The sequence below is a fragment of the Opisthocomus hoazin genome, chromosome 4 (assembly GCF_030867145.1).
Source record: "Opisthocomus hoazin isolate bOpiHoa1 chromosome 4, bOpiHoa1.hap1, whole genome shotgun sequence".
Classification (NCBI taxonomy): Eukaryota; Metazoa; Chordata; class Aves; order Opisthocomiformes; family Opisthocomidae; genus Opisthocomus; species Opisthocomus hoazin.
Window position 1 is genome coordinate 2,221,896 of NC_134417.1, and position 142,028 is coordinate 2,363,923.

Below are 142,028 nucleotides of genomic sequence, written 5' to 3' on the forward strand. Positions count from 1 at the left end.
TGGGCAGGCAAGTGGCAGGGCTTTGGCAGCCAGGTGGGGAGCCTTCGCCATCAGTGTCACAAGCTTGGCCCTTCATGGCCTCGGCCACGCCGCCGCCATCCGTCTGGCGCTTGCACGGGCGGTAGTGTCGACAAGAACGCGTTCTGCGGTGTTCTGAAAGGCAACGGAGCATTAGGGCTGCTCAGAGACACCCACGATTCCTCCCCGGCACCTCTCTGGGAGTCAGAAGTGAAGGACTGGAGCAGAGTCTTAGGGAAAAAGGGGTGGGGGAAAAGGCGTTTTGGTTTGTTTTTTGTCTTTGTTTCTCACCATCCAACTCTATTCTGACTGGCAAGAAGTTCAGCTCATTTCCCCCAAGCTGAGTCTGCGTTGCCTATGATGGTAATGGGTACAAGATGTCCCTGTTTTCATCTTGAAGCTTTTTCATCTTATTTTCACCCCCTGTTCCACTGAAGAGGAGTAAGAGAGTGGCTGGATGGGCGTCTGGCAGCCACCAACATCACCCCACCACGCTCTTCCACCTTCCACACAAACCAGTTACTTGCTGTTTGAACAGGCTGCTCTGGAGAACGAAAAGTTGGAGGAGCTAAGCTTGCTGAGCTCCTGGCTTCCCTTCCCTGAACCTCAAACCAAGACCTTCTTAAAGTAACTAGAAAAGGGAAAAATGGCCTTTTCCTTCAGATCAATTCCACAGCTACCAATGTTTACCCAGAACTAACTAAACATTCTGAACATACAGAGCACACAAGAGTCGGCGGATTTGGAGAAACTTCTCGGAGCGACAGCTGACAGCCAAGACGACCCTATCACAGCTAATAAAAGAATTTATTGTAAACATACGTATCTTACACAATTATACAGTATAATACAGATAACATGAAGGATTGAAACACTCAGCATTACAAACAGGTGCAATAGTTGTCAAGAGATCTTTAAGTCGTATCAAGACTCTTTAGACTGCACAGCCAGAGGAACACACCGTAACATTTCATCACGCCGTATCATCTGTAGCGTTCCACGCACACCTGAGTGGGTGCATGAAATTCCACCACCTCTAACTCATCTCCAAGCAATTCCCACAGGAACTTCTCACCAACAATTCTTCCTCCCGCCACTTCTCAAAATTCAAAGAACTCGTCGCAAACATTTCCTACATCTGAAGGACTAAACACATGTGTTATTCTCTATCTGCTTTTCACAGATTTTATTTTTCCTCAGCAAACTTTACACACTATTAACAGAGCATCTCCTAGAATAACCTGTGGTTGCTCAGAAATGTAGCAATAGATGTCTACTGCAAGGACCACATTAAGAACGAGGGGCATTTACCCGCCTGCTTCGAGGTCAGGTTCAGGACTCCCTCTGAAACTCCATTCCTCACAGAAAAGCAGGACACAGGCAAGGAAGCCACAATTTGAAAACACATGCCCAAAGACGAGCTCCTGAGTTCTCAAGAGCTGCTCCGGGCGTTATCAAAATCCCAGAAACCGAGCCCACAGGAGACGGGGGCTGGAAATGCGTGTGTCATTGCAGAAGATCGCAGCACGGCCGAGTTTGCCCGAGAGGCTGTTCCCACACAACCTGCAGGCTGTCACAGCGATAGTGACAGACAGCCTGAAAATGCCCTTCTCTTTTGTAAAATCTGCGTGCAGCGGTGTCCAAAAGCCGTACGGACTCTGAGCTCCCTACAGCTACAAACAAAGTGTGGGGCCTGCAGCTCCTGGATTCGTCCCGGCTCTCAGCACCGAGCTCGCACATCGTCACCGCTGCTCGACCCCTTCACGCCGCCCTCAGCTGCAAAGCTCGCGTCAGGGCTAAGCTGCGCGTTTCACTCGCGCAGGCAATCCTGCACTCAGCTCACCCGAGCAAGCCAGGATTGCATTTTGAATCCAGAGCATCCAAAACGCCCGTTCCAGGGGCATTTCAGCCCTTCTCTGAATGATTCCATCCCTTGGTCCCATTTCCTAGATTCGAGGGGCAGGTTCTGCCACTCTTACTCTAGCGAACTCCCTGTCAGCTCTGATGAACGGAGGGAGGCTTATCTGCAGACTCCTGTTTTATCTAAGGTGGAGAAGACAGGCAGCGTCTCATCTGAGGCACACGGTACCTTCTTCAGCTTAAGAACTGCATCAAACCTCCGCCACTCTCCTTGGAAGCCTGAAACCACCCTCCAGCTGAACCGTCGGCCACGGTTCCTGCACACTACTGGGGTTACCATCACCTGTCTTCTAGCCCCCCCTAAAAAAGCACCAAAAGATAACATCTTGAAGATTTCTGTTCCTACGCCAAGCCAGGAAAGGTAACTGTAGTTTAACATTTATAAAAGGCTTTGTATTGTCAAAGCACGGCACCAACATGAGCGAGGCCTCAGTACACCCCTGTGAGGTAGGTATCGTGCTCCCCATGCTCTGAGATGGGGAAACTGAGGCACAGAGTGATTAAATCAAAGGCCATGCAGCAGACCAGAGACCCAGCTGAGATCAGCGCACTGGAGGTTCTGGCTGACCCATGCTCCATCCACACGACAGCACTGCCTCACAGAACAAGCACCCTGCAAGCGTGACAGTCCAACGGAAGTCCCACCAGCTTTACAACGGCTGATTCGCACTACCAGCAAGCCCCCATGGGGCAGGACAAACGGGCGGTGGATGTGGGGTGGTCAGGATGTTGTCAGCGAAGCCTTCTCCAGCAAGGTACGGATAGCCAGGCTGCAGACACGTCTCCTACACCAGTGATGTTCCTGAGACAGGCAAGTGCTGGGGTTAGTAGCAGAAGTTCTTCCTGCAGTCAAGACATCAGAGGAGCTCCCCACAAACAGCAAATCTCTGATTTTTCGATCCTACCCGGCCTCTCTGCGTTGAGCAGAACTTGAGCCGAAGTGATGCTGCTCCCACAGCACTTCGCAATCCAGGCCGATCGTTCGTGAACGCTGTCTGAACATCAGGACCTGTACAACACAGCTGGTCACCTGCCCTCCAGCACACTCCAGACCTTCCGGGAGCGCAGGGAGGCACTCGCTGGCCAACTAAAGGGTTTCAGACAGTCCGAGACCGCCAACACCGAATACTGTCCTCGCTCCTCTCCATCTCCATGCAGGACAGGCAGCCAGTCACATCTTACCAAGCCTGACCACGGTTTGTTCACCTTGATGGAGTATGTGCCAGTCTACCCTTCCTGAGGCGACTGAGAAAGCTGCCATCTGACGCCTCCTCTAGAGAGGCAAGGAATTTGGTCAGGGGACATTCAGCTGAACAAGCTCATGATCAGCCTTCCCAGCTTTGCTCTCAGTCACGTGCGCCATGCTCGAGCGGGACTGCCAGAATCTGTTGCAGCCATCAGCCTCCTGCTTCCCCATGGCCAAACCTACCCAACCACCTCGCCCACCTGCCCAAACGACCCACCTTTACAAGCTGCCTTTGACCTCTCTCACATTCAGAGTGCCAAAGCAACTGCTCTGCCCGCAGTATGGAGAATGCACCAAAAAACATGATTTCTTTTCTTAAAAACCGTGTTCAAACTCATCAATTCAGCTGCCTCAGAGGGACCAGGCCTGCGGAGTCTCTCACAGCCAGCAACTCGATGCAAACTGACAATGTTTGTTCAGCCACTGAACGTACACTTACCAAGTAAACACTGACATTTAACAACTTGATTTGGAACAGAGCATCATTCTGTTGCATTAAGGTGCATCTTTAATTGGAGGTAACAATCTAGTAGCCCAATGTTATAAATGTATATAATAGTGTCCTACAGAAATACTGGATTTGTGAACCCAACTTCAGTCATAAATCCACCTTTCCTGTAGCGTCTTCTCCGCTCTATTTCACTGTTCCTCATTTAGTATCTTCATATGTTTGTTTGTGAGGAAGTCAAGAAAGGGAATATTACAGATGGCTTTGTGAATATTCATCACTGTGATCTCTCTCGGAGTCCTGCGGGGAATACATCAGAGATGCTGTTATAATACATAAAAAGACACGTGTCCATAAAGCAGCAAGTCAATACATTTACCAAGGGAAGCGGGGTGGGGAGAGAGAAAAAAGGTCAATCAAAAAAAAGGATAAAAGAGCAGGTGTTAAGAGCAACACAGGAAAGCATTAAAATGTCACAGCACAAAAAATCTACTCTCAGGTGACTGGGGGAAACATCTTGGGCACTGGGACAGGAAAAGCAAGTGATGAAGTATTAATTCTTAAACTTCTACACCACAGACTGTGTGTAAATATTTCTATGTATAACACAGATACAAATGTTTAATATACATAAATATTTATATACTGCATACAAGTAAATATTTAAACTAAACATTTTGTCATAGAGTTCTTTTCCATTTCAAGCTATCCCAAATCATGGCGCTGAACAGAAATCAAAATGAGGCCTAATCGTTACCATAAAAATCACTCAGTAACTGAGCCAGAAGAGAGTGGATCAGTAAAATTAAAGAGGAGATTGTTTAGGCCTAAGAGGGAACGAGCTGCTGTACCTGTTGTGAGGAGCTGTCTGGTACGCCACAGCCAGTGCTTGCCGCAGGATATCGCTCATAAGCTGTTCCGTGGCCTGTGACAAAGACAGCATGGGGAGACAGCGTTATGAAGAGAGGAAAGGAACGTGCCATTTGCTCGAGTATTGGTGTAAGAGCAGCTGGAACTGTGGCTCACTTCCACCCTGTATTCGGTCAGCAATGGGCAGGTCAAGACGCCCAAGTGAGTTTTACCGGCGCAGTGGTAAGAACAGAGTACACTTCACCAAAAAAGAGACCTACGGCTCGTGTCAAGACACTTTCAGAAAAGCCTCCCAGCCTGGACAGCAAGCAGACGGCAGCCATATGCCACTTGGCTTAATCAAGGTTCAATCAAAAGCTAATTAAAGCTCTTGGCTTTCAGTGCCTGTATCAAGGCTCGAGCAGAGGTTTCTGGGACGTTCAGTCAAGAGAGCTGGCATGCCTCTACGGTTACAACGGAGCAGTCTGCTGGCTACAATCTGGGTCTACGAACGGATGCACCTGTATCTGAGTTCCACTATGATGTGTAATGGAGAGCACAGCAGAAGTCTGCGTGCATGTGTGTGAGACCTGGAATTAATTAGCTTTCGTAAAACCGACCTTCTGATCAGCAGCAGCCTGTATAAACAACCCCAGAAACCGTCTTTGGCTTGAAACACAGAAAAACACTGCTGAAAATAATCTGTGTTAGCCTTTAGTCCAAACCCAAGAACTTCAAATTCATGCTCTTCAAAGCTTTGGTAAGAAACAGTCTCTGTTTTTCCAAAACTGATTATGACAGACAAACGGCCTCTCATAGCGGGGAGAACTGCTGCTCTCTGCAGGAATTCAGCAGTCTCCCAAGTAGAGACAACCCAGGCAAAAAGGAACTGAACAGCATTTAGGACAAAACAGCTAACCTCTCACAAAATAATCAAGTCTTGCAGAACTCTGTCAGATTCCCCCCCTCCAAGTTCTGCAGGGTAGGACAAAGGAAGGGGTACTTGCAAAATTACAGAATGAGCCAGAATCCGCACATCACTATTCTGTGTCCAGGGCAACAAATCACACAGAAGCGTAGGACACTCTTTGGTCAGCTACACCTCTCTCTATACATGCACAAAGTCAGACACCAGACTCCGCATCTCCTGATTTGACAAATGCATATTAACAAGGATATTCACTTTTTTTTTTTTCCTACATTACTGGTTTAATACAGTTACGAAAAAGGTCTTAATGTGAAGTAATTTCTTACCTTTAAAATCATGTCTTCTATTACTGATGCATAAACATTCTTTTGTACCTCAGCAGGCTGAAAAGAAATCCCTATCTATAAAACAGAAGAGAAAAAAATAATTACTACATCAATTAACACAACCCACATTTTGCCACAGATGAGATGAGAATGAGATAACAGAAACAATCTGTTACAAAGGGCAGTGAAAAAACAAGCAAGCAGGCCCTGCAGAACTTTCAGGCAGTGTCATCTCAGGCTTCATTTAATAAAAAAATCTGGGGAAAATGAAGCCTGACTGTTAGAACAGCCTGCAGAAATGCCTCTAAAACACAGAAGAGACAAAAGCGGGTTTTAATTTTTGTTTCAGAAAGCCCACACAAAAAACAGGCTGCATTGGGTATCTCTGGATTGAGAACGGACGCTTCATTTTAAAACTGTACATACATACAACCCATCTATTCATAATGTTCCCTGCACCTAACTATGGCAACTGAAACCACTTTACACAGTACCCCTGGCACAAAAGTTCTGCATCAGACGAGTGCTCCATTGCCCAGCCACGCTCTCGCCATGCCTGTGCCCTTGCCACCCAGGCAGAGGACTAAGACTGCAGGAGCAAAGCTCTGTCCCTTGATGGCAGCCCTCGAGGCGGAGATGGAGATCCTCTCCTTCTCCCACAACTGCTGCATGCAAACCCACTGCTCCTGTCTCTGCTGGAACCACAGCAAGCACTTCTTCCTACAGGCTGAGTCAGTCTCCTCTCTTTCCTTCCTGCTGCTGTGAGAGAAGACCCTCCTCTCCCTTTTTTTTTTTACCTCAGTTTCAACAGAGGGAAGAAAACCCAAGCAGCAGAGAAGTTTGCTGTGATCTTAGCTTTACCACAATTCCTTTTCAGGAGCTGCCACTAAACAGCACTGCCCCAAGCACCGAGGCCAAATCTTCCACGTGATGGGACAGGGCAGAATTCAGTGGTAGTGCTCCTCTTCCCTCGTTTCCCCTTGCTTCTGGCCTTCCACAATGATTTTTCTGGTGCTAAGCCCTGCAACGCAGCTACTCTGAAACCACCTCTCGGCTGGCAGGCTCGACTTACTCCTGCCAGCACTGGCAGCTGCCTGTCCTGAGTCAGAAGGCCCAGTTTTTCCCAGGGCATTTATAAAAACTTTCATAAAGCATCCAGAGACCCATATAGATGAAAGAAAAGCAACTAAATAAATGTAAGACCACAACTAGCTTAACAGCAGTTCTTACTAGCTTTACGATTCACTTCTTACCTTCTCTGCAGTGTCCCTCACGAACTCAGATGCAGGCAAGGAAGCCAAGTAGAACTTCATCTCCTCCTGTTTCTCCTCCTGTTCTTTCTTAATGTTTATTTTTAATGGCTCGCTAAAGTTGAGAATATCTACTTCCTCTTCGTGTTCTGGTTCTCGTTTGAGAAATTGCTGTAGTTCCTCTAGTTTTCGGCACAGCTCCTCACCACTGCTGTAAGACGAAGGGCATTCTGAAAAAGAGCAATCAGTTGAACACATGACAGGCTACGGAAAGCTGTTTATAAACAGATGCACACTCCAAATATGCTAAGAAATTACGGAAATTGGAAGTCATTTTCTTAGTTCCCACAAAACATAAGGATGAATGGAAATGCAAACAGTCATTGAGAGCCTTCTAATTACATCTTCATGACACTCATGGTCCTCTCCCTCATCTGTCCCTACCACCAGCCAAGAAGGCTGCATTTCAAACAAAACCAGGCTAATGCGAGTCCCCTAAACATTCCCAAAGCAGCTTTTTGACAACTGGCAAAGCAGTCTGATGCTCTTCAACTTGCCTGGAGAAATGTAGTTTCTACTATGTAGGCACCGCGTGGCACTAAATCACCTTTTACGGTGTGAGGAGTATTATCATGCTTTTTAAGAAAAATCAGAAGACAGTTTTGCAGTGGAATTACAAAAAGGTAATCTCTTCTCTGCATGCTTGACGTGAGCCAGTAAAACCTTGAGTGGAAAGCTATGCAATAAACAGATTCTCTTCCTCAAAGACAACCACAAATCGAGTTATTTAGCCACAAATGTTAAAAGGTGGACGTAGGCTTCCTTTCCACCTTCAACAACTGCAATGCAGGGCCAGACTTGGCAAAGAATACTCAAATCCATACGCTTCTGTGAAATACCTTAAATCCCTGTACAATCAGAACAGAAGAACATTCAGCTTTGGGAAAGAGATTATCTGAAGGTGAAACAAGGGAGCTTAACTGTGTAGAGTGGATGAAATTAAAGATGTATGTTTAATACATACTGAAATGGACTGTGGAGATCCCTGAGCTATGGCTAGTACAATAATGCAGCAACTGTAACAACACAACATGAAGCTTCACACGGGCCAATTCACTTCACTTTTGGAGGTAAATTAAGCCCTGCTGAGCTCCATGCTGCCGCTGCCAGTTTTGGGGCTTTTCTGTACCTGAACTCCTTCACTCTGTTGGCATGGTAAGTCTTTTAACAGAGGTTAAGCTTACCCAAGGGCAGAACTACCGCTACTCGCTATGCTTTGTTTGTGTGCCCATTTATAAATGATTAACACTGTGGGGCAAGCACCATCTCTCCTAAGATTTATCTACACCGGGCCTCCAAACGCCCCAAAGCACAATAAAACCCAGAAGAGGCCCCAGAGAACACCAGAACTGGTAGGGACAATGGGCAGCCTCACTTGTAGGCTTGCCCTTGAGATCTCCAACTTCTGTTATTCCAGAGTGAATCAGTTAAAAAACAAAGAAAGAAAGAATCCCCTTCTCCTGAAGAAGCAGCACACGTGTGTGCATACACACAGCCCTGAGCCATTTAACAAACAGTGTTTTTGGCAAAAAAGGAGCTTCCTCTTGCTCCATGCTCACCTGGCTCACTGTCTATCTGCGTCAGCACGTCCTCAATCGAGTCCTCGTCATTCCGCAAGGTCTCCGGGTCAGGTGGAGTGTAGCCGTGGCATCGACACCAGTGCACCACGTGCTTTGTTTTCAGGGGTGTAATGTTGTGAAACCTGGGGTGCTTCTCTATGATTTCTTGTAGGATCTTTCTCACTGTCATTGCTCGTTGCCACTGCGACAAACGAAAGGGAAAGCTCACCACACTGGCTAAAATGTTTAAGGCCAGACTATGGCGCAGAACAACAATCCGGGTCCCAAGGAAAACAAAAGGAACACGATTTTCTCAGAAGTGAGAATGACAAGGAAAAACAAATGTGGAGGCTGGCCCTAATCCTGGTATTAGGCAGCTGTAGGCAGGTCATTTAAACTCCGCTTCCCCATCCAAACAAAACCTCAAGAAAAATGGACGCACATTTACAGGGGCCCAGATGCTTGTCTGCCTCATCCCCCAAGTAACACCTAAGATGGCACAGTGCAGGAAATCCACTAGAGCAAAATGCTGCTCAAAATTTTGGTTAAGCTCTTTAATCATTGAAGTTGGCAACAGCGGATGGCCTGATCAGTTTTAACATCTTCCCCATACAACTCCATAGCAAGATAACAAAACTAGGAAGCGACAGGGCTAAACACAACAAGCACAATAAGGTGCAGATTAACTGTAGTATTTATCTTTAGTGAACTGACAATCTATTTCAGCAGTAACACTGCTTATGTCAGATCCCTCAGTTCTCTTTCTACAGAGAGCAGACACAATCCCAGGCAAAGATGGACAAAGCATGTTGGGTAAAACTCCCATGACCATAAGAGGCCACAGAGGAGCAACGAGGATAAAGCGCTAACAGGACAGTTTGCAAAAATTCTCATTTTGAAAATGCTTCAAAAAACATCTTACTTTGAACCAACTGAGAGACGACCTTTAGAGTCCCTTACACTTGAGCAAGTCATCACTACCTGGACACAAATCAGCATGTCTCGCAGTAAGGAATGCTTCCATTTACGCTGCGACAGAATGCTTCAGAAAGCAAGTCAGCCAGCGACAAGGAAGGTTCCACAATTCAGAAATCCTTCTTGTGTCCCTAACGACTGCATACAAAACACAGGAGGAGAGGATTACCTCGGCAGCCCTCCTCTTCCCAATATTCCAGCTGTAATACTGTTCCACTGAACTGGCACAAAAAGAGCTTGCATCTTCACCTAGAAAACACAGAGCCAAAAACAATATTCAATTTTAGTACGTGAGGTAAGATAAATTCTGCTTTTTATGTTATTTAGTGGAGAAGAGGAGGGAAATATGTTTCATTCTTGTAGGATCAAGGACTGTAACTCTTACAAGTGCTGTGCCCTCTCAGCACGGCACAGGTACGTGCAGCAGACACGCTCTGGGTTTTGATTACAACATCAGCATCCCTCTTGGTCAGGATATACAGGGGTCTGGGGCTACAGGCTGTTTTAAGCCTTCTTCCCCCCAAAACTGCCATGATGTAGACCTGTAAGTCCATCTTACTGGCCAAAGTCTCTTCCTTTGGAAAACACTTTTTTTTTATTCAACAAATTGAAATATAAAAATGAAACCATTAAAAGGTTTCCTGGGAAAAACATGAGGAGGGGCTACGAATCCTAAGTAACGGACTGATGAACGTTCTCTGTAGGCCAGCGCGCTGTATGTAACGGAAAGCTTTAATGTGCCACCCACTCCTGCTTTGCTCACCGTGCTCACTTGAGAGTGTTGGCCCTACCCAGTCTCCAGGACCACTTGTTCAAAGTGCATTAGTTACCAGAGAAAGCTGATACATTTTCAGCTATGTAAACGAGTAAGAGGTATGCAATTATAAAGCAACATAAAAAATTATAATGTTTCTCTGCAAACTACTGCCTTTTGGTTTTTTTAAAAAAAAAGGGGGCAAAAACCCCAACAACACACACATTCCAATATTGAGCCATGTTATCATATTTGCAAGCATTTCTGAAACCCTGGCACTAAATAATGTCCTATTAAGGACAAACCAGGGAAAAAAAGACCTACTTGCAGCGCTTATGTGAGGAAATACAATCTATTTCTAACCAAAAAGCAGGAGGAAGTTAGTAACTACTGACAAATACTTGGCTTTATTGGCAGAATCTGATTCTAAGCATCTTCAGAATAACCCCTGGAGTAAGCTCTCTAGGAGAATGGCTTCATTTCATTCTGCCTTTTAATAATTTTTGCAGCTACAGAGTGTGCAAGGCATTCTGTCGATACATGGAAAACAGAAAGCAAAGTCTTTTCATTTACTGCTTACTTTTTTCAGCAATTAATGGAACCTTCTTCACTATTGCTGTTAAAAGCTGCTGGATGTTCTCCAAGTATTCTATGCTGCAAGGAATAGAAAGGGTGACGATGAAGACTAGTGTTGGAAGCAACGAAACAGATGCAAAAGGTTTCACAACGACTGCATGGTTTCAAGGCGTTACAGCAATCCTAGTACGAGGATAAAGTGTTCCGCCCCAGTTCGGAGAAGTTATTTCAAACAGCCCCTCCACTTGCCGAGGTGTCCACATCTGAAGCTGCATTTGTCACGATGAAAGAACTGAAGGTAGGCATTTCTGGGCAGGCTTGGAAGAAACCCCTGCGTCATTTCACAATCTGCAACACTACTTGGAGGGATAAGACGCACCTATTAGTGCAGGCTGTCCCAGTGGGAACACGGGATACTGCATGGGAAGCTTCATACTTAACTGGAGTTTAGGTAAGTTTTACTTAACCAGCTATACTGTATTTAAACAGCAAGAACTGTATTTTCCATTAGTTATTTCATAACTAAGATATTTTCCAGTGCGTAATAACTTAAGATTTATTCCTGTCTCCTACACACACTCTCCATCAGGGTAATGTCTGCAGGGATATGTCGGGATATCAAAACTTTTCAAAACAGGGAGACAGGGAAGTCAACCACTGGAGGAACCACGAGCAGGAGAAACATCCAACACGCTACAAGAAAGATGCAGAGAAAATTTTGTAAACTGAGTTCTGGTCAAAAAATACTAACAAGCACTTGCAGGAGCATCACAAACAAGGCACTGGATTTCACAGCATCCAGTGAACAAATGCTCCAATGATCTTTATTATTTAATTCCAATTCTAACCAAGGCAGCCCTCACACTAAGTGATTACGGAAGCACATGAGCTTAACAATACTAGAGAGGCAAGAGAACAGACAGTTGTGCTCACTTCAGATGCCCCTTTTTTGACCTGCCTTTCACTGGGCAGTTTGACCTCTGTAAGGACACGCAATGGCAATGGGAATACAGGCAGTGGGTGATGAAGAGGTTTTAGCAGCTTGAGATTTTAACAAACTCCAAACCAACTGCAAATCTTCAAATTTTTCCCCCACATTTCATGCATATAAATATTTACAAAGAAAATATTGCAACTCTGTCTGAAACAAACGCTACCCAACAGGATTAGCACTGATACAGCAGCGCATGGACAGCAGATTTTATAATGTATTTCTAGGTCAAACTTGACACTACTGCACATATCCCTAGAATCTCCTCCATTCCCCCACTGTTTCAGAGATCAGAAATCCTTATAGAGAAATGAACAATTACTTGATAACGTAATTCCCAAGCTCAGAGCTCTCTTCTGTTTTTACTGCTGCTTGGCCTTCTTGAGTACCCACAGAACTGCAGTTCTGCCCTGTTGAATCAGGCTCCATCTTAACTTCAAAGAAACAGAACGCATTTTAGAAGACAAAAAGTACCAGTCAGCTTGATAAACAGCGTCTTTCGAGACTCCTGTCACACTCAGGGTCTTGCATAACACCACTTCATTTGTTGTTTGCTTTCTGATTGTTACGCATGAACTAATTTGACCTTCAATTCTGCTAAAAGCAAGCCAAGAGAAGATGTTCCCCCCCCCCCCCAAATCTCAACATGCTCACATCTCGTCCCCGTTAGAAAATCTGCACAACCAGTTGCTGATGTTCTGCATACGACTCTCTGATCTAAACCGAAGGGCCTGCAAATGTACGTTGGCCTTTTTGTAAGCAAAGAACTGGACAACTACTAACAGTTTCAGCAAGAAGTGACATCTCAAAGCGAGAGCTTTTTTTTGAAGGCATCAGTGAGCTCTCCCACGTCTAGGTCAGAACTCTGGTGAGACAGGAGCAGGGAGAGAGAGAGACGTTCCCAACCCAGAAAGGCCAGGCAGTCTGGTCATTTATCTGGGACAGGATACGCACGACCGTTCTGCAAGCACTGGACTGCGAGTGTCTCAGCTCTGGCCTATACATTATCCTGGGAACTACTGTACGTACATCTTTCACGCCGGCGTGTGAGCACACACACGTGCTGCCTACGCCCGGCGCTGCTGGAAAGCGTTCTCCAGTACTTTTCACCACAGTCACTACTCTGAGGACAGCAGTAACTCTGATTAAATACAAGCTGCTCTGTGTATTTCTGCAATGACAGATCGAAACGACGAATGTTTAAGGTACTCATGGCAGCTTTCTAGACGTCCTCGTTTCTCTCAGTACTTGCCTGCGCTTTGGGATTTGTTGAGGGGGAAGTCACCAGTAATTTCCCAGTCCCCAGGTGCCATTTTCACTTGATTCAAAGCCTACTAACAATGGAAATAAAGGAACCCACAGCCACAGGGTCTACTTTTGTAGTCAGGCCACTTACATAAAGCAGCATCAGCTTATTTCTACTACTTCTCTCACAGAGAAATTCCTGGTTACCTTTAGTGATCGATGCTGTAGAGGGACTAGGGACAACCGTACTTGCTGCCGTGACAGCTGAAACTGCTGAAACTTTGCTGGCAGAAAGTGACTGCATCACTGGAGAGGACAAAGAAAAAAGGACAACAGAGAGAAAAAAAAAATAAAATTTCACACACTCTGACAAATAACCATGTTCAGAAGCAACACAGTGTTTTTACAGCACAAAGTTTAGGGATTAATTTCCTTGCTACATTTTCTTCTACCTCTAACTTTGCACCATGTCCGCCAACAGTGACCAAGAGCTACCCTGCGTCACAGGGGATTGTCAAACACCATCTGTCATCCTCCTCTGCCCTTTACCTTTGTTCATAGGCATGAGTATTGTCTGAACACCTCCAGAAGCTGTGTTTACACCGAGCTGTTTAAGCTGGCTGGGAACTGTCAGAACAGCCTGCTGTGGACTAGACTGATTTGAGTGGATTTTTAGCAACCCTGCAAGAAGAACGGAAGACAAAATGTTAAATAAAACACACCATTTCGTTTATCTCCAGCTACTTCTCTCCCTTTCTGCCTGAAGCAGGATGGCACATAAGCTAGCGCTGCCACCCTCTTAACAAGCCACAGTTCAGCGAACTGTCAGACAAAGTTTTTACTGACACAAACGACTGCTAAAATACCGGGACGCTGCACCACAGCGTGCGCAGCTATTATGTGCTGCACAGCGTTGATATTTGTAAAGCAAGTTTCGTAAGTGATCTTAAGCAAAAGTCAAGGCAACACAAACCTTTCAACTGAAGCAGGCTCAGCACAGAGTAAAGCACTCTCTGGTCCGAACAAGACCTTGAGCGCAAGGGTCCGGTAAGCCAGTGAACGACAGCTCCGTGGTGCTTCCAAAGCCACTCGCACTGGGGTACCCAAGTGCCGCACGCTCCTCTGCAGTTCAGTTCAGGAGAACCCACTGCAGTCAGCAGAGCTCAATCAACCGTGTCTTAACTAAGTGACAAGCCCAAGGCTGCACAGCAAGTCTGATGAAGGACATACCTGGACTGAGTGTCCTGTGTCTTTCTGGAACATGCACTGAATCCATCCATAAGGATGGCTAATCAAGCTACGAAGCATATTAAAGTGGGGACTGAATTAAATCACTGATTTCAGTCAAGGCTAAAAGAACAAGCAGGACATTCAGATATTAACAGCATTACCAATGGCAGCACCCAGTGACTTCAGTGGAAAGCCTCACGGCTCCAAGCTGCGTCACGGTGCCATGGGCGAGGAGCACTCGGCACCTGCCCACCAGCTCTCTCCTCCATGGTGACGACACCTCAAGTCACCACAGCCAGCACTCTAGCACTGTGATCTGGGCCTATGTTCATCCTTTCAGCTGGTAAACCAGCTATTTTCAATACAACCATATTCAATCTATAGCTAACTTCTATTCAGACTTTGGAAATTTAACAGGCTTCTGTTTTAGAACATTGACAACAGTAGACTTCTTAGTTTCACGATGGTAATTTTATACTCACGATATGCTTTGAGATAAAGTCTCCATTCTCCTCTTATTTTATTATTATTGTTTAAGAAACACAGCTGCCTTTCAAGCACTAGACAGGCAAAGTCTGCTGAAGATGTCTCTTGGTTTTGAAGGATGCATAGCACTGGTCAGTCAGGCTTTCACCACCAGGCAAGGAAGCTGACTTAGCATTACCAATTCACTTTTAAAAATCATAGCGTGTTCTGTTTAAGACTCATGTAAATAAAAGCCCATATTTTTAGAATTCAAAATCTGACTGCTACACATCTTGCCAAAGCATCTTCTTCCACCTCCAGCCTTCTCAAGCACACAGGATGGCCAAGCTCAGCGGTGGCTGGCTCCCTTTGACACGCTGACCCCCAGCAGCTCTTCTGGGGACATCAAACGGTGAATCTAAGATCTTGTTGGGTACAGAGCCCGTCTGCAGCAAGTGAGTAAATGCTTGTGGCTTTGCAAGTCTCTTTCCAGAACAGTTTACTGCACTTTGACAAAGTGCATCATCTAAAAGAGTGCCTTGGGGCATGTCCCAAGCGGGTGATGCACAGGTGTGTCACGACAGGACAGCAAGGGACCCAAACAGCACGGCGAGTAAGGCGACAACACTTTCAACTAACCCTAGTAGCCCGATGGGTGGGAGACACTGTTCATCGCAAAACAACTTGAAAGTTTGAGATTCTCTTTGAAGAGTTGCCTTTAAAAATAAAAATCTCCAGAATTTTAACACAGTCTTGTTTTTACATTGCAATAACGTGTTTTATAGCCACTGCTTCTTTTGGGATTCTCGAAGGAACAGTTTTTCATCATGAAGTCAGTGCCTCAGGTTACATAAACAAAACCAAAATCTAGATAACGTCCTCATACTCAAATGGGAGTTTTAATCTGAAAGTTCTTTAGAATGGCAATTTCTACAAAAAAACCCTGCTACTTTGTTTGCAAAGAGAAAATACGCAGCTGCTTACTGCAGAACTGTGGCAGTCTTAGCAGTCTATGTTGTTTACTTTCAAGCTCCAGGAAAAACAGAGTGGTGAAAAAAGGAGGAGCTTGGAAGACTGTGTACAGAGGAAACAAAAAAGCTGCTTTAAAAAGACAATGTCAGATGACCTCAGAGTCACTTTCTCTCTCTTTTCTGTATTTTTACTCTGTTTCCACTTAGCATGAAGCCATTTCAAGTCAACAGAACACGCCAGCATGTAAATTAGTCAAAATGAGAGTTTCTGATTTTAACCTATAATACTCACATTAAACCTGCTATATTTGCTCTCCATGATACAAAAGATACTAGAAGACAATAAAACTAAATAAGGAAAACTCCCCTCTACATAAGGGCAGTCCATCTTTACTACCTCATCTTTATTAACTTGAAACATTCCAGATCCAACCTATTCCACTGTACTCAATGGATTTTGACTTCAAAGCCCTCAGTTCCCCCAAATCAACCCTTCTCTCCTCTCCAAGCCAAACAGAGCAGATGCAAAACCTCAAAGCTAAATTCTGCTCACGCAGCTTCTCTGACTTCAGTGGAGTTTCACTTCCACAAGCTATTCAAGGCTGTAGTATTGCTGGTAACTTGAGAGTTTCAGCCTTGTGACACACTGTGCTTTTGAATAGGCAAAATGCGTCTTCTAACACGAACTTGGCATGAAAACTAAAATCCCTCTCCAGTGCCAAGGGGCAACTCGCATGGTTGTTATTTCTAACACATACAGTCAGTGCACTGACGTGACAGGGTGCCAAATTATTTAGACACCTCTTTGGCTAAGCCAAAAGTTATGCTAGTAAGATATGTTTTAGAAAGCACGACTTTACTTTTACACATTGACAAATGCAGGTGTCTGCATTCTTCCATTTACAGTGAGGATATCTAACAAACTCACACCTGGATTCTAACTTTCTATAGGAAAGGCACAAAGGGAGTTTAATACCTGACACTGCAGCTTTTCCAGTCACGGGCGTTGGTGTAGTCATCAGAGAAGCAACACTTACAACAGTGGAAGCTGCAGTCTTATTCACTACTGATGAAGTTGACTGGCTCTGGCTTATACAGATTTGGTGTTGCTGCCCAGATGTCTTTGCTGCAGGAGTTCCAGAGGATGATGAGCTGGAACCTGCATTGTCTGTCTGCTGCATGAAAGAGGCAGAGAGGGGTAACAAATCTCTTTTCATATCAGAGATTATTCAACAACAAGCACAACAAGGGAGTATCTAGAATTAGCAAAACCAAATGTTTATCTATCAGTCATTAAGAAGCAAGAGGCCTATATCCAAAAGCCCATACGCAATGATGGTACACACAGAATGGAGGCTGTTTCAAGCAGAAAAAGTGAAACCGCGCACACAGGAACTGCTACCACAACTGCTTTGATAGCATCTGGAGCCAGGACCCTTAACTTCAGCAAGCAGGTGGGCCTTCAGATGAGAAATCTGACCCAGGAATGTTTCATATTTCCCTGCTGCTCAGAAGTCCAGAGGTATCAGCAGAGAAATGGAAAAAAGTATGAGATAAACAGGCTGGATGGAAAATTTCTATCTCTGCAGCTTCACCGAGAGCTGTAAGAACAGCTGTCAAACCAACAAAAATTCAACGCAAATTTGAGCATCTTCACCTACACATGCCGTGTACCCCAGTGTTCAGCCCTCTGAGGGCAGCAGGGCATCCACTTTCTGGCTGTTTAATCTCTGCCTCCCCACAGGGAAAAGCAGCAGGGCTGGAGGAACCCTCCCAGCGAACTACATGCTGTCCTTTTTGCTGCCTCCTCCCCACTTGATGCCAAAGCACCTTCTTCCAAGGCTGCACTGTTATGGCTCCCCGGGATACAGGGGAGTGACATCCGCTAACGCGGCCAGGACTGAAGGACCACGAGCCTTGGCCACTGCCAGCCTCTGAAATCTGCTGATGGCAGATCGGGCACTAAGCACCGTGGAGAGCCTGTGGTCTCAGAGAAGTGGCCTACAGCCTAGTTACTGCTGGCTTTCACTGGCCTGCTGGCTGCAGAGCTTCAGGCATTTCACGTTCTGCAAATTTTCGTGCCAGAACTGGTGTTTGAAAGCTGCGTAGCCTGAACAAATCTGATCTGTACGATTGCAAAAGCAGTTTCAGATAAAGCCTTCCCTGCCTACCTGGATTTTGACACCATTAAAAGCAAGAAAGTGCAAGTTTCAGTTTCTCTTCTCCCCTTGTTTCTTCACAGATACTACTTTATGCCAAACAGCAGACAATCCAACAGAAAAGGAGTTGTGTGCACTGTGCAGACCCACCAGCAATGCCGACCGAGAAGAATACCAGCAGTGGAAAAAAGCAGTAGAAGTCCTTCCCTGGGGATTACACTGGTCAGAGTGCAAATGCTGTATCACAGAATATCAGCAATGCTGTTTCTCACCTGGGCCACCCCGTTTGTGGGAAGGGCCACGGCAGGAGCAGCGGCCGTGGTGATAACGCCTCCTGATACTCTCAGCACAGTGGTGCCAGGTTTGGAGAGCTGGGATGAAGCAGGCACTGATTTTATAGACCCATCTGATATTTTCACCAACGATGTCTGTCCACTGGGTGCAGCCTTTGAAAAAGGAAATCATCACAATGAAAAAGGTGTATTTGACTGGATTTTTTTTTTTCAAATGACTTAAAAAAACCTTAAACAATCACAACAACAACACAACAAACAAGAAAAATGCTTCCTGAAAAATATTTTCAAAAGACTTTTGAAAAAGACAAACCGTGGCAATAATAGCTGGAACAAAATTGTCACCTCAGAAATCAACTTCATCAGACTGTTGACTTTGCAAAAATATGCCTATCAACCTTGAATTTTGGATGCGCAATTACAAGTAGTCCTGGAGAGTCTGAATTTCACAGGGACCACTTGGTAGCTTTTAAAAGAAGGACCTTTGAGGGACACCAAAACCAACAATTTTTAAGAGCTTTAGCAGGTGACCCATTTCTAAGGCTCAAATATTTAAGCACATTTTTGCACATGACTGTATCCGCTTCTCTAATTCCATTTCACTACGAAATCCCAGAGCACATTTACAAATGAGCAACCCAAGCTTACACACGACCCACCCCGAGAACAGAAATCAAGCTGGAAAACTGTGGTCCAATATCTGCATATGAAAGTAGGCCTCCTGTGTTTTGCTTATCACTGTACAGCCAGCATTGTAATTGCACAAAACCCAAACAACTTCAAAAGGAAAAACTTTCAAAACGTGTGGCTGTGGTTCCTATGCCTGACAAAATGCTGACTGGCAAGAGAAAAACACGTCACTTGGACATTACCTGGGTAAACAGAGCTGTTTTCTGCCCAGTTATCACTTTCAGTGCTTGTCCTTGTGTGGACGGTGCTCCGACTCCTACGCTGCCCTGAACAACCGAAGCTGGAGTCAGCTGCTTGCCGGAACTCTGAGGAGAAGGCTGACCGACCAGAAAGGTGCCCTGCTCCAGAAGTAAGTTATAGGGAGGTCAGCACTTTGACACACAGTTAAGAGTCAACAGAAATCTAGGAGCGTCAACACAGGGCACAAGCCTCTAGCTGTAACCCAACAACATTTCACCTTCTAAAACAAGGCACTGCTCATTACAGTGGATGCTTCCGCACTAAGAGCTGGGCGCAGCCTTCTCGGTGCAGAACACCACTTTCTGAGGCAAGGCAAGGGGTGAAAAAGCCACAATCGGTTTCCTGTCTTGTCAGAGTCATCCACTAAAATTTAACACACTTTATGCTCTTGAAGTTTACTCTTTGTGACAAATGCTGCTTTGCATGCAAGATCAGAGAGGCTACTGCTGGGTTACGCAAAAAAAGAGAGAAAGCGAGTCATTCTGTCACCTTTTCACTTCAAAATGTATTTAGTCCCCCCACAAAGGCTACACATTCAGAGCTGAGCACGCAGAAATCGCAGCGACAGCTGGAGGTGTGCGCCCTAACAATCCACCACCCAGGACTTTGCCACCCTTCCTGCTTCTTATCAGTCTTCTGCCGCTACCTTTCGGAGGCTTCGTTCACCCACTACCACACAGGAATCCCTCCACACAATCTTCTGCCTTCTCATTTTATTTCCTTACTCAGCCTTGCTCTTCCTCTCAAATAACTCTCCTTTAGTCTCCTATCTCTACTGCTTTCCTCCACCTCTTACGCACCCTACTCTGTAAGATAAGAGAGATGTGCTGGTAGCAAGTGGTAAAGCAGGTGCCTGGCAGAGGGGAGAAGGGCAAGGGTTGTTAGAGAGGCTCTAGATCCCATCGTCCAAGACATTTCATGTGCTGCAGAACCACAGAATATCCACATATCGCCACCGCAGCCTGAAATATCAACCTGCTTCAATGAAGACGCTTACGCCACTGACCTGGGGTGTCTGCTTCAGGATGTAGGATGTATAGGTGAGGTGCTGTGACAGGTTACTGCTTGTGCTTTGCGTTCCTGCTCCCCCAGTGTTCGTAGAAGAACCAGATTGGAGACCTGTAACCAGAAGAAAAGGCTTGACCCTTTGGTAACTCGACCCTTTGGTAACTCGACCCTTTGGTAACTAGGCTATCAGCTGCTAACGCACCCCTGTATATATAACTAATTGAAAACACTTTGCAAGATGCTTGCTGCCACATGTTTTGCAGCTGAATAATACCATTTCCAAGTACAGCACAGTTCAGATGCACTGCTGTGCTCTCTTACAGCTCAGCAAATGCCATGAACAAAAGGGGTTATGGGGGAAAAACAGAGGACCGGTGGGCAAGCAAAGTGCATTCCAGGCTGTTTTGAATTTTCTATCAAAAGAAGATGTTGTCCAACACATTAACAGTCTTCTCATCGGTCTTGTGCAGGTTATGAATATGCAGCAAAAGCCCTCGAAACACTCCAAATCCCACTGGCTTCTTAATTTTACTTTTGTTGGTTGTTTCGATGCAATTTTGTCAACTGAGTATTAGATCATGGACACGTAGCAGTGGTAATTTGCAGTGACACTTTGATATTGCTCTGCCTCCAGAAAGGACAGCCCGAACACTGACTTTTTACTATCTCTCATTAAGAAACAATGAGAGTATAAAAAAACCTTATGGCTCTGTCACAAAAATCACAAGTATTTGCTCTTCCTCGATGCCCAAGAGATTATTTCTTTGTCAAGGTTGGACTGCCCCAGCTGCCCCTCTAAATCTCAAGCAACGGGGCTCCCATCACAAGTTCTACAACCCAAAAATACCTTCACCAAGAGTACCTATTTTTTGAGTGACACGTGTGCTATTGCCATGTTGCTGGTATTTACAGCCTTATATATTAAACTGAATAATACCTCTTCCTCACTGCCAGTATCAGAACTGGGAGCAAAAAGGTTACACCCAGTTCACCTCCTATCCCAACCCCCAGCCCCAAACAAGCATTCTGGAGAAGGCTCCCAACAAAACTCTTCACCTACACAGCCCAAACACGCAGCATTCTTTCCCTATATAAACAAAGTATCGCCCATCAGAACTATTTTTGCAATGTTATTCTCCAGGGATTCACAGCAAGTTTGACTCACAAGCCCAGACAGCAGACTCTTGTGAGGTCTCAGTCTTAAAAAGCACCACATCACTGTGTTGGTGCGAACCAAGAAACCCCATCCCATTACTGACTTCCACAGTACCAGGATGCTTCACAGCAAAAATGCCAAACATTAATTATGCAGTGATTACATTATTTAACTCATTAGATTTCCCTGCAAGACTAACTAGCATTATTTGTGGCTCGCAGTATGGCTCCTTGGGGTATCAGAAGCAGTTTTCCTTTCCCAGAAGGATTCTTGCTGTTGGTGGTGAGGTACAGTTTGGTGCCTGGTGGCAAGTTTGCCAAGTTTGCCAGGTTGGTGGCTGGTAACTGCAGTGTAGCCATCACTAGAAAGAAAGAATAAAAAGAAATAAAACTACTGCTTGCAGAAAGCAGTACGCATTGAAATCTGCACAGGATGAAAGTACTAGGAGTAACATGCAGCTAGCCTTTGATAATCTGTACTTCACTGGCCTAACCGTGGACTAACTCCGCCAGTGATGCACAGGTACTTTTCTAAATAGGTCTGAAAAAGTCTCTAAGTGCAGCACCACTTGTGGCTGCAGGCCAAAGGAGCAGAGCCACAGGGTCCCCAGGCCTGCTCCAGTCCAGAAGCCACACAACACCCTGCCAACAGTCCAGAGGCCGAGCTAACATGCTCAGCGAAAGCCAGCTGGGTGCAGAAGCAGGCAGGGTGCTTCTGCCCACACTCCTGTTCCTGTAAGCACTGGGGAAGACGTGAGGATGCAATAACGACAGTTTGACTCTTGTTGGTTGGATTTATGTGGATCCCCTGGAGTGTTTGAGGACTACAAATGCTGGGCAAAAATGTGAGACCTGGCTCCATGAAAGGCTACTAGGTCTCCAGCACATGCCCCAGCATATCTGTCTGATCTCCACTCACGGAACACTGCATGTTTTGAAGTACTTGTGCTCCCTCTTCCTCCCTACAGCTAATTAGTTAAGATTGTCTTTATTACTAATCTCTGTCAGCCTGAATTTCCCTACAGACCTCTCTACTCCTTTTAAAGTTTTCCAAATCACACACAGTTGTTTTGCAGTTGAAGAAATCATTACAGAGCCCCAAAGTCCACCCATCATAAGCTATTAACAACATGTAGAATTACTCTACCTGAGCCTTGAGATGTACTTTTCTGAGCACCCGTGGAAGAAACCTGCGCCTTCGTTATAGTCTGCACAGGCTGAGCAACAATCGTCCCTCCTCCTCCACTCACGATGGCTTTGGCTACACCTTGAGTCACAACCTGCTTCGGACCAACAGCCTTTGCTACCGAAGAGCTAGATTTTGCCACGAGTATCTGGCCACCGCTGATAGCCACTGCTTGTTTCACTGTCGACTGTAAAGCAGAACCAACTGGGACGCCAACAACCTGCAACAAATAAGTATTGGGTGACGTGCTGCTGGCAAGAGCAATGAAGGAATTCTAGCTGGTATGCTTCCTCTACCTCTAGACATTTCAGGATGCTTTATACATGTCTAGTCACGCATAAAAGCTGTTCATTTGGAAACAAAATTAAATTGGCAAGAGGCCAATCCCAAGTAAAAAGATAAACTGTGAAACACAAGCGGGATTTCAGAGTACCCATAAAAGATTAAGTGTATTCAAAATTACAGGGCACTTCCATTTTTTTTCTGATACATAAGCAATAGCTTAATTCCAGCTGAAGATAAAGCTTGCCTTGGCAAAGCACAGGGATCCAGAAATTTAGTTTCAACACATTCATGGGAACAGACTCCCTGGGAAAACCATGGCCTCGAAGCTGAATCCACAAAGTGCTTCAATTTTATGTTTTCAGTAACTGCGGGCAAACATGAGTTTGCACACCTGCTCAAACAGGCAAATAAGGCAGTAAAAAGGACAACGAACTGTTGCAAACGTAAATTTCTATTTGCTTATGCAAAAATGAAAGCTCTGTATGTAGTCTCTTGTGCTTGGCACATGATTTGACTCTACCCACAATGGGAACAGGCAAGGATGGAGACAACTCCTGACACCTCTGTCACCTCATCACTGCACAGTTACCGTACCTTCCCAGGAGCTGTGTCACTCCTGTCATAGCAGCACGGCATTGTCACAGACTCCTACAATAAAGCACTTCAGCTGCCACTCAGGTAGGACTGCTTCCACCCCATGCTAGCTCTGGCTCAGCCTCCACTCCACTCCCTACTTGTCCTGGTCTTTTTTGTGCAGTCCAAGGACAGAATTTACCTCCTCTTACAGAAAGACCTGGATGAGTTTTCAGCAAGAGCTTTCTGGGTCGACAGGCTCCAGTTCAAAACCACCCCCACTGCACTGCTGCAATGGGTTAGCCAGAAGTGTTACTTGCACACAATGAAAGGCAACAGTGCCTGCTCACCTTGCTCCCTTCTCGGGGACTACAGACAGGCGTGGTATGAGTCACTCCATGCACACGGGGAAACCAGCTAACCACGGCGCCGCTGCCCGGATCTGAGACAGAAGCAACCTCACGCCCCAGAGACAAGCACCAGGCCTTGCAATCAAACCACAAGAAAGCCAGTTTGCACCACACCAAAGATGCCCGAGTGCCTCATACCTTAGACTGCACCGTCCCCTCGCCCGTGCTCACGACCGGCTTCTGCGGCGACAAGGCTAACATGTGGCTCCCTTTCACAGTGACGTACTGCTGCACAGAGGTCTGCGTCGTCGTCCCTGTTGCTGGCAGCTGGGGTTGCTGGGGCAGCTCTCCTGGCTCCTGCTTTATTATCACCTTTTAAATAGGAAGAAATAACAAATAATAAGAAAAGCAAACACCTTAAATCACTGGGGATCTCTTTTGTAACAGCCTGTCTGCAAGAAAGGTCAGGCAACAGTCAGTAAACTCAGACTTGGTTGTTACCACCACGCAGATGCTCTAACTCGGCTCTGAGATGAGGGCTACTCCCAGCACACAAGCGTGTGCGTGCAGAGAGGTGTCTATATATACAAAGCATTCCAAAACTGAGAGGTGCTCAGAGGAATTACAGAATCACAGAAATCGCTGGTAGTATTACAGCCGCTAGTCATACCAACGATGGACTTGGCCAGACCTGACTTCTTCAGGCCCTGCATCTCGGCATGGAGCCACAACACTTGAAGGTTTCAAATTTCTAAGGACCTTCCTGCTCAGAACACGTTCTAAACATCAAGTTTTTTTTTCTATCCTGCAAAATTACAACCAATATTGTAGCTATAGATACCGTATATTATTATAGCTGACATTAATCTCTTGTGTATATGTTTTACGTTTCTCTGGGACAGGTCCTAGATCTAATCTCTAAGACCAGCAACTCCAGCAAGGCTGGGGTTTTTTGTGTTAGACTGCTGTAGCTACTGTAACTGGTAGGAAGCGTTCTTCCACCTTCTGCTTGGATCACCTAATACTACCAGGAACAACTTTAAATTCCGGATGGTAACATTTAAGGAAACGCACTCCAAAGCGGCACTATCTGAGATTCAGAAATCACTAAAGTGGTTTTTAAGAAGCTGCTGACAGATCTACTGCAGTTTACTTTAACTGTATCCCACTAAAAATAGCTTTTAAAATATCAGCCTCCAAACGACAGTGTTTAAAAGAAAAACCACAAAGGATGAAAGAGGAGATAAAAAGAAAGATTCATAGGTACGGCAGAGCCACTGGGAAAGAAAAGAAAACAAGATACACTTTTGAGAGGTGCTAGAGAGCCCCTGGAAGCAAGACACTTCGGTTCCAGTAATAGTTTTACACGCACTGGAAGTTACACAGTTCGTGGCACAAGGCAGTACGAAACGGCACTACTCGTCCTAGTACTCGACAACTGCTAGGTGGGCCTACTCCTTGTCCCAGTGCAAAAGGCAAGAGGAATACCTTTGTAAAAGCTCCAAGTCCTCCCGTGACCGATTTGGGGCTCTGCACCTTGGAATGACTCCCAATGGGACAAAGGGGTGGCATGGTGGCAAACAGAGAATCCTCCTGCTGCGAATAGGAAGACAGGGCGCAAATATCGGTGAAATGTCCAACGCGAGAAATAAAACAAGTGACTGCTAATAAGGGGCAGCGTGGACCATCCTGGCAGTCCCAAATTACCTTTACAAATAAGCCATTTTCAAAATCAGTCAACACTTAAGCAAAAGGAGTGCAGCATGCTTAATGTCACCTATAAAGCAAGTTTTATTTGGAAAGTTACATCTCCAGCAGCAGTAACGGTTCCTTACCATACCATACACACGTGAAAGACATCGACTCCTGTTTCCCCACCAGCTTTTTACACAAAGCACTTCAGAACTGTACAATTCAAGTAGGCTGAGGAGGGATTTAACCAATGCGTGTGAATACCTGACGGGAAGGTGCAAAGAAGATCGAGCCAGACAACGCTCCATAGTATCCAATGAAAGGACAAGAGTCAATGGGCACAAATTGGAACACAGGAAATGCTGTGTAATATAAGAAAAATTTTATTATTTTTTTTTAAATTTAATGGTGCTCAAACACTGGTACAGGTCGCCCAGAGAGGCTGTAGACTCTCCAGCCTTGGAGACATTCAAAATCCAACTGGACACACTCCTGAGCAACCTGCTCCAGTTCACCCTGCTATGAGCAGGCGAGTTGAACTGGACGATCTCCAGAGGTCCCTGCCAACCTCCACCATTCTGTGATTCTATACGCAATCTCAGAGGGAAGACAATCTAAGAAGGAACAAGTTACGGAGGGGGAAAAAAGTGTTCAGTTTAGGTCTGCAACCAAAATTCTCTCAGATTAATTTTTGCTCTCCCATAACCAGAAACACCTGACAGCACACAGTCTTTCCAGGCAGAACTCACCATTTGGCAGAAACAATGACACTACGCAACTAAACAGAGTGAAAAACGTTACCACACCCGCAAAATCACGCACCTGGCATTCCTGTATCTGAGGCTGGCAGAGAAGTCCAACACATTTGAGGAAGTTTGTTACAGTTCTGTTTTGTTTAAGTAAAATAATTGTACTCATTTACAGTCAGCGTGGACTCCAAAGCCATGGTTTCACAACCACTAGCCCCATCCTTGGGTTGGATTATGACCAGAAAGCCCTCAGACTCGAACCCAATACCCCTGCTGTCTTCCTTGTGCTGACACATATGGCTGAAAACAGATTAGTTTTCAACCAGGTCAGCTGTCTGCTCTGGTTCACCAGATTGCTGCACAACTGCCAGCAAACCGGGGCACGTGTGAAGACAAGGCTAGAGGCACAGCCAGCCCTCTCAACAGCAGCCTGCGTATTGGTCGTTTTAAAGTGGCTGAAAAAACACAGCCTTAAGGCATTAAAAAAAACACAGAGGAAACTAGCACACAGTGAAGAGATGAAAAGTGGTGAATTAAGCACAATCTGCAACACCACACTGAACTGAGACACCCCCTCCTCTTTAAAGAAACCATAAAATTACAACTTTTCCACTGATCAGAAGTCATAAATCAAGATACAATTCTGTTTACAGAGCTATGATTTATGTATGTATTTTAATATCTTCAGTTTTTAACTTTGCCCTGGAAGTGCAGAATTGAACTGTTACTAATGACGTGCCTACTCTGACTCATATAAAACTTTTCAGAACAAACTGTCCCAAATCAGTGAAAAACAAAGACTAATGAATGGTTTTCAACATAGCTAAGTGAACGCCATCTGAGCAGACAGGCTGTAAAGCTGAACAGCTAACTGCAACACCTGACACTTAAAATGCTGCTCCAAACTAATTGCTTCAGAGAGCAATCTTCAACACTTTTTCCCTAACAGAAAAGGAAGCATTTCAGTTCCAAATGTAAAGTGATTTGCTCTCTGCAGGCCGACTGGCAAGCCTTCTCCCCCCCCCCACATCCTGCATTAATATTCCTGTAACTTGGAGACAGGGAAACGCTCCTGTTTTCAGCAGCACACCCACCAGCTGCTTTCAAAGAGCCTCACTGACGCCACTTGCCAGCCAGAAATATCCTCCCTAGCACATGATGTAGGAGAGATCTCCTGCGAGACAGTTCAGCTCCATACCTTTCGGGCTTTGCAGATCAGAAGCATGAACCCTATTCATCACTGTTTGTTTACACATTTGGTTACTCCACTGTTTACACAAGATGCAGGCAGTTCTAAAACCATTAAATGAGCTATTTTCAGGCTGCTAGGAGCAGCTGCTGTACAAAAATAATGATGAAAGTGAAGGTTTTGAGGCAGGCATCTTTGATTTAATCACATACTGTCACTAACAAAGTGAAGAAGATTCAAGTCAGACACGTAAAAGCTTTTTTGAAAGATAAAACATCTTGAGAGCTATGCCCTCCACAGACTTCCTTGCATTCCTTGTACAACCACCATGTTCTCAGACGGCTCCATCTGCTAGATACAGTAAACCTTCTTATGAAACAACCACCAAAAGAACTTGCCCGAAATACAGAATTTACAATAGTAAAAAGCCCTATTTAATAGGAAGCTGGATTTTAAATGGAAAGTACGCACCTAATGAGAACATTACCTTGACAGCTGAGGTGACAAAACTGCTCCCGTGGGTCTTTGATACAGGAGATCCGGTTCCGTGAGAAGCCTGGCAAACACTGGTCAGTTTGCTGGTTGGGCTCCCTGCGCATCAGGAAATAAAGCAGACGTCGGGTGAGGGATGGGGAGAGGTGCTGATGAATACATGAAACCTCTCTTCTAACATGAAGCGTTTCATTTTGACTCTGTCTTCTCCATGAGGTTCGTCAGTGGGAGTTGGCCTGGGCACAAAACAAACCCACTACGGAATTTCCACCTGCAGAATCCACACCCCAGAGACAGCACTCTCCACTCAGAGCTCCGTTTGCTGCAAATGGTCAGGGACCTTCCTGGGACACTGAGGATATCAGCTACAGGTGAGAATATGTGAAAGTAGGACAGTAAATGAGCTGCCACTCTGAATTTGCTGTTGCAGATGTAACTCCCTCCACTGTCCAGAAGCCCTTTGAACCTATGCTAGCCTCGGACCCTGGCATGAGGAAGGCTTGGAGGAGGCTGGAGTGAGATGGAAAAGGAAGGTCAGAAAAGGAGGGAGACAAAGCGAGGAGTAACAAAAGGAAGGGACAGAGCGAGGTAGGGAAGAAACAGGGTCTTCTACCTGTGGAAGACTGCTCTTGCAAAATCATCATACTGAGATGTGTGCCACAGCACGCTCCTGACCCCCCATAATGGATGGGGGTGCAGTGGTAAACTTACCCCACATTATCGGCGTGTGTACACAACACTTTGCTGCTCAGCAGCAGTTTTGTCACTGCTGCGGGTTCGGTAGTTCTGTTCGTGTAAGCGTTGAGAGACACCAAAGCCACGGATTACATGCATGGAAGCACAGTAATAGTCTCTCATACAGTTGTACTACAATCTGCATTTAAATTTAAAAGAGCAGCCGTTTCTCCCAATAATGGGGTTTGGGAAGGCTGGCTTTCAGAGTGTGAAGTTTCAGATCTCGTCCCTCTTTTTAAATGCCATCTGGAGTCTTACCAGAAACGCCCCAGTGACTTTGTCTGGAGTATCACATTATGCTCAACCCAGCCTGGTCGCCGTTGCCTAAAAGCCAGTTCCACATCCCCTCTTGCTCCCTCATACAGGGTCTGGTGATGAGGCTATATGACAACAAAATTAAGTATGGGGAGGCGAGGGTATTAATTTTCTGTTCTGTCACCAATCCAGCCTGGCTCGGGCAGGATACAGGGGAAGCTGCCGGAGCGCAGGGGAGGGAGAGGCAGCAGGCGGTTTCTGCCAGGCCAGTCTGTACTTACACCACACTCCTGTGGTGGGGAACCACACCTTTAGTGGTGTTAAGGCTCGTGTGTCCAAACCATCCGGTACATCTACAGATCCTTTCCTCCATGTACAAATCTCTACTAGGAGAACACAAAAGTTACCCAAATCATGATTAACCATGCAGAGTAGACAGTCAGGCTGGAAGTAAGGAAGAAACAGCACAGACAAAAAGGCAGAAAACCCCCAACCAACTAAAAAAAACACCCAACCTATTGGTGAAACAGCTTCAGTGCTACCAAGAAAGCACCAAAACTTACTTCAGAAAAATTCTGCTACGGCTATGCTTCCCTACCAGTTCCCTCTGACACGAAGTCAAAATGAATGACAGCTGTTTTCCTTCAGAGAAGAGGAGAAACCATTACCAAGTGAAGGATTTTAGCACTTTCCAACCACGCCCAGCAAACAGTTTGTGTGTCACACGGACGCTGCCGTTCACCACATGGCTCTGAGCATCCTTCTGAAATGCTGGCAAGCACACACACACACAAACAACTGTGTTGTCACATAGACAGCAGTTCTTGGACACAAATCACAACAAATAAATGACTTTCAAGTGACCCTTCCTCCAGCCCCAGCACAAAGGTTACCAGTTGACTCCCACACCCATCACCCGCCTCCTGCTTTTCAGTCCTGACCCCAGGCTTATGTCACTGCTGAAGCACCGAGGGAATCCAGTTAGAGGAATCCAAACCAGCTGGAATCTGATCAGTGCTAAGTTTAGAGCAGCAACAGAAACTAGCACGGCTGCTCTCCTGGTAATCCGGGCCTACCCAACCGTTTCAACACACCTAGAGCACCGTACACTGCAGCTTCAGACTGGTCTGCAAGTCGCTGCAAGCTCTCCGTGCTTTTTGCCCATACCCACGATACAGTCCCCACCCCACCCCCTGTGCACTGTTTCTGTTTAAATCTCTGTGCACCGCAGTCTACACCACTGTCTCTCCTTCCCTTTTTGCCTGCAAAGGACAGGCTCTCTTTGAAGAGGTATCTGAATTCAGCTGGGCCTCACACTACGCGCTGTTTCCTAAAATTCTATTCAAGTCTGAGGTACCCTTCACCATGCCAGGTCAGCCAGTCGTGCAAACCAACAATACCTCCCTCTTTCTTTGCCGAGTAGTCTTCCATCTTTGCAAGCTGAAATACTGTTGTTCTTCTAATCATTTTAAAGGGAGAATAAACTTGAATGGGTAAGACTGAGCCACTGCCTTCTGTGATCACACTACACACCTGTGCTTGTGGCTGCTGCTCCAACCATCTGTCCAGGCTTGTCCACAATAATATACGGATTATTAATGACTGAACTAGCAGAGCCTTGCTTCATGTGCACCGGAGTGGAGGTTGGGGTACGAGGTAGCGGAGATGGACTAGGGGTCGATATTGGAGAACCTTAAGAAAAAAAGTCCAACGCTTCCATCTTGTAAATGTCGTGAGAACATAAAAATACAGTAACAACAGTACTTATTTAAGTAGCTTAGAGAAGGAACATTTTTTGAGGATGCAACTCCCGGCCTGCGCGAGGTCATAGGACTTGGAGAAGGAAAGAGGAGACAGAAGGAAAGGAAAAGGCATGTTAAGCACCGTGGCTCATACCTACCATGGACATTTTCTGCCTGCCAGGACCAGCAGGGTTTAAAGGGACCTTGAGAAGCCACCTAGTCCATCCCTGAATCCTCAGGGATGCTATCTAAATCATTCTCACTGCCAAGACCCGTCCACCCAAGGAGACGAAGAGAGCGAGCCGAGCTCCTCGATACACGCTCCCTTTCCCTTGCGGAGCCCAGCACCAAGCCCTTCAAGTAAAAGGCTGTGTGATACAGCAGCCATCAGACAGGCATGGATGCTCTTGTCTCTTCACTCCTCTCACTACAGCAGAAGCCCTTGAAAGCAACCGTAAAATGTGCAACTTCTGGGTAACAGGAGCAGGAGAGAGTAAAACTAGAGAAGAAAGAAGCTGCAGGAGGGGGTAAACAAGAAATGTAGAGCAAAGGACAGGCAAGAAAGTGATCAGAGAGAGAGATGGCAGCAAGCACACTAAGCTTCAACTGCCTGTTAATCTCTCTTGGCAGTGATTGACAACTGAAATGGAACATAAATGCTGATCAAATAAAATCCCCATGTCTTATAAACTGCTTTTGAAGTTTGAAAGGGGTGACATTTCTCAGCAGACAGCAGAGCCTTGGAAAAATGTTTAGCAGAGAAACATTTAAATAGCAAAGATCAGCAGAGAATAGTCTAAGGATTTTAAGGAAGACAGGATGGCCCCTGTAATTCTTTCTTTCTGGGAAGCCTTGGGAAAAGAAGATCAAGAGAAGAGCTTATTAAGCAAGAAGAAAGCACTTGGCATAGGTTCAAATGTAAATCAGCCCGAGTACAGTTTTAAGATGTAACGGAAAAATAGTGAAATTTAATAACAAAACCCAAACCAGACACACTTGAGGACAATTACTTGGAGCAGATCATCAGAAACTGCACATACTGATAGCTAGTGCTTCGTCCTCTCTACCCCAAACACCAGAAAATGAAGGGATGTAACAGGTCATCTCTCAGCTTCACCACATGTGACACAGTGAGCTGCACATTAGGACTTTCTGATGTAAAAAAGCATCGAGTGGATGGCATCATGCCCAGGCAGGGGAGGGACTACAAGTGAAATGAGTAAACAGCACCTTGACCATGTTTGGTTCAGAAGCTATCAAGAGTACCACACTGCTCACCGCAGTCAGCTGACATTTAACCCAACAGAGGGTGGACTTTGGGAAGAGGAAGACCAAAGCTGTTCCATCTGAGGAGATACCACAAGTACAAGAGGGAGCACTTGAGTTTACAAGGTTGAACCTAATTATTCGCCCAATATTCAGAAAAAAAAATTTCTTCTTAATCCATCCCAGTTGTCTGAAAGGGGGAGGGAGAAGAATGGCTTCTTCCCACATACAGATAACCCACATGGAAGACGTGTCCTTGCCTGGGTCTTTCCATGGGCAGCAGTCCAGTTAAAGACTACCATTTTCATAATTAAAAGCATTCAAGAACAGGGAGAGAACAGCTCTCATCCTGCTTCTGATGTGATGTGAAGCATTTCACACTCTTATTGTTTTTTCCTTTAACATCAAGAAATGTGTCTGGCTCCTTACTCTATGTTCAAACATTGGCAGGAAATCAGGGGAAGGACACACACCAAGTCCAACTGGTTCACTCTCGTTTTCCAGAGTGAAGCACTGGGATAGGTAAACTAAGATTCACCTGATACAATCTTGCAACTCATGGTGATGGGCTGGAAGGATTTTCCTGGCGACTCTGCAGGGCTCGGACTCTGACCTTGAGGTACTATTTTACAGCTAGCTGCAATGGGTTGAAAAGCTGAATTTCCATGAGAGCCAAAGGCAACTTTCTGTGTGGCTAACTTGGTGGGAGTCCGTTCTATCGAAGATGGCAGGGAATAAAACGTGGCATGTCTTTCGGTTTCAGCATTCCCAGGGAATCCTGATTAAAACAGGGAAAAGAAGAGAAATAGTTCTTAGGCTGAGACATCTAATTCCTTACTGTGCTTCTCTACACAAACAAAACTCAGGTATGACAAACACGCTCTCAAAGGAAGGAAGGAAAAGCAACTGGTGGGCAGCTGAACAGGGAGAAAGTGGGGTGAGGGGTTCCTCCTGCGCAAGCCTATTAGATTCGTCTCTGAACAGAATCAAACGCTACCGTCCCTGCTCAGCTGTGGCAGGGGATCCGCCACTTCTTACGCATTTCCTTCCATCAACCAAAAGCTGCTGGTAGTGCCGAGTGTCCTCGGTTAGGGCTCAGGCTGGATCTCCCCCGCAGAGAATCTCGCAGTGCGTTTTTTGGAGTAAGAGCACGAGGAGACCACCCTACTGCCTTCTGACCTGGGTTAAGGAATCCATCTTACTGGATGCAGGAGGAGATCAATTGACTTGGAGCTGACGAGAAAAGCTGCTGCCTGGCAGCAGTGTAAGAAAGAGGCAGGTTTACTTCCTTCCTGTTTGCTGTAGCAATGCTCACTTACAGGTGCTGCATATCTCCCTGTTTTAATAAAAGCCTGTGCATTTAAAATTGGATTGCATTTCTGCTTTCTTGGCCACTAGGAAAAAACCACACTTGAACGGCGGACGTTCTTCTTGCTGAGCCAGGACACCACCAGCGGCACCACAGCACCTACCCGAAAGTGCACAGTGCAAGATGCCAGCTTGAAGCCGTTCCTTGAACACAGGAGTGTCAGGATAAGCCAAGAAAGGCATCAGACCATGTTGCATGCAACCCTATTTTGAAATACAAAGTTGCTGTCTCCAGTAAGTTTCTCACACTAAAATGTGCAAGCCACAATAGACATCCGTGTTTCTCAGCCCAGTTAACCAAGGTCTGTCATGTAAGCCTTGACGCCGTGTATTTCAGAAAACAAAGCTAAACGTTAACAGAGGCACAGTTTTCACACAAACTAAGAATCATAACAGTGTGCCCAAGGGGCCAGCACTAGCTTGTTCCAGACAATTCAAATGCTCTTAAGGCATCAACTGCTGCCCCACGCAACGGGCGCTTACAGGGGAAGGCGAGAGTGAGGCCACGACATGCACAAAGACCATCCCTTGGATAGACACACACTACATCTTCTTCACTCTCTAGCTTCAACACCACAGCGATGTCGCCATTTTTGTTCCTCTCCCAGTCAACCCAGGTTAGCCACCAATGTACAAAACTGAACACACCACTAGACCAATTCCTTAAATGGATACACAGTCCCCAAAACATTCAGAAACCTGAAAAACCCTCTGAAAACAGACTGCCAAGAACTAAACCACAAGTGCTATTCAACAACCTTTTTTCCAACTGCATCTGCTGCATAAAGCTCCATATTCAGTACACTCAGCGCAAGAGAGCCTGCTCAACAAACTTCAGATTAAAAAAAAGCCCCCAAAAACCACACACCAAACTCAAATAAACCGTAACGATTTCTGAATTACATTTCAGAGTTCACTGAGGAAACGATCATCTGGGGTGAGCAAGGAGCAGGTAGCACTGGCAACCTTCAAGGCACAGGAGCATTTAAGAGGAGGGATCCAGAAGAGCTGAAGTTTCAAGAACTCGAATTCCACCAACACCCATTCGCTTTACCTTTGTCCACAGAAGCATCCGGGCTGGAGTCCCGCAACTGTTTAATTGGCGAAGAAGCTTTGACTGGTGCTGGGATACTCAACGGCAGAGGTAAAGACGTAGGGACGTCGGAAAGGTCAGACTCTGAGGACTGGGAGAAGAGATACTCCTCGCCAAGGGAATGCCTATGTAGCTCCACATCCACTACCTTCCAGAACAGGAGAAAGGGCGACATTAATATTTGGTACCTAAGATACAAAAACTGAAAACAACTATGCTTTTCCTTTTTATTTTAATGCCTCGAAACCCCTCCCTCTCCTCCTCCCGTCTCCACGTAACACTTCCATTCGTTTCAGGGAGCCTTCCCAGAGGTCCAGCAGCACCTGAGCCAAGACAAAAACCTTGCAACGTTTAACCCCCATGGTAAAATCGCACATCTCTCGGTCCGTGGGGAACTCCGACCAGTGAACACGGGAAGGAACACAGAGCCCAGCTCCAAGCACCCCACTACGGACAGGACCGCATACCCCCTCAGGGACAGGCACAAAACTGCAGCTTGCCTTTTTTGATAAGGCCTGGAGAAACACACCACATTATCTACTCTTCAAAAGTGTTCTTTAATCACAGGAGACAATCTCACATTAATGTTTTCGCCACAGACTGAAAAGTTGGAAGTAATGCAATTTCACTACAAAAATTTCCATTCACTACAGTACAACAAGGGGAAAACCATACAAAAAAACTTTAGGGATATAGCAAACATCGCGTTATTAATCCATTTATTTTATTTCAAGAGTTCATCTTCCATGAAGATACTGAATTTTGGAAGATGCAGAAACTTAGAAGTACTTACTGCACTGCCAAATTTCAGCACGACAGTTGGGTGATCATTTTAATTTAAATTATTTATGTATGAGATCTGCAGCACATCAGAATGCAAATCAAGGCATTTAGTATCAGAAGCTTCACACAGAAACCAAAATTACAACTGTACTACAAGTTCAGTTCTTTATGAAATTAAGAGCTGGAAAGAGTCTCCCCTGAACCAGAAAGGGGAAAAAAATGACTGTTGTCATGAATAGCGACAAGGTGTCATAATCATTTCTTCGAACAAGAAAGCAAAATCCACATTCCAGAAACTGTGAAATCAAACGGGCCTGACTCTGTGCTTAGTCCCATGTATCTTTTTAAATATCCTTGAGGGAATCAAAGTACAGCATCCATCCCACGACCCACTGACTCACCGTTTCTGCGCCGAGTGTCTGCAGGCCTGTGTAGGTCCTGTCCAACTGGGTGAAACAATACAATATATTTATATTAAGCAGGGCAAAGCAATATATTGGATAGAATTTACAACACAATTTATTTGAAAGGAGTCAAAACTATGTAAGGTGAGCAGCAGTGCATCCAGTTTTAGGGGGCCACAGGGTCAGAAATCTGCGTGCTCTGTTAAGTACCCTCTCTACTGCAGAAAAGCCAACCACGATCCAAAGCCCACACTAAAGTGGAAAGGAGCAAAAAAACTGAAGGAAATGAGATCGCTGGGGAATTTATATTTCAGTCTAAGAAGAGTCTTCGAGGAGTGTTCTCTTCCATTCCTGATGTCAATATAAGGAGATAATAATGAGAAAAAACTCAAGAGATTTAAACTGACCAGCACGAAGGCTACGTTTACACTATGATTTCTCGTTAAATAACTGTTCACACTAAGCATCAGCTGTCCGAGAATCCCAGAGGCATCTATTAAGATACCTCTAGAGAGATGATGGGTTTGACAGCCCCGCAGTGCCCCGGAGCTCGGGGCAGACAGGCCGCCAGCCACGCAGCAGGGCTCAGCTCACTCACATCACCTCACAGCAGCCGCAGGCTCAGCATGCAAACAGCAAAGATTTGCTGATTTGAGTTCTCGTGTGCCACAGACTGGCTCGGTTTTCTTCTCTTGGCTGGGCTTCCTTCGCAGCACAACATCCTTCACGCTGTCACTGATTTCTCCCCAGGTTGTACCTCTCCAAACGTATTTTACCCATCATCTGCATTCAATGGCCCTAGGTTCCAGGGGAACATTTCCAGCCTCTCTACTGTCTGTATTTGGGCTTGCAACGAGGTAGCCGCTTTAGCAGGAAATTCATTAATGCAGGCAGGGTTTAAAGAAAACTAATCTTGCTGCTCAAAGAAACAGGAAACTAAACCAGCTGAGGACTTACTGCCACTAATGCTAGGGACTACTAATCGAAAGCAAAACGAGAGCAATGGCCTAGTTTTGCAGGACTGTTGCATACTGTAAATCCTACTGAGTGTCACGGGACAGGTGAAGGAGTTGAAAAAGGCGGCTCTCCAAAAGGAAGAAGGCACCAACGGGGAACGTCAGCCCCTCCCTGCCCACTCTACCAGCAGAGCTAACCTCCAGCTCATACGTGCACCTGCTGAAGGTACAGAACAGATACAGCGGGCAGGCACTTTACCAACAGAAAGACGGCCTTGCAGCACCCTGTCCAGTGAAAGTCAGTGAGAGTACGATAAACATCTCAAACCGTAGGGAAGCAACACATAAATGCCCTGCTGCTTGCAGCTGCTGCGAGGCTGGGTTCCTTGGCTACAGCATCACCTCCAATACTGCCACGGAAAATGACTTTCCTGGATCTTTTCTGATTCTCCAGCTCAACTGTTTGTGAGTGAAGCCTCTTCTAGATTACGCAGGAGAGCTCATTTAACTGCCTGTCTCTCAGATTTGTCCAAATACCTTCAAGTTGTGGATGATATCGATCCTCTTGTTCTGGCTATCCTTGAAGTGTATCTGGACCCTCACAGGGAATTCTCCCCAGCCTCTCCTGGTCAGGTGAAATGGAGGTTCTCTGGAAACAGACATTGGTTCCCATTTTGGGTGCAAAAGCGGTACAGCTTTCACCTACCTCTTTTTCAGAAAGTCAAAGGCTGCTTTTCTAGCTGACAACTACAGCCATCTTCAGGCCTGCTATTCACCAGAGAGAGTGCAATCACATAAATGAGAGTTTTATGGGTTTGGACAGCCAAAAACATATTTTTACTTTGCATGAGGGGACAGAGAAGAAAATGGTAAAACACTGTTGGATGAGACAACACGAGAAACAAGGATCATTTAAAAAAGGCTGTGTAATGCCAAGTGAAAAATACTTGTTTCAAAAACCCCAAGGCAGCTCCTAGGACACAGCCGCAAGGTGAGTTTTCAGTGCAATATTTTGTAATCTCTTTCTGCTGTTCCCCATCTAGTAGCAAGAAGGCACACGCTTCATGTAACGCCCAAGAGAACAACATACAGACAACACGGAAAAGTTAACTCAATAACTGTCATTCTGGGAGCTGAAAAAGAAGGGCAAATTCATCCCTAACGCTTATCGTTACTTGGTTTGTATTTCAGCTTGTTACTGTAAACCCCAAATGCAATTTTGGAATGAAACATAGCACAAGAGGTTTAAAGGCTATTTTCAGTCCAGAACATTAATGTTCATTACAATGGCTGGGACTGCGCAACAAGAAGAAAACACTTAACTATAGGGGATTAAAGCAGAAGACAAGCAGCACTGACATCAGATACTGGAAACTGAGAAAGGCACAAAAAGACAGCAGTCAAGTGTAATTTAGTATGTTATACAAGAAACAAAGGAGTTAGCCTTCAGCCTGCTCAGGGCTGCCTTCTCAGCAACATCAGTGAGCCTTACCAACATTTCTTATCTCAGATAAGTCTTTCTGGAGTTGCCTCTCAGTCAGTTTAATCTTGCCAGAATTAAGTCGCCATTCTGTACCTAGGCAGTCTCCCCACCCTCCTCCACGAGGCAGCTGAACATCCCGTGGAGAATAACTCCTCTGGGAAGACACAACTAGTTTGAAGGCACACTCCCACCATCTTGTCCAAAGGAGCAAGGATGAAAGATGGACAGGGCACTTCCCTGCAGCAGTCAAGAGAGAACTGAGCTCGCTCATGAGGGGCACAGCTTGGAAGACAGGTCTGGGAGTGAATGGAGAAGCCGCCCTGTTTCTGTAGCACCAACACCACTGCACTGACCCGAAATGCCTTGAAGCATCAAGCCAAACGTCACGGATCTCACTACAGTAGAGAAATACTTGGGGGAGGGATATAGTGCCTTGCCCAAACGCACATGTGTCACTAAAGCTATGGGCAAAACAGCTTCCTGAGACTCCTTTCTGTTCCACACTGGACTGGATGGGAGATAGAAAACGTCTCTTTCAGCAACCACAGTCTAACCTGCACAGCAGACAGTGCAACACATACAGGAGATGCACAAACTCACAGGAAGAACACGAAATGCAAAAATGGAATGATTTTTCTCAGTAGGAATTCCAAAAGAAAAAACAAAACAAAACTGCTTGGCACATTTTCTACACAAAACCTTTTTTTTTTTTCTCTATTATTTTGGAGTAAGTCAAGCCAAGCCAGAGGTTAAAGACAGACACGAAATGCTAAACCAGGAAAATAAGCTGCTAACTTTCTAAGAAACTTGGCACTGTAAGCCTGGCAAGCATAAAGACTAGAATAGCGACCGGAATAATTCCTTATTACCTCACTTCCACCAGGTCATTAGGTTTGTAACTGGGATGGAGGAAGAACCAAACTTTCTTGACAAAATGATTTATGCTGGGTTCTCTCCGAGAGCCTCGGACGTACACCATCCATTTATGGGTCGACTGATCATTTTCTTCTCTCTTATCAGGCGGAATGTACCTGGCAAAAAAAATAAAAAGCAAACACAAGATAAAAATCCCAAATAGATAAATACCACAAAACGCATTTCAGGAAAGGTTATGCAGAAAAAAAAAAAACAACTGGGGGATGGTAAAAAGCCTACGTGAACCTTGTCCCCTGTACAGTTCTGCTTGTTACTGCTTACTCTAACAGCTCATCCAGAAACAGATACAGGTCCCGTAACCGACTCTATGCTTCCAACACATTTCCTCTACTTCAGTGCACAACGGCCAGACGAAATTCATCCATCTAAACACTGGCTTCTTAATTAGAAAGGCTTAATTTTAGCATTCTACAGCTGTCAAATCGCTTTCCTCATCTTTGCTGAGACACCAGGAAGCAAAACCACACCAGAACACAACATCATCCACTCTGCTACCAAAAATACAAAAAATAATCATTCTTCTTACAAATTTTTAAGACGCTTCAATGTAAACACTTGGTTCTGGGTCTAGGCTTAGGTAGATTTTCAACACACAACTCTAACACCGTAAGTCTCGTCAGCAAATGTTTACTACTTTCTATGCAAGAGGAAAAAACTGACTTGAGTAGTGCAAGGGTGGAGCGTTAAAACTTGGACTTGCCCATAGTCTCCTACAATGAATGCCTTTCTTCTAATTTCCTCAAAGTTCAAAAGATATGTATATTTACTTAATTTTTTTTGGGGGAAAAAAAAAAAGATAAATAAAAGCTGTACAAATGAATTTCTTCAGACCATGTTGGACTTTCACAATTTTTCTCATTCTGGAGGTCTGGGTGTTTTGGGTTTATTTAAAAACATCATGTTGTCCCTATGGACATACTGAATTAGCCATTAGGACAACCTGCTTTGTCCCAAACTTGGGATTTCTAACTGATCAGAAAAGGCTGAAGACTCCCCTTGAGAGAAACTGATCTCAAAATTTCCATACACATATATATATACACACACACACACATATATATAAATAAAACAACTACTAAAACACCTGTTCCTCCCACAAAAAAAAAACTCATGCAGGCACTCAAGGAGGGCAGCCTTGGGCAGCGTGATTATTTGAGGGCAATACCTCATATTGTGACAGTCTGGCAATTTTATTTGTCTCCTAATTTTAATCTCCTGTTCCATCTAACTCTGCAACAAACTACCACCCCCCAGACTCTGGATACTAACTTGGAGACGTTGCCAACCACGATCGTTTTCTTCACATAAAGCCGTGAAGTTTCATCGTTTGACAGTCCGGCATTTCGTTGTCCTGGTTTTTGAGAGCTTGAAACACCCGAACTGTCCTGAGGGTAGGGGAAGACAAAAAAAGGCAAACAAAAAATCCAAACATTCCTCTTAAACATAATTTTGTTTGGTGCTAGAGAAGTACGGTGTTGTTAAAAAAAGTAAACCTGCATCGTTAAATGAGAGACCAACAATGAATCATCTCTAAAAATACTTAAATTGCTATCTAGGCACGTTTAAGCAACTCAGGCATGCAACAATGATACACTACCTAGCCCAGTGCACACCGCATGGGGTAACTGAGCAGACATTATGCGACATACCATGGATCTGAGCCATGATTTCAGCTGGGGTTTCAAAAGCACTGCTACTGCACTGTCGAAAAAAATTAAGCACTACCAGAGTGGCATCGTGTTGGTCACGAATCAGAAACAAAGCTAAGCCTCCCACGAGTGGCTTCTGAAAATCTAAGTCTTCCTCGTTCCCAGGCTCTGCTGCTTTGAGAGACTCCAGCGTTGCTTCACGGTGAAGAATCTAGGCTGGGCTTGGGACAAGAATTCTGCTCCAACTCAACATGGAGAGCAGCCAGCCACACCATGTCACTGACATCCAGGTAAGCGTACAAACCCCCCGCAGCACTTGGGCATCATAAATCCAGCCTCAGCAACCTTCTAACACAACCTCAGCTATGAGGCAGTAGCCAAAACTCCCCGGTAGAACGCTGACGTGCCTGCCCACAGTGCCAACGAAGGCTGCGCTGTCGTTTGCACGGGAATGAGAGGCTTTTCTGCGACTCTGCTGGGTAAGCTGGCTGTCCAGAGAGGAAGGCACCGATATCCTCTCATCAACAACACAGCTGGTACTCCACCAAGTGCCGATCAGACGAAGGCCAGCGTGGGGAGCAGCAGATTAGGATGGTTAGGGGACTGGAGCATCTCCCCTACGAGGAGAGGTTGAGGGAACTGGGCTTGTTCAGCCTGAAGAAGAGAAGGCTGCGAGGGGACCTTCGAAATGCCTACAAATATCTGAAGGGTGGGTGTCAGGAGGATGGGGACAAGCTCTTTTCAGTGGTGCCCAGTGACAGGACAAGGGGAAATGGGCACAAACTGAGGCACAGGAAGTTCCGTCTGAACATGAGGAGGAACTTCTTCCCTCTGAGGGTGACGGAGCCCTGGCCCAGGCTGCCCAGGGAGGCTGTGGAGTCTCCTTCTCTGGAGATATTCAAGACCCGCCTGGACAAGGTCCTGTGCAGCCTGCTGTAGGTGACCCTGCTTCGGCAGGGGGGTTGGACTAGATGACCCACAGAGGTCCCTTCCAACCCCTACTATTCTGTGATTCTGTGATTCTGTGATTCCCGAGGAACCGCTACACCTCCTCTGCGGAGCGAGCCATGCCCCAAACCAGAGCAAGGAGCCACGGAAGGCTGAGATGGCTCCTGCTCCTCATCATCCCCTCAGCCACCGGGGCCACGTGCTGCGCTGGGCGAAGACGTAGCAACATGCTACACCCAAGCAATACAACTGTTCCATCGATGCCCCCAGCACAGGAACAAGGTGTATCGGTCTGCTGGTTTACGACATAGGTGGGTCCACACTCTATATTGTAAACCTGCCTTCTGCTACTGACCCTAGGCAGGGTTTCAGCAAACTGCAGCCCTGTTAGCAAGGGTGTGACGCTGCTCAACAGAGGCAGAATCATTGCTCTTTCTGCCACGTATTATTGCATCTTGTTCAGTTGCAGAACGCAGCCACACGCAACGAGATATACCCATCCCTGGCTTGGGTTAGAGGCTGTACTTCTCTGGCACACCCGACAGCTTAAAGGAACTCAAAGGGAACTGAAGAGCTTCATCTCGCCTACAAAAGGCACATTTCACCCGCAGCCAGCGACAGAGCCTCCCCGGTGGAGCTAACTGCAGCCCACAGGTAACGCATCTCTGTAGCTGCACAGCAAGCCATAAAGGGAATGGATCCAGGTCAAAAATAACCCAGAAAAAAGTACGGGGGGACAACAAAAGAAGGTATTTTATCCAGGGTCAGCCTGGTTCAGTTAAGCAAGCAGTGATATTAGCTCAACAGCAAGCAGCACCAAGAGAAAAACAAGCGATGCACCCAGGCTCCACCAGCTCGCACTCCCAGGGTGAGCCAACCCCCCGGTGTCGCTGTGTTTTCTCCCCAGGCTGCTGTGGAGGCCAAACCCCAAACCCTAGTTGTTCAACCGCTCTAAGCAATGCAGTCCCCGTGGGCACCCACGGCCAGGAAGCAGCACAGCTTCTTCAAAACACCGCTGGGAATGACACGTCCTGCCTTTCTCTCCAGGCTCTACCCTTCCTGACCCAACTTCCACCCGCAGAGCAAAGCCCTCTGCTCAGGCTGTGGAACACCTCCTTCCCCAGAGGCCACCAGCCAAGGCAGCGGCAGATGGCCGGGCTAACACGAACGCCATCACCGCTGCCTGGCTGACCTCTCTGTTGGGGGAGACTGAGTTAAGAGGAGCTACCCAAGCTACATATGCTTCAGCTGGCCTTACAGCAAAGCCAGGCTGAGACAGTGGGAGCAAGCAGTTTGAGAGAGTAAGAAACAGATCTTCAGCAAGGTGGGTGAAAGCATGAAGGGCTCCTGGTGCCAGCACCGAGTCCAGACAGAGCACACACCTCCAACAACTTGACCACCACTCAGGTTTTACTTTACCCGGCCAGTATTTCTGCTCTGTCTCTGGTCCAGGCTGTTTGTCAGCCGCTCGTCTGCGTCCAAGTTGCTGTTGTCTTTGTCCAGGAGAAAGTCATTGTGCTGCGAGAGCGAGTCGCTCTCGGAGTGGTTGGCAGATGGAGTGTCTGAGCCCTGGTTAGCTGGAGACGATGATCTGGAGGGCGATTCCAAGAATTTCTTGATTGAAGGGTGATTAAGAATTGTTGCATCACATGACCTGGTCCCCTGCAACAAATTGGTCAGGCAGATTTGTCACTATTTCCCTGCAGCCCAGATAAAAACCGAAGCTGCGCCAGAAGCAGAGCAAAGCGTCAACATATGAAGAAAGAGTAAATATTTGATCAGCTGCCTTGCAGGAAAAACATATGCCGCCAAAGATAAAAGCTTACATCGGTTCTACAGAAACTGGACCCCAAACTGAATCTGCTCCTTCAGGCCTTTTGATCTCAGAAATCCACCTGGTTTTGGAAAGGAGGACTGCAGCCTACTGCCCCTTTGAAAATACCGGCTTCCTTTCCTGCGCAGACACCTACGGTCTTACACCACACAAAAGGCCCCAGCTGCCCGATTCCTGCAGGCAAGCGGGGTACGTAAATGCATCAGGCTCTTCAGTTTCGATGCTGACTGGCAGTGTTGCCTACGCCTATGAGGCAAGCTACACGTATTAGCACCCTGTCTGCTCCCAGAGCTTAATGGAGCACACAGAATAACGGGCTTAGGCAGTCTCGCAAACTTTCCTCAAAACGCACATCTTAGTGCTAACCTTAGACTCTCCTAAACCTGCAAGAGGGAGGAAGGGGTGTGTATGTGTGCGTGTTTAAATCTCTTTTGGTTATTTTTTTTCATTACTGTGACAAAGCCCCAATGTATTTTTTTCCTGCGTTTGCTTTTGACCTCAGAAGTAGCCAGAAAAACACCCATCGCTCAAAGCAAGCGTCCCTTGGCCTCTTCTCTCAGCCATGAGTCCTCCCTGTCGCCTTGGTTTGATGATGAATCCACTGACGGCGCAGAAACACCCCTCTGCCAGCAGCAGAGCCCCAACAGACAAGCTCACTCCAGCTCCCGAAGCCACAGATTCACACTGGAGTCGCACAGGCAGCTCTTGCAGGCAGTACCAGCTGAAAGAGGCTTTCTTCTTCCCTGCCCGAACCACCCGGATCAGCCAGGCTGGCACAATTATTCATGGGGAAGGAGTAGGTGACAAAGAAAAACACATCAAGAAACTGATTTGGGATTTGTTTGTTTGGCTTTTTGTTGTTTGTTTTGTTCAGAGGGGTTTTTTACCTTTGCAGGGTTATTTTTAATCCACGTTAAACTCCCCAATCCAGAATTCTGCCAAGGTGACGGAGGGGACAGCATGGGGATAGACACCCACACCGCTACGGAGCAGCAGAACTGCCCTCGAGAGGGGCTACCAGGAGGGGAGTCAAACACCGACGCACCTGGGACTGCAGAGGTTCAGCTGAGAGCCTGCTTTCCAACAGTCTGTTAGGTATGCCAGCAAAGCAATCACCAACTCTCAGCTGCCCGCTCGACAGCACTAGCTACATCTATCCAGCGGCGGGGGACACACACAACGTGACCAAAAGGACCACGGAAAACAAACCAAATCACCATCAAGAACCGTTTTGTTTTGTTTTACGTCTAGTCAAGTAAACTGACAAACACCTTTTCCACTAATTTGTGGGAAAACGTAATAAACTGTAATCATACAGAATCCTAAGCCTCAAAACTCCAGCAGCAGTAGGTTGAAAAACTGTTTATGACAACAGGTTAGGAATGGACTTGAACTACAAAGATTCCCATTCTACCAGGAGCAGAAACAAAATAACCATTCACTGCCAACCAACTCACACACTAACCCCACACTAAAAGCAGACAACCAAGAAAACTGAAACCAGTACCCATTTCAAAATAAGAAGAGAACTAATTTAGCCTGCACGCGGGCTAAATATAATTTTTGGAAAAAAAATTCAAATTGTCATCCAAGATACAGCTACACTAGCCATAACTCTTATAAATGACAGGAAAACAAAACACAAGCCAGGACGCACAAGTAAGTTTTGTGAACACTTCAAAACAATGACAAAAGTTATTATTTCTGCCAAGTGTGAAAATCAGCAGGGAGAAAACACCCTGCGTGGCAGAACAAGTAAGGAACGGGGGACAGCGCGGGCTCTTGCTGACACGTGACGACATCGGATAAAAGCGCTTTCAAAGATCAGAACCCAGCTCACATTCTTCAGCCACCTACACAGAAATCGAGGGGGTAGAAGGATCTCCAAGCCTCTCAACACTGCCATGATCTTTCTCAACGCCAGTTGCTCAACTCAAATTCAGGGAGGGAAAAACAAGCTGGACCTTTTCGGTTTTACCCCCCTCCAAGTCTGGAAATCACAGCAGGAAAATGGCAGTAGCAGCGTGAGCCATTGCTTGGAGGAGAAATTCTCATGGTATCGGAGCAAAGCCCAGGATTGCAGCACCCACCTACAGTGTTCAAAAACCAGCTCTTTACTGGAAATTAGATGAACTCCCCAAACTGAACAGATGATAACTAAAATACCTAAACTGGTAGTGAACTGTATGGCCATCCGGGGCCTGCGCGAGTCACAAACGACCCGCGATCACCAGCCCGTTACAGACAGAGTGCTCAGAACTGAGGTTTAAGTAGCAGGGTTTGATTTTCTTCATCTCCCTGTGTGTTTTTAATCTCTATGTGATACTGCTTTGATGCAGAGGATGGTTTCACGGCACTGCCCAAGAAGACCTTTTTCTCCTGAGAAGTTTCAAAACCCACCTGCTTCCACTCTCCTCCTGTGAGACAGGAAAACATGTCCCCCATCTCTCAGGGCTCTGCAAGGACAAACTGCGCAGTGTGTGAGAAGCAAGACGCTCTCATGCAAGAAATGATTTAAAAAAACCCCAAAAAACAGAGTACTTCAGAAACCAGAACCACGTGCTGCTGAGCGACTTCTCAGCTGCTGAGGACTCGAGGCCCAGCCGGTGATGCGCAGGTCTCCTCTCCCACTGCCACCCCATTTCCAGACCGTGTTCCACCATTTCAGGAAGCTCAAACCCAAACACCAGCCAGACAGCCACCGGACTACACATCCTCCCTTGCAAACGCTCCCTAAAGTCTTACTGTTCCCAAAGTAATTTTTACCTCTCCGGCTTTAAGGAGACCAGCAGACGCGTAATAGTTAGCCACAATACAGGCGCGCAGCTTGTCCATCATCCTTCTTGCTTCAATCAGGCGCTGCGAAAAGAAGAGGCAACGTATGGTAGTGGACAACCACTGCAGCAATCCCCCAAAACCCCGATATACGAGGGTCATATGTGTTTTCAAGAATAAAACCTTTATACCTGGTCTATAACTTCAATTTCATGTTCTTTACTCTTCATTTCGACTGCAAACTGTTCTTTTATAATTGTCTCAATCTTCTGCACTGCAACATCTCGAGCTGTACAAGGCCACACATGGAAAATAAAGAAAGAGGTATTTACGTTTCTATTTTTTGAGGCTCCGTTTGAAAAAATAAAGATCAGAAAACATTGTGGAGTGAGAAATGAAGGGACAGTAAGTTCAGCACACACAAAAAAATGGGAAGAATCATATTTTCTGCAAAAGAAAGTAATCTGTCTTAACAAAAACCACATGTATCTTTAAAAGCTGCTTTAAGTGAAGGGCTAGTTTTTCCTTTTTAGGTCTGAGATGAGAAATAACAGAAGATGGGAAGAAACCGGACCAGTTTGCTTACTTCTGTCTCAGTAAAGCTGTAAACAGTAAAAGGAAAACTCAAACGCGCTACGGCCAAGTGCAGTTACCGCTGCGACTGGGCAGGAGTACGCTGGAACACTATGTACATTTTTCTGCTCTCTTTGGCCCGATTCACATCCAGGAAATTCACACCACATCATGCAGCAATATTAAGGCAAACTAATACTTCCCATGTTCAGCACTGGCACGAAGCGTGGCCTGCTCTGGAGTGCCTATGAGCCTTTCATTAGCCACAAAGGAAACTACATTATCAAAAGCCAGTCTACCTCTTACAAAATCCTCTGCCAGCACAGCAGTCAAAAAATTTTAGCCTTTCAGCAGGAGTTTACTGACGTTGGTGGAACGCGTGTAGTTTAGTATTTCAAACTGTGCAAATACCTTACCGCAAATTAGCAGCCAAGAACTAAATTGGCATCTTACTGTGTTTTTCTACAATATGCATAAACATAAGAGGAACAATTCCTTTTGCTCTACATCTACTGTACGCTTAAATATTGCCCTTCCTTCAAGCCATCTCCATTATATCAGGGGGTTCAAACAACATATGTTTTTACCAATCTTCAAGCAAGGACTTGGAAAAGCAGGATCTGTATTTCTAGAAAAAAGCCTGGAAAAGGTCCTCCAGCCTGAGTCAGCAACAGCGACCCTGTTACAAAGCAGATCAGAGAAACCGCCTGGGTTCCTCTGAAAAAACCCTTACACCATTGTTTCTAACATGGAATAGGAGGCTGCGGCACCGAGACTTTGTTCTGAGCTCCACAGGAAGCATTTGTTTGACTAAAGGGCGTGCACCTGTTTGAAGAGGTTTCCAATATCCCAATAGAAAGAGTAAAGAAATCCAAAGCCAGTCAAAACTTTGCTGGCATGTTCCAGTTAGCACACATTATTTTACTGTGTGATCAGGTGCTGGCAACAGGAGTAAGGCAACTGATGGTTCCACCTGTCACAGGTATATCCTAAATGTGTTTACTTATTTCCAGATATCCATATATATATATATTTTAGGACCAGAAACAGTTCAAGCCTACATTAAAACAGAGTTATGGCTGAATCTGTACGAGTAATGCAAAAATATAAAAACGGAGGGATGTCATTTTTCTCAAACCATGAGCATCACGCTTGGGAAAGTCACATGTAAGACTGCACTTAAAACAAACCTCAACAGATTCAGGTAGGAGACGTACAGTTCAGACAGGGACAACTGCACGTCTTCCCAAGACTGAGGCCATGCGACACCAGCATCACGACAATTAAAGCACTTCAGGATTTGTGGTTATATTACAGAGGCTTTTAAGAATACTTTATTTTCATATTTTCCCCAGTTAGTGTCAACCACAGTCCCTAATTAAGACCGTGCTCATGAAATTTGTATACTTAAGGAATTCTTCTGAAAATTGGAGATCTTCCACGAGAGGAAGAAAGAAGCCAGCTCGGAGGAGTCGTCTGAACAGAAAGCTCATTTGGCAAGGAGAGATTTCCAAGGTCCTGCGACTTTGCATGCTAATTACTAAGACCTTCTGAAGCGGATTAAAAACCTGTCCGCAGTCCCCGGGACGCTCCACCCCAGAGGGCGGTGACTCCTGGCTGGCAGGGCAGGCAGCTGGGAGCAGTGAGGCTCTCCTGCCCGGGCCAGGTCCAGCACCGCTCCGCTGTCGGAGCCCCTGACCGACCAGGCAGGCAGGACCTGCCCAGCCGCACGCCGAGCCCAGCATTCGGCCTCCTCGGACCTGTCCAGCTGCGTGCTGGCCTCCAAAACATCACCCACGAAGCCATCATCCGTCCCTCTCCAACCAGCACCTCCAGCAGCCTGCTCTGCTCCTGGATCTTCTTCAGAACCCACGGCCAGCTCCACTTTTCTCACCTCCCCGCTTGTCAGCTCCTCTCACCACCATCCTCTCGCTAGCTGCCCTACGCCAAAAACCACCGGCCTACTCCCTGTCCCAGGGGCACGACGCTCCGCTCTCCTTTGCCCAGAGACACCGGCAACCTGTCCCCGGCACCCCGCCAACGGGCTGGCTCCCAGAGTGAGCACGGCCAAGCGTGCCAAACGCAAACCTACTCACCCAGCTGCTCCCTCCACCACGCTTCCCTACACACCTTTCCTTCTGCTGAGGCGCTGCTCCTCCTCCTCTGCACCTTCCAAACCAGGTTCCTTCTCCCTGACTTACCCCTTCTGCGCTGCTCCACATCACCTGCCCGCTCCTGCGAGCGGCCATCGCCGCCTTCCCAGAGCCAGCCGACCCGCCGCAGGGTCACGGCCTGCCGCCCCCCTCCCCGTGCTGTCCCGCGACCCGGACCCCCCCAAAACCCAAACCTCTAGAAGCAGACTCCAACTACGCAACGGGTCGGTGCGCGGCTCAAAGACGCGTGGGCAAACCCTCCGTCGAGCAGGCGGGAACGCCTCAGCGCGACGCCATCGCGTCTCCGCTTGGCGACACGGAGGTACCACCAGCTCCTCGGCCCAGTGTCCGCCCTGCGACCCCCCGGCCCTCTCCGGTCAGCACGGCGCTCCCGGTTCCCCTCAGAGCGGCTCCCGTCGCAGCAGCGAGCTCCTACCCGACTGCTCGGCCGCCCGGCAGCGCTTGCTGGGGTGCGCGACGGCGATCTCCTCGTAGTCGGGGTCCTTCTCGGCGATCACCCTCTTCACCCCGGACATCTTCTCCCCGCTGCTCCGCCGAGAGGGAAGGGAAACAGCGTTAACGCCGCCCGCGGCTACCCCCAGCCCCGGGGCAGGCCTCGGGACAGGCGCTGTCGCGACAGGCCGGCCGACGGCGGCACAGCTCTGCTCGCCGGGGTGAGGCCTGCGCCGCGGCCTGGCCTCCCCTCAGCGCGGCCACGCGCCCTCACAGGGCAGCGGCGGCCTCGAGCGAGCGCGAGCCGCGGCCCCGCCGAGGCGGGAGGCCCCGGGCGGTGCCCGCGCGGCCGGGCCCACGTGCGCGCCCGGCGCCGCTCCCTCCCCTCCCCTCCCCTCCCCTCCCCTCCCCTCCCCCCCGCACCGCGCACACAAAGCCGCCGCCGCGCCGCGCGCTCCTCCCCCGCCGCCGCCCCCGCCTCCGCTCACCCGCGCGCCGCCCGCACCGGCCGCCCCCGCCCGCCGCCCCGGGGCGCTCAGCGCCGGACCCCGCCGCCCCGTCCCGCCGCCGCCATCCGCGCAGGGCCGCGCGCCCGCCCGCCTGCCCGTCAGCCGCCGGGGCGGGGCCCGCGCAGGCGGACGGCGGCGAGGGGGCGGGGCGGGGGGCGGGGCCGCACCTGCTGCCGCGCGCGGGGGACGGGCGCTGAGGCGGGAGCGCGCGGCAGCGGCGGGCCGGGCCCCTGAGGGGAGGCGAGGAGAGGAGGGGGCGGGGCGGCCCCTCAAGGGCCGGGGCCGGGCCGGGGTCCCCGCTGCGGTGAAGGGGGGAAGGAGGGAGCGGGGCAGCCCCTCAGGGGATGTCGGCAGGGCCGGGGTCCCCGCTGCGGTGAGGGGGGGAAGGAGGGAGCGGGGCGGCCCCTCAGGGGATGGCGGCAGGGCCGGGGTCCCCGCTGCGGTGAGGGGGGGAAGGAGGGAGCGGGGCAGCCCTTCAGGGGACGGGGCCGGGCCGGGGTCCCCGCTGCAGTGGGGACCCCACCGCGCTTCTCCCCAGCGCCGGGCGCGGAGGTGGCGGGCGGTTGGCGGGCGGTGGTTTACCCTCGACACCAGAAGAACACCGGGCTTGGCGACACCGGGGTTGGCGACGCTGGGACAGGTATATTCACGCATTGGCCTAATCCCGATTTACTTTCTGAAACAACCTTATTTTAAAAAGTAATGAAATTTGAGTAAGTTATTTTAATACATAAGATACTCAGTGAAAGGATGGTGATTAGCCAAAAACCCCCAACCCCAGGGAATGCGGCCCGGCCAGACTGAGAAGCGAGCACCGTGTCCCCTCACGATGGGGACACCGGCCCCAGCCTGCCCTTTAGCGTTGTGCTCACCAGGGCCACCGAAGGCAGTTTTTGCACTGATCTCACAAAAGATAGGCTTCAAAAAAAATCTTACACCATGGTTGTTACTCACCGTATTAAAACAGAGCTAAAATTGTCCAAATTAGCATAGTTACTGCCACAGTTTGTTTGGTTTTGGCCAGACTGTAATACCTGTGCTGGGTGTGGCTAATGGCAATTAGTGCTTTGGTCTGTGGCAGTCCCACAGGTTCGTGCAGTGAGCTGCTAACTGGCATAAATTAATGTCCTGCTCACGCATGTATTTGCAAACTGATTTACGAGGGCACTAATTGGCAAGCGTATGCTGAATGGTCAAGGCTTAGCCCTTAAACTGCTCTTTTTTCTGATTTCAGGACGACTGCTACAATGGCTTTCTGACTTCTTACCAAGCCACAAACACAAACTATGGCAAATCAACTGAGATGACTCTTATACTCGAATTTGTATCATGCTCATCAGGAAAAGTACGTATATAATGCAGTTCACTTCTTCCCTTTTTCCTGCTTAATGGAAAGAGGAAGAGGCTGTTGTTAAAATATTGCTGCCAGTTGACTATTTTTAAGACTTAAAATATCTTAAGATGGGCTTCTAGACTTCTGAGTGTCCATTGAAGGAAGTTGTCTTAAAATGTGGAATGTCTGGCAGTATTTCTACACGGAGCTGCTCTTTCCTTATGCTCATTTCTCTGAGTCAGAGAGACACAGAGTGTGTTGAGTATCAGGGCCTCAGCGCCTTGGGCTTTATTTTTGTATATGCAGAGCACCCCACGTCCAAATACCTCACACGCAGAATGGACTTGTGATACAGATCAGATCTCAGAGACTACAGGGCAAAGCAACAGAAGCGGTATTTGATTGCCACAATGTTTAAATGTTTTTTGGGAAGAAGGCAAGACTAGGATTAAGTGAAGGGCAAGTTCTGAGTCTGAGATCCACAGTGCATCTTGTGAGGAAGAGGAAGCCAGGAGTACAGCTAGTATTCCACTAGAAAATACATGGAGGATGGATATAATCCATAAAAAATGAGCTATTAAACCAGATACTTTCTTCCTATCAGTTTGACTGCAGCACTACCACCCCATCACCGTCTGAGCCCTCCCCCTGCCACCTGCAAGTGGCACCTCAGGATGGCCAAGCAGCTACGTTCAGGAGAATAAACCTTCTGTATCATTCTTTCCAACCTGCATTGCTGCCAGTCACCTTCCGAGCACTGTGTTACCTTTTCATGATTTCCCATGCTGGTTTTGCCTTCCAAGGCCGCTCACATCCTTTTCCCATCATAATACCCAGGACTGACCAGTATTCTACATCCCACCCCCCTGGTTTATTATTTTCTCAGTTTTCTTGAATTTCACACTTCTGCACAGCCTCCAGCTTGCCTTTATTGATGTCAAAAGCAAGTCCCATGGCAAGGGCAGAAGGATGAGCAGGGAAGGCACCTAGACTGGGAGACAGAGGAACAGCTCGATGGATGGACGCAGAGACAGCGCAGGGGCTGAATCCAACCCGTTAAATGGCCCAGAACAAAACAGGAAGGAGTTTCCTCCTCGCACTACCAAGCCCCACCCTGGAACTTCTCATGACCTTCAATAAAACACAGTGAGCTATTCAAAAGGCAAATGTTTATTAGGTACACTGAACTTTAAAAAACTTGTAAAGAATTATGCAAGAAATATATTTAAATATAACAGGTGTTATTGCAATTGCGCTACATTACAAAATCACTTTCCTACTGTCAGCACAATCTGAAGACCTTAATGTTCTATGCGAGATAACGTTACATTGACTCTGGCATACAGTACGTGGTCTGCACATTTTTTGTTCAGACGTCTGTTGTGCTGCACCAGGTTGTTCTTGAAGACAAGGTCAGCTCTTCACGGACCTATGCCTTTTATGTTTCAGTAAATAAAGGAACTGGCAAGGAATAACATGAACTGCTGTTTTCCTTAGCAAGAAAGGAAAATCAAAACATGGTTTCAGGTGACGATAAAATGTCGTATGAGTAACAGTTCAGGAGGTAAACTCTCTGTGGCCAGGTAGCCCCTGTTAATCCGACTCAGCATTGCTACAGGTGCACCAAAAGGAGAATGACTCCTAGGTCCAGCACTTACACAGACGAAATTAGTAACAGTACATTACATTCAAGTCTCTTGATTTGCTTATTGCCATGCTGCACCATGTTATTGCTTCATATTACATATATTGAACAAGAGGTTTCTGACTGCCAAGTCAGAGCGTTCAGAAATACCGCAGAGGCTACTGACTAAAACGAGAAACTGCACAGGATAAGGACAGGAAGTCAAAGACTAAACTCAAATCCTTTGTCAGCGAGGAGTGCTGGAAACAAAAAATAGGAAAACCCAAATACCGCTTTCCCTAGATGAAACCTGCCATAGCACTGTAATAAAGGAAGCTAGGCATATTCTGAATAAGAGGTTTAACTAGTTTAGTTAATGAATGGCAAGATCTATTTCTCTTAGAAGCAGATCAACAGTCTGGAGAGTAAGACCAATCCTAATAAAGATAACAAACTGGGAGAAGTAATCCAAGCTCTTTTTCACTATAGATAAAAATATAGATGAATTTAAGGCACATGTATTTTAAAAATTAACACACATTATTTTCTTTGGAGCTAATAATACAAAGTTAGCCGTAACTGCATTATCAACATGCTGTACACAGGAGCTTTTATGTGCATTACTTACATCAGCATTATCAGAAAACAATCACAAAATTATTCACACGCACACACGTGCATGCATAAACGTGAGCATGGACAGGAGCACTACAGTAGAAAAAAAGAAATGTTCCTGTAGAGGTCTTAGGCAGTAAAGTTCTCAGGGATACACACTTTGAGTAACTCGAACGCGTGTGTAACATTAGTTGTGCAGGACAGCCGACGCAAGGCCAGCGTGCAGAGAGCAGGCGATTCACACATCTGGTGTGGGGGCAGTCGGAGGCCGCTCACCGGTCTGTGGCAACGCTCACAGCACTCGCACAGTCATGATAACCTGACAGCCAGCTGGATTTTTATTAAAGCCACCTGAAATAATTCAACACTGAGGAAACTTGTGTGCTAGACATATTAAAAAAAAAAAAAATAATCACTGCTTGGCCCCCAACCAGACAGCAAATTTCTGCTTAAAAATCTCATCTTACCTGGTGGACTCCTTTTCTGAGTATATATTGCTCAGATTTTTTAACCAGGCACAACAAACCATTTAATTTGTACTTTCTTGTGTGCACAAGACTACATTCAGCTGCAAACATCCATTTTGCCTCACAGTGATCAAGCTGTTTGAGTTTCTTAATGCTCTTGAAGCAGCTTTTGCCACCTTCAGTGGTAGAAAAAACCCACATACACTCGCCCAGCTGGGCAACTGGGAAAAAACAAGCCTTTGGGCTTTCTTGGGCATTGCCACTCAAAGACAGCATCTTTATCACTCCAACAGAGTTCAGCGAGTTAACAAACGTGAAATATTTTTACCACCTGAGTTTCAGCATCTGGAGCAGCAGTCCTACGAGCATCCAGAATGTTTTTGTTTCAGCAAGCCCAGCCAAACACACAACCCCAAATTCACTGTGTTTCCTCCTGCCATCTCTCACCCCACCCCACCAGTTTCTCTGGATCTGGACCGAGTTCACAGCTCTGCCTACCCACCGAGAGCGCCAGCGCCAAAGCATCACCGTGCCTTGGGCAGGAGGGAAACCTGAAGTCACAGGGACTTGTAGCTCAAATAAAACCAAAGCAGGATAAACGGAGTCATAATCTAAGATAATGTGGTGAACTCAACCATTCTGAGGAAGAAGCTGGAGCAGTCAGCAGTGTCCCTGCTCTCAAGCACGAGTGAACAAAGCTTCCTCGGTGAACCTCTGCCAAGGTGAGCACTTCCTCTTCCTACACCATCAGCCCCCCTCAGAACTGTGCAGTGTTAAAAATCCCATTTAAAAGCTTGAGTAAATTATCCTAAGGGTCCATATCAACACAGTCTGCATGAAAGATATCTGCGCTTCAGAGAATAGAAACAAAAGCAATCTTTGACGAGAACTATGGAAAACTAACAGTACAACTCTGGACCCTTGGTGCTAGAGTGGAAAGCACAGTGCCTAATCCTCGAAATGCACACCAGGCACGTAGACAGAATGAATCCTCTGACGGTACAAACAAGAGATTCCACACACTGTGCCTACTTCAGCATTACCAAGGAGCGAGCCTACAGGTAATGCTAAAAGACTACCAAGCAATGCCACATGCTTGATGGCTGTAAAGCGAGGCAATGCCTGGTGCAGCGAAAAGCGGAAGGCTACAGGCTGCACTGTAAGGCAGTACTGAAGTTACGGATTCAGAGCCTTCCTGAAGCCAGCCTGCAAGGGAGCATCAACTTTCCTTTCAATGAACATCATATTGCTAAGAACAGAAGGATGTAACTGATGAAGGGGACATCAAAATGGAGAAGGAAAACATTTACTCTCATTTCTTTTTAAGAGTGAAATACTTTAAAGGTAATTATCTGTTTAGTGGAGTGAAATATTAGACAACTCTTAGAATTTATTTTTAATCTTTGGAGATACTTGAGCACCCTTCCCATGTATGGTTAGTCTCCAGTTACATCTTTGTACCTCTACTTTGGAGCTGCCACACCTATCACCATTTATGATGGAAAGCTTTTGATTATACTAGACGACCTTAATAATTTTCTCTCCTAGTTGAGACAAAAAAAACACCCCAACTTGCTGCTCAAGCCCATAAACTGCAAGCAGCTAGATATGCTTAATAGTGAGAGTTTAAATCTTTGAATCCATCCATACCTAAGTGAAATGCATCGGAGAACAGGTGGCTCAGGAATGCAACTGCCAAATTAATGCATCCTTCTAGAAAAATGGTACATTTGCATTAAACCAAAGTTGAATTCTTCTTTTCTAAAACATCTAAAAATACTTCTTCTAACAGAGCAGGCCGTAAGTGCAAATTATTTACAGATGCAACAAGCAAAAAAAAAAAAGGAGAAATCCACTGCTTGTTTTAAGGAAATCATTGCATGAATACCTGCCATTTTAGCAATGTTCCACACATGTAATAGCTCAGCATTGAATACAGGTTCTCAAGAACTGTAAGCAGGTGTTTTCTTCTACATCTACATTTCTGCATTTACTGGTTCGTTAAACACTGTCATTTTCAAAATAATAGGTAACAGTAAATAAATTTTTCAGAAAAGACAACTAAACTATAAAAGGAGTCTTCAAAACCACAGAGAGCAGTATCTTGTTATTTACAGAGTAGTGCAGTATTATAAACACAGATTAAAAGATACCTATACATAAATGACATTGTTCTACACCTACAGAATAAAGCTTGTTTAAAAACAGTTTAGCATGACAATCAATATTACAAGTCTTAATACAAACAAGAAGGAAATCAAAGGGAAGGCAAGTATTTTTCAAATTGCATCTCTAATGAAGTGCTCCTATCATTTTTTACATTTTCATTCACAATGATGGCACAAGTTATGTACAGTGTTAGTACACAGTATCAGCGACTGGGCAACTGCCACTGCTATCAATGGACCTTATTCACAGGTACTGAAATTACCTTCTCAGAGCAACACTTGGTGAGCAGATACAGAAGAAACTTAGAAAAGGATTAATTTATGCGGTTCACTTGTCTTACATTACCGAGGGACTCTGTTTAGGGCAACATGAATGTACATGCTTGGGGACTGACTTCCCAACTGCACTGTTGATATGCAGAGATTTGTATTTTATCAGCGTTCTTAGCATATACAAAGCAGTGTTTGGTACTTAGCCAGAAACTGAAATTTGTGTCCTTTCCTGAGGTTGCAAGTTAATGCATCACAAAGTGCAGCTCCCAGTGCTCTTTAAGAGTCACAACCACATGCTACTGAAAACGATGACTCCCAGTTTGGCATCGCTTCACGGAGGGTCAGAATTTCCATCTCGTGAAGAAGTACTCTGGGAAAACAGATGAAGACAGTCCAGTGGAACAGACGACGTTCCAGAGATGGTGCTTGTTTTCACCCTCCTGAGCAAACATGGAGACCAGAACCCTGAGGCCAGGGCTGTCTCTGCAGGGGCCTTACGGGTTTTTTCTGCCCTGGCACTGACCAGCTTCCCTGCTGGCTGCTGTCCTCAGAATTCCTTGGAAAGGCAGTTCCTGAGGTTTTTGGCGATTAACAGGAAATTGGTACACAGACAATCCTATTCATTTGCCAACTCTCGAGTCCTATTTCATTTTTTATGAACTTGTGTCTCAACTATATAACTACTGGAAGTACAGAGACCTAGTACAGCTATCTAGGAAGGACTTAAAAAACTTTACCAAAAAAAAGGTCAAAATATAGGTGCTTCCTAGGCTTCAGAATTATCCAAAACACGTTATGTCAGAGTTACCTCACATAGCTACGTGGACAGGTCCACAGATATTTTTCTGGTGACAGGAGGGACCCTTCCAGAACTTCTTCATCTGTGGCCAAGCAGCTTATACAGTAATTTAACTGTGCTAGAGTAAGTGATTGTCTGAAGAAAGGCCAAGAAATTCTTGGTGGGTACTCTGCCATCTCTGTAGACGAGGTACCCGAAAGACCAATTTATAAGCTGTAGGGCACAACCCAAGTCCCTACCTCTGCCATCAGGTAATTTATAACGGGATTCAGGAAAGCGGAAGAATCCAGACTTCATCCTCCTTCATTCCTTGAATAGTTTAGAGATACGTCACACTGAGCAAAGAGCGAACCCAGTAACTTTCAGACTTCAGCCATACTATGCAAAAAATTAAGAACTGGGCTTCAAAATTGGCTCCACAGATGCACGCCGACACCCCACCGGTCACTGGTTTTCCATGTCACACAGCCTCACACTTCTGACAAACAGTCAGCAACACTACGAGTAAGGCCCACAGTGTGAAGGTACTGCAACACACTGCAGTGACGGCTGTGTGGCTCACTGAACAACCAGCTTCTCCTTCCGAGAACAGCATTCCTCAAAGATTCTCATATTTTCCCTACGTAGCTTGTTTTGTTTGGGTTTTTTGTTTTGTTTTGTTTTGTTTTTTTCTCAAATTCTAAACCATGCATGATCTGATGTAAAATCTGCTTGGTTAAGCCAAGTAATCTGCTTGTAAGAACGCTGTGCATATGGATTATAATTATATAACCTTTTTTTAATTGTAATTATCCTGGATGATTCTTTGGCATTTACTTGCCTATGTATTTTTCCAATTAGCAGAACCTGGAGCAGATAGCACTTCTTAGGACACATGCACAAATGCTTGGGAAGGCACCTCCCCCACAAAGCTTTCAAGATTCTAATGACAGACCACACACAGGGCGAACTTTCTGAGCACTAGTACAACAGACTATTACTGCTCTCGTATCAGAGCCCGTAGCAGATATAACTGAACTCTGGTTACTGGATAGATTTGTAGACTTGTTTCGTAAGTTCAATCAACCCTTTTTCTAAAGGCACAGAATATAATTTTCATAGGACACTTAGGTAGGGAAAGGGCATTTTCCCACTTCAAGAATCTTTAAAAAGCCAGCCTTGCAGCAGACCACTGGATTCATTCATGCCATCTTCTTCTTTTCTCAAGAAAAAAAGTTACAGTTTAAAGCCTTTTTCATTATATCTATGAATCGTCACACAGCCGTGGTATGATACTGGCCTGGGCATGGCTGCTACTCCTGTGATAATGCCCGTTGCAGGGTCATAACAAAGAACAGTGTCTGTAGCTTCACCATTTTCTCTTCTTCCACCAAGGATATAGATTTTTCCGTTGCACACAGACATGCCACAGTTCTCCTGTTTCAAAATACACAAAGGATTAGGCAATTATTTAAAAAGACACGACTTCAATTCCTGCATGTCTACACCAGGGCAGACGGACAGCACTGTGACTACCGTCTGTAAACAGACTGGCCGATCCTGCTCCCTCCTGAAAGGGCCAAGGCAGAAAGCACAACAACGGGGAAAAGCAGCAGCACAATCCCACAGAAAAGACTATTTCAGGTCTAAGCCTTCACCACACGTAGCTCAGACAAGGAACACGACAGAATGTAGCTCAACACTCTACTTACCTTTCAAACATCTCAGATAAGCGAAGGAGAGAACAAAGGTGTTTCAAAAGAGGGACCACAGTAGGTCCTATTAATGCAAAAAATGGGAAAAGGAGAAGCACCTTAGAGGAGTAACAAATAACGAAGAGGGATGTGAACAGGGGAGAGGAAAGAAGCCCTGACTAAGAAAAGTGCGCATAAGACAACGCTAGGTCTTACTTCAAAGAGAGCTAGGATTTTATTTCTTCCTTAAAAGCAGGCATGGAGAAAATAAGTCAAATAGAGAACACAGATCAAAACAGAGGAATAAAGGAAAGGCCAGGAAAAAGAAGAGCAAATTTCTGTTAATGGTAGATATCACAGATTATGTGATTGATGTTTTAAAAACATAGGGAAAACTGATACACACACACTTTACTACGGAGGGGACACATTTTTAAATGCTGTTCAGCGTTCCATACGTGGAAGTGATCCAGCTCTTGCTGCTTAAGTCAGATACTTTGCGCTACACGCTGTTTGTTGGGTTTTTTTTTTTCTTTCTTTTTCCACACTGTAAAAACAGCCTTCAGTATTTTTTGTTACATTGAAAGGTTTTAATCAATTATCAGAAAATTACTAGCTTCAGTCTAAATTCGAACATGCAGCAGAACTTGACAGAGATCAATATCTACACAATTAAAACATCATCTGTTACGCTGTTCTCCAACAGCAACTGCTCTCAAACGAAAACGCTGGGCTGGCTAACAGTGACACCGGCTGAAGAGCTACTGGTTTAGAAACTTCCACTGCTCTGAGGTTTGGAATTATAATGATGCAAAGCAAGAATGGAATCAGAGATGCAGTTTTAACAGGGTTAAACAAGCGTATACTCGTTTCACACCAAGATACTTGCGTAAAAAAATACCTTTCGGATGTCTACAGGCCTGTTAGTGTTAATTACCTGTCTGCTGAACGTGTTCTGTATGTGCATCCAGTAGTCCTCAACCGGATCATAGCAGTATATCGCTTTGGTAAGCCCACCGGCAACATAGATCAGATTGTTTAGAGACACAGCCGTAATACATCTTTTTGCGATAGGGATAGTTGCACGGAGCAACCACGAGTTAGTATCAGGATCGTAAGACTGAACCTGAAAACAAATACATGCTTTTCAGATTAAAAGCCTAATGGAAATAATAACCTGGCACACCCAGGCAGGTGATACAAGGAGAGCCAAAGAAGCAGTACCTGGCGGGCACTACCTCACCGAGAACACGAAGTCAGTATAAACACAGGTCCATGTGTCAATAATGTCTGTATATGCACTACAGTCAACGTTGTTTTCCTAACACTTGGGTTTAAGAATTCATGGAAGTTGTGAAGCCAATGACAGCATCCATGAGAAAGACCATAGTAACAGTGTATTACTGAGATTATGTCTTTTACTCTGTATTTTTTGTGTTACAGTAACTCCATACTTCATTCAGTTAAAACAGATCTCTGCGTGACCTGTTTTGAAACCAGCAATACTGTCTGCCACAGAGAGAAGGTGCAATCAGACACAATTAGCTGACCTTGTCAGAGCACGTGTTGTCGTCAGGACCGCCCCCGATCACAAAGAGTTTGCCGACACAGCTGGCGACTGCTGGGGAGCTCACAGCTTCTTTAAGGGGAGCCACCTCTGTCCATCGATTGGAAAACGAATCGTAACACTCTACACTGCTGAGACGGTTTTGCCCGTCGTATCCTCCAACAACATACACCTATGCAAAGTGGTGAAAACTATCATCATCGCATTTTTAGAGTAGTTATTACATTTAAATATGAAATTAAATTAAAGCTGCAAGAATCCTAATTGGCTAGGTTTGTGAAGGGATACTTTCCTCAAATTTTTAATTTATACATAGGAGAAGAATAACATGGTCTAAAAATAAATAGGCAAGGACTTTCTGGAGAGTTCAATTCAGTCACGTGTGGAATGACACTGCAAACAGACATCCAAAGCACAGTATTATTAATACTGAGATAGAAACTTCCCACTTGAGTGGCATTTGTTCAAAAAGGCACCTCTCCGTGTTTCTCTGTTCACAGATTACATTCAGCAAGTCCCTCTGAATTTACCTTTGCTTTTCTGCGTTTTATTTTCCTACTGGCTTACAAAAATGTTTCTTCCTCTCAGTCTGTAAACTTTTCTTTCCTGTCACATCTCTCGTATTTAAGAAGCAGAGCTCGTTATTATTTGTGTCTACCTTCTTCCCTCTGTTTGCTCTAGCTGCAAGTCTCATCTCCAAGAACTTTCCTGCTCCAAGGGACACCACATGCAGAGCTTCCCTAACTTTCATTAATGGCATCCTCACAGGCAGCTGATCCCAAATCCTGTTTTTACGTTACAGCATATTTTCCCTCAAAATACAGCAAACCTTCCCATTTCCCCACAGCATGTATTTGGTTAATTTCAACATAAAACATTAAATAAAAGAAGCACAGAGCTGACATTCAGAGCAGTACCAGTTTCTGTTAATAACTACACAAACTGCTAACCCTTTGACAGCACTTTTGAAGCTCAAGCAAATCCAGCTGCTTTTCTGCCTCCCAAAAAATGGCTTCAATGACAAAAAGAACACCCACACGCAAAAAACCCCCCCAGACTGAGGGGTAACGTGATTTTCATGTCCACCGATAGCATCTGACTGATGAAGAGCCCAATTGTTTAAAATATTCTTTTATTTGAAAATATGTGTTTTTAAAATTATTTGATAGGAAATATGAAGTAATACTAAATATGTAGATACATTTTTCCCCACTGTTTTCTTATATACAGAAAACATCCCCATTATTAAAAAAAAAATTATCAGTATACTTCTCTTACTTTACCCAGAAGAACAGCCATCTTATGACGCCATCTGCCTTTATTTAAGGAGGCAACTCGGATCCAAATGTTAAGTTGAGAGTTATAAATCCAAACATCCCGGCTATTGATTCTTCCACCTTTAAAAACAAAAATACGCCCATTTGAATAAACTAATTATCGAATGAGAAATGTTAGCTATTAACATACCCCTCTACAGTGGGCAATGAAAGCTTTATATCTTTATTTCACCTAAAAAGGTTACGTCTATACTTTTACATTAGACTGAAAAAGTCCATTTCGGACGACTTCAAACATGAAAACATACAGTAAATTATTTTACTTACTGTGCCTTTCCCAGTAACACGCTGAGATCGTATCAGATCACTGCTTCAGACTGGAATGCATTTTAATGGCTTTTGCCTATGCTCTTCAGATTCCCCTTAGTGTCACTCTGGGGAGGACACTCAACCTTAACCGTTTCCGTGCCTCACGGCACATCCCTAACACCAGCTGTTGCCCTGTTTGGTCCGTGCATACATCTTTGTTTTACACTTTGTTCAACTGACACAGGTACTGCAAATCTGAGGAGAGAGTTTCTTTGGTTAAACTAACACATGATGCATGGTGTCTGAGCCACCAGCCACACCCTACAATTTACCCTTGCTAAGAGATTGAATGAGAGGTGTTTAAAAACCGATAGCTATCACGCATTTCACTGTAAAAGGCTGGTACAAACGGATCCCCAGCTCAGGTACTAAAAGGATTTTGTTTCCATTTTCCATTCCCACGATGGGGAGAAGCTTCACCTGTTTTTCTTTCGGGCTCTAGGCAGCCGTAGGACAGAAGCGACTCACCAGCAACGCACCGGCGCGCTGGGCTCCTAGGCAACTGGCGTTTTTAACCAGCACACGCAGCAGAGAAAATGCTGCTGGGAAAAGACTCCTTGGGGATTTTTGCTTGTCATCTTTCCAACTGTTGCTGCAAACAGGCTGCTACTCTATTTTAAAGCTGCGTACTTAACGAGCATAAGCTAGTCTAAATACAACTGTTATCCTGGAACCAGCTGGAGAGAACTGCTGATTAATAGCCAACAAAAATCCCAGAAAGCACTTCTGTCTGCAGTAAGATTGCTTTGGGGCTGGGTTTACCATTTACATCAGAAAATGATGTTCAGCTGAGCTTCTGGAAGCTCACAGTACAAAGATCTATCACACTACTTTTTTTAAAAAAAACAAACAAAAAAACGCAAACCCAACCCAAATCAACAAAGAAGTCTTAAGTTTTTTAGGATTATCCACCTGAAACAAGAATATCATTCCGTAGAGCACACACTGCATACTCAGACTTGGTGAACTCTGGAAGCTTAGCCAGTGACTTCCACTCTCCTGTTACAGGATCGTAGCACTCGGTGTACGGCAAATTAAACCCTCCAACTCGTTCGCAGCCTCCAACAACAACTATCACCTCAGAATAGCCAGTTGATCTGAAAAAGTGAACACAGAAAAAACTAAAGACGTAAAAGATATTTATTAGTACACAGAGGCCAAACAGCATTGTTTTCAGAACTGTCTGAAAATCGGAAAATTTACTATTTAGCATGAACTTCTACAGCAAAGAGAAAAGCAAAAAAAAGAAGGCAGAGTCATTTGGCAAGCAGAGGTTTTCACTGTTTCCACCCATCCCAGGGCGCAGCAGGTTACCACAGACAGGTGTCCTGTGGAAGCGGTGGAGCTGCACTGCACAGCGTTCTACGTAAAAATCAAATAATTAAAAAATACAGAAAGCCCCCTGACTCTTCCTTTGACTGTCTACGTAGACATATCAGAAAGAGTTCAAGCGAGGCCTGAGACAATAAGATAAGCAATGTTTCACAATGAAACCAGTCCCCACCCCCCCCGAATTTTACAAAATTCATAGTCCTTTCCACTGCTTAAATATTAAAAAAGTTTAAAATATTTTCAGTTATTTCCTGAAAAAAAAAAAAGCTGAAGGCATACAGTCACCAAAATAAGGGGGGGGGGAGAAGACCTTAGAGCCAATGCAGTTAAAAAGGTGAAAAACAAGAGTAGTGAAATAAAAATTGAAGCCTAGAATAAAAACTAAAACATGGTATGAAAAAATTAAGCATTAGACAGTCTGCAATGTATGCAAATAGGCCTTTAAATTTTATTCCACACTCTCATTCTCCTTCTACTAACCCGATGCTTCTCCATTCTACGCATTCTGCATTCACAGCAGTAACAAACCTTGTTACACGTTAATCCACTTTTGAATGTAAGGAATCAACCAACCATCTCTGACGTGCCAATCAAACTATGACCACCTTTTATTCCTCCTCTCAAATTTATAATTTCTTGTCAGCATTTGTCAAAATCCTTTCTTTTCAGGGCTTTTTTAAACTGTAAAGGTTTTTGCACTGACACAGTTATTTCAAAGACTGCTGTCTACTAATTAAGTAAAACTGAACACAAGATTGATTTTATTTTTGGTAAGCCCTTCTGCTGTGTTGTGTTTAACTTTGATCCCGATGTGAGCAGGCGCCTCATCCATGCCAGTGCTGTGTGCTGCAGTCCTCCCCCTAAAAAAATATGACTTTTGACTGCAGTTGAGATAAAAGTTGCATGATCTGTCCTCAAATTTCCTAACCTGTGAACTTATGCACATATTAACTTATAAATCCTGATGACGTATTCCCCGTTCTGAAACATAAGGAATAAAATTAGTTAACTCTGTCTCCTTGTCACCACACACCATAATTTGAATATACCACGTGTGTTTCTACTCAGAATATTTTAACTAGGCAAAGGCAATGCTAAATGCTAATGTACTGTAAGACTATAAAACAACATACTTAAGGCACCTGAACTAGCCAGAAGAAACACCCTCTTCAGCTGCTCAGATTTGAAGTCATGCTCGTTCCTGCTTTCTATGTATTCACTGTTATTTTGTTTTGCTTTTTTGAGGAACAACTCTGAAAAGAATCTCTCAAAGGATAAGAGAGGGGAAGTTCCTGTGCCAGAATTTCCTTAAAAGCAAGATACTCCTCTCACAATTTGCCTCAGCAGCAAACCCCAATACATCAGCTAACTGTATGTACCAAAGAGGTTTGGCTGTTGATTACCTTCTAGGTTAGAATCAGGGCCTCCACTTACTGAAAAGCTTACTGTAATCTTCAACTGGAGAGAGCTCTTTATGACTTGCTATGATGGAGTCGTGCTCTTTAAAGAAAATACTAATTTAGCACAGTATTTCAAATCCACAGAAACCCAAAAATTTTCTGACCATTTGAGTACCTATATAACCATATCCTTTCTTCAGTTAAGAAACATCTTCTCCATTACATTTTCTCGAAGGGGTCGTGCACTGTGTATGTTTTCAGGTTAGCTCCAAAAGACTTTTTGCAGATGACGGAGAACACAGCAGTTTAAAAAAAAAAAAGTGGGAATACACAGCAAAACCGTACAGGCAAGGGCTAATTCCAGCAAAGAACTAAGGATATATTTGAATGGAGACTAGAAAAAGCTGTGATCTCAATTAGTTGTAGAGAAAGTCCTCCCTGTTGTCCTAGGGAGAAACTGTGTGAGCAAAATAACAGAGGTGAGATAAAACAGGCCCTTGAGAGACTCCAGCAGACACCCTCCCGTCAGGAAGAGCTGCACAAAACAGAAAAGGGGGGAGCGGAAGGCGACCGACAGGGTCATACGATCCCGTGCCTTCCCCAGAGCAGGTTCCCGAGCGGGCCTGCAGCTACAGGCAGACCTCTAGAGCAGGCGAGAATGCCAACCAGCACAGCATCAGCTGGAGAGGAGAACTTTCAGTAGTTCAAACAGATTACAGTCAAAACCCTTCTAAATTTGGCAGACAAATTACAGGAATTCTGGTAAATCACCACTTCATTTTTCCCCGTTGATTCACTTCTGGGTAGTAAATGGGATAACAGACAGAAACGTATAGTGAAATTATAGCTGGGCTTGTTCAGCCTGAAGAAGAGAAGGCTGCGAGGCCCTAATATATACTCACAAATATCTGCAGGGTGGGGGTCAGGAGGACGGGGCCAGACTCTGTTCAGTGGTGCCCAGCGACAGGACAAGGGGCAATGGGCACAAACTGAAGCAGAGGAAGCTCCAGCTGAACCCGAGGAAGAACTTCTTCCCTCTGAGGGTGACGGAGCCCTGGCCCAGGCTGCCCAGGGAGGTTGTGGAGTCTCCTTCTCTGGAGATATTCCAGCCCCGCCTGGACACGGTGCTGTGCAGCCTGCTCTGGGTGACCCTGCTTGGGCAGGGGGTTGGGCTGGGTGACCCACAGAGGTCCCTGCCAACCCCAAACATTCTGTGATTCTGTGAAATACAACCTCATCTCCTCAAGGGAAAAATAAGGGACTATATTAAAGTTTTCTAAAGGCAACCAGAAAGGATGTGTTAAAACGTATGAATGTAATAACTTAGTTCTAACTAAAAAGAGAACACTCATATATTGTTATCAGACAGCTTAACGGAAACTGGGATCGAAAAATTCACAGGTACGTGAAAATCTGAAGACAAGTCAAAGCATACAGCAGGAAGAGCCTGCTTTGGTTTGCGTACGGAAACGCATTATTGCTCACTGCTTGCTCTTGGCTTGGAGACCTGCTGTGCAACGCCAGGAGCAGCGGGCAAGAGAGGCTTGGAGGGAGCAGGAGAGACACCCTCCAGATGTCGCTACCCCGCTCCCAGCAGTAACTGAGAAAAAGAACTTCTGCATGTGCCAACCCTGCCTAGTGGCAAAAGAGCAAGCCAGCAACCGCCAGGATTTAAACTTTTATTTACTTCAGGTAACGCTTCACTGGCCTCAAGGAGAAGATCAACTGCGAATCGCAGTCCCCACTGTTCTTTTAAAAACACGGGTAGAACCCGCTTCATCCATAGGTGCGTACATACCCGTACAAGGAATCACTATTAATTTCCAGAAGTTTCAGTAAAAACACTGGCGTGGGAATTTCTGACCCTGCAGCCTGTCTCCTTTTAGAAACAGTTTATTTTAAAAAGAAATTGGAGGAAGGCAAGAAAGCAGGAAGAGAGAGCTCTTCAGCGTCCTCTCCTTGCCAACCCCCCTAGAAATGCCCACAAAAGGTGTGGTGAAAACAAGGGGACACCCCCCCCCCCCAGTAACCGTTTTAAAACACGATCTCTTTTTGCTATAGGCAACAGAAACAGATGACAAAGAACCATGCCATGAATGTAATATAGAAAAGGGGAAAAAATCCCTGCTGGGAGGCCAGCCAGTTTTTCTCTTCGTAAATTACTTCTCTCGTCCCTGCCTACTGGAATTCGCAGTGCAGTTTACCAAGCTCAGCAGTAAAACCAACAAATCCCCCCAAACCCACGCCCTCCACCCCGCTTCAGAAATCACCTGCGTCAAGCAAGGGACTTCATTTCCAGACCGGAACGCTAGACTGAGGCCATTCAGATTCTCAAGGGCACACACACCGTGCACTCTGGCAAACCTGTTCTGTCTGAGTGTATTTGCTTTCTTTATCAAATTAAGTAATAAACGTACACCAGACACCACAAGATACAGCCCCCCTCCAACCGCTCACGAAACAAGGAGGTCTTTGGTCTGAATTCCACGGTCCCTCCCTCCGGCCCAGGCTCGGGGTACGCAATGCCTCAGAAACGATCGACAGTTCCCAACGACCCGCCACGGCAGCGTACAGCTTCGAAAACCCGGCAGCGGGGCGGCGAGGACTTCAAGGACAATTCCTTCTCTCACGACAGGGCTGAAGACTGGAAACCTGCTACTGGGGCAAATGCCTGCCCAGTATTTCGCCCCCCCATAAGCAAGCCTTCAACACATGCCAAAAAAAAAAAAATAAAGGTTCCTGGCACAGTTGCTGTAGAGCAACTGCATATGACTAAGAGTAGATAAAGAGGAGTGACTCCTAACACAATCTTTTGTCCAGACCAGATCATTGCATCACCTTAATATACCACCTCATTTTCCAGCTACAGCGTAAATCAGCTGGAGTTAACGCTAAGCTATCATGTCAACTATCATGTGGAGGTAAGGCTTTGACTGGGGAAATATTTTTCAGGAATAAAAACCATAACCACCATTGCTCATAAATGCCACTAATGGTCTCTTCCTCATTTCTTCTTGCAGTTTGAGCCACCTATTTGTGTAACACATTATTAAGCAGCAGCAATTCTGAATTATTACAATGTCATAGAATAAGCACGAAATACTTCAGGAACTGTTTCATAATTCTTTAAAAATGCAAGATTTAGTCTCTTTGCAGTTACAAACCTGTTGTTCTGCCGTCTACCGTCTATTATGAATCCTTCTACTACTCCATCTGTAAACTATTTGTAGCAAGTGAATGCTCTGAATATATATCCCCATCCTTTATAGTGTGCTGTACACTCGCACGACTTTGTTAGAAAGAAGGTTGGGAAGTTGAATGGTTCACTTGCTATAGCACAGTACATTCTTTTCAAGATGCTGCTACTGTATCAAGTAACTGAAGATCTCACCTAGCAAACATTAACCTTTATAAAATATTTTACTTGTGAGGTAGGATAACTTCACTTACCTGGAGTCGTTTATTTCACAGCAATAAAGTGATCTGGGCAAAAAGACTCACTGATGTACCTTTTCAGGACCTGTGTGAACGTTGCGTGTTGTGGGGAAGTACAGAAGTGTAACTGTAGCGGCTCCAGAGTGCAAAATAAAATAATCTGCAAGAGGTATTTTCTGGGCGTGTGTATATCGAACATCTGTAGATCAAGCTATGTCCTTCTCCTACAGAAATAAGGGGGGGGAGAGAAAAAAAGTTTCCTCACCTGCGCGGCCTAGTTCTGGGAGACATCATCTCATTTCCGAGGATGTGGTATCGCCTGGCTTCGTGCAGCAGCTGGTAGCACTCTGGGGAATTCTGAATCAGCTGGTCCACTTCCACCGTCTGAACAAAGTAGTTGGGGTGTAACAAGGGGAGCCTGACGTGCGTCAGAAGTTCGTGTAACACTGGTCTTCGCAGCTCAACTGCCCGGTACACCCAGCGCATGACGGCCTCAAACACCATCTCTTCCTTACTGATCACCAGTTCGTCACTGCAAATGTAATCAATAAGCTCGTCCTTCCCCAGTTCCAGGAATTCCTCATGCTGGGACACGTCCTCAAACGTCTGCAGCGCAAAATTCCTGCACTTGGTGAACAGCGTCTTGAGCGAGTGCGTATCTGCAAAGCGCTGGATTCCCAGGCAATTGCAGGGATCCAGCTGTTCTTCCAGGAACTTGGCGCAGGCGTCCCGCAGAACGCTGATCTGAAAGAGACTCGACGTTTCAAAGAGGTACTGCACGTTCTCTGTAGTGATTTTCACCTTGCCAGTGTATACGTACTGTAAAAAGCAATCCATAGCTTCAGCGAAAATGCCGTTGATCTCCACTAGCATCTCTCTGCTTTCTCTGTGGTCGTTGCAAAACATGGCTCTGAAGTAGCTGCTGCAGGCTGAGAGCACGGCGCGATGGCAGGGGAACTCCCTCCCTTCCACGCAGATGATAACATCCGTGAACAACCGGCTGTCCCGAAACTCATTGAAGATCTGGAGAATGCTTTCGGCGTGGGATGATCCCGAGGAGAAGTCGAAAAACTCGGGGCCTGACAACGATTTTGGGTCCATTTCAAAAACTTTCCGCTTGGTTGCAGGGGAATCTCGTATCCCGCTATCCTCTCTATTCAGTCTGCGTCCCAGGATTAGTACCATTGTTACATCAGTTGGCTATAGAGTCATTGAGAAAAGTTTGCAGAGTTTCTCCTTCGCAGCGCTACGGTCTGAAAAATTAACACACTTCAGTATACAGTCCAGTATATTCTCAATTTCATCACGAGAATTACACAAGGTACTTGTTTCGTTACTCAAAGAGCTGGTACAATTTTTGACCTTTTCTAGAGGGGACACAGGCCAAACCACTGTGCACCTCGTGCAGGGCAATGCAGCATCACCTGAAAGTGAACCCACAGCAAGGTGTCACGGACGGCAAGTTCCCAATGCCCCAGCGCCACCGGCACTGCTTTAGCGTTCAAGATAAAAAACACCCGAGTTCCTGGCTCCAGCGAATCGCCCGACTGACAGAAGCCAGAGATTGGCTGGATAAAGACCCAGAGCTTGGGCTTTTCTCATTTTTCCGTGCAATCCTCATTTCAGCTGGAGCCTCCAAGGACTACTATCACAGCACTAGTCCAAAAGTGGAAAGCAAGACTGACATTTTCAAAGTAAAAATTCAGTTGGGAAATCACTCCATTTGCATTATAAAGTCTATCCTAATGAAGTCTTATAATACTAGTTTTTAGTAACATTCAGTTATCCCAAGGAATAACCTTGACCGTAAGTTTTTACCTGTTCATTCCTAGCATCTAAAAATTAGCTCACCGATAATCTAAGATTCAATTAAAAATCAGTGTAAACTGCTAGCACCCAAGACAGAAGGAAGAAAGAATTACCTTTGCTTGTGTAAAACTACTGAAAACAACAACCAAGGGCGACTTACTGAGGACAAGGAGATTTTCTGTTTCCCAAAGTACTACTAGCAAATAATTATCAGCACAACTTTTGCTCAAACGCTTTTCAGTTTCAAACACGTAGCGTGCAACGTTCCCCCTGGCACGCAAACACGCACTCACGTTCTCAGAGCGCTGAAGTTGCAAAAATCAGGTACTCGGATGTTAGCATATACCAATATCAAAGTGTGCAGGCGAAGAAAAGGCAGCCGACGGCGCGTCTGAGAGGCGACGCGCTCAACCAGCCGAGCAGCAGCGGGGCTTTCTGCCACTCCTGAGCTTCCAAGCGCAGCGGGTGAACGTCCCCCGGAACACACCGAGGCGGCAGGAGGCCGGGCAAACCGCCCTCCGCGGCCCGGCACGGGGATCGCTCCCACCGCATGCCACGTTTGCTTGCAGGTCTAGAAGGACACGCGCTGAATTATCCCGAATTGTGTGGAAATGTTTTTCGTGCCTCCCAGAGGTTATATGCAGTTTCCCTCATTCCGCACTCGCAGAGTCAGGAAACATCAGCTCCTCGCAGCAATTCCATTTCCTGACGTGCTAGCACCTTCAGAGCTGCAATTACCCGATCCAAGTCTGGCCACATCATCGCTTAATATAGAACACAATGAACACGCTTCGCTTTTTTTAAACAGGCTTTTCACACAGCACCTTTAAAAGGCACCATCTTAACAAAGAGCAAGCAGAGAACGCCTGCTGTACATTTGCTCACTGAGAAAAGAGGTTTTAAAACTATCATTTTCCACCCAAAATTTTTTACACGTATTTACAAGGCAGATTCTTGGCACGGCTCAGTTACCCTACAAAAATATTTAATTTTAATTCGCATTAAAATAGGACCAGTTGTCACTTTGATGCCTGGAAAACGCTGTTGCCACGAGCCTATCTAATAAACGATTGCTTCAGAGCTATTTTAACGAGGCACCAACGGACAGCCTGATCTGCAGCTGATCTTCTGTCCAATGCGTTTCACAACCATTCTACCCTGTGATGACGCAGGCCGGGTAAAAAACAAACCCAACAACAACCACCGCCACCACTCACCAGCTCTGTCGCTAACACCCTAACCCTTACACTGAACTCTATCTGCAGTGAATTCCATGCTACTCGGCATGAGAAAGTGGGCAGAAATGAAGCATCAGCAGTAGAAAAGGGAAATGTAACAACGGAAATACAAATCTAAACTCTAAAGACTTGCTTCTAGTGTCACAGATTTAAAGCAGAATAATTTCACTAAAGCTAATGGAGCTTTCCCAGAACAAAGTCAGCCTGAGATCAGAAACAAGACACCGGCATATTGCGTGAAAGGGCAAAACCCTGCAACTAAGTACAAAAAGCTTTAAGATTAAATCCTTCTCGTTACCGGAGCTGTTAAGACTTAAGAATACACTATATTATGCAATCACTAACAAAGGGAAATAAGGGCTTTGGGTTAAGACTGCTCACTGAAGGAAGCAACGTCTTCTCTCTCACTGGAACACCACAAAAGTAGCAGTCGGCGAATGTTCTTTTTCTTAATGTTGCGATGGTTTACAGAAATGGGAGAATAAAAAAAAATAAATCCACGGAGCACAAACTAAACAAGGGGATAAATATTGCAAAATCACAAATAAAAGAATGGAAAGGAAAAAGAATTACACTCCATTGCAGAAAGTACTGGTTTTGAATATACTATACTTCAATTTATACCCAGTTAATTACTTCTGTAGGTTTGGTTAAGTGAGATAAATGCCTAAGACCACCAGTAACACGACCCCACGTTCAGCTCTACCAGACACACCCATGGCCTTCTGGCAAGCCTTGCTCTGGCAGTCTTAAAATGCCACCGCTTCCAGCTGCCGGCCCCCTGTTTCAGCCCAAGGCTGGAAAGGCAGAGCACAATCCGTGCCCGAAGCCGAGCTGCCGGGTGCGCGAAGGAGGGAAACGCACGAGGATGCACCTGTCTGCGCCTTCCCTGTGTGTAAAGGTACTCACAGGTGCCTACAGGCTCTGCACCAACCAGAGAACTCAACGGTGAGATGTCTTCAGGAAGTTTAAATGCAGCAAAAGAAATTATTTTTTTCCCCAAATATAACTATGGGAACTTATTGTAGTGAAAAAAAATATAAAATGTATTGGCTTGCGTGCCTGAGCAAGGGCCAACACGGACAGACCTTCAGCAGCCAGGGAGTCCACCCATTCAAAACACTGCAAAGGAACAACAAACCGTGCTCCCCAACAGCAGGCTTTAAAAACGCTTCACAAATCCCGGCACGGCTCCGACGTGGATGTTACCTGCACACGCGCACCTCTGCATCAAGCTGGGCTCACCAGCACATCAGGTCCCTCCGTTTCCTTCATCTGAACTGCCTGTGGGCTTGTCTACACAAGGTGCTCCTCAGGAACAATCTCACCAGGAGCCCAGCTCAGCGGCCGGTAAATGACGTCTGCAGAACGTTTGCCCGGCCACTTTCTATCCATAAATCCTCCTATGCAAATTGCTTTGCTGTTGCACCGAACTCCTCCTTCCCCACTCCAGCAGCCTCACGTATTTTAGGTATTTTACCCCTCTCCCTTCGCCAGCAGCTCTGCCAACCTCCAGCCACCTTCTGGTAGGGCTGTTTTTCTGCATTACCGAACTTCTCTGGTCTGTCAGCAGAGCTGGCAGAAGACAGCGGGGGGAACTGATATTCAAGACCCGTCTGGACGGGGTCCTGTGCGGCCTGCTGTAGGTGACCCTGCTTCGGCAGGGGGGTTGGACTAGATGACCCACAGAGGTCCCTTCCAACCCCTACTATTCTGTGATTCTGTGGGTGGCACCGAGCCACCCATCAGGCGTGCCCAGCTCTGCTCACCCCAGGGCGCAGCTCCCAGCACACCCGACGCTGAGCCGGGCTCCCGCTGCGGACAGCGGAGGTGGCTTCCACGCTGCGCCCGTGCCCTCCGCCACGTCCCGTCGTGTCACGTCTCGCGTGGCGTGGCCAGAGCGGCGACCGCCTGCAAAGGGAGCAAAGCAGGCGGTGGAAACCGGCAGCTGCCCCGGGCCAGGGCAGGAGCCACCGACAGCGGCCGGAGCCTGCGGAGCAGCCACGTCTGCTCACACCTCGCACGGCATCAGCCACAACACCCCGAGCTAACGTCACCAGAACGGGCAACGCAAGCGGTGCGCTCCTCGCGAAGCCCGGGGACCGTCACCCGGGCTGGGCCGGCTCTCGTGGTGCTGTCTGTGATCTCAGCTAACAGGATCCGCAGACGGGCTGCGACTGGGACGTCCGCCGACCGCGGCAGCCTGAGGAGAGCTGCCGGCGGGCTCTGCCGCAGCGCCGGGCAGACCGCAGCACGCCAGCTGCTTGCTGCTACAGGAAGGGGGGAAAAGCAAAGCGCATCACCTTTCCCTCCACCAAAACACAAATTCTTCCTTCTTCTTTCTTGGAGACATAAAAAAGACCAAAAAGTTGTTGGTTTTAAAGGAGTTTAAAAAAATCCGTTTTTACAATAGGAATTGGGGATTTGAACAACTTAAAGATGAAGTCTTTAAGAACACCGAAGAACTTGTAAACAAGAATTCAAAGGGAACAAGGTGATTCGCACAGGAACGAGTTATTGCACTGCTGAAGTTTTTTACTCTGATTAAAAAAAAAAAATACTCCGAATGCCAAAATTCAGCAGCAATCAAGCTAATGACACTCAAAAAAAGCAGCACTAAGTGCCCTCAGAAATCACCCAGCCAAAACAGGAACTGACGGGGCCGTGAGACTCGCGATTAAGCGCAGCCAAACAAAAACACGCGGCCGAAAGGCACCGCGCGGAAGCCCTGAGGTAACCTTTTCTTTTCTGGCAAGCGCAAAGGTCCCCGAGAGGTCACAGACCACCGGAGAGGGGGAAAAGCCACCGGGTGCCGCCATTCGCGGCGGGAAGGGTCTGTGGAGCCGCCTCCGGCCCCCGGGCCGCCCGCCCGCCGGCCGGGCCGCGGCAGCACAAAATGGCTCCCGGCCCGGGGGGGGCAGCCGAGGGTCCCCGGCCCTGCGCGCATGCGCGCCCTCCAGCTCACCTTCACCCCGAGCCGCCCCGGCGACAGCGCCCTGCCCAATCCGCGGGCGGCCCCCGCGCCGCGGCCCCGCCTCCCCGCCTCCCCCGCCCAATCCGCCGCCGCCCGGGGGGCGCCGAGGAGACCCCGCGTTACGAAACCTCCGCGACGGGGGGGGGGGGGAGCACGGCCGGCACCCCCAGCCCTGCCAACCCCGCCGGCGGGCCCCGGGAACCGGCGCTGCCCACGGCCCTGCCCCGCCGCGGCGCCTAACGGTCCCGGCCACGCACCCCGCTCCCCTCCCCGCCCGAGCCCCGCACTCACAACCGGGATCCGGGAGCGGCGCGGTGCGGTGCGGCGCGCTCGGGCCTCTCCGCCGCCGCCGGTAGCGCTGCCAGCGCCGCTCAAAACAAAGGGGCCGGCGGGGCATGTGACCCGCGAGCCGCCGCACGTGATGTCACGGCGGCCCCGCGCGGCCCTGGGAGCTGTAGTCCCGCCCACCCCCCCGCGAGCCGCCGGACGCCCCGCACCGCTGGGCCGGCACCGGCGCCGGCGCGGGTAGAAGCGGTGTCAGCGCCGCGCCGGGACCCCGGGCCCACCGCCTACCCCCGCCGCCCGGCGCCGCACAGCCCGGCAGCGACGGAGCGCGCCTGCCAGCACGGAAATGTGTTCCCGCTCTGCCCCTCGGCGCCGGCCGGCGGGTCCGTGAGGCAGAGCGGCCAGGAGAGGGGCAGGGACCGCGGGCTGCGATGCAGCTCATCACCGGGCCCCAGCCGGGGCCTCGCGCAACAGAATCCCAGAACCCCGGCACGGCAGGGGTTGGCAGGGCCCTCTGTGGGTCACCCAGCCCAACCCCCTGCCCAAGCAGGGTCACCCAGAGCAGGCTGCACAGCACCGCGTCCAGGCGGGGCTTGAATATCTCCAGAGAAGGAGACTCCACAACCTCCCTGGGCAGCCTGGGCCAGGGCTCCGTCACCCTCAGAGGGAAGAAGTTCTTCCTCGTGTTCAGCTGGAGCTTCCTCTGCTTCAGTTTGTGCCCGTTGCCCCTTGTCCTGTCACTGGGCACCACTGAACAGAGTCTGGCCCCGTCCTCCTGACCCCCACCCTGCAGATATTTAGAGGCATTTCTAAGGTCCCCTCTCAGCCTTCTCTTCTCCAGGCTGAACAAGCCCAGCTCCCTCAGCCTCTCCTCGTAGCAGAGATGCTCCAGTCCCCTCCTCATCCTCGTAGCCCTGCGCTGGACTCTCTCCAGTAGCTCCTCATCTTTCTTGAACTGGGGAGCCCAGCACTGGACACAGCACTGCAGATGGGGCCTCACTAGAGCAGAGTAGAGGGGAAGGAGAACCTCCCTGACCTGCTGCCCACACTCCTCTTGATGTACCCCAGGATCCCATTGGCCTTCTTGGCAGCCAGGGCACACTGCTGGCTCATGGTCAACCTGTCGTCCACCAGGACACCCAGGTCCCTCTACACAGAGCAACACCGTGGAGCTGTGGCGGGCAGGTGGCCGGCTGCACGCTCCTTCCTAGAAGGACGACCTCTCCCTCCCGCCCAGAGAGAGGAAGAACTGCCAATTTCTCCACTTGCTGCCACCTCTCCTGAATGTTGGACATCGGTCCCAGGCGCAATACGTCCTTACCTGTCAGTGAGCCTACGCAATCTTCTGGCCGCGGGGTGTTCCTCGCTTTGCCTCCTTAGGCCCTCCCGGGCAGCGTCCGCAGCCGCGCGCTCGGCACGGCAGCTGTCGGTGCTCCCTCGCTGGGACCGTCGGGAGAGCGGCGTTTGCTCAGGACTCTGGCACTGATCCGCTCCCGAGCAAACCAGCCGCGGATTTTCGCGGGCTGAAGGAGCCCCGCTTTTCCCCGGGGTCAGGTGAATCGCAGCTTGGCTGAACAGCTGGAAGCACTAATTCGAAAGCTAAGCTTCTGAAAGCAGACCCAAAATGTCCATTGGTTTTGGTACGTAAATTGTTTTCACAAAGATCTGAAAAAGTTGAAACCTTCACCCATTTTCCTGCTGAGCTAGAACTCAGAACCGCTTCACAGATTTAATGAGAAGTGAGACCGTCCAGTCAATTTTTCATCCCCTGGCTGGAAAAGCAAGAAGGACCCCAAACAACAAAAACAGCAACGAGAACACCAGCCGGCAGCTCACCTTGTGCAGTGCAGTCGCGCTGCGGCGACTTGTTTCACCCACTGCATATGAGACAGATTAGTAACCTGAAGCGGTACTTGTCACAAAGACACCGACTCTAAAAAGTGTATGACCTAAGAAAAATGCGTTGCTTAAAATAGATCCCTTATCTGATCTGTCGCCTAGTCTGCCCCAGCCCTGCGGGTCCGGAGCCCTCGGGGTCGGTACGGCTGCGCGGAGTTCGCTTCAGCAAACGTAGGCGGGGATGAAAGGAACGAGACATGGGAGGGAAAAACAATTAAAAGAGGCCAAGAGATCTCTGAACCGGCTTGAAGGAGCTGTCCGAAGGGAGTATGTTTACCCCAATAAAAACAGCACGTGGCAGAAATACCTCGTGTGAAGAGGGTAAATGGAGCATTTAAAAGGAAAATACTAATTAAAAATACTCATGGGGCAACCGGTTGTTTCATAACGCGCGGATGCATGCGCGCAGCCACATCCAGGCGCTTCCAGCCCCGAAAGCCAGCGTCACCGAGGATGTCTGGCATTGAGGGTAGCTGAGTTGCTCCTGCATCCCACTGGCTTCATTCCTCCGCTGGCGGGGGGATTGGCTGGTCTTGCTCAAGCTGCTGAGCATTCCCCTCAAAATAAGCAGTTGCGCGCTGCCCGAGAGGCTGAAGGCAATTATTAAAGATTACTCAGTTCTATAAAGCTTCGTTAATACTTTTTTAACAACGTAAAGTACTTGCAAAGCATTCAGGCCAATATTTTCTGAAGAGGTCAGTGATTTTGGAGATTCTGAAGGCCTCTTCAGGGCACTGGAAAGGTTACAGCCTAAAATTAGAAGCCTGCATGAAAAATTTTGGCACGCATCCACCGCTGCCGGTGTGTTTTTCTGGCGGTGTTGAATTTGAATACCACCACCGTCGGGCACTCTTCACACACGTTTCAACGATGCGGTGTGCCACTAAACGGGTCAGTGCATTCCTCCAAATAAAGGCAGTAGCTATTTTGAGAAGTGGGGAGCCGGTACGCTCCTGAGAATTTTCCCCCGCTGTGGAGAGCAGCTTAACTCCTTACCGGGTTTTTCTAAAATTAAGCAAAACCCAGATGGTTTTCAAGTAGTTCAAACACGCAGAAGATGAGAGGAAAGAAAATCCATGATCTCTTTTGGTAGCTGTTTACTGCTGATGGACACGTGTGCCAACCGGCCGGGGGAAAGCGAGCAGCACGGCCATCGAGAGACAAGGGCGGGAAGGTGGAGAAGACCATGGAGGGAGACAACGGTCAAAGAGCCACGTCCCTTACCCCGATCGCAGACCGAAGAGCAACATTAAACAGGGAACAATGTTAAAAATCCCGAATGCAGCATGAGGGTTGTATCACCGGATAAAAGAGAGCATTCAGACACTTAATTAACGATGGAGGAGAGGTGCAGGCCAGCGACTGACGATGAACAAGCAGCGTAAGGAACGTTAGGAAGAGCTGTGAAACAAATGGGGCAGAGATGAAACAAATCCTGCTCAGCACAGGGAGGGAGAACAGATGCTGGTGCTGCTGGGAACTGTTTCAGTGGACAGAAGGCTTCCAAAAGAAAGAGGCGGCGCTGGGTGACAGCAGCGTTGCAGATCCTGACGCGAGCAGGCACCAAACGTAATGGCAGAAGCCATTCAGCAGGATCGCAAACTAAATAGTCAGTACGGAGCGAAAGGTGACGCTAACAGGGATTTGGAAGGAGGAGCAGAAGAGTGAGTTCAGCAGCTCTTGAGGAATTGTCTTTTTGAATATGCCAGGAAAAAGCGCTAAGGTGCGCTAAGTGAAAAGGAAGAGGTGTACGGAATTAGCATTAAAAAGAAGCGGCTGGGTTTAGATGAGGAGGGAAGCACAGCAAAGTCTCTTCACGTGGTAAAAGACCTCTCAAAGAAATTCAGAAAACACCCCAAAACTTGCTAAAATCCTTCCCCTGACTTCGAACAGACTGTCGCCGTCGTCCTGCCAAAAGCCCCGTGGGCCACGCTGCCTTCAGCCGCTCTGCGGTGGGTAATCGGCTTTTGGGGTGGATGGGGCTTTTCCAGCACCGCGAAGGGCCCCGGCAAAGCGGCTCTCCCTGTCCCCAGACACGGCGTAACCGTCCTGTCCACTCCGGCTGCCTCCGGGGATGCCCCGCTCCCCCGGCCCCGCACCTCTGCCCAGGCTTCCCCGGGTGGCTGGCGAGGCGGCAGGAGGAGTGTGGGCCCCGCCACGGGGAATGAGATGGGGCACCATGCCCATCCCCGCACGCCCGGTGCCGTCCCACCGCCCACACGCTCCGTGCGCGCTCCCGCTCGGCCGGACGCAGCGCGCGTACTTCCCTCGTGCACAGAAGCCACCTGGCAAAACACGGGTAACGCGTTGGCCAATTCAGCCCTGCCACGAGCGCCGCGTGTCCCCTCCGGCCACCCCGCTCCTCGCGAGGCCGGGCCCTGCTCCCGGCCCCTGCAAACCCCCTCTCGTCGCGCTGGTCCCGCCGCAAGCCCCTCGGAACAAGGCTGTGCCAGCAGCGCTCCTGGGCAGAAAACGTGCGTCTGATTTTTGCACCCGGTATCTCCCATCTCCCGAGCCTGGGAGAGGGCTGTGGGTGTGGAACCGCAGAGCTGAGAAGAATGAACATTGCATCACTGCTGCTGTAAACACCGAACTCTTTCTGGTTTTTACAGCACTTCCAGTATCGAGACACCGTGAAACCAGTGCCTAACCAAGGGCGACAGAGTCTGCTGGTGTTTCTCTGGTTCTTCCCTTCAGAGAGGAAGAAGAGGCAAAGAAACAGAAGCGGTTTGAGCTCTTGCTGGCCACACAGGCGAAGACGTGAAGGGAGCTGTTGCTGCAGAACGGCAGACCGACAACACGTGCGATCCCTAACCTAGCAAAGCGACGTAGGTTCCTGGCAAAAGCAGTTCCCCGAGCCGACGTGGCGTTATCGCAGTGTTCCCACCCAGCCCCGTAACCTCAAGCCCAACCACAGCCCCACAATTGTTTGCATGAAGCATTTTCTCACGAGAGCGTTTTTTCACCCGTCCCTACGCCACAGGCCTTCCCTGCATGCCTCGCCGCCCCAGAACTCCAGCTCTGCCCTTCAGCCACGCTTAATAGCTCTCTCCTCCAACCGTTCGCCAACGCCAGGCCCAGTTAATAGGCAGGAGCGTTGCACCTCTTCACCTCCGAGACCTTCAGGCATTTCTCAAGTTAAACAAACCCTTTCTCCTACCCGAGTGACCGTGAAAAGCTTTGCCCGCCGGTGAGGCAGAACATACGGCCAGTTTCCAATAAACGCTACGCGCAAGCCACTCTCCCAGCTTTGGGAATCTCAGACTTGCAAAGCTCCCGGTGACCACGCTTGCAGGTCCGTGCCACCAGCCGCTCCTGGTGCAGCACATGCCCCTCCGGCAACAGGCTGGGGGACAGGTCCTAAGCCTACAGATGGCTTAGCTTGGACTAACGCCCTTGCTGCACCCATAGCGGCTGCGGGACAGCAAGCTCCCAGCTGCAGGACTTTCCAACCCGCGTGCCGAGGAGGTCCTCACGCTGCTGCGCTGCTGCTGGGCCTTCGGGTTGGTGCTCGGGCAAATCTCTGGATGACCTTTGTCACCTTCTCCTTTTGGCTACCCCTGCACTTTGGTCATCAACAAAGCTTCATCTGGTCAAGTTAGCCCAGGGAGGGTTGGTTCACCAGGAGCTCCCTGATTTCCTCCTCCTCTGCTTGCAGCCAGACACGCCGAAGGGCACGGCGCCCGTTTTCTAAGACACATCCAGCTGCTCCTCCATTACTGGCACTCTGGTGCCAAGCAAGCTCTCTCCAGGCTGACCAACAAGACTTGGCTCTCAACGGACGGAGGAATCGTGGGATGCCTGAAAGACAACTGGCAAGTTTGTCCTCAAGTCCCAGGCTTCCTGCACCCAGCAGGGCAGCACAGAAGAAAGCCCCTTTGTAACCAGAAATCTCTGGTGGGACTCACCAGCCCAGTGTTCCCAGCATGGAAGAAATCATCCCTATATCCAGAAATCACTGATGGGACTCACCAGCCCGGTGTTCCCAGCACAGAAGAAAGGCCCCTTGTATCCAGAAGTCACTGGTGGGACTCACCAGCCCGGTGTTCCCAGCACAGAAGAAAGCCCCCTTGTATCCAGAAGTCACTGGTGGGACTCACCAGCCCGGTGTTCCCGGCCTGAATGCTGCTGCCTGGTCTGGAAGCGGTGGCTGCCGTGGGCATGGACGGATGGGGAGGGACGTGGAGACAGCCACTGTGCCGACACAGCTGCTTTGGAGCAGCACTCCAAATCCCAGCCCAGATCGACAGCCCGGTCACCCCGTCCTTCGTAAACAAGCTTTGGAGCACCTGCTCTGATGCCTAAAATGGGACTGTTTCGGGACCTGACACGCTCCCGGGGAAGAGCCTACGTCCTTCTCGAAGGAAAGCGCGCAGCTCTATTAAAATGCTAAGCCAGGCTAACGCAACTTCAGACCGACCATCCCGGACAAAGATTTGTCATACAAAGACAGGAAAGAAAATGGTAGCCAGAGGAATCCCAGGAAAAACACGCTTAATGAAGGTTTGCAGATTCCAGTGCAGTAGCGAAATCAACATGTTGTTTTGCCAAGAAAACGTTGTGAAATCTGTGGTTTGTTCTTTGATCCTAAGCCTTCCCTACCCATCTATTCACAGGCAGTATCATTAGACAGAAACGACTGTAAAAATCAGATTGGTTAGTTGGTGAGCTTCTGATAATAAACAGATTGTTTTGTCGTGTCACGGCCGGCTACTAGATTTTTCTGGCATAAGTCAATATGGTACTGAACCTCGAAGAGAAAATGGAAGATGTAAAATATTGCATATGATATGACAGGCTTTCTTAGCCTTTTATATTAACATTTTAATATATAGGAGACAATATTTTATAATTTTAAAAGGGGAGGAGAATTGAAATGAGGAACAGGTTATTACTGTAGGCAGGAAGCAATAAAAAGGTGAATAAATGTCTCATGTCTTTAGATCCTCGTAATATGTATGCTATTTATATTTTTTCCTAAAATTAATTAAACCTAGTAATGCCCATCTTTTTTTTTTCTAACACAGAAGCACATTAACGAGAGTATGACATTCTGAAGCTCTTTCGTCTGTCCCTGGGACAGATATCATGGAAATGGAAATTGCACTGGAATACAAATATGCTCCACTCTCTTTCTAATGGGAAAATTAAATTGTTTCAAATCAATATTGACCGGCAGAAAAATTCAAGTGGCATTTTTACAGTTAAGAATCTAAAATTAGAAGCGACAGACTTTTAAAAGTTACCTGCTTTCCCAAGTCTGAGAAGACCGTGGTCCCCTCTCTCTCCAATGTCCCACCTCCAAAACGTCGCAGGTAGTGAGATGCGCCCCGGCTCCCTCCCGACGCCCGCTAACGCTGAACCCGGCCTCCACCTCCCTGCCCTGATACCAGCGGCACAAGGGTCCGTCAGGGTTTCCCAACCCGAAGGGCTGCGGCGTTCCCGAGCTCCTCGCCTGGCCTGGTGCAGCTGTCCCAATGCCCTACATTCCAGACAGCTTCCCTGATGGATTGCACGGCCCCGGACGCGACGGCCACCACGGAGCTTTCACAGCAGCTCCCCTGCCAGCCACCAAGGTCTGCAGCCGCCGCGCTTTCGGCTCCCGGGGTATGTCAACACTGCGAGTGAACCGGAGCCCGTGAGCTTGTGTAAGCACATCTCGCCCGTGCTCTCGCAGCTTGCCACGCGTGCTCCTGTCCTAGGCAAGCCACCGCTCGCCGGCAGCGTGGCACGGCCCGGGCCGGCTCCCTGGGCTCAGCTGAGGAGCTCCCTGCCACGCTCAGGCACCCACCAAGGGTGGTCAGTGGGAGCCCACACCGCGCCGGGGGCTGCGGGAGGACCAGCCCAGAGCCCTCGCTCCCCGGGAGCCCGGGGAGAGAAAACCCCGGGGCAGGAGTTCTTACAGAGCGTGGGGCTGGGAGCCTACATGGCGCAGGAGAAGGCAGTCTTGGTCTAGAAAACCGCAATGTGCTTTTCTGGCCGTAGCTGCTAGAAGTCTGCTGTACTCACAGACGGGAAGTTAGGGCTGTGTTAAGTGAAGGTTACTTGGATCGGCTTAAAAAACAAACTGGCAGATGAGCAGGCTCCTAACGGCGCAACACTTTCAAGGCTGGTACACAGGCAGTTAAAGCATACTCAGATAATTTCCCTTTCTCATCAGGAAATACTACAGCTTTTTAAGCACTTCCCCTTTTTATATTTTAAATCTTTGCACTTCACACAATACCTTTATTTGCATAAGGATACTAACAGCTCACGTACACTGTTTCTAACTTTAGGTCATTCATAATTCAGTTACGTAAAAGGGAATAACGATTTTTGCTCCTGGTGAGAAGCAGCAAAACGTACATTTCCACAGCATAATCTCTGCTCAGATGAATACCTTTCCAGCCGCTCAGCTCCTGAGCTAACAACCTGCCAACTCCGTCCCTCCACCGGCTGCGGGTAGCTGGAAGCTGTGAAGCAGGGCTCCTTCGCGCTCCCGCGCTCGCACCAGACAGAGATCAGGTTGAGGACCCTTCCTGCCTATCACTAACATTGAGTTCTCCTGAAAGCTGTCTGACGACGATGCTGCCTGAAGACCGGTTTCACACGAGTTTAAATTTCTTGCAAAAGAGACAATTAAGACACCCTGCTGAAAAATTGCAAAAGCTCCATTTTTTTAGCAGTATTTTAAAACTTGCTGAAATTTCAGCTGCTGTAACAACAGCGCGGGACCAGCTGAGCACTATAATTAAATTTTTTCAACGAACAATCAGGTTTAGCAGATGCTTGCCATTCTTCTCACCGTCAAACCGAAAGTTTAAAGGTTAGCTGTGAACTAAACAAAGCAGCTCCGGAGGAGGAAAAACATAACCAGAAAACGAGACAGACGTATGGCCTGGCTTTGTCCCGGCGAGCGTGTGTGTGGTGTATGAAGTCACGTTGCACTTTGACCAAAAGTTCTGTATTTACTTGTCAAAAATATGTAAAGTTCCGCTTCTTTGCAGTTTGCTTCTTTCCCCCAGACAGAACAAGGCCGAGCTCTCAGCAGTCGGCTGCCAGGGAGCTGACTGATTCTGCCCTTCGTTATGTCAGAGAAGGAGACACAAGAATTAGTTATGTAAATTTTGGGTTTCTAGTGAAAAACCCATGTTCCAAGAGTAGCTATATTCGCCAATGGCATCCTTATTTTTTGGATAATCAGACAAGCTAGTAAATGACCCCACATCAGCCAGCAGCAGGAACTGTCTCGTACGGTGGTCAAAATAAACGATGGATTCCGTGAGTTCCTGTGCGCACCTCACAAAATGTCAACTCCCTCTTGTAAAGCGTCCTGTCCCCTTCCTCTGTTGTTACCACCTGTGGCAAAAACCCCTCATTTGGCTTCAGCCTGTTGAGGCTGGGCTTCACTTGGACGTTTTCTTCTGCTTTGGTCCATGCGGGTTTCTAGCCTGGTAGACGTGGTCCTGCAGAGAAGGCCACCACGGCGCCTGAGGCTGGTCAGCAAGTGGTGTGGAGGCCAGGCTGCTGTTTCTGTGCCTGCAGAGACTCAGATCCTCACGATGGCTTTTCCTCTTGTCTTCCCAAGTAATAGGTCAAGAGTCTTTACAACCCAAGAAGGAAATCTGTGTCGCAAACTAGCAAGAGCCCATCCCAAGGAAAGCAAGGACCACACTGATTCTGGGGCCAGCATTTCTAGGCTTCAGGCAGCCCAAAAACCAAAGCAAAATGCGGTCACAGCTCTGGAGCGTCACGTGGAGTGCGATCTCACCAGTTAGGCATGTGCGCACAGACCTGGCTGAGATCACAAACCTTAATGAAAAATAGAAGTCAGCATCGCTTTAGCCTTCAGTAAGATCTGAGACTTGGTTGATTTCCCATGGTTTGGGGTCACACTGGCAGCATTTCACAGGGCCATGTAGCACATTCTGTGAACATACTCAAGAACTGAAGTTTCGGTCCAGCTGATGTCCCTAGCTTTCATTAACATCAAGCGTGCGCTAAAACACAGACCTCCACAAAATCCACCATAAACGGCGGTTTCCTCCATTTCCCAGCCCTTGTCAAGAGGAACAGCTCTCCTTCATTTCAAGAGCTGCTTCGCTGGTCATGTTTCATCAAGCCGTGGAACAAGTGACTGAACTATAGTGCTGTCACTCCTTACCGAGGGTGTTTCTTACCTCGGCACGCCGGACGCCAGAGCCTGGCCGCAGCAGAAGATGGGGCTGCACGAAGAATTCAAGATCAAAATATCACTGAGGACAATAGGCTTGTACTTCTAGCATGGGCCTAGTTCCTTCCCTCCACTTATGGAGATCAAGGGTATAATTTACTTAGAGGAAGAATTATTTGTGCATAAACAGGTATTAACTAATAATACAGAGAAGATGCTTTTAAATTCAAATGGGTGGCAGAGCAGCCAGCACTAGACAAGTGACCCAAGCATCCTGTGACTTACATAAACTGAAGCAGGAGGGAGTCTGATGCTGATGACAAAACCTCTTTGTGAGTAACACTGGTGACACTCTTTCAGAGAGCCATCCAGGACTAAGAAAATGGGCCATTTCTTTTGTAGCAGAAACTAACTTTAAGAATCGCATTTCTTTCCCTGTTTGGACTAGATGACCCACAGAGGTCCCTTCCCAACCCCTACCATTCTGTGATTCTGTGATTCTGTGCAACCAGCAATGCAAATAACTGCTGCTATTTCATTTCAAAAACTGGTTATCTTGAGGGGAGAGAAGGGGAAGCACTTCTCTCTTCCCATGCAGAACCTGTAGTACTGGAAGGTGCTGAGAAGAGCATCCTTCTTCCAGGGAGAAGGAAAAGCTACTATTCCGAATGGGGAAGGCTGGTTACAGCGCTCATCATCTGCAACAGCCTGCACGGCCTGCACCTACCGCACTTCTGACGAGTCTTACCTTCAGCCCCGTGCCTAGGCTTCGGTCCTTCCAGTTTCACCTGTGTGCATCTCGTCTTGGGCTAGAAGGTCTTAAAAAACAGCGCTCAGGGATGTCTCAGCTCTGCAGCTTTGGGAGTGACGGCCCTGCACCCCCAGACTGCAATCCAGCTTCTTCAAACAGAATAAACACTTCTTTAAACAGCAGTCTTCCTCCACCACTCCCTCAAAAGCCTACAAGCAGGCGATCAAAGATTTCTCAAGCTCATCTGGCCCATCCACGCGTCAGCGTTAAGGCTTGCTGACCTCTATAGCCCATAACTCACCTGGGAGTAATGTGATTAGGACAACAATTTGTGGGTGTCAGGAGGATGGGGCCAGACTCTGTTCAGTGGTGCCCAGCGACAGGACAAGGGGCAACGGGCACAAACTGAAGCCTGGGAAGTTCTGTCTGAACCCGAGGAAGAACTTCTTCCCTCTGAGGGTGACAGAGCCCTGGCCCAGGCTGCCCAGGGAGGCTGTGGAGTCTCCTTCTCTGGAGATATTCCAGCCCCGCCTGGACGTGGTGCTGTGCAGCCTGCTCTGGGTGACCCTGCTTGGGCAGGGGGTTGGGCTGGGTGACCCACAGAGGTCCCTTCCAACCCCCAACATTCTGTGATTCTGTGAACAACCAGACTTCGCATACCGAACCCAAATGATCTGGCATTTACAGTTCGGTCAGCTGGGACCTCTCTTTCACACCAGGTGAAAGCAGAGTTTGGAGTCCCTCCTCTGGATTGTCAGCACAATGCCTGACCGTCCCACCGCACCTGGGGAAACAACACGTGGAAGCAGCAGCTCTTCTAGAAACATCCCAGTGACTTAAAATACAAGCAAAAACAGTCTGAGAGCAAAAGTTGGGACGACAATACCTGCAGCACTAGCAGAGCAACACTGCGATACTCTCTAAACAGGAGGTGCTTTTCAAGAGCGAGGGGATGAGACAGGCCAGCCTCACCAAAACATCTTTGCTTGCTGGCTTTGAAGGACCGCCGCTGCCCAGAGGGAGGGGTATCAGAAGGCCCAAGGAGCGGGTTTTGGAATGGAAGGGGGGCTGGTTCAGAAGAGGGAGTACAACTGTGATGAAACAAAGATGCCAACTCGCAATTATAGAAAATCCAATCCACAGATTCTGGATGTATTTTGAAAAACAAAAATCACGCTTGTTTCCCCGTAGCTAAAATAAGAACGTGCTATTTTAAGCTAGTGAACATTATCCCAATGTACTGAAAACACAGACAGAAAAATCCAGCAATTTTCCAGGGCTGGCAAGATTATCTCAGGCCTCAGCTATCTTACTTTGCACTGTGCTAGAGAGCAGCTCACGGTTAGCTGTGCCCTGATACGTGTGTCCAGCTGGCCAGCCGCCGTCCCCATCCCTGCTTCCAGACAGAGGAACCATCTCTGCATTCAGCCGGCAGCTTTGCGCCCCGTGGCAGGGTTCTCTGCATCATAAGGCTGTTTTTTGCAGCATTTATTGAGCTGCACAGCAGAAGTGATTGCAGTGTTGGGACTCCAGGTAGAACTCCAAAACTTCTCAAGACCTCTCTTCCGCTGTTGTGTCCTCCTCCTGTTGGAGACTGGCACCCTTAAACAGGCCACCTCAGATGAAAGAACGCTCCCTCCCACAGCCATCAGGAGACGTGCTGAGGTCTGAAGATGTAGCTGTCAACATGTTGCTGAGTGGCTTCAGCTTTGCAAGTCACCTGCTTGCTCCTAGGCAGCTCTGGTGATGATTTCTGCAGCATTGGGACAACTATAAGGTGGAATAACCAACAGCAGCTGCTTGGTCATGGATCACACGTACCTGGAGCAATGCTGGTGGTCATGAAATGGACACAGTCTGGAGTCAGAGGAAGAAGACAGCAGCAAGGATGCGCTTTGTGGGGGGCTCTGCAGTGACAGGACACTCCCAGGAGAGTTCCCTTCCAGGTCAGAAACACGAAGCCATTGCGACCTGCAAGTTCAGCAACCTGCTCGTTACCTGGAGTGGGAAGTTTCCCGATCCCAATGCCATACCAGGCTGGCTCAGCATCTTCTCCCTCAGTCCGGGAAGCCTCCTGTTAGTCTTCATCTGGCCTCTTCCATGAGCCAGCCACATGCTCCCACGTTGCTTTCCTGGTCCCTCTCAAGACTTGCTAGGTTCATTAGGGCTCTGTTAGCTAAAGTACAAGGACTTCTGAACATGAGGAAGAACTTCTTCCCTCTGAGGGTGACGGAGCCCTGGCCCAGGCTGCCCAGGGAGGCTGTGGAGTCTCCTTCTCTGGAGATATTCAAGACCCGCCTGGACGCGGTCCTGTGCAGCTTGCTGTAGGTGACCCTGCTTCGGCAGGAGGGTTGGACTAGATGACCCACAGAGGTCCCTTCCAACCCCTACTATTCTGTGATTCTGTGATTCTGTGACTGTGGGAAGCAAAACAAGTAACAAGAACTGTCAGAAATAGGTTTCTGTGTTTCTGCCTTTAAGAATGCCTCAGCTCCTTGCTCTCGATCCATTGTTGGTGGGTGTCCCAGGTGTGATTCCTTCTGGCTCTCCTCTTCATGTCCACGACTCTTCCCAGGGACTGCCTGAATATTTCACCCTCCGAGATGGGAAGCAGGACCCCTGGCCAGCCTGGGCAGATTCACGTGACGTGGTCAAGCTTTACAGTAGTGGAATGCCGCAGTGATGAGATGCTGGTTTCAGGAACAGACAGTTGTAACCGGCCTTATGTTGGCTACAGATGAACATTTAAGCAGGGAGCATGACCAACGGGTAGCAGAGGGTGCAGAGGGAAGGGGTCAGGGCAGGATGCAAGGCAGTCTCTGAACTCAGCTCGCCAAACGTGTACAAAACAGAGGTGCATGCATACCAGCAGCAGTCTGTGGTGTTACACAGCTCTGTAAACTCACTGGGGGACAGAAGTGGTGGATATAAATTATTTAGCCAGTAACTCTGGCCTGTTGTCTCAAGCTGGTACAGAATCGTGTGTGTAAGCTAAAGACAATAGACAAACACTTCATGAACAGACAAGCCTCCAGTTCTTACCAGATTAAGTGGTTCATTTAGCTAGCAGGTAATTCTTTAATGAAACAGGAGGAGTGGAGCCAGAACAAGTTTCTAAAGGCCAAAAAGAAAAATGTATTTGGAAGCTGCTACCGTAAAGTAGCAAGCTGGATTTGCCCCAGGACTAAATAACATGTTGCTGCTGCAGTGCTGGGTGACGGAGCCGCTCTGGCAAGCAGCTCCCTGATGTTGGGTTTGTTCCCTTATGCTTGTAAAGACACAACATCCACCTCAGTGCTGCCCTGGTGCTTGTCCAATTAACGAAACTACCTACTACCTTTGCGGATTAATCCCTGACCAAGGGATTCTGTAAATATTAGGCAGCCCTGTAAAAACAGACCGACAGAAGAAGAAAGGAGAGGCAGTGCTTGGCAGGAAAAAAAAAGGTTTTTAAGGGTTAAAAACACATTGCATGGGTTGGCAGTGGCACAGGAGGAGACAGAGTGCAGATAGTAATCACTGCTACTAGTAGTCAACACTTGCTGGAGCTACTGAGGTCCTTTCCACGGCGCAGTTCAAGGGTAGCAGGCTGACAACACCACAGCTACCAACTGACCTAGTTACTGCGAGGCTTCCGCTCCCAGCACTCCCAGCCAACACAATCTTCCTTCAGCTTCTGCGACTATTAATGCTTTGCTTAAAGCTTCAGCAACTGGAATCAAGTGATCACTGCTGAATCTCAGCTTTCACTTCAACAGATAAAGAAAATATGAAGCTTCTCACCATCAGAGAAAAGCTTGATAAGTTGAATTCCCTAAGGTCAAAAGTCATGACGATAAACGAAGAGAACCTAACCCAAGATAGGTTTAAAATATTGTGATTTTAAAAGCACACCTGATATTTTTGAGGGCTCTCCTTCCTTTTCTGATTGTATTCCTGGAAGGGTACTTGGTGGAAAGACGGGGCTGGCTGTAAAAAAGGAAGCATTCATTACCAAAAGTTAGCACAAAAGGCAGCAGGAACACGTTTACATCAGCTAGGAAAGGGAGAAGCCAAAGCGCTGCACAGACTATGCAAAATGAAGAAAAACCCATTACAAGGAGGTAGGGGAAAGCAGGAGGGAGATTTTTTGCTTTCCTTCCTCTTGATTATCCCATCCTGTACAAGAACCCTCTAAACCTGGCCCTCTCTGAACGCCGCTTTCACGTCCCTTTCTCAGCCGAGCTTCCCTTAACGCGGAGAGCGCAGCTATACAAGCTGGAGACAAAAGAGGAAACCAAACACACAATAAAAACAGGAGGATTAGCCAGACGAGGATTCCTAGAAGTAAGTATCGCAAAGGCCAGGTGGGTTAGCACCCAAGCCACCAAGGCCAGAGTCTCGCCCTGCGTTCCTCTCGCGGGCAAAGAGAGGGGGGCCATTTTCTGACTCCCCAGCGCCAGAGCTCCCTAAGCGAGCCGGGGTCCATACCACATTGTGCTCAGTTTATGAATGGGGGTTGGCTGGGGGGGCAGGAACTGGCTCTTCTCAATTCTGGGAGTTCAGATCCTCTCTTGTCTGGGAGTGTGAACTTTTTCCGGGAGTTTGGTCTTTTTTGGGAGTTTTGCAAAATTTGCAAAGCCGCGAGTTTGGCATTCCGCGATCGCTGCTCGGGGACTGGCTGCAAACCGGTCACTGGGTGGTGAGAAAATTGTATTGTAGATAGTTTGGCTTGCATATTCACTATTATAATTATTATTAGTAGTAGTATTCATATTTCCTTTGTTGCCTTATTAAACTGTCTTTATCTCAACCCATGAGCTTTACCTTTTGTCCATTCTCCCCATCCCACCGGGACCTGTCTGTCGGGTCCTAATCGCCGGCTGCCAGGTTAAACCACGACAGCAAGTCAGACCTAGATGTGACTGAAGCTACCTTGGCATACGCTGCTCCCTGGGCTCTCCTCTGGCTTCCACTACTCGCCAGAGTTGGTGGCATGGCACTGGCTGCGTGGAGCCACGCTCACCGTGCCCAGCAGTGTGGCCTGAAGACCACCAGCTGCGAGAGCGCCGATGCCGCTCCACGTCCTGCGGAGAGTTACGCCGATTTAGCCTTGAAGAAAAGCCATCCCATGTTTGTCAGCTAACACGTCCCGAGGGACAGAAACAGCCACTTCGAGGGCTTTCAGAATATGCGAGCATATCGTTAAAAAACAAGACCAAAACCAAAGCCAGCTCAGTGATTAATAATCACATACCTGGAAAAAGAAATTTAAAATAATACCCTCTTCCCCTCAGCAGCCCAGTTCGGCAGGAGCGACTCGATAGCCATATGGTGCACCTATCGCTACAGCCAGCAGATCTGGGTAACGGTGAAGGACTTGTTTGAGGGTGGGAAGCAGGCCTTCCCTGTCACTTGTAATCTTCTCACATCCAGAGGCATCTTAAGTCCTTTCTAAACACGTTGATACTGCCTGAAATTCACCGAAAACCCCCAGCCTTTGTTTGTGTTAACAGGATGAGAAAGTGCAAGGCTTCCTGTTATGTGTGTGTGACAGCTATAGATAAGCAGAGACCTCTGGACAGGAAATCCGCCCAACTTCTGCAGTGTGACTCGTCTGAAGCTTAGGAGCTCTTTTTAGCTTGAAGCACCAACAGAATGAGACGGTGCTGGCCAGAAAATGGGGGACACGCTGGAGAAGAGCTCTGAGGAGCCCGAGATCTCTTTGGACAATGAGTGTTCGACAAAAATGGGGGACCTTGTGGAAGTCTCGAGCGGTGAGAAGGTCAAGTTTGACGATACGGGACTCTCTCTGGTGCTCCAGAATGGCCTGGAGAACCTCCGGCTTGAAAATTCCCTCACAGACGTCATCCTGTGCGTGGAGAGCAGGGAATTCTCCTGTCACCGAGTGGTCCTTGCTGCAGCGAGCAACTATTTCAGGTAAGGCGCGTAACAAACAAAACCAAGAAACTTATTTTGCTTCTTAGCCTTGAACTGTAGATCTCCAAGGAGTGCAAACCGGGTGCTAAACTCCGCAAATTTGCAGTGAGTCTGTCATTCCTGACACCTTCCAGCTCTTTTTTTAAAGTTGGAGACTTCAATAAGGCAGGTGCCAAGCTGTGGATTTGCCGGAGTTGTGATACCAGCACTCAGCAAGCTCGCTGGAGGCATGCGGAGAAACGGAGAGTGCTTGGCAGACAGCGGGTGAGAAAACGGGAGTTTTAACCGAGTGTCTAGCCCCTTGTGCCGTCCCTTCGGGATTCAGGAAAAGAGGAATATTCATGCAGATCATGCAGTACTTTTATGGAGATAGGAGCAGGTTTGTGGAACTTGGTCATTTTTCCCATTACCATTCCGTGGTAAAAATATATACAGCGTGAAATTGTGGAGGAGGAACGAGAAGGAATATTCTGTCTTTCCTAGGGTTACCAAAAATCTACTGCAATGGGAAAAGCTTGCTTGAAAGCAATTTTACCATTTCACCCCCTCCTTCTGGTCCTCTTGAATTTTTCGTTCTTTCAGTACTACAATAGATAGTCTGTCTGAGACTACTGCCCAGCAAGAACAAATTTCAGACGCACAGAGCTACTCAGTATCAGTTTTAACACAGATTTGCCATTATCGTTCAGACAATCGCATTTGCATGGCTGGGATTTTTCTTCTTTCTCTTTTTACTGCTAAAGTGGTCAGATGACTGAATAGCTACAGAGGAAATGTGAGAAAAAAGAACCTGTGACCACTTGTGACATGAGCAGAAAGCTAATTTTAATGGAGCCTAGTAAGCTTTGTTGGCCTGGAAGAACGGTTCTGCTTTCATCATCTTGTAACAGATTGCGTCTGTGAATACGTGGAGGTTGGTATTATTTCTGCAGATAGACTACATAGATCACATACGTGAAAATGTACTAAAAGCAGTGATGCCCAAATATTTCCTACCAGCATCGTGTGCGGGAAGGACAGCAGATGCACAAATTAAAATAAGAATTACCGTAACGTTACTTTGAAAACCAGCAATTCCTCTTTCTGCTCTGAAGAAAGATGCTGCAATCAGAAGGGACCTCAACAGTCAAAAACGGGCAAGACCATTTTCTGGTAACTACTGCGGGCCGGTTTCCCTCTGAGCCCTGCGCTGCAGCCTGCTGTGGAAGGAAGGGGGACCTGGCCGGAGGCCGTCGCACCCCGAGGCGGTTGCACGCGGGTGTCAGGTCTGCCCGGGCGCTTGTGTTTGGCCCGGCTTCCCACGGAGCTGAGATTTATTACATCCCGCTGGCTGCCGGTGCCTCTTGTCCCAGCTCTTTGGGTTAGGTTCAGTCACGTTTGGCAGAGGGTGGACATCTCAAAACCGAAGTTCCCCCAAGTCTGATGGGAATCAGTAGCCAGGCAGAGGAGAGATGCCGGGACCGGGGCCCCACGGTGCTCAGCTGGGTAACCAGCCCTGCGTCCTGGCCCGCCACCACACGCAGTGCCCAGGCCCAGCCCAAGCACACGCTGCCCTGGCTTGGCTGGAGACCCTGCGAGGGACGGCAAAATGCGTGAGAGGAATAGCGAGCGAGAACGGAGGGCTCGGGGGGGGGAAGCTGAGGTTACTGCGAAGAGGGAAAGGCGGACACCAGTCTGCAGGGAACCGAGCTTCACTAGTTCTGCTGCTCACAAGGCAGCTTGTTTCATCTTGCCATAATTCACTCGGAGCTACACGGGCCCAAAGAAAGAAGAAATTCTTCAACAACACTGTTCCACGCTGTTCCAGGGCCTCCAAGCCCCGTGGCCAGGAGCACAGCAAAGGGACCCTCTGAGTCACAGGCTTCAGTCCCCGGCAATGGCACGTCACACAACCCCCTTCCTGGGCGCCGGGTGCCAGACGCCAGCAACCCGCGGCGGCTGACTTCAACGCGGTTAACGGAGTGAGCAGCTCCCGGTCCTTCCTCCAGCACAGAGTGAGAGCAGACAGAGTAGAACTTCTGAGACGTCCTGCATCTACAGGCATGGAGCCATCAGCTCCCCGCTTTAGCCCGGGGTGGGTGACAAAGCAGAGGAGGGAAATCCAAGCTGGCCAGGGTGGACCAGTAGTTCTTTACTCCTGCATTGCCCAGGGCAGTGGGAGAACAGGGCCGGGAGACGTTGAAGCAATATTTTCCAGAGCATCCTCACGCTCCAGCACGGTTGTTTGAAGTCAGGTTCATAATTCCAAAGGCAAGCACTGCAGTGTGGGTGGGTGCTTAAAAAGTGCTTCACAAACTGCAACCCTTCATTTCTTTCACTGAGATTTCTCCCTGTTTTTTCTAAATTTACCCATTTTTAGGTATCTAAATTTGGCCCTGGGCCCCTCACTTCAGATGTGCATTTCTTAGAGTAAATATTGGTTCAAAGCCTTAGTTTAGAATTAGTCAGGGACAGGAACCAGGGAAACAATGAAATTCGCAGCCGCATCTGAAGGATTTAGAGCCCCAGAGAAAATAATCCCACGCCTCTCCGGGTAAGCACAGGTGAACCCAGAGGGTTGGAGGCAGCATTGTAATCCCCAGGAGAGAAGTTCAGCCTGGTCAGTGGCAGGGTCTTCCCTCCGGTCAGCACACACGGAATGAGGTCCACTCCGCTCGACCAGAAGGAAGCGATGGCAGGAGCCAGCCCTCCTGGACAGGATGGCCCTACTCACCCCTGCCACCTTCTAGACCTGGTGGGAGAGCACCGTGCTTCAGGTGTGTGATTTCTGCAGGTTGCAGCCACGTTAGGTGAACCTGTACCCTACGAGACCGGGAGCGGATGGCGGCTCTAACGCAGTTTTGCAGATTAGGAGAGAGATCGGTGAAAGCACTTTGGCCAGATCCCCGCGCAAAGCCTCCACCAGAATCCCAAGGGTGGTTTCTGAGCAGCCTGGCAGTGGTGCAACGCTGGGTATCTCCAGCTGACCTCCATCAGACACTCCGCCTTGGCGGGATGGAAGTGAGAGCTCTCACCTCCCTGACAGGGATGGCTAAATACAAGACTGGAGTCACCAGTTTAAGAGATAAAAGGAACAAGAGCAGACAACACCTGCATCCTACGACGACCTACTTCTCATTCAGATGAAGCACTCGGCACCTATCAATCCGGTGCGACTGAAACGGCGGTTTCGTACAAACCTCCTTCTCCGCGTTGAAACCTCATTCCGGGGAGAAGCGGGTACCGAGGGCTGCTGTCCTCAGACGGCCTCCTGCGGGCATGCCCCAGCCGTACAACACTGAACACCACCAAAGGGGAGAGAAGCTGAGGAGGATCCCAGTCTTGTGCTCAAAGCAGTTAAGGAGCATTTTGTCTCAGTGCCTTTCAAGCGCTCTGATTTCAGTGGTGGCAGAAGCTGGGTCATGGAGCAGAGCAGTGAATCAAAAACCTCTAACGAGCTGAGACAAATGAAGGGAAAACGAGAAATTTGGCTGAACATCTTTTCTGACAAGTAACTTCTCTGCCCAACTAACTCAGAAGTTAGTTCTCTTTATCCAAAAGGCAGTTTCATGCATTGAGATAACCAGTACCAGCTCTTGCTTGCTTCTGCTGAGGAAGAGGCAGCACCTAGAGCAACGAGCAGCTGGTATCTCCCATCCATTCGCCACTCACCATGCCTAACTGCTTTGCAATAAAAACTGGTAACAGCTTCGTTCCAGTGAGATGTGTCAGTCGGACAGCTTTATTCTGGCGCTGCTTTTACGAGAAAAGCATGGCCTGAGACTTTGGATCTCTAGTCATTTCCTAGGTTGCGCTGTCCTGTCAACATTGTACATGACTAATAACGACGGGCTTGGTATGCAGGGTAAAGAACACTTATAATTATGCTTTAGATCTGCACATGTTTTTCACCAACGCAGTTACAAGTGGACTCACATAGTTCTCATCTGTTGAGCCAGATTCCAAACGATGTGAAATCTCGCTCTCTGAATGCAGTAAACAAGACGGGACTGATCAAACTTCTAAACAAAAGCAAAAGCGTTGGAAGAAACACGTAAAACTATGAATTGAAAATGCAGATGAAGATGCGTGTGTTTGCCTTGCAGCCGTCACAACGCAAAGTGGATTTAAATAGCTCTTAGAGAAATTTCTGATTTATACTCCACATGAAATATCTGCCTAGTGCCAAAGGCGTGTGCGGCGGTTGCCTTTCACATGCAGTGTTATCCACCAAAGGGAGGTGATATCAGCATGCACGAAATCACTACGCTCTCCGGCAAACTGTAGTTCCCATTCATGATTATTCAAGCACTTCTCTAGCCAAGAGGTGCCAATTCTGCAATCCTACCAGAAGCTCCCAAAATGTAGCAGAGGAAAAGTTGGCCTCTTAATTAGAAGCAGATACGTAAGCCTTTCCCTCCCGGTCCATCCCTGGTATTAACGGGGTCAAAGATATTTTAGGAAGCTTAGAGGTGAGGCTGTCGGACGCGTGGGTCTGGGCTGGCCCTCGGGGTTCAGCCTCAGCAGCACCCTGCAGCTTGGGAGCACAGGGGTGTCGGCCTTGCCAAGGGTTACAACGTACACGTGCTGAGTGTTAACGAAGTGTGGAGAACGCCAGCAGCTTGGAGGCTTGGGTTAATGAGCTGGGCCTGTACCAGAAACAGAAAGAGTCTGTAAGCAAGAGGTGAGACCTCCCAACTGGTCTGCAGCATGGGTGCAGACACAGAGCGCTTCGCAGGGAAGGTCCCAGCTGCCTTGGGCTGCCATGGAGCTCCAGGTCTGCTGCAGAGTCCAGCTCTGGAGTATCCATCACGTGTGTACGCCATATCTAACTCACAAGTAAAGAGGTATGAAAGCAACCAAAGGATTTTCCTTGTTACTTTGCTACAGGACTAATTGCATGGAATATGAAGCAATCAGAGTATTCTGTGTTGAAATCCATGTAGCCAAATGTTTTCAGAATGCCTCATCCTGGCTGGGATGCTGTAAAAGAAAAACGTCTTTCTTTTCAGGGCCATGTTCTGCAATGATTTAAGAGAGAAATATGAAGAGAAGATCATACTTAAAGGAGTTGACGCAGAAACCATGAATATACTCTTGGACTACACCTACACCAGCAAGATGCTCATCACAAAGCAAAACGTCCAGAAAGTCTTGGAAGCCGCCAGCCTCTTTCAGGTACAGAAAACTCGAAAGCACTGATCCAGTCTTGTTCCTCTGGCAACACCGTGTCTTACCCTGGTTAACACACTGCAAAGTTCTCTGATTTCAGGGGATCTGGAAGCATTTTGCATCATATTTACTTAGATTGGGGTCAAAAATGGCAGTCACAGCCCTGTTGAATGCTGCTGTGCTGGGTGCCGTGCAGGCAGGCAAACGGCTGGGCTCTGCCTCCAAGAGCTGTTCCCAGCGCTGCGTTGCTGGGGCCGTGTTCCTGAAGGTTCAGCTCAGCCTGAGAAGGCCGGTGGTCCTCCAGCCCAAAAGAGTTAGCGGGCAGTGGCTGGCACGGCCGGCCAGAGCAGGAAGCTACCGACGTCTCTCCCTCTCCGTCGCCCGGAGAGGGAGGCTCACCAGCCAAAGCTAGCATCCTCCTCTGCAGCACTCGGGATGCAAAGGGATTTAGTCACGACCCGGGACTTGCGGGAAGCCAGACTTGGGCAGCGTTACTCAGCCTTTGGTCCATCAGGTATTCACGTGTCCTGTAAATCACCTGTGAGGTCTACCAAATTGCAGTCCCTGGTACCAAGCCGCAAATTGCTAACAAATTGCACCCAGCATAACCTGCCAAGTGCCAGTGCGTGTATGCGTGTCCGGCCTTTTCATCAAGGCAGGCGAGAAACACCTGGCTCCATAACCATCGTGGTTCTCTATGATTCTCCAGCCTTACACGGAGGTTTTGCTCTGAAAAGAACCCGTCCCTCTGGGGTAACGGCAGCTGGTGCTTGCTGTGGGGAGAGAAGGGAAAGTTATCACTGGGTGCTCCCCAAGGTAACTCGGAAAAGGTAACGCAGCGTTCATGTCGCGCGGGGCTGGCGCGCAGTAACTTACGGAGACTTTCAGCAGACCGACACTGCACCCTGGTAGCTCTCAAAAGTTACTTCTGGTTCATTTTCAGGACACTTTTCTGGGTTCTTTTGGTTTTATTCTGAACCTTTTTTCCTTAGGATCATCCCTCATTTTTGTTTTTCTGAAAACATCAAAAGTATAAACTTGTGTTTTTCCCTTTCTCTTCCCTATTTGTCATTAAAATTAAGCTTAAATTTTATTCCCTAGGCTGGTGCTTTAAGAAAACTATCAAACACTGTTAGAGTAATGATAAAATCATGAGGGTGCCATGAGCAAGAATAGTAAACTACAAAAACCTAGAAACCCACAGGAATGTTCAACCAAAAGCAGTGATCCCAAGTCTTACTCCAACAGTCTTGGCTACTACCAAGATTTTTAAGTCCTTAAAGCCTGACATTATACACGAGTGAGGTTTTTGGCTGAAAATGTGTTCTGTGTAAAAAAGATTTAGCACCTACTGCGTTCTGCCAGCTTGTCTCTGCTATTTATGCCAAAGAACAAACAGAAACACTTGAGAGTCAAATGTTTCATTTCACTATACCAACAGCTGAAAAGATTAATTCTGCAATTTATTGTAACATTTCTGTTTGGGAAATTCTTTCCTTTCCAATTAATGACATATAAGAGAACAAAATTCCAGATAGAACTTTTTTAACTGACTAGCAACAATTTTTGGCAGTGCCTCTTCTCAATCTCTCTGACTTGACAGAGAACCAGAAAAGAAATTACTCGCACAATTCTAGATGTTTCAATGCAGATACTCCACTTTTCTCTAGAAAATATTTTCAGATAAGTTTAACGTAATTGTGCCTTCCCTTGGTCCCCTCCAATCAGTTTTGCGCAGAGGCAGCCAACTGACAGCAGACAGAGGTGGAAGGCTATTTATCCAGAGAGAGGAGGAGTCCTCGCCGCAGCGTGCGCGGTGCCCAGAGGTTTCTCTCCTCCCAGGGAAGCAGGTGAAGGGTTTGGGACAGGGAGCTGTGGAGCTGCTGAGCCTCACCCTGCAGTGACCCAGACAGATTTTTCCACCTAGACCACAATTGCGACACGCATTCAACAGTCCCCTCCTCTGTCTGGGCTGGCGGCTGCCCAGCCACCACGCTCACGAGGCTGATGCCCACCCGGGGTCCAGCTCAGCACCCTCTGCCACCAGGACTGAATCATAGAATCACAGAATCGTAGAATCATTAAGGTTGGAAAAGACCTCTAAGATCACCAAGTCCAGCTGTCACTCCAGCACCATCCTGCCTGCTAAACCGTGTCCTGAAGTGCCACGTCTACACGTTTTTTGAACCCCTCCAGGGCTGGGGACTCCACCACTGCCCTGGGCAGAGTGGCTTATCCCTTCACCTCTTGGTAGGGCCAAGATCTCAGCTGCTTCTCAGGTCCAGGGCAGAGAGCTCTGCTTCTCACGCGGTTACTGAGCAACAACCTTCAGGCCTGTCTGCCCTCCTTCTGCCCCCCAAGGAACCTCTGCATTGCCCTGCTCCCTCATCACGGCTTGGGTGAGGGGCCACGTCAGCTGTTTTGGTGGAAGCAAAGCGTTTACGGGGGGGAAGCAAGCTGCTGAGCAGATGTGATGGAAACTGCGCTGTCGTGAAGGGCTGTGGTGACCACTGCCATGGACGTGCCAGCTGCAGCGGGAACAGCAGACCCCGAGCTGCCTCACCTTGGCTGCTCTAAGCAGGGCTGCTCGGTGGCCGGGGCACAGCTGGAGCACCACCACCCTGACGGCCTCACTGACTCCCAAAGCACCTCTCAGCCGTACGTTAACCCACTTTTCACGAGCAAGTATCTGAAGGGTGGGTGTCAGGAGGATGGGGCCAAGCTCTTTTCAGTGGTGCCCAGCGACAGGACAAGGGGCAATGGGCACAAACTGAGGCACAGGAAGTTCCGTCTGAACATGAGGAAGAACTTCTTCCCTCTGAGGGTGACGGAGCCCTGGCCCAGGCTGCCCAGGGAGGCTGTGGAGTCTCCTTCTCTGGAGATATTCAAGACCCGCCTGGACAAGGTCCTGTGCAGCCTGCTGTAGGTGACCCTGCTTCGGCAGAGGGGTTGGACTAGATGACCCACAGAGGTCCCTTCCAACCCCTACTATTCTGTGATTCTGTGATTCTGTGAAATGCCAGTTACCTGAAGAGCATCCTATAGCCAGGGTGGCTGTTGCAGGACGGTGCTCGTCACGCTGCAGCCAGTGCCGTGCCAGGCAGGACGGCACGCTTTGCTAACGAAGGGTTCTGGGCAGCTCCAGGTCAGAGATTGGCTCGCGGGCTCAGAAAGCTGTTGGGTCCCCGGAGAGCCACCCTGCAAGGGTCTCTGTGCCCCTTTGCTGCCCGGCTGGCTCCTGGCCGTGGGGCTCCTCGGGACGCGGGTGCTGGACGTGCTGCCCCGGCAGCCACAGGCAGAGCCGGTGGCTGAGGGCAGCGCAGCCGCAGGGTGCAGGATCTGACCCTGGAGTGCACAGCATACAGAGAGGGGCTGTGAATAAGAGCCCCTTCACCCACCGTTCCCTTCCCTCCCTGGGTTTGTGGCAGGAGGCAGCGCTGCTGGCACTGCTTGCGCCAGACAGTCTGAATCAAAGCTGGGACAAGCAAGGACTTCAAGCAGGAGAATTGAGTTTTATTATTCAGAGAGAAGGACACGTGGAGGCCAGGCAAGCGTATCGGATGCCTCTAGCAAGTGAGAACCTGGGTCAAAGGGGTATTAGGAGAAGAAGGACCCAGTTACTGAAGGAACTGTTCCCAGGGAACAGGGCTTTTCAAACGCCTGGAGGGATACTCACAGAAGAGAAAAACGAAAATTTCGAGCTCTGCAAGAAGAATCCGAGCAGATGGAGCAGAGGCTCAGGGGTGCCTTCCTCCCGGGTGCTCTCCTGAGTCCCCTGCTCTCATGGGGCTGACTGAAGCATGACCAGCAAGTCTGGGGGAGTTTTGGGGGGAGTTTTGTCTCTAAATGAAGGCGGTGGTGGGGAGACAGGGCAGCACGGAGATGGGGAGCAGCACCCAGGGAAAGTCCTGCCTTGATATGCTCCCGAGCGGTCTGACGTCTCTGGTTCAGCCCTCGGTGGGGTCTGTTTCTCACACCCACACCTTGCAGTTCCACATTCGTCTGGCCACAGACACGGCCACCCAGCGCGATCAGTGGTGCCTGCGCGGCCGTTAGACCAGCGTGAGCTGCCTGGGAGAAACCCCTCGGGTGTCATCCCATGAGTATCGCTCTTAACAAGCCATGTATAAATAATCAGAGCACTCTGCAGTGGCTGGTGAGAATGTTGTTTGGGGGTCTGTTCCCAGACTGGTGGATAACTTGATGAGTGACCTTGGCACATCCCAGATTTGGTTTTTTTTTTGCATCTCGTTACTGCCAGCTTCTAAAGGGCTAACGCTTAACCAGCCTCAGGTCTGAGGACTGCTGGGCGCTGGCAAAGTCCTTTCAGATCCTGAGGGAAATGCACGGGTGAGTTGAAAGCGTTAGCCTTGTGCTACCCCAGAGCGCAGACAAGGCGAGCGTGGCAGGAGCCGAGGGGCCGCCGGGCTCTGCCACGGTGCCGCTGACAGATTTATGTCACAACGGCAGCGACATATTCTGAGACCTGGCGTACCCTTGTTCATCACTCAGTTGCATTTCTCTAAACTCTTGACCACATCTAAATGTAAAACAGGAACCAGGCAGTCTGCACGCGGCGTCTGCGATCGCTCGGCTCTGGTAAACAGTCTAAATGTGTCAACACAACACCGCCAGGTCTGGAAGGTTCTACCCTAATTACTGAAACAAATCTACATACTACAGTGTTTAAAAATGTTTCGCTTCCTCTTTGCCCCTAAATTACTGTTGTGCAACTTTCCCCGGTGGGACAGAACGAGTTAAAATGGTTTGCTTGCTGACGCTGGATGGAAAAAGGACCCAAAAAGCACGGATGGAAATGCACAGCACCAGTTCTGACCCACCTTTCTGTCTGCTGCCGTTCGCACTGCTCAGTGGCAAAACCGACACGAACACTGAAGCCCCATCCGTCTGGGAAATCACGGAGGCAACGGAAAGCCCAGGATGAAGCTCTGTAACTTATCAGTTCTACCTGAAACCGGTTCCCAATTCCCAAGTTATCACCAGCAACCCAGCTCACAGCGTAGTTCGCAGCCAATGCCCCGCAGGCGTCTGTGGTCGCGGGTCCGCACCTTTGGGACCCTCGGGTGGGGCTGCAAAGGACATTAATGAGAGCAGTTGTGACGCCCTGCTGAACACAAACATGGGAAGTTCTTTGATTAAGCAGACTGTGTGTGAAACGCACATCTACGTTTTTTCGAGCCAATGGTGACGACAAGGAAAACAAAGGTCACTGAAACCTCTGCAGGCCTCCCCCCCAACAGACACTTGCCAGACCACCCTGGCTGTTAGGCGACTCAAAGATTTGCTGATGGTCAGGCTCTTCCTGCCGTGATCCCCGGTACAGGACAGCAGGTCCGTATGCTCTGGGGGGGCCAAACTTCGGCCCAAACCTCCCAGACCCCAGCGCTCATTTTCCGCCACCCTCGCAAGGCCTCAGACCCGTTCAGAGTTTGGATGGTGGGAGCGTAAATGCAGACAGTGGAGCCACCTGCACTCCAAAACCAGACTCCCTTCTAAGTGATCCCAGCTGATGTACAAGATGAAGCAGGGCAAGCACATCTGAAGCCTGGGGACCTTCTCTGCGCTTTGTAACGCCATGTTTGCTCGTGCTTTGAGATCTCATGGAGGGAAGGGGAATGGTAGAAATCCCTTCACCTTTGTGAAACAAATAACATTCAAAAAGCTCCGTAGCTCTTCTGTGACAGAGTCATACAAGTAACTGCTCCGTGCTTATGCATGCTTTTTCTGTCCACAGTTCCTTCGCATGGTGGACGCTTGTGCCAGTTTTCTCACCGAAGCCCTCCAGCCGGAGAACTGCGTTGGCATCCTGAGGCTGGCAGACGCCCACTCCCTGCACAGCCTGAAACAACAAGTGCAGAACTACATTATCCAGAACTTCACCCAGGTCCTGAACTACGAGGAGTTCCTGGAGCTGCCGGCCGACATTCTGTGCAGCACGCTGAAGAGCGACGACCTCTACGTCACGGAAGAGGCGCAGGTGTTCGAAACTGTGATGAACTGGGTTCGTTACAAGGAGTCGGAAAGGCTTCCTCTCCTGCCGTACGTGCTGGAGAACGTCCGTCTGCCGCTCTTGGACCCCTGGTATTTTGTAGAGACTGTTGAAGCTGATCAGCTCATTCGACAGTGTCCAGATGTCTTTCCTTTGCTTCAAGAAGCAAGAATGTACCATCTGTCAGGCAACGAGGTGAGTAAAAAAGGAAAGTGTTTGCTGCTCTTTCTGAATGTCTCATGCTTCTGCTCAAAAATCCCATCGGAAGGAGCAGTACCACGAGACAGAAAAAGGTATTCGCACTGAAGTTTTGCTAACCAGTGCTGCTGAAAAGTCAAGGTGGGCCTCGCTGGTCATCCTGCTCATCTGGAGAGCTTAGAAGCTTTTGGTAGCTCGTTTTAAAACAAAGCGTGCAGCTTCCCGTTTATGAAGGCCTAAGCTCGACCCTTCGTACACACACTTGGGCAGCTGAACAAAGACCCCGGGTGACTTCCCTGGTAGAAAGGCAAATGGTGTTACTCCTGACACCTCGCCTTCCTAGCTAATACTTCAAGCCTGAGAAAGGAAGAATAATTTCCACACTAAACTCTGCCACAATCTGTAAGGACTCTTTCAAATCTGAACATGCAACATCTCCATTCATTATTTATGGGGGGAAATCTTTCAGAAAGAGAGAACCTCCTGCAAAGAAGACGGTCTCTTCCCAGAGAAGAGGTCTGCCTACCTTCCTCCTTTGCAGAGGTCCCTGCACCCAGAGAGACAGGTTCATCCCGACATCCAGCTGAATCCTGCCCTACCTGCTCAAGGCAGGCTGTGGTGGATCGCCTGTCCTCTTTGGAAAGTTAGGTATCAGTCACATCATCTCCCAGCCCAAAATGTGGGGTAGAGGGGAGAGGAACCAGAGGTGAGATTTCACAACTGGAGCAAAGGTATGTGAGTGTGTGAGAAAACTCGTGTGCCTCCTCGGTCACAGAATCACAGAATCACAGAATCACAGAATAGTAGGGGTTGGAAGGTACCTCTGTGGGTCATCTAGTCCAACCCCCCCTGCCGAAGCAGGGTCACCTACAGCAGGCTGCACAGGACCTTGTCCAGGCGGGTCTTGAATATCTCCAGAGAAGGAGACTCCACAACCTCCCTGGGCAGCCTGTTCCAGTGCTCCGTCACCCTCAGAGGGAAGAAGTTCTTCCTCATGTTCAGACGGAGCGTCCGAGGAAGGCAGGCGGCCTCAGGAGCACGTTGTGCATCCATCGCTGACGGTGGATGTGTCACTGGCAGCAGGGAGAGACCGAGGGCTCTTTGTGCCGGTGGCTGCGTAAGACAGTACCCGGCGACGCGGGGCAGGGCCGGACAGTCCGGCGGGAACTCCTCGAGGAAGCCTTGCCCCACTCAGCAGCGCTATCGGGTCCACGCGGGGCAGACAAAGGGAGCGTTGCTCAGGGTTGAACACTCATTACGCTCATCTTCAAAGGGGCAGCCGTCAGAGGCAGCCCTGACAGCTGTCCTCCCCGGGGCTGACTCCTGGTGATGGTGACAGATGGGTTAAAACCAGAATTCTGAAAGCTGATGAGTGCTGAGACGGATGGGTTTTTAAAATTTTCCTAGTAATTTGCTAAACATAAGGAAAACACAAGATTTATGTCTGTGTAAATAATCTTTTTTTTTAATATAGATAAATGATTTATAGAAACATGTTATAAGTAGTTTAGAAAGAGAAGTAAAACTGTAAGCAGGCTGCCTACTGCCACAGAATTTCACCTGCGGGTCCACAGCCTGCTTCTGTGGGGCACGCAGACGGGAACAGCCGCAGCCCGCCCCTGGCCAGACGTAAGACCGCAGCAGAGGAGCGCCGGCCTCTCCCAGCAGACCTTCAGGGTCTGCAAACTGGCGAACGCCCCGTGATGCAGCAGAAGCAGGAGAGCAGCTTTATGCGCTCCCCACGCTGCATTTCTTGCAGTGTGAAAAACTGGGGGGGGGGATAAAGAAGGTTATTCCTTCTGTCCTTCAGCGTAGTGCCTTGGGACACTCATGCACTCGTTTCCACTTGCTTGTAAGTATTTCCTCCAGGCCGAACAGACGTTTCCAAGCACCCCCTGCATTCTTTGCTCCTGGTGAACATCTACCCGGGAAGTGACTTTTTCCAGCGTCCCTGAGACAAAGACCTGGCCAACAAACTGAGCCAACAGGCAGTAAATTAGAGCTAACCATGTTTCAGAGCCTGGGGCTGGCTTTAAGTGAACCTTCTGGTTTTGGCTTAAAATTAAGGCTAATAAACAAACCAACAAAAAAATAAAAAAAAAACCCCACAGTAGAGAATTGCTATTGCTTTATGCTTTAACTTATCTCTTGAGGACAAATAAAGAGAGCGCTTAGTTTCTGCGAGTGCTAACTGCACTCTTGCTCTCTCCAAGCTCCCCAGGGCATACCCAAAGCTTAGGGCCCTCCTGCCTTGCCCTCACGCTGTCCCCCTCAGCTGCCTCCTTGTCGCTGGTGCTCACCATCACAGCTCTTGGTGCCACCCTGGGAATTCCCAGGAGGATCGGGTAGGCAAAAGCAGCCAAGTCCAGCGTTGGAGAAATCCTGGTGACAGCAGGATACAGCAACCTCTGCCGCTGTGCTTCGAGGGTGCTTTCCAGGCTTGCAGCTTCAGGAGCGTGCGATAGTTGGTTCAGCTGATGTAAGGCAGCTGGGATTTATAAAACAGGTAATCAGAGAAAAGGTCACCAGACCTTTCTGAAACTGTAGGTGTAAGTGCCCTGTGTACTCACTCTGTCTTGCTTGCGTTTAGATTATTACAGAAAGAACCAAGCCCAGGATGCACGAGTTCCAGTCTGAGGTGTTTATGATCATAGGGGGCTGTACGAAAGATGAGAAGTTTGTAGCAGAAGTGACTTGCCTGGATCCTTTGAGGCGAAGCCGCCTGGAAGTTGCAAAATTACCGATCACAGAGCAGGAGACGGAGAATGAGAATAAAAAATGGGTGGAGTTTGCATGCATTACGCTAAAAAATGAAGTCTACATATCGGGTAAGGAACGAGACACTGGGAGTCAAAGAGGGGAGCAGAGGGTTCTCGCACCTATTTCCAGCTTTTACCACTAGCGTGCTTGGGGCAGCTTTAGGAGATTTAAGCTCTATGGGTATTCCTCATGCCTTGGCTTTGAACAGGCCGCAGAGAAGCGCTGGATGCGTGAGGACATTGCCTGGGCCTGGCAAGAGTTTTAGCACAGGATTCCTTTTCAAAGAATATTCGCCTATGTGCAGGGCTACTTTTGTGCGCACACTCAGTGGCTGTGAGTGGCCTCTGAGAACCGTTCACCAAACATAAAATGAAGAATAACTGCTCCAGCACCTTCTTGCAAGAAGTCCATTTGCAGCTCCACACGCGTGAGCCAAAATCTGCCAGGATCTGATCATTCTGCAAGGATCGGTGAGGAACCTGCCGGGAACCGTCGCCCCTGCTTGGCTGCCCACCTGGCACCCGTGCCGGGAGCGCTTCAGCAGCGCAGCAGACAGGACACTAGAAGGCCCACTTGCTAACGGTGATATTCACTGTCACGGGCAGATGAAACCCAGTGGGTCGGATGCACGCCCTGGGTCTGAACGTATCGTTTGCAAGCCCTCATCCTGAGCTGCAGCAGGCGGATTTGACTTCCCCCACAAATACAGCTGAGCTCCATGGAGGGCTTTGATCCTGGAGCTACAGAGTTTTTACTTTGACAATCAAAAAGGTTAAACTCAAGCTGGCTAGTCAGTTTGACAGCTGATTTTGATGGCCTGCCAAAAGCAAGTTTGACGATCTCCTTCTGCTCTCTGAAGGAAAAGCGATAGCAAGCTTGTCACTACTGTCACATTACAGACCACGCTACACAGCAGTGCTTCCAGGGGTAGGACGCTTTTTCTTGCAAAATCATCCACCACATTCAATGCTCACTTAAGACAGGAGAGAATAAAGGAGGAGGGAGCGCTAAAATGTGAAAAGTATGACTAGTGGTCCCTTGCATTTATTGAGATATCTTCCATTGCATTCTCTCTTTTGGGAATCCACAGATTTTTATTACCTCATTGCAATTTAAAGTTTATTAAATCTGTATCCTGGGATAAAAATTAAATTATTCCTTCCCTAGTTACAAATAAAGGAGGTTTTTCCTTTCAGCCCACCACAGGGAGTTTCTTTTCACTCGGGCAGCAGACCCTCTGTTAACAGCTAGCTGTAGAGGGGAACCCAAATCAAACATCCCGACTAGGGAACATCCCTCACACCTTCACATCCCTGAGCTGAGAGGTCTCTCTTCCACTTGCCTTTAATCTCTTACCCTTTCCTCTTTTTCAAGGTCACAGGCTTTTTGCTTCCTCTTATTCCTGACATCTTTTCTTTTGTGCTCTATCCAGGCTGTCTCCAGGCCAGGCTAACACCTCCCCTGCTGCGGTGAGTCTAAGCAGGCTTTCCTCTTGCTGCTGCTCTCACAGGTCCTCTTTCTTCCTTCTCCGCTTAATTTCGTATCTTTGTTTCCCTCCCTCCATTCACAGAATCACAGAATCACAGAATCACAGAATAGTAGGGGTTGGAAGGGACCTCTGTGGGTCACCCAGTCCAACCCTCCTGCCAAAGCAGGGTCACCTACAGCAGGCTGCACAGGACCTTGTCCAGGCGGGTCTTGAATATCTCCAGAGAAGGAGACTCCACAGCCTCCCTGGGCAGCCTGGGCCAGGGCTCCGTCACCCTCAGAGGGAAGAAGTTCTTCCTCATGTTCAGCTGGAACTTCCTGTGCCTCAGTTTGTGCCCATTGCCCCTTGTCCTGTCACTGGGCACCACTGAACAGAGCCTGGCCCCATCCTCCTGACACCCACCCTTCAGATATTTGTAGGCATTTCTAAGGTCCCCTCGCAGCCTTCTCTTCTTCAGGCTGAACAAGCCCAGTTCCCTCAATCTCTCCTCGTAGGGGAGATGTTCCAGTCCCCTCACCATCCTCGTAGCCCTCCGCTGGACTCTCTCCAGTAGCTCTTCATCTTTCTTGAACTGGGGAGCCCAGAACTGGACACAGTACTCCAGATGAGGCCTCACCAGGGCAGTGTAGAGGGGAAGGAGAACCTCCCTCTTAGCCTTTCTCCTATCTCCTTTTCACCATTCCCATCCAAATAAAGGGCTGAGTAGACCAAAGTCATGAGCAATTTCTTTCCAGCTAAACCAAGTTATTAGTGTCGCAATCCTGGTTAAACACCTGCCACCTCCTGCGTGTCCTTCTGCTCTTCTTTTCTTTCTTTTAGCTCCTGTGACTTGATTCTTTTCTAACCTGACTTGCATCTTTCCTAACTTGATCTCCCCTCCCGCGTGCTCATTTCCCTCCGTACCCTGGTACAGTTTGGAGCCTGCCCTGCTCTTTTCACATCTGAACAACAGGAAAGTCCTTTGCACAAGATTACAGCTAATTCTCCATCACCATTTCCCCCAACAGTTTCAATGCTAGTGTAACTAAAAATGACATGAATTATCACTCCCCATTCTGTTAGTCTTACTAATTTAGGGACAATTTTTCCTCAGATTGGAAAGAAACAAAAAAACCTTCCAGTTGTCTCAAAAATCTCTCCCTGCCCCTTGATGTGCAGCAAATTCACCTGCCCGGTCCAGCTCCGGCTCCTGCCCGAGTCTCAGCCTGCGCAGGGAAGAACCAGCTCACGTAGAAGGAAAATCTCAGGGGAGGGTAAGGGGAACACCTGCAGTCTCTCAGCCCCCTTGGAACCCTGAATGCTGCATTCAGGCCCTTCAGCCACTTCAGTTATTGGAGTGCAAATAAAATTCAACACACACATGTGAAAAATACTGAGACAAAAGCATTCCAAACGACTCTTTCTAGCATGCTAATTATCTCCTATTCAATCCGCTGTTTGGCCCAGAGATGAGCTCCACCAGTTCGCAGTGATCTGGCTGCAGTACAGAATACCAATGAAGGCAGACACTTTCTCAACGGAATATGAATTCTCTTTTCAGTGTATTCATCAGTGAAACAAATGTTTAACCAGGTTGCAGATGATGGAATAAGCTACTCAGTCTGTAAATGCGGTTTCAGGCTTCCCTACATCCGTTTGTGTTGGAGTTACACCAAAAACTACATGCAAACAAAAGTGCTTGTTTAAAACACTGCTCTCTGCTTTAGCATCAGTAAAGACTCACTTGCAAGTCAGCTCTAGAGTGAGTTTGCAGGGTCCAGTTCTGATCTTCAGTCAATAAATATGAAGCAAACCCAAGTCAGTAGAGAAAAAGGAGAGGTATGAAAATGAGACCCCAGGCGTGCGACCCCAAGGTTGAATAGTAAAACTTGGAACACCTCATGCAGGACTCCTGTTGATAGGAGCTCCAGAGTCGGGTCTGTTGTTTTAACCGTTTGTAAACTGCTGAGCTAGCTGACTGGATCTACCCTGCATGAACTGGCAGCTCCCCAATGCCAGCCTGTCTTCCAGGGCTCTGGCTCTACCAATGGCAGCGTCCTCCACTACCTTACTGAAATCAGGGTTGTTTATTTGTCATTTCCCAGCACCCTGCAAAGCCCAGGCGGTGCACAACAATCTCCTGCGTATCGCCATGCCGTGTGCGGTTGGTCGTTCACTCAGCGTTAAAATGAAAGCGGTTGTGGTCTGGTAAAGTGAGGAACACTGATTTATCTCTGCTGAATATTTGGCTGTAGAAATTGTTCAGAGCTTCCTTCACTGCTAAGTAAACTAAATGCAGAAATTTTCTCCTTGCATAACAGGGCCAGGCCACTGGTGTAAGTAATTACGAAGCTAATAAGGACCAATGATTTATTTTCTATTGTGACAAAAAACTTTTAAATTTAAACTTACTGGAGATTTGTAGTAAATACAAGCTATGCTATCACATTTACATGTGTCATGTACACTGCAGGTGGCAAAGAAACAAAACACGATGTCTGGAAATACAACGCCTCCATCAACAAATGGATACAAATTGAGTATCTAAATATTGGGCGATGGAGGCATAAAATGGCAGTGTTGGGTGGCAAAGTATACGTCATCGGAGGGTTTGATGGCATGCAGAGAATCAACAGCATGGAAGCGTACGATCCCTTTCACAACTGCTGGTCAGAGGTAAGATACTGTGTCACGTCACATTTGACTCATTTGGAACACTGTAACAGAAAATGTGAGGGCTTTGAATCATAAAAATGAAAAAGACGGGATCTCGTACAATTCTTTGAAGTACTTCTGGTCTATAAAAACCCCAAATATTTTTTCCATAGAAACGCATATCCTTCAGAAAGCAAAAATCACAGGATTGCCTGCCAGTCATTGCCCGTGAGACATCCGATGCCTAATTTTCCTTTTCTTAATTGGCTTTTAAAGCGAGTAGTCCATAAATCAGTGAGTAAGAACACAGCATACATGAACCAGAGCATAGGCTGAAAACTACTGCTCTGACACATTATATATATATATATATATATATATACACAACGTGCACACCAACCTGTGCCTTATATAGGGTATGGACTACACATTTAAGTTGAAAGTACAGGTTTCAAGGTAAACGGGATGGAAAAAAAACAGTTCCAACTGTTCTTCAAGCATTGAGAAGAGACTATTAGGCAGCCAATTAATCCATGAAATAATTGAGATTAGGCATCATAATGGCAGATACAAACCCTATTTTCTAGATGACACAAAGCCACGCTGAGGAATCTAACAATCACAGCTGCAAGTCGAAAGATCAGTGCAAACAAGTTTCTTGTGTTTTTTTCACTGTGCATAAGTATGTAAAGGAGATTTGGGGCATTTCTGGCATTTGCTCACTTTTCAGTTGTTGACGACGTAATTTTAATCACAGCATTTGAACAGAGCACATTTTCATTACAGGGTTTCCAGTCTTAAGAAAAAGCTGAAACACGCTTCTCCCGTAGCCCTAGAAATGTCATCTTCTGAACCCTACTGATGGTCTTGAAAGGGACATCTGACTTAAAACTCAGCAGACTCCCACTCCGTGGGCGTCAGTCTGACTCCCTGAAATCAAAATGGTTACTAATGAGTTTTTGTGGTCACACAGGCTGCTCCCCTCATGGTCAACGTCAGCTCCTTTGCAGCAGCCAGCTACAAGAAGAAGCTCTACGTGATCGGGGGAGGACCCAACGGGAAGCTGGCGACGGACAAGACTCAGTGCTATGACCCTGCCACCAACACGTGGAGCCTGAAAGCCGCCATGCCAGTAGAAGCCAAATGCATCAATGCTGCAAGCTTCCGTGATCACATCTACGTTGTGGGTAGGTGAAGCACTGATGTTCCTTCTCGTCTAGACACAGCAGGACTTGTTTCTGTGTGATAGCTCTACCCACAAACTCTGTGGAGCATAATCAAACGGTCAGATGGCTCTTCCCATGGAGCTTAGTGAGGGGTGGGAATCCAGCACATTCACAACCAGCAGCGAAGAGTCACCATGTCAAAATCCCTGTTAGCATGGTAGGTACCTTGGAAGGCTGGAGTTAGCCCAGAGACAACTCAAGCCATCCAAAGGTGGTTTCATAGTGGCAAGGGCATGACCTCATGGCTACATCATGTCCCCTCTCCTCTCCAGGGGCATTACACAGCCCACTGCACACAGGATTTAAGTAGGGATAGGAGTACTAGGAGCAGGTCATGGGATCAGGACCACTGATACCCAAGGATCCACACCTCTTCACTAGATTGTGCTTGGGGTTAATTGAGGCAATTCCCAGAACTGACAATAAAAGATGGAAGAAGAAGAGTTTCATGGTTGTGAGCTGAACTGTGGGGGAAGGAGGGAGCCTGCAAACATCTCCAGATGGTGCTGGAAAAAAAACAAATGAAGGAAAGAGGAACATTTATTTCCCAAACAGGAGCTCTGAAGAGTCCCTCACTCAGCCCTAGCGCAGAAAATTTCTCACTTGCAATATAATCAAAAAGATGCTGAGGGCTAGCACACAGCCAGGGTACCACCAAGTAGTAAACGGTGTTCTGAAGGGAGATTTATAATGTGCATGTGTGTGTGCATATATCCATGTGTGTGTGTGTGCCTCGTGTGTATGTAAATACCTCGTGCTTCTCCTCAGCACAGGGACTGACATCACCCTCTTCCTCCAAGACGAGGGACAGAAGAGAAGGCATGACTTACGGGCTGGCTGTTACAACTCCCGATAAAATGTGACACCAGTTACATTCATTCGGCGTCTTTCGCTAGTAAACCTATTGTTTCCCTCTCTGAGAAACAAATGGAGTTCAGTTGGATAGAAATCAGCCCCACCTGAGGTTTGAAAGATCAAAGAGCATTTGGTCGCTGCATCCAAAGCCGTCAAATTACCCAGACTGATGCACTACCAACTGCCAGATGAATCCCTGTCACTAACAGTGTGTATGTTTTCAGTCTGCTCCAGCTGGGAAATGAACTTGTTTAAGTCACCTCACAGTGACTTGATCATCCCTGAAGTATTTGGTTTGTATTGCCAAACCCAATATTTACTATAACTACAATAGAGAGATGCTCACCTTGCCAACAGGTAGGATCCCTGGCATTGTTGCAACTCGCCAGTAAGACCACGGCCTCCAAGTTTCCCCAGCCCTATGCTATACAGCTGAAGACAGAACCAGTCCCTGCAGAGTTCAGGATAAGAACCGTTCGGCTGTTGGTACTCTCAGGAGGGAATATATTTCCATAGCGACTCTTGGGTACTGAGGTACTGACCATTTTTCAAAAGAAAAGGACCCTACAAAAACAGAAAAGGTGCACAGAAAGTTTCAAGGATGACTGCAGTTTTGGCAGGCAAGGGGAAAGCGAAGGCCACTCTCTGTTTAGTTTACCTACAAGAAGATTATGAGTCCAGTCTGATAGACCCCTAAACGAGGAACGGGCTTTTGCAAACAGGCAGCTCCAGGCAGAAGAAGGTTTAATGGGCAGACAGACGCTGAAGCTAGCGGAGTCAGTCAGGAGCTCATGTACCCATTTCTAACAGTGACAGCACACCACACCTAGTCCTTCATCATCTCAGCTCTTCTAAACAAGATTGTATTTTTCTAAAGTTGTGTCCTTAGCTGAAGCAGCAGGTATGAGAAAGGTCTGTTTCTGGGTTCACTGTGGTCACGCTGCGTGACCACAGAAGTTTGTTTTGGCCTTAAATTCCAGAGCCTTATGAACAATAAGTGTCTTTCTGCGGATCTGGCTTTCAAAACAATAAAGCATCCTGTGACCTTGTTTTTTCTTAGCTTTGGAGCATAAATCATCCTTACAAATGCCAGGAACGGCGCCTTGTTGAAGTGGGTGGTTTAATTAAAATCTCCTGCAGGAACGGCCGGTGCAAACTGATATCCGTTTCCTCTCCAGGTGGGGCAATGAAAGCCCTCTACTCCTACAGCCCCCAGGAAGACACATGGTGCCTGGTGACTCAGTTCACCCACGAGCGAGCCAGTTGTGGGATCTCTCCTTGCAACAACAAGCTGTTTATCACCGGGGGCCGAGACGAAAAGAACGAAGTCATTGCGACAGTGCTGTGCTGGGACCCTGAAACTCAGAAGCTGACAGAAGAGTGTGTCCTGCCGCGGGGGGTGTCTCATCACGGCAGCGTTACCCTCAGGAAGTCTTACACGCACATCCGCAGGATTGTGCCCGGGGCGGTTTCTGTCTGACCGCGGGAGACCGGCAAAGAAACCCAACACCTCCGTGCCCCTGCGGCGCAGGCTGCAGCGACGCTGGTTTTCAGCTGCAGGCAGTGATGGACGCAAGCACCGGCACTGGGGTCGGCTGGGGAGTATCTGTATATAGGCTCAGCCCTTGCATTTCCTCTGTACAGTATATCCTTAAATTATCTTAATTCCTTCCCTCCACAGAAGGACAAAGGGACCAGCTGTAGTTTACTCCTGCCAACACAATACCTTCAATCAGGCAAAGAAATGCGATGTGTAGGTGGGAAATTCACTTCCCATATCTGCCCTGAAACGTGCTTGAACTGGCTCAGCCTGGTCCTGAAGTTTCTTCAACTATTTATTGGGTTAAGTTGGATTTGCAGCACCTACTAGTGAAAAAGAGATGCTTTTTGGAATGAAAGATTTACAACTTTGGTGAAATGCAACGTCGTTTCCTCCAAAGCTGTGCTTTTTTTCCAGTGTTTGGCACATTAGATTAAGTTAAAACTCTTTTGTTTGTTTGCTTGAAGACACTTTGCTAGTTTTTCAGTTCTGCGTGACCAAAAAAATCCACCTCAGTTTGCAAACCTTGCTGTCGTTCCCGAGAAAGAGACTGCACAGGCTGGAAATACAAACGAACGCTGCTCGGGTTCCACTGAACGCTCGCTGTAGCTGTTTTCAAATAAAGCAGACCGAACCCTCGCCTCCCTTTTCTTCTGTTCTGGGGTGGTTTGCTCTTCGCCTGGAAGAGGGCTTTTTCCTGCCGCTGTTTGCTGGGCTCCAGCGGAGTCCCGGCTCATCCCGGCCTCCGTCCCCACTGGGCGGCAGTGCTCTCCCAGGCTTCTTCTCATGGGCTTTGCTTTCCTGGAAGGCGAACGGACACGACAGCCAGCTGGAGAGAAAAACAGTTCCAGGTACTGTTCCCGGCCCAATTCCCGGGAACATCACATGCTGTACCAGGAGGGGCAAGTGTTCCGTAGGCCAGGAGGGCCCGAGTCTCATGTCCCAGCATCTGGGTTAGTTGTAGGGAAAGAAAAACAAACATCGAAGAGGGCATGCCAGGGACGCTCTGGGACACTCTCAGCCAAATGCTGGGAACGTGTTCCCGTCCCTCCTCCCCCGCCTCGTTGCTGGCAAGAGCCAACTCACCATTAAATCGAGACGGAAAACACTGTGCAAAACAAATCTGTCCAAGCAGAGAGCAGTGACTCCTTCCAGCCTCTCTCCCTCCCTGTAATGTCTCCTTTTGCCTTATGCAGCATTAAAAATACTTCTTTCATGTTGGGCTGAGAAAAAAACGTGGGTCCCTGAATTTCAGCACGCTGACGCCAGGGTGCTGAGCAGCACGGCGGGGCCCGCGGCGCGAGCTGGTGACGCTGCTGCGGCCGTGCGGGCTGAGCAGGCAGGCACAGCCCCCCCCAACGGGTCTCCACTGCGTCCCCCCCTCAGAAAGACGGCAAGAAATCCTGCCTCTTCTGCAATTTCTCCATGCTTTGACACTCACTTGTGTAATTCCAGCCACTCCCCACATTTCCTTACTCTACTTTTCCCACAGTCCTTCCATTTTCAACTGTTTGTTAAACCGGTCCCCTTCTTTCGTTGCGCTCTGGTCGATCTGCAAGGCGCAGTACTTCTCACACTTCCGTGCTGGCCCAGACTGTCCCATCCCACTCTTCTTTTCAAAGGCATGAAGAAATGCCCTCTGAAAAGAGCTGTCTGTTTCCAAAGTCTTTGGGAAGCACAGTTACCACTCTGCCTTGGCTAGCTGCGCTGGCTGGTCTGCAGGGCCAGGGAAGGTGGACGACCGGGGAGGGCTCTCCCTTTCCCCCTGAGGAGCTGTGTTTCTGTATCTTAACCTGTTCCCAAAACTAATGTTGGCGGCTGCTGAAGCTGACCAGTTCTTCCTACTGGGAATCATTCTAAAAAACAGTGGCCCTCGGGAGCTGGTTGCTGATTTTCTCCCTGCAACATCAGTAGCAAAACTTGTATTTTTTTTCTTGAGAAAAATAATCCAATGAGTTGGGGAACAGTTGTCCAAATAAACTTCCAAATACAAATTCTTAACTCTACAGATCAGAGACAGAAAACAGCCTCTTGTCTCTCCCGTGGCAGCTCCCCAGCCACGCTTGCAGACCTGGGGCAAGCTCGAGCCAGACCATCCCTCGCTGACAAACACGAGACGGCAGAACCGCAGCTCGGCTCCTTGCCCTCTCCTAACTCGCGAGCACCTCTCCAGAATCCTGACGTTTTAATCGCAGTTTGGGACGAGCTGTTTTCATCTGCCTCCCTGCTCTTTGCACCTTTCAGATTCATGTTGCAATCTGAAGGACTAGAAGCAAACTGAAAAACAAAAACGGTCGGGATCAGCAGTTTTACGAAGACACCAAATATCACAAGGCTTGTGAAAAAACGGCAAGAACTAGCGGTGCTGTGCCCCCCATAACCAGCAGCGAGGTGGGGGTGGAGACAGGAGGCAGCAGAAATCAAATCTCAGGGAAACTTGTAATTTCCTTTTCCTACCACGGGCTCGCTCTCGTCTGCCATACGTACCCACCTCCCACCGGGAACGGCCACAAGCACAGTTTCTGCCCGGAGGACACCACGTATCTTGGTGCACAAAACCAGCGGGTAGCGAAGCGAAGAGCAGCCGACTCCCCGTGGGAGCAGCCGCTGCGGTTCCCCGGCGCGGGGACACAGCCCTGGGCTTCTTGGGGTGCCTCGAGTGCAACCAGGCAATGCCAGTTTCCTTCTGACCTGCTACTGTGTCAAGCTTCCCTTAGAAAACGACACAGCCAGCTGATGGAGCAGGGGTAGATACTCTGATATAATTACTAAAACTGCAGGAGGTTAATTAGTTTTACTGAATAATTACTCGAATCGTTGCAAATGAACCAAACCCCAGGTCCAAAGCTGTGTGCTTGTTTACTGGCCTGGAGATCCTTGGTACCCCGTGACACCGACACCGATCTCGCTCGAGGCGCAGACCTGGCCGCAGGTTCCCTGCTCCCTCCCGTGCGGCACGGCACAGCCCCAGCGCCGGGACGCAGGTCTGGCTGCCTTCGCTCTGCAGCTCACAGCAGTCACCGCACCGTCACTCCAACGGTCACTCCGACGGAGCGAGGGCAGAGAGCAGGGCTACGCGAAGGGACAGCCTTGGCATGAGAAAAGAGGGGAAAAACTGACCAGGAATGTATTTAGGCTATAAATTAGAATACCTTTAATGATTCATACTATTGCAGTTTATTAAAGGATTACTGCCCCCAGCTGCCGAATCACATGTTAAAGTCAACTGGTTTCCATTTCACTTTAAATTAAAATGCTGGGCAGGCACAGTGACATCCAAGAAGTTCACTTACGTGACCTGGGAGAAGTCGATAGCTGGGCTCTGGTAAATACTCTCAGTTTGAATTTCCAGAGCTTATCTAGAGACATCCTTACAAGGTTGCTAATCACTACAGCCACGAGGGTCTGGCAGATAAAGAAGCCTAACAATCTTTACGACGAAAATCAAGACGCTTATGAAAAGAATCATAGGACGCTGCCCTGGTGACTCCTTTGGTCCTATTCAGATTTGGGAAGTCCCCAAAGGCACATGATTCAGGGCTGCAGTGCGTTTCTGCCACGCGTGCTGTAACTTACTGCTTTTGTACCAAGCAGCACAGTAATGTTCCATGGTAAAAAGTTATCTACAAGCAGTCGCTTGAGAACTCTTACCTATCTAATGCCAAACCACCTTAAAGCTGATCAATAAAATATCATCAACTCGGAACGCAGATGACCTTTTTAGAATCCTGTTCAACTTCACTAATGTCAGTTCAGCTAAAATCTTTTCTATGCAAACACCCATTTTAGGGAACAATTTCAAGGACACGAATAAGACAATTTTATTCCTCTTTCTTTGAAGGTAATTTTCACAAGCAGTGGTTTTTTTCTTGAGCCTTATGATATCACTGTAGACAGATTTTGCAGACACATAAACTTGCCACGATCACCACTTCGCTTCCTCCTTCTTTCCGTGTCCTTTTGTATGTTACCAAACTACTGGCTGTCTCTAAAGATATCCAGGGGATATGTATGTAAGAAAATGTTCCAGAACTGGCGACATAATCCTACCCGAGTCTGTCCTGGAGACTAACTTCATAATTGACAGCAGTTAGGAGGAAGATCAAGTACTGTTAACCGGCAGCTACTCAGAGTCACCTATGGCTGTATATAGAACTACCTTACTTTACACTGTTTACACAGCTATCTTTACTACTTAGCATGCAAATTTACAACATAGGTAAACTTCAGGTAATCAAGCTTGAAAGAATCTTACATGGATGAAACAACCTGTAAGTTATCAGCATCTTTGCCAGTGGGCACTGGCGTAAGGATTTGGCCCAGGACGCAAGCGGCCCGCCTGGGGAGTTCCAGGTACCTCTCCCACTCTCGATCACACCGTATGACACAGGGATTTAGCAGAAAGCACCTGACCGAGCATACAGACACTTCCCCCATCCTCACCGGGGTTCCGGAAGAGCCCTGCTTTCGACTGAAGCTAAAGTCTTCACACAAACCTGGCTTGTGTGCCGGGTGTCTACGGTACACTCGTCTTGAAGAAAAGCAAAAGCAGCCAGTGAAAAGCAACTCTTAAGTCCTCGTTTTTTTATTGAAGAGTAGTGAGAAGAAATGTGGGGATTTTTCTGGAAAACAAAGCAATTACTCAGAAATTTAATGTTCCTTTGGGTCAAAATAGGGGATGCACAGAACCATGGTAAAAGCAAATACACAATAATACAGTTTATTCAGCTGCAATAATTTTAACTTAAAGATGCTTTTATAGAACTACTGCCCCTTTGCAGCAAAGCCTCCGAGATGCCCCTGCTCATTCCCGTCGCTGAACTGGAATTTGTTTCCCCCCTCAACTGTGCTGACAGCTGTTTGCAGAACACACTATAAAACAGACCACTGGGATACCCTTGGTTAAAATGAAACCACCGCCACTTCTCCCTGGAGGAACAGTTCTGATCTGCAGCCCCAGAGGCAGGTGTATCAGCAAACTGGAGAGAGCAGACACTGCAACGCCAGGAGAGAAGCAAGCGGCTGGGGAATGAGAAAGGGATAAGCAGGAGCTCCTCAAACAGGCTTCATCGCCAAAAACCACCGCGTGCAGCCAGACACCCACCTCCTCCTGGCTCACACTTGGTGGAATTCTTCAGATGAGTGTGAAATACCCGAAGGCCACATTCAGCACTTTCTGTGTATCGCTTTAAGCAAACAGAAGATGGAGAGAATCTGCACACAAGGAAATACTGCCCAGAGTGAAATCAGGGGCCATTTTCTAATGCCTTTTTTTTAAAAAAAAAAAGTCCAATGTATTTTTGTATGAAAAGTAACAAACTCTAAAAATATTATCTTTAGGAATATAAAAGCTCTTTTTTCAAGTCCAAAGAACGGCACTGCAACTTAACTTTCCCACACTGATTTTTACGTCTAAAGACATTCTGGTTCTTTGAAGATCAGAACTACATTTCACTCATCTTCTGTAGGCAGGTGGCTGATCTGGAAAACCGAAGAGGCTCTTAGAAGACATCATCTTCCCTGCCCCTGAGTACATCCACAGGCTCTGCAGCCTCTCCTCCTGACCTTCCTAGGGGTTTGGTGGCACCCAGCACCAGCTCTGATACGGCGCAGCTGTAACCTGGGCTCGGGCTGCAAAGCAGATTTGTGTGAGACGGAGCTGGGAGATGCCTCGGCAGGGACTCGGAAGCAGCATCTGCGCTCAGTCCCAGAGCCCGGGTTATGTCTGAGCTATGCTATGGGTACACCCATGTCCAGCCTGGCCCCTCGCTGCTCCTCCCCTGCTGCCCCTGCTGCTGGGCTCAGCCTGAGCCTGGCCATGCCAGCACGGACCCGGCGGGGAATCGTGGCTGTGGGCTGCCCGGGGTCCCTGCAGGCACCCGCTCGGCTCACCCGGCGCGGGCACAGCAGGATGGCACCCTGCAGCCAGGCACTGCCACCCGCTCCCTGCTCCCGGCTCCTTCTCCCTCGCCCAGCAGCCCATCCACCTCCGTTACTCCCCAACAGCAGCGTGTGCTGCGCTGCCCAACAGACACTGATCAAAGGTGACTGCCTAACAGACTGAGATTTTACAAAAATTCGGTGTTTGGATGATTGTCAGACAGAATCTGTAAGGCAGCCGATACGCTAGCACGTGGCACGAGATGAAGCACAGCACTGTGCCGAGTACAGCAGTCTCCAGAGGCACCTCCCAGGTCTACTCTTTAAAGAACAGGACATTGGCTACCAACCTGGCAAGAAAACACTGAGTGAAAGAAATTGCTGTTGCGTTCACAGCATGTTTGGTTAAGGATCCTTTCTGCTGTAGGTGACGCTGTCGAGAGACCTGTGGTTAACGCCTTTGCTTTGCACCTCTTTGCTTTCCACCATCTATTTGTCATTTTTAATTTTCTAGAAAGGCATCTGCCACGGGTGGGTGAAAATGATCAATATCTCCTCCAAAAGACGCTGCCCTCCCACATCGGAACAAAGCTGAGAACTTCATCCAGGCAGCATTTGCTGCGCTCTCAGTTGTGATGTGATGAAAGATCTGCGACCTTCTGGCACCAAGGAGACAGAACGATCAACCCATGTCTTCTCTGACATGGGTTGGTCACTACTTCTTCAGAGCACCTCTTCGGAAGCTGGGTGATGTCCGTCACACTTGCATGCTATGGAGGTAAGGAGAATTCCTCTGCTGTGGCTGTGCTCTGCACTGGCTCAGGATGGTGATGGAGCTGGCGACACACGCGAAGATGCTTCCTTCTGACAATGGATTTGAGAGGTCCTGCGATCTCTCTGTACCGAAGCCCATACAGAAAAGGGAACAAAACCTTAGGCAGAATCATCAGGACATTGCAGACTGTCAGGGAGACCCAGATTCCTGTCTGCAGTCTGATGACAACGTTGATGCACAAGAATGATTCTACAATAAGAGCCAAGAGTGGAAAGAAGTAAAAAAACAACACAGTGTTGTGCATCAAGAACGTTACACTGGCTCTGGAGCAGATGCCCTCCCATATCCCCAACTGTTTGGTTTTAAAATACAAAATAGCATAGCAACAAAATATTAGAGACAAGCAGAGAAAGATAACTGTGGCAGCAAGCCAGAAACAGAGTTTCACAACATCAGTCCCGTTCAGAGTTAATATGAGTATCACCGGAACCGAGCACGTTTCCAGGACGCAGGGCGCAAAGCCGTGAGTGCTGGATAGCACCAAGAAGAAGATCCCGGGGAAAGCCCCAGAACACATCCACAGTAACACAATGATTTTTTTCGTTCGTGAAGGAGGCAAAATAGCGATGTAGCGCAAAGGGAACAAAATAGCTATGTACGTGTCCAAGACTATTGCAGCAGCTGTGAACAATCCTCCACAGTAAGCCACCGCCAGCAAGAACAGTAAGAGGACGCAAGCTTCCTTTGGGAGATGTACACGGGCTGCATGGAGAGCAGCTGACAGGGTGTAGAACACGAGGTAGACCAGATCAGAAAGCAGGGCATTTCCCAGCAGCATGTACCTTGTTTCCTGACGGATGCTAAACCTAGAGAAGATCACAAACAAGATGGTAGGAATGATGAGGGCACCTGCCATGAGGCAGACAACCGGAGGGATTAAAAACATCTTCACGTTGGTGCCTGATGGGTTGAGAGCCCATTCCTCCAGCAAATAGTACAAAGCAGCGTCGCTCAAATTTGAGGAGCTGTTGAACGCTGTCTCCCTGGGGTGGTATGCAGTCGTGTTCGCTCTCTTTACTACAGCACAGCCAGAGAAGTCCATTTCCTTAGGGTTTTGGGATGATTGTCTGAGTTGGAGAAAGCAAGGTCTTCTACATGGAGTCCTCAGAAAGGCAAGTGAAGCAGAGGATGCAAAAAGCCTGTGGAAGCAAAGTGATTTCCGTAGCCGGTTCTACCAGCTCTTCTCAAGGACAGAAAGTTGAAACTTGGAAGTGAATTCTGTGGTGCCAAAGGATGTTTTCGCCTAAATTGAAGATTTTCCTTTCTTTCTGCAAAATCTAATGTTTAGAAAAGAGAACGAATCTGTGTGCTTTAAAAAAGTCTAAATCCCTCTGTGAGCTCTTTGATCAGAAACGAATGGGTTGATCGTTTTTAGTAATTTGGGTTTGTTCTCATGACAGTATCACTCCAATAAGGCAGATGAAATATTAGCTTGATTAAACAAACACGCGATGATACAGAACAACACTCCACGTGCACTGACGTAGGAGAGACATAAATGTGATTGGGTGATGTTTGGTACCAATTTGTATGCAACAACACAATCAATCCGAAGCGATCAATAAAAAAGGCTCTCAATCCTGTTGTAAAAATGTATTGCAATGGCTCTAGTGAATGAAATTATCTTATTTATAGATGACATTTTTGCTTCAGTGAATCAAATCATGTTATTTAGAGATGATAAGCCTTCCCCTGCCTTTTTTTAACGCATGATATACAAATACTGCAGACTTGCAGTCGATCTGTGAATTGTCTGGGATGAGTGACATGCTCTGTAACGGACCAGCATACCTGACAGCAGACTTGGCATTTCCAGTCTCCACTTGGAGGCCAGTTCTTGGCTTGCTGGCCAGCACGCTGACAGCACACTGTCAGATCTCAGCATCAGAGCTGGGGGCGCAATGAAAGAACTGTGAAGGATCTGGACTGCGGAGGAGGAACTCTTCAAGTTCTTCCTGGCTTGGTCTGATCAGAAGAAAAGCTGATTTTTTTTACAAGACAACACTGGCTAATAGCGCTTTAGTTTTAATCAAAAAGACTGTATCGATGCAGCTGTTCATCACCTTATGTGACGCACAGCGGGCACAGCAGTGCTGTTTCATCTCACGGCCTACGCCTCCTGCAGTTGCCTGCCCCTGTGTAGAGCACACAGAGCACCGCTGCTGCAACATCCCCTTACTTTGCTGTTTACACAGGGCATAAGCAGCTAAGACAGGAGATCTGCGGAATACGCAGCTTTGTCAGATCCCGGCTCTAGGTGCTCTTCTCACCGGTGGTGCAGAGGTATCCTGGAGCTTTTCAAGTAATGGTGAACATCAAAGGATTACTCCCAGTATTTGAAAAACCGCGTGTGCACAAGCCAAAGGTCTAATAAAGTAGTATAAATAAGTAGTCAATGAAATCTACTGGCTCCTCAGCTGTTTTGAAGTTACATTATTTATTTAGGTGCCTAAAAATAAAAATGTCTAAGTTCAGACAACCCTTTTGGCAGTCCTGACAAGTCTACCAGGACCTCCCATGGCCACCAGCAAGGGCAAATCTTTAACTATTATTTCAAGTTTGATCTTCCTTCTCCTCTCAAGTGATACGGATTCTGCTACCGACGTTACAACAGCAGAGGGAACGCGGCTCCGTACTTCACGTGCCATTATTGCATTCTGTATTTCCCCAGCACTACCAGCATAGAGCACTGCAGCGTGCCTCCAGCCGTGGGAGACAGTGCACAGCGTCCCCTCGCAGAGAGCCGTGCTGGCCACGGACAGGCTGTCTCGGGGCGTGCCAAGTGACAAAGCGGACAGCTTGTGGAACTCCGCATCGGCCGCCAGATCTCGTGCACAGTTCCTTCCACGCCGGTGGCTGGCACCCGTGGAGCTGTACATTAGGAGGGTCTGACAGGCTGTGCCACAGGGAACAAAGGGACAGGAGGAAAAACCAACGATCATTTTAAGCGCAGCATTTCAGTTGCTGTGGTGCCTGAGGAGGCAAAACAGCAGGCGATTGTTTTTGCTCACTCAATCCCGCGTCTGAAAAGTGTGTGAACAATATTGATGCAATCACACATCTGGCTTCAGTCCAGCGGAGGGCTACGAGGATGGTGAGGGGACTGGAGCATCTCCCCTACGAGGAGAGGTTGAGGGAACTGGGCTTGTTCAGCCTGGAGAAGAGAAGGCTGAGAGGGGACCTTATAAATGCTTACAAATATCTGCAGGGTGGGTGTCAGGAGGATGGGGCCAAGCTCTTTTCAGTGGTGCCCAGCGACAGGACAAGGGGCAATGGGCACAAACTGAGGCACAGGAAGTTCCGTCTGAACATGAAGAAGAACTTCTTCCCTCTGAGGGTGACGGAGCCCTGGCCCAGGCTGCCCAGGGAGGCTGTGGAGTCTCCTTCTCTGGAGATATTCAAGACCCGCCTGGACAAGGTCCTGTGCAGCCTGCTCTGGGTGACCCTGCTTGGGCAGGGGGGTTGGACTAGATGACCCACAGAGGTCCCTTCCAACCCCTACTATTCTGTGATTCTGTGATTCAGGATCGTGCCCTGCATCTACCAACAAGTCACAACACAGTTAATACCTTAAGTAGACAGTAGCACTCAACACCCAAACTGTTGAATTACGCTATTGCAAAATGGAAGGGACGCAATGAAAACTCCAGTATGAGCAAATTGTCTCCAACTCTCATTTCAGACCTCTGTTAATGGTGGAAGTGCTTGCTGCCTCCCAGCTCACGGCATCCCAAGCATGTCCTATCAACGGGCAGATTCTCTCATTTCCATGTGAAATCACCACTGTGTTTTCCATCAGCTGATTATGATTAAATGTGAACAACCCAAAGAGTTCATCATCATCTCAGCTGCACACTTTTGGCCGATAGAAAAATATATGCAAATATATACAGTGATCTGCTGGCATTTATAGGAGCGTGAAATGCAGCCAAGTATTTCACAGAGTGATGTTATACAGCACCGTAGTTCTGCAAGTACGTATCTCAAGGGCTTGTTGTTTTAATATAGTTGTTGAATTAACAAATAGTTCTAACTTTTTCAGCCCAATTATTTTTCTCTTGATGCCTGAAAACAACATCCTTACAGCAGGGCTATTCCTTCCTCTTGGACAAAAGAGCTGGGCACCACGGGCTACAAGTCCCAGCTGCACCTGGGAGGGTAACACACACAGACATCCTCACTACTGAAAAGTACAAAGCAAAAGCTCTAGCAACCTTCAGCTGAGCCACCTTTCTAAAACCCAGTTCTACGGCCGTAAAAGTGTAAAGGTGAATAACGTAAGGTAAATTGTGTGAAGGGTAAGCAAAGGTATGAACTTGCCAACTTTTCTGCAGTAGCTGGCTGCAGACTCGCTCTCAGCTCAGAGAGCCTCACGACAAATGCAAAGTAGCTCATGACTTTCTCGTTTAGCCCAGATGCAAAATGTGCCACAGAGCCCTGGAGACATCACAAGTTCACAGCCTTGCTTATCCTGTGCTCAGCTGTTCACCTGCTACAGCCCACGGATGGCCGAGGAAGCCCTACGGCACACGCTTGGTCAGCTTTAACTGTGCTCCTGTGAAGTCCTAGGAGCGCAGGCAGGCTTTAGTTTCACAAAAATGGAAAACAGCAAATCCCTGCAGCCCCACCAGACCTGGGCAAGTCCAGCTAAAGCCGCTCTCCTCAGATTGCCACAGGTTCTTACAACTGTTCAGTATTGTTCTGTTAGATTAAGAAATTAAAGAGGCTGGTGTCTTGGCACACACTGACATACACTCAGACTAGGTAGCTCTGGAGAATATCTGGTCGTTGTCTCTTCATTTCCTTTGGCTTAGGAGGCATTTCCACATCTGGACCATTTGCGAGGGGTGGCAGCTCTGAAGACCCCTCCTGAGGATACTGACCTTAGACAGCTCCTTGCCATTGCCTCTTGGTGCTCAATACTTTGTGGTGCCACCCTGAACGATTCTCCTGCAATTTCCTGTAAACTTGGCCTTAATGCTCTAGTTATTGATTTTTTTAAATGCTCTCTGCTAAATTCATGTTAGGTGGATGCACATTTACATATCTTGCTGATTCAGACCTACAGCATTAGCAGCCCCTCTACTGGCTCTTATACAGTCTGTATTGATTTTCAAACTGAACCACACGCTGTTAATCACTGACACGTTTCTGCTTCAATAAACATCCCGCTGAAAGCTTAGTTATCCTGTCTGTTGAGTTTGGGAGAGCGAAGACAGCATGCACTCAGCCGTACTGAAGGCTGTAAATCCGGCAAAGACTGTACCACGTTATATTCTGTTACTGATTATAAACAGGTATTGTCATCTTAAACAGAAAAGGTCAGAAATATTGCTGTCTTACAGCAGTTGGTATGCACTTCACTGTGTACACAGACAGGGAGCTCCGTATTTCACAGAGAGCTCAGTCTAACCGATTCATCAAGCATACTACTGCCACGACAGGGAAGCACCAGACAAGAAAGGGAGGACAATCAGAATAATTCAAAGATTCCCCCAGCCCTCCATCCCAACAGACTGTGTTAGGAGGGGATACCCAGAGGAAGCGTGACTAAATCGCATGCTCCCTTCTGCCTCTGAGGTTCCCTGGGTGCCATCACGTCACTGTCTCAGTATGAGCACGGAGTTTTTGACGTGGCTGCCTGTTCCAGCATCACCCACCAGGTCCCACCCTAGAAAGTGTTCCTGTGCTTTGGTCAGCCCCAGAGAGTGATCTGCCTGGCCAGCAGCCCAGGAAGAGCAGCGTAGAAAGGCCACCTCAGAGCCCACCACAGCTCCTTGAACAGAAGTGTTTTGGATGTGACTGCTGGGTCCATCAAATCAACATTTTCACTGGTACGTTGTTTCACGGGGATATTTCCAGCCAAGTTTAGTAACAGAGCCTGGAGCTTGGGAGCCTTCACGTGCTATTGCAGTTTCTTCATCTTCCCCCCAAGAATGCCCCACTTCTGGGCTCATCTAGGTCCAGAAGGCATCTCGCTTGCTGGCGGAGCTCTCCTAGCCATGAACAGCCAAGTGCCCCTGAGCAGGCCAGCTCCTCCCAGCAGGGCAGGGGGAACCAGCCATAATTATTTTCTGCCTATATCCATATTCTCACTCTGGGGAAATGAGCTGCTGTCAGTGAGAAAACAAGTAATCAGAACAGTTTAACTGTACTGTTAGTTTCTGGCTGAGCTTTCTATTTTTCTTCTCCATTAGACAGAAAGTCAATTAAAAGATAACTGTTTTCTAAACCGTTAAGGCTCCCTCTAAACTTTTCTGCAAGCCTCTTCAGGGTCAGGACCCGCAGGGGAGAGGTACAGCTTGACTGTCCTAGTCTCCATGCCTCAGCTGTCTGTCTCCACTCGGCTCCAGATCTATTGTTCAGCGCCTTGCGTGTTATTTGCTATAGATAAGAGACATATGCATTGCTCCTTTAACTGTACAAAGTTCACAAATCAGGCAGAGCAATTACTAAAGCTAAGGAAGTAAAGAAATGGGTGTGAAAACTAAGGTCAGATTACAATGATTTTAAAGGACAAATGAAGCCTGAAACAAAGAAAACAGGATTAGAAAGCGCTGGTTTGAAGACGTTTTGACGAGGCTCCCCAACAAAAGAGAGGATATTGAGAGACAGACTGGGAGGACCCAGCATGAAATCCCTGAATCACTTTTTCTGACTCCAGATACCACCAGGCCATGGTGACCACAAAGCCAAGGTGAATTTTCTACCCAATCTGCCTTGCAGGTGCAATATTGAGAATGAAGCCAGATGTCAGAATTTTGGAATATTTGACAAATATTTCAATGAAAGGCTAGAGAAGTAAAACAACCTGAGCATAAAAAGCGCCTGTAAGTTCCAGACACTGCGTGCTTTCCCGCAGGTCACTGCTCGGCGCTGACTGCTGTGAGCTGCAGCCAGCAGAACTCACCCATTTTCATTCCCTGAGCCTGGCAAGGCGAAGCAAGGCAGGTTTCCCTCCTCCGCCACAGTGCCTCTTTCGTGCTGAGAGCACCTACGTGATTCACTCACTAACATGTTTTCCTGTGACAGTCTGCAGATCTGACCAGGAATTTATAGCAACCAACTGCTCATTTCCATGGTCATTTACGGACAGATACACGGGACACCACGGGAAGTCACCCTAGACTGTTTCTTAGATTTATTGATCTCTCCTGCCTACCTACTTTTCATAACAATGCGTTTGTGAAACAGGGGAAAAGGCCTACTAAATAAGGGCTATTTTAAAAATATCAGCCTTCTTTCCTAAAGCAGTTCAATTTGTGAGGAACTTTTCTAAAAGAATTTCAAACATTATACATCGGCGCTAACAGGAGTTACTTGCAAAAATCAAAGGCTTTGAGTAAAGAACAATACCACCCACTCTTATCTGAGGATTTAGCAACTATCACAAGAGATTAAACCCACATTCAATATCACAGAGAGTCGTGAGCAGAACTAGAAATACATATCTGAATTTGCAGCTCCTCTTTCAAGTCAGGGATAAAGCTCCTTCTCCTGAGAGAAAGCTTCTCAAATGGGGGAGCTAAACATATCCACAAACCTCCTAAGAGCATCCTTCTATCTCAGGCTGTCTGTCTTTCTGGTTGTGGCTGGCACCAAAAATTTTGTCTGTCCTGTCTCACCAGCAATGATCTCCAACATGGCCCAGGAAGGACTGCTGCAGGCAGGCAAAAGCAGAAGTCGTACGACTATGTCCCTGTCTTAACATGTTTTGTCTCATGTCAAAGGCCAGGCAGCGCAGGGGAGGTTTAGCATGGTATTTCCTTGAACGATGATCCGATGAGAAGGAAGACAGATGGCTGGAGTGTGTACAGGGCAAGATAAAATGAAACACCAGAAGAGAGATGGAAGGAAACAAGGGTAGAAGAGGCAGGTTGGCATATACGGGCAGACAGGCAGGGGCTTTAACGGTGATGCAGCAGGCAGGAGGACCCCCGCCGCAGCTGTACGCTGTCACAGTTCCTCCCTGACAGCTGGGAAGCGCTCGCCTGCGCCGCACAAGCTGGGGCACAAAGACAATATAGGAATCAAGATCACAGAATCACAGAATCACAGAATGGTAGGGGTTGGAAGGGACCTCTGTGGGTCACCCAGTCCAACCCCCCTGCCGAAGCAGGGTCACCCAGAGTACGCTGCACAGGACCTTGCCCAGGCGGGTCTTGAATATCTCCAGAGAAGGAGACTCCACAGCCTCCCTGGGCAGCCTGGAAACATGCTAGAAGTGGAGAAGAAACAGAGAAAAGGGAGGAAAAAAGCAGCATGAAAGAAAATCCATGATACCTCTTCATGCCTGTTGATGACAGGCTGTGAATGAATGGGCACAATCTGTACATGGTACGGACACGCACAAGGCACAGCACCCTCCTGGGGAGGAAGGAGCCTCAGTGCCAACGTTACGATGCCCCTTCCCAGCTCCCAGCGCTGCACCTAGGAACGGCAGTCGCTCCCGGGCGGCAAAGACGCTGAAGCAACACTGATTCTCTGAAATACCTCTGCCCGCAGGGAGACGCTGACCTCGTCGCACACCGAAGCAGCGGGTGCCAGGCACAGCCGCCATATGGCAGAGAGATGAACCGCCAGCATGTGCTGAATAGGAGCCACAATCTCTTACTCGCCAAGCGGGGGACATGCCGTGGGTCGCACACGCGGTGCCATTCACAAGCTCTGTTGTCCCTTCCCTGCGGCTCCTTTGTTACTCCTGCAGCACAGGTGCTTCAAAATTAGGTTTTCTCCACATGAGGCCTCACTCTGCCTTTTCCTCGGAACAGCGGCTTTGTGCTGCTCCCACTCATTTCCATAGCAATACCCTGTCCTCTCGCGGGGGAGATCCAGACTGCAGGGCAGGAATCACAGAATCACAGAATCACAGAATAGTAGGGGTTGGAAGGGACCTCTGTGGGTCATCTAGTCCAACCCCCCTGCCGAAGCAGGGTCACCTACAGCAGGCTGCACAGGACCTTGTCCAGGCGGGGCTGGAATATCTCCAGAGAAGGAGACTCCACAGCCTCCCTGGGCAGCCTGGGCCAGGGCTCCGTCACCCTCAGATGGAAGAAGTTCTTCCTCATGTTCAGACGGAACTTCCTGTGCTTTAGTTTGTGCCCATTGCCCCTTGTCCTGTCACTGGGCACCACTGAAAAGAGCTTGGCCCCATCCTCCTGACACCCACCCTTCAGATATTTGTAGGCATTTATAAGGTCCCCTCGCAGCCTTCTCTTCTTCAGGCTGAACAAGCCCAGTTCCCTCAACCTCTCCTCGTAAAAAGGAAAGCAATGTTAGGAAGGGAGGAGAAACACAAATCCTCCAAACTTATAAAGAAAAGGGATATATTTTACGCCAAGACTACCAGTGTTTGGGTTATGCAAGCCCACATCAGTCTCGCTCTCCTGGTGACCTCCACAGGCACAAGGCAGAGGGCACATCATTCCAGAGCTTCTCACCAAACTGGGAGAGTTCCAGCTCACCACACGAAGGGACTGAGGCACAGAGAGAACGTTGCTGCAGGCAGCCAGCAAGCCGAGATCTTCACTAAACACAATTTTATTTCTACTTTAATTATTTGTTTCTTTCTTCCCCAGTCCAAATTGCAGCTCATTAAAAGATGTGCATGAGGAGCACCAGAGAAGATAACGTCCTCTCTCTTCCTTTGCTTATTGTCCTCAGCAGCACCTAGAGCCAGCAAAGGCTTCGTGAACAAAGATACAACGGTACCTGATCCAGAACTGAGGCCAGATGCATTTTCAGCAATTTAACACCAATCATACCGAAAAGCAGTGGCAGAGTCAGAAATGAGAATTTCATCTCCCGAGTCTTGGTTCAGGGCCACCATATCCCACTGTTTTCAGGCTGTCTCTGCTTTCGAAAGCATTGCTACCAGCTGGCACGGGAGCAAGCTCCAAACTGCCTCTAGGTAGCTCGGATATAGCTCAGCTGCCACAGGCAAATGCCCACCCTGTGAGATTTCATTATATTTACAGCTACTGGGGGCAAGTAGAAACCAAACCATTTTTCTCACGCGTTCTCAGAATTTTCGCAGGAATTCCTAGGTCCTTTTAACTGAGCTGCTTTTTTCTCCCCTGAAGCAGCAGTTTGTTGCTGCGCAGAAAATATTTCAGCGCCAGCCCAACACAACGGAAAGCAAAGAAGAAGGATATAAAAACGCACAAAACTGCTATAGATCACAAAGGCTGCAAAGCAACATATAGAGAAAGAAAACATAAATGAATTAGCACCCCGTTTTAACGAGCCACTTTAACGAGCTGTGAGTTGAACCAGAGCAGAGCTGCAGCGTTCCCCGTCCCGGGGTCCCCCGGCGATGCTCTGCAGCAGTTCAGGGGCACGCACCCCTGTGCAGCTCCCATTCCTGGAAGCGCTGCCTCCACTGATCACCCCAATACTAGCTGCCCCGTGACTCCTTCCCCTGCCAAACGCTCCGCTTCCCTGGGAAGCCCTCAACATTCTCTTGCTGCTGGGTGTTTCCTGAGCTGTGTTCAGCCCAGGGCTGGCACACCAGAGCCAGCTACAGCTCTAGCACAGCAGCTGTGGAATTCTGTGTGCCGTCCCCCAGGACACCACCTCCACCCCTGCCACTGGGGTCTCTTCGTTTCCTGCCACGCATTGTGCCAAGTTCTTCTGCATCAACCTCTGAGCTGAGACTGTCTTTCTACTATTTCTCTCTCCTGCCTGCTATTGGAGATTGATGGGATGGTGAAAATGAGACACAATCCCACGTTTCATCCCCAGTTGTCTGTCCTGGAAGTCTCGTACACTGTTTGTGAACCACTTCGGCTCCTGTCAACAGCCCCCATGAGGCAGTTTCCGATGTGCATCATCGAGCCCCGCGTTTGGTCAGAGCAAACACACATGTCAGGCTAGTTCTGCTGCTGGCAGCCTGAGAAGCTGAGGAGCCAGCAAGAAGGGGTTGGCCCCCTGCTCCCATAGCCTCAAACCTGCACCGCCAGCACCACAGGCTTTTCACATAAACCAAATGCTCCTGCACTCCTGCTGTCTGCTCGGGCTGCCGTTGGAGCTGCCTGCCACACGGTCTACATTTGGCTCCACAGCCAGCGTCTCACCTTGACTCTTTGCTAAAAAGCAGCAGTGACCTCAGCCCTGAAGTGAGAGAGGTGGCATGTGAGGACAGCCCGGAGGGGGCAAGAGCCCTTCAGGCTACACCCCAAGCTGTTTACTGGCAAGATTCCCAGGCCCACCCTTCCTGTTCCCAAAATAGAGAGAGGTCTGTCCCATGACTAACCATCAACAAACACCAGCCCGGGGACTTTCCCCCACCGAGCAAAGCCTGTCAAGGAGAGTTTGCAGCAGGTTAACTCCCTCTTTGCTAGACTCAGGACAGGCACCTTGAAGCCTCACAAGGTGTCTGCAGGGATACAGAATGATAAAAAGGTATTTGTTTTTGTAAATGAGCTGGGCCAGCTCCTCCTACCCACCCTCACACTGTCCTGTCTGGTTTTAGCATGCTATGAATGACCAGGTTCTCTCATAATTTATGCATAATCAGGACTAATATCCAGCAAAAGGCCCAACAAAAGCAGCTCTGAACTACTAAGTAATCCACTGTTCTTGCTTTCAGTCAATATAACAGCCTTAGCAACAAGCAGCCTCTGTTCCTTCTTTAGGCACAAGAAGATCTCTAACCTGACAGCGAGCTGATCGGACGTTAGACAGCATCCAGTCTGCTGAAGAGTGGGAAGAAACATATTCCTACACTCATGCACCTTACTTCTTTCTCTAAGCACCCCTCCTAATCTGGAAATTTGTCTCCATTTTCATCAGCTCTGCAATTTCCTTCTGCCTTCAGGCAACCCCTTTTTGCTTCTCGGGAAATACCATGCCTGCCCTGAGGTTTTACTTGGTTGGGGTGGGTTTTTTGGGAGGGGGTGGTGGAGGGAGGGCTCTTCTGTACAATCCTGTCGTAGGAGCTCGTCAGCCCAGGCCTCCTGCATCTCCATGCAGTCCCAGCGCAGACAGCAACAAATGCAATACGCCTGTGTACCGTGCCTCCAAATCCATGCAGGAATTACAGAATCCCAGAATGGTAGGGGTTGGAAGGGACCTCTGTGGGTCACCCAGCCCAACCCCCTGCCCAAGCAGGGTCACCCAGAGCAGGCTGCACAGCACCGCGTCCAGGGGGGGCTGGAATATCTCCAGAGAAGGAGACTCCACAGCCTCCCTGGGCAGCCTGGGCCAGGGCTCCGTAATTTAAGCCAAATATGAGAGGATTTGCAGAGGAGGCGAGATTATGGCCTCCTAATTCAGCGTGCTCTGGGCTCTTAGGTCAAAGAGAGCATGGAAGATGCCTCCACCTGATCTATTTATATTTCTGCACTACGATCTTTTGTGGGGACTGGGCATTAGGGGATTATGGCTGCTGTGAGCAGCACGGAAAAGCCACTAACGCCTCATCCCATGCTACACGCATTTTCCCCCTCCAGGCCAGCGCAGACAGGTTCTTGCTGCTGGACCCCAGCAGAGCTGTGACTGGCTTTTCCAAGACTCACTTGGCATGTTGACGTGCCCCTTGAACCACATCTGCCTCGTAACATTGAAAAGGATGTGCCTGCCTGGCTTGGACTGGGAACAGTTTAGCTCAGGTAGCCTTTTGTTAAGCAGGTCTGGCCTGGGCTTGGCTCTGCTACAGTATGAACATAATTCCTAGGCCCATTTATTACGACGAGCTGTGACTGTGTACAAGCAGCCTTTTTCCCAGACTCTACTCCCGTAATTACAAACAAGTTGGGTTAACCCTAAAGCTTGCCTTTCCTTCACAAATTCACACTGGTAGTGACTCTTAAAATTGTCTTATCTGCAATCCACATGCCCACGTCTCCTCTCACCTTCTGGTTCCAGCCTTGAGGTTGTCCAGATTGTCCTTTTGTACTTCTAAGGCCTCTTTACTAACCACACTAATCCTCAATAAGTAATCAAATCTCCCCATCTGTGCTTTAACTATTTCCCTTGGCACCACGGTATGACTTCTCTATTTTAATTAACTCGAGCTGAATGCCTTGTCAAGACTTAGCTGCTCTGATTTCTCATTATGTTATCATAATACCATTTAGCAACACCACCCTTCTCAGCAAGGAAAATCCATTCCAGTCCCTTGAAGGCAGCACAGTGAAACAAAGAGCACTCACCAGGGCACACAGCAGTATTCAGTAGCATTCTCGTTAATCTGCTGCGTTTCCTTGCCAGTAACTACACCAGTTCTTGCCTACTCACAAAAAACATGCTTTAGGATAAGTTTTCTTATTTTGTTTTTGATGGTCATGATCACTTAATTTCAGCTTTTTAACCCCTCCATACGTTGTTCGATGAATGCCCCCTCCATGTACCTTATTAGTGATAGTTTTGATTTATTTATTTATTACCAGCATCAGTTGTTAGTGCTCTGCACCATTGTTTGCCCTTTTCCTGCCAGGCAACTCATGACTTCAAATTGTCCTGAGCCTGTTTCATATTTTGCAGCAGTTTAAGACCCAAAGTCCACGGGTCGCTTGGCAAAATGAGAAGGCTGATTTTTTGCTTTCATTTCAGTACAGGCATTTCCACACCTGCTTTACTGGCAGCAGCGACTGAGAGGACAGCAGTAGCACCCAGCTCTGCAGTGGGCTATCTGCGCTGCACTGAGGCAGAACACCAAATCCTTCCATTGCATCCTTTTATTGCAGGCTCCAACCCCTAAACCTCGTCCCCAACCCCTTCCTTACCCCAACCTAAAATACACCCAGTCTCAACACCACCTTACCCTCCACCTCAGTCTCTTCCTCAGGCCTTAAATTGTTGTGTGCTTCTTGCAAGTGCTGTTAAGTTGCCATTTGTGAACAAAGCATCACATTAGCACCAGGGACCTGTTTTGCATTAACTCCTGGTCACCTGCTTGGTGAAACTCCCTTTGTAAGGATCTGCACGCCAGCAGAAGTAGACAGTCACTGCCACACATCCACTCGGCTCATTTATAGAGCTCTGGAGTGGTTGTGTACCATTACTGGTGCGTGAGTCGTCCCCTGGGAACAACCAGCACTGGAAAGAGCTGTGTGTGCAAGGAGTTTACCCACATGGAGCTCACGGCAGGAAGATGAGCCTTGTGTCAAGCATCCTGCAATTTAACGCGAGGCAGCATCGGCAAAACGCAGGCAGCACGGGAAGGTGTTATTTGGACAAACAGCAGTGGCCTGGAGGAACAAATACAAGGAAGTATTCTCTGCCACCCTCCGGGGAAGAGACCTCCAAAAATGGCCTCCTGTTGGCTTGTCATAGGCAGAATAATCAGAAGGGATCTCTCTCAATATTCCTCAACCAAAGCCAAACCTGAGGTTGACTAATGCAATTCTTTAAACGTTAATAGAGTCACGTCAGTTTATGTCCTCTGCAGGTTTAGTTCTGTGTTGTTTCCTCTGTTGGAAACCCTGCCAGATGTAAAAATGTTAAGCAAAGCAGGTGCAACAAGACACATGACAAGGCTGTAATCTCAGTGCTCTCTCTTTTGTTCATGAACACGCGTGACAACCTGGCCGCCTGAAGTCCCAGATCTCAATTTGTTATACGTGGGTAAAAAGAACATTTGACAGCCACTTCTATAGCTCCCATATACGAGAAGGCCAGGTTTTAAGCATACATATTCTGCGTACAGGTTGACAGTAAAAAAAGACAAGGTATTTTAATGCAGGTATTGGGTTGCAGGAATAGGGTTGCCCAGTTTCAGGACTGGAGAAGACTTGAGCTTGGCCCACGCGAATCACAGGATGGAAAGTTTGCTGACAAAGCTTAAAGTGAAATTCAAAGCCAAGAAATTGTTTCCATGTTTACATGGAAACATATTCAATGTCTGATGTGGAGCGCCATCTAGTGGAAGGTCTCTTTGTCTGCAACAACAGCCCAAATACAGGTAGTATTTCACAACAGTCCGAACAAAGGCAGCTTTGCGCGTTACCGTCTCAGAAATGCATGGTACGAGCTTTTCTCTTCAGACCGAAGGCTTCCCTGCTGCGACGCTGCAGCATCCGCGGGAGAGCCTCTGGAACGAGAAACCAAGCCTGTCTCGCCGCAGGATCCTTTGCAACAAAGGATTCCTAAAATTCATTTCCTAAAATTAGGAATTAAAAATTCCTAAAATTTTAAAAATTCCTAAATTTCCTAAAATTAATTTCCCTTGACGAATGACTTCAGGAAGCTTTCCTCAAAAAAAAAAAAAAAAAAAGGGAAAACACAACAAAACCCCCCCAAAACACAGTCTTGAGTTTTTGTTCTCATCAATACAGGTTCAGAAAAGGCTGCGTGACGCTGTCAGGCAGCACACTGTGCTGGTGCATAAAGGCACTGCTGTATATGTAACACTGGATCTCTGGTATTTGACTGCATTAAACAGGTAGCCGTGCTGGCTGATACTCGGTATTTTTTTCACAGAAATGCTGAGTGTGCTGAGCGAGATTCTCTGGTCAAATGACTGTGATAACCCAGAAAATACTGGAGTCGCTTCAGAGCTGTTCAAATTCATTCATCCAGCTACCCAGCTGTGCAGTGAGGAGGGTGAGAAGTGGGGTTTACAGCGGTTCTAGGGTTACCTATATATCCCACTGTGAATCTGGAAAACAACTAGGATTTCCAAAAGCATGGAAAAATGTCTCGTATTTAGGTTTTTACCATTTTCTCATTTTATTTACTACTGCATTAAAGCTTATAAACAATTGCTGCTTAACAGAGGGGTTTTCTTCCCCACTGATTTACATATAAAGTAAATAGTTCAAGCACTGTAATAAAGCCTACTTTTCTGCGACCTTGTAATCTGTCATTGATTAACTGCTTTTGGTATCTAAGATGAGATGGGCTACCATCTTAATAATGAGAAACACATCAGACATTTCAGGTGGAAACAGCAGCCCACATCAGGTCGAGCAGGCAAAAAATTCACAACTCCAAAGACCGGCTTAGGTGTTGAAGAAGGATCTTCAGGGGATGGAAAAACCCCATTATGGTCAGAGCACCTAGGAGCTCTGACCAGGGTGCCTTGGGAGCGCAGTGCCCTCCCCGCCGCGGGCAGCAGCGCTTACGGGAAGGGGACCACAGCAGTTACGAGCTAGCCTCCTCCCTGACCCATGTTTCTCTGCAGATTACCTGGGCTCTTCCACTACCTCAGTATTGCAGCACGTTGTTGTTTTGGGTAATTTCTAATTAGTGGGGCAATGCTTCCCAATCTGGAGCAGACTAACCTGGGTCTGATCCGTGCTCGCATTAGGGAAAACATCTATAAGAGGAAAGAGCCACAGGCAGAGAAATCTGCCTCCTCCAGCTCCAAGCAGCAGTACTGGCACCCCTGTGACTGATTTGCAGGGTGTCCACTCCAGACCCCCTGCCCTACACGGCGTGAGGGGACGCAGCAACATTTCTTGTACAGAAAACTTCAGGCTAAGGCAACAAGTGCAAACATCGAGGTCCCCATCCCTCTGTCATTCTCATGCCATTTCTGTGACGACACGTGTACCTACGTGTGAACCCAGGCTTCATTCTTGACTGGGCAACTCACTTAACGAGCTGAGGAAGAAGTTAACTCATTTTGTGGCTGGCTTCTGTCCATTTTGGATGCCACTCTGTCAGCTCTGAATGGACCAAGCTCTTTGAAACACTGTCAAGCTCCAAATGACTGACTATGTAGCTATGACCATGCAGCCAGCAGCACTCCCCACTTCATACTCTTTCATGGACCTTCCACTCAAGCTCTGCAAACTCATCGGTATCCTGCTGCTTTTTTTTTTTCCACAGTAAAATCCCAGCATATAAAGGGATTTGAAGCACCTTAAGGTGTCTGATTTTCCAGAAGACTTGCACTCCCTGTAAGGTGTTTCAGGTGCCTAGAAACAGAGGTATTAAAAAAACACTCGTCCTTTTCAGAAGTGCGGGTTGTCGTAGTGCTTCTGCAGGACGAGAAATTGCCATCTGTGCATTAAAGCTCAAGAACAATTTGCAAACTGTTTTTCCCAAATGAAGATGTCCTATGCCACAGGCTTCCTGCCCCCTCGCCACACCGCGACAACGAAGTGAGCATCCACCCTGCTGGAACACAGCTCCAGTCGCGCAGCCCCAGCTGAGCTCGGCTCCCAGCTTTCTGTCCCCCAGCCACCACGCCGCCCCGGTTCGCACTGACACTCGGCCACGGGCTGGAAAACGGCTGCTGTGCATTCGGCAGAGAAATATGTAACAGTTTAAGTACTGCCTAGGCATATCAGCTGGCTCAGAAAAATTAATAACCCCTCTGTGAAAAATCAAGCAGCTGGGAAAGATTGTTTTGTTGCGGAGCTATGGTAACAGCCAAAGCCATGAAAGGATAAAGCCCAATGAACAGCGCTCAGCAAATCACCCCTCTCTAAATAGCCTGCTAGCTAGAAGACCCATAAAATACCATATTTTAAAACCAGCTGGTAATTAGTGTAGCTGCAAACCAGTGGTGACCTGGCTGTTGTCAATACTCATGATACATTAATGGAGCACTCCGTCGGAAGCCGAGTTCTTTCAGTTTTACTGCTTTATTTACCATAACTGCAAAAATATATTAGTGGTCGTATTTCACTACCATAAGAGCCTTGCTTGCAATACCATGCTGCTACCACAAACACTGCTGAATGACTTCAAGGAACACGGGCAGAGGTTTCCCCTGCCAGCTGTGAGGGCAGTTAAGGCAGCAGCAGGCAGTGAGCTTCTGGAGTTGGCCACTTCCACCTAGCTCACACGAGGTGGGAAACCAAGAGAAACGACCACCACCAAACATCATCTGCAGGTCTGCTTGCTGCATTTAAAAGCCAGTATTTCATTCTCTTCTAAGACCTACAACCTGCTGCTTTAAAACAAGATTTGCCTGTGACATTACCACCACCAATATAAATCCACCACACAGATTTGTTTCCAAAAGGTATGTTTGATTGAGTAAATTGACCATAAGCATTTCTAACTGCATTGCTACCGACTGCACTGCTGGTGATTTCAAAGGCTTCATTTCTCATCCATCTTCCAAATGTTCTTTTCATTGCCTGTTTTCAAGCACCAGCTGGCAGATGAGTGGGATTTTACGTACAGGAAGGTGCTACTTGTTAGCAAACCGGTTGTAGAGCTCTTTTTCCTCAAGGTCCCACCAACTGTACACTTGAGCGAGAGGTTTCTTCCCTCAGAATGATGCGATTTGGTTTGTGTCCCTCACACCACCCGTGAGGATACCTTGGCAGAGAATCTACTCGACACAGGATCTTGCAATGTGACCAATCCATTGTCTCTGTGCAACAAGCAGTTTATTTTTCCACTGAGATACGAATAAAAACATACAAATAATGGAAGGCAGAAGCGGGAGCAGCAGCCTGTCCCGCTCACAGCTCAGTATTCCCGTCTGTGCACGTAGATCTCAACCTGCTGGGCTTTTGCACTCACCCTCACTAGCTTTATCTAATTACTCACTTCTCCCTTACCCAGGTCTTTTTGGGTTTAGCCCTCCTTCGATTATTTGAAAGCCCATCCCATTAGAGGCACTGAAATGGTTTCTCCCTCACTGACGGTCTGTCTCTGTTATCTGAAGCTGTGTATTTACAGCTGAGCCTTTAACAAAGCCTTCAGAGCACTTAAATGCACGCACTCAGGCAGAGAGCAACGGAAAATTAAGAAGGAAACCAAGTCATACGAAATAGTTATTAAAAATTTCCTATAACCCTCCCTGAAGTCATCACGCTAGCACCTTCCTCAGCAGAAGTTGAGACAATTTTGCTTACGGGTTGTACGGGGATGTCCGTGGAACAGCGCGTTTTGCCATCCCCCATGCTTTATGCTGAATGATTATTTTGCCTTTGAGACGGGGAGCGTCAGGCAGTGACAGCTGCAGCTCAATAAACTGGAGGTGTTCTTGCCTCGTCCGGACAGATCTCTGCGACACACAGGAATATCTGGAATGGGAAAACTTCTGAATACGTGCTTTAGAAATTTGTATTTAAACGTTTCCGTAGTCAGGTCCCTGAGGTGTCATGTCCCTCCCAGGTGTTGTCTTTGTTTTCTAGAGCCTTGGAGGTCTTCATGATTTGGTGAAACAATTCTTCTGGAGTAGTTCTCCGTAGCATTTAATGCAGCTCATTTTTCTCATATTGATATTATGGGTATGCATTTAATACCTGAGAGCTTTTTGTTCAAAGCAGAAAGTTTAAGGGCAGCCACTACTCTAGCATAAGCAGCTGGAGAAACGTCCTCACCATTTTCTTTTTCTCTCAAAATCCCTTTTCACTGCCCTTTGAGGTAACAAGCAGTTCACAATCAGTCACAGCAATACTGCAAACGCGACCAGTCCCATCCTGGAGGCACGCCACACTCCTTCCTCCCCTCACGGGTATCGTTATCAGAACTCCCAGGCCGGCTGGCAGGTAGGACAGACGAGCTTTTTAATACCTGTACAGAAAGGGGCTCTTGCAACCCTACCTGCTCCACCTCATCCCCTGGGCAGCAAATACGGCAACAACAGTGCCTCACAGGGGAGACAGACAGGAGATGCTGGGGTGGAATACATTTCCAGAAATCTGTGGATAAAAATCTTTCTATTTCCTTTGCTGAGTACTGATGTTATTAACAGCAATTCACAATCCTAAATTTTGCAGCAGACACTAGGTCACCAAGTAACTGAGAAGAGAGTAGCAATTAACTTAATGTAAGCCCTGGGAAGCCATCAGGTAAGTAGCAAAGATTGTTCCCTTCAACCTAGGGCAGCTTTCTGCTAGCAATTTGGAGAGAAATAGCTCCATATCCCATTACCAATTCTCTACGACACGCAAAACCAAGAAATACTGATAGGAATCCATGAATAATTAAGTTTAAGCTGATGTTAGCAGAAAGCTCAGCCGGACTGGGGATGTTAGACTCTTCATAGTTCACTGGCAGGAAATAGCCTGGGTCAAATTCACTCTGCAAGTAATTCCTTGGAAACAAACAGAGCTGTTTCAGCAAACGGTTCTGCTCCAGTCTCAGAGTTAAAGAATCTGATACTTTCTTCTGTGACAGAAAAATAAAAAATAGCATAGGTTGCTTTCTGCAACTTGTTTATGCTAATAGTTGTCTTCATTGACTTGATGCAAACATTTGCTGCCCACACTGGGGAGATGCAGGCTTCCAAGATCTGGCAGGCTGGGGCCGCTTCATCTGAAAACACTCTCCCTGTGTTTCCATACCACCCTTACATGCATTTTCCTCCTCCTTCCCCCAGTCCTCCTCACTGGATGCCAAGGAGCCCTGCTGCCCTATTCCTGCCATGCCAGTGACTGTACGTTCCTCAGTCCCTCTTCTCTCCAGGGCCCTCTTCTCACTCCCCACCCCAAGGGCTGTGTGCTTCTGCTGAACAGATGGCAGCTGTTCCATGTGACCCTCATTTACAGTTTTCCGATTTCCCTTCCCTTTTATGCCCACTGATGCCCAGAGCAATTCTGGACAGACTGAATTAATCAGAATTTATCAAAGAGGATGATTATACTCTCCAAGAACCAACCTTTTGAACCAAGCTGATCGACAGCCACAGTGAGATAGCCTGAAATGAAGCGACAGCAGAAAAGGATACTTCAAGGATCTACAAGCTAAGAACTATTTCGGAAGAAAAAAAAAAAGCTCTGTTGCATTCCATAAAGGCGACCTTGGTTCAGCTGCTATTCTACATACTATGCATTTACCAGTGCCTGCAATGAGACTGTGATTTAGGCCAATGCAGACTCTGGCCATGCATAGTTGCAGATAGCTATGGCTATGGATGGCCGATGGATTTAGGCCACTTCCCTTGATGAAGGGAAATAAAAAGCCCTAAAGATGGAAATGTTTGCCCATATGGACATCCGAAAGTAAGCGTCATAAAATCTGGAGTTGTCTCATCACAGGAGCTGCTTTACCTGAGTCACCATGAACAGATCTGGGTATCTCATCTAGCTCTAGAGTGACCTCCTCTACTCCCTCCAGCAAAGGGACAACAGCTGCCATTTATTAGAAACAAGGACATCTACACAAGAGCCTTCCCAGTCCCTGATGAGCAGCAATAGACTCTCCTAGAGAAAGCAGGTCTGGGAACTACCTGAAACACTACTGCAGCTAAGAGCTCCTCCCTGGCTGCATTCTCTTCTCCAAGTCTTTGAGGATGGTTTGTCTTATTGAGCTTGAATTGAACATGAAGTAGGCTTCAACTGCACCTTCAGGTGCTCTCTGTTGTCTATTTCCTTCTCCACACGGCATATTTGGGTCCCTTCCAACCCTAAGCATTCCATGATTCTATCTTTTCTGATGTACCTTTACCTTCAATGCCTACACTTAAGAGTTCAGAAATTGTGTGCATGAATAATATTCAAGTCAAAAATCTAAACCCTTAGCTTTGTTAGGTTTGCTCAGACAATACCAACACCAGGCATCTGCCTTGAATCAGCACCAGAAGTGCCCTCTGATTGACTCTCGTGTCTGTCAGCATTTCTAACAAGCCTTGGTGTTACTTTGAAGAAAGAAGGACTTCAAAGTTTTAAAGGCTCCCTCTTTCTGAAACGAAGTGCACAAAGCGGAGGCTCTCAAAAGCAACATCACTACAGAGCAAGGACATACCACCCGAAAACTTGGTGGCTTCATACACCCATCATGAAGAAAGGCTCTCTCCTATATTAATACAAACATTTCACGCAGAATAAAAAACATCAAATCCATTTCTAACTAATGTATTTTCTCTCATGATTGGTCTTAATCTACTTGCTAGAGCTACTAGGATTCACCACAGCTTGTTCTCACAGAATCACAGAATCACAGAATAGTAGGGGTTGGCAGGGACCTCTGTGGGTCACCCAGCCCAACCCCCTGCCCAAGCAGGGTCACCCAGAGCAGGCTGCACAGGACCTTGTCCAGGCGGGTCTTGAATATCTCCAGAGAAGGAGACTCCACAACCTCCCTGGGCAGCCTGGGCCAGGGCTCCATCACCCTCAGAGGGAAGAAGTTCTTCCTCGGGTTCAGCTGGAGCTTCCTGTGCCTCAGTTTGTGCCCATTGCCCCTTGTCCTGTCACTGGGCACCACTGAAAAGAGCTTGGCCCCATCCTCCTGACACCCACCCTGCAGATATTTATAGGCATTTATTAGGTCCTCTCGCAGCCTTCTCTTCTTCAGGCTGAACAAGCCCAGCTCCCTCAGCCTCTCCTCGTAGGGGAGATGCTCCAGTCCCCTCCTCATCCTTGTAGCCCTCCGCTGGACTCTCTCCAGTAGCTCTTCATCTTTCTTGAACTGGGGAGCCCAGAACTGGACAGAGTACTGCAGATGAG

General features: G+C 48.0%; 4 protein-coding genes and 1 long non-coding RNA gene across 18 annotated transcripts; 2 read left to right on the forward strand and 3 right to left on the reverse strand.

The window, feature by feature from the left end:
* Positions 1-806: 806 nt before the first annotated feature.
* Positions 807-49,800, reverse strand: YEATS2 (YEATS domain containing 2). 7 transcript variants are annotated; one of them, XM_075417559.1, is made up of 31 exons: positions 49,767-49,800; positions 49,262-49,371; positions 46,291-46,388; positions 46,091-46,183; positions 42,910-43,152; positions 40,163-40,278; positions 38,827-38,988; positions 37,012-37,123; positions 35,516-35,560; positions 34,293-34,479; positions 32,409-32,648; positions 30,396-30,554; positions 27,868-27,971; positions 25,239-25,346; positions 23,949-24,122; positions 22,504-22,762; positions 21,557-21,718; positions 20,200-20,312; positions 19,136-19,291; positions 18,243-18,416; positions 16,788-16,986; positions 13,695-13,826; positions 13,353-13,451; positions 12,223-12,334; positions 10,914-10,987; positions 9,749-9,828; positions 8,605-8,806; positions 6,989-7,215; positions 5,736-5,810; positions 4,484-4,557; positions 807-3,932 (listed from the first exon to the last, which is right to left on the reverse strand). In XM_075417559.1, exons 2-31 carry the CDS (start codon positions 49,359-49,361, stop codon positions 3,824-3,826), a joined length of 4,188 nt encoding a protein of 1,395 aa, XP_075273674.1. In that variant the 5' UTR covers positions 49,362-49,371; positions 49,767-49,800; the 3' UTR covers positions 807-3,823. The 7 variants fall into 7 exon arrangements, with proteins under 7 accessions (XP_075273674.1, XP_075273676.1, XP_075273675.1 ...); XM_075417561.1 differs by lacking the exon at positions 49,767-49,800 and having other exon boundaries at positions 25,239-25,343; positions 49,262-49,493; XM_075417560.1 differs by lacking the exon at positions 49,767-49,800 and having other exon boundaries at positions 16,788-16,983; positions 49,262-49,493.
* A 479-nt stretch (positions 49,801-50,279) lies between these two features.
* On the forward strand, positions 50,280-52,299 carry LOC142361080 (uncharacterized). Of its 2 annotated transcripts, none has more exons than XR_012763610.1 (3): positions 50,280-50,427; positions 51,022-51,132; positions 51,725-52,299. It is a non-coding gene; the product is annotated as an uncharacterized LOC142361080 (long non-coding RNA). The 2 variants fall into 2 exon arrangements; XR_012763611.1 differs by having other exon boundaries at positions 52,007-52,299.
* Positions 52,273-81,865, reverse strand: KLHL24 (kelch like family member 24). 7 transcript variants are annotated; one of them, XM_075417571.1, is made up of 7 exons: positions 81,571-81,865; positions 68,385-69,372; positions 62,865-63,049; positions 61,585-61,703; positions 60,290-60,478; positions 59,677-59,865; positions 52,273-58,482 (listed from the first exon to the last, which is right to left on the reverse strand). In XM_075417571.1, the coding sequence occupies exons 2-7, from the start codon at positions 69,302-69,304 to the stop codon at positions 58,282-58,284; spliced, it is 1,803 nt and encodes a 600-aa protein (XP_075273686.1). In that variant the 5' UTR covers positions 69,305-69,372; positions 81,571-81,865; the 3' UTR covers positions 52,273-58,281. The 7 variants fall into 7 exon arrangements, with proteins under 7 accessions (XP_075273686.1, XP_075273688.1, XP_075273685.1 ...); XM_075417573.1 differs by lacking the exon at positions 81,571-81,865 and adding an exon at positions 80,361-80,537; XM_075417570.1 differs by lacking the exon at positions 81,571-81,865 and adding an exon at positions 80,297-80,370.
* An 8,924-nt stretch (positions 81,866-90,789) lies between these two features.
* KLHL6 (kelch like family member 6) lies at positions 90,790-113,651 on the forward strand. Its single transcript, XM_009934005.2, has 7 exons — positions 90,790-91,149; positions 96,141-96,306; positions 102,056-102,505; positions 105,099-105,336; positions 109,210-109,412; positions 110,365-110,578; positions 112,651-113,651. Exons 1-7 carry the CDS (start codon positions 90,890-90,892, stop codon positions 112,950-112,952), a joined length of 1,833 nt encoding a protein of 610 aa, XP_009932307.1. The 5' UTR covers positions 90,790-90,889; the 3' UTR covers positions 112,953-113,651.
* A 6,060-nt stretch (positions 113,652-119,711) lies between these two features.
* GPR148 (G protein-coupled receptor 148) lies at positions 119,712-120,769 on the reverse strand. The gene is given in 2 exon segments (XM_009934012.2): positions 119,712-119,740; positions 119,743-120,769. Coding segments are annotated over 2 exon segments (1,056 nt in total).
* Positions 120,770-142,028: the final 21,259 nt, after the last annotated feature.

What these genes read in the sequence shown, in the direction of transcription:
- YEATS2 (XM_075417559.1), bottom strand. Translation starts at nt 49,361, where the DNA reads ATGTCCGGGGTGAAGAGGGTGATCGCCGAGAAGGACCCCGACTACGAG. An exon ending in GCGAGCCACAAATAATGCTA is followed by an intron (nt 20,313 to 21,556) that starts GTTAGTCTTGCA and finishes TTCTGGTTACAG; the next exon opens with GTCTCCAATCTGGTTCTTCT. An exon ending in TGGAAAAGCTGCAGTGTCAG is followed by an intron (nt 13,827 to 16,787) that starts GTATTAAACTCC and finishes TTCTTCTTGCAG; the next exon opens with GGTTGCTAAAAATCCACTCA.
- KLHL24 (XM_075417571.1), bottom strand. Translation starts at nt 69,304, where the DNA reads ATGGTACTAATCCTGGGACGCAGACTGAATAGAGAGGATAGCGGGATA. An exon ending in GAATGATATTCTTGTTTCAG is followed by an intron (nt 61,704 to 62,864) that starts GTGGATAATCCT and finishes TTGTTTTTAAAG; the next exon opens with GTGGAAGAATCAATAGCCGG. An exon ending in AGAACACGTTCAGCAGACAG is followed by an intron (nt 58,483 to 59,676) that starts GTAATTAACACT and finishes ATTTTGAAACAG; the next exon opens with GAGAACTGTGGCATGTCTGT.
- KLHL6 (XM_009934005.2), top strand. Translation starts at nt 90,890, where the DNA reads ATGGGGGACACGCTGGAGAAGAGCTCTGAGGAGCCCGAGATCTCTTTG. An exon ending in AAATGAAGTCTACATATCGG is followed by an intron (nt 105,337 to 109,209) that starts GTAAGGAACGAG and finishes TGTACACTGCAG; the next exon opens with GTGGCAAAGAAACAAAACAC. An exon ending in TTCACAACTGCTGGTCAGAG is followed by an intron (nt 109,413 to 110,364) that starts GTAAGATACTGT and finishes GTGGTCACACAG; the next exon opens with GCTGCTCCCCTCATGGTCAA.